This window comes from Erythrolamprus reginae, chromosome 6 (genome assembly GCF_031021105.1).
Source record: "Erythrolamprus reginae isolate rEryReg1 chromosome 6, rEryReg1.hap1, whole genome shotgun sequence".
Taxonomy (NCBI): domain Eukaryota; kingdom Metazoa; phylum Chordata; class Lepidosauria; order Squamata; family Dipsadidae; genus Erythrolamprus; species Erythrolamprus reginae.
The window spans coordinates 22,569,417-22,713,157 of record NC_091955.1 but is presented as its reverse complement, the minus strand read 5'-3'; the positions used below and the strand labels follow the sequence as shown (position 1 = coordinate 22,713,157).

General features: G+C 41.2%; 2 protein-coding genes across 3 annotated transcripts in view; both read left to right on the top strand.

The window, feature by feature from the left end:
* The window catches only part of TTLL8 (tubulin tyrosine ligase like 8), a 58,136-nt gene extending 56,827 nt beyond the window's left edge, over positions 1–1,309 (top strand). Inside the window, exon 14 of the mRNA XM_070754726.1 lies at positions 1,104–1,309. Within this exon, the coding sequence (XP_070610827.1) occupies positions 1,104–1,309 (206 nt within the window). The remainder of the gene's footprint in view (positions 1–1,103) is intronic.
* Positions 1,310–22,981: 21,672 nt separating this feature from the next.
* On the top strand, positions 22,982–117,813 carry IL17REL (interleukin 17 receptor E like). Of its 2 annotated transcripts, XM_070755379.1 has the most exons (19): positions 23,013–23,215; positions 49,567–49,594; positions 59,350–59,499; positions 62,297–62,406; positions 70,810–70,924; positions 72,450–72,494; positions 74,607–74,743; positions 77,788–77,859; positions 80,090–80,144; positions 83,728–83,891; positions 89,795–89,839; positions 92,310–92,367; positions 97,933–98,078; positions 99,365–99,430; positions 103,772–103,829; positions 106,076–106,192; positions 112,187–112,241; positions 112,943–112,995; positions 116,105–117,813. In XM_070755379.1, the coding sequence occupies exons 1-18, from the start codon at positions 23,120–23,122 to the stop codon at positions 112,944–112,946; spliced, it is 1,521 nt and encodes a 506-aa protein (XP_070611480.1). In that variant the 5' UTR covers positions 23,013–23,119; the 3' UTR covers positions 112,947–112,995; positions 116,105–117,813. The 2 variants fall into 2 exon arrangements, with proteins under 2 accessions (XP_070611482.1, XP_070611480.1); XM_070755381.1 differs by lacking the exon at positions 106,076–106,192 and having other exon boundaries at positions 22,982–23,215.
* Positions 117,814–143,741: the final 25,928 nt, after the last annotated feature.

Below are 143,741 nucleotides of genomic sequence, written 5' to 3'. Positions count from 1 at the left end.
CCCCCATTAACTAGAGATGCTTTGGAGGTGTCAGTGAAATACCTTTCACATAACCATGGTGGGAAATTGCTCATTACTTTATTACTTGCATTTCTCCCAGGAGAGATTTCTCTGCTATTACTCACCATCAGTACAAATCCACTGCATGTTTAAATTAGATATACAGTCTTTGGAACTATTTTAGAGATATATCTATGACTTTCCTTGTGTGTCACATGGCCAATAAAATTCTGTTCCTATTCCTATTCCTATTCCTATTCCTATTCCTATTCCTATTCCTATTCCTATTCCTATTCCATCCCATCCCATCCCATCTCATTCTATTTCTTTTGGCATGATAGGTACAGAACATCAACTCCTTTTTCTTTACCCTCCTTCCTCCTTGATTGGGCCAACTCAAAAAACTGAACACTTAATTGACAACCTTGGGTTGGACATTAAAAACAAGTACTATAAAATAATGGTAGGGAGATATTTGTGTACTTGTTAATAAGGCATGATGGCTTTTTCTGGTTCAGTGCCTATTGATAAAAGAGAATAAAAAATCCCTGTAGGCTGTCAAAATAATAACAAAGAGGGGTTGAAGGAAGAATAGCTTCATATTAACCATGAGTAAAACCACGAACTGCTTAAACATGTACGTGTAGTCCTTGATTTACAACCACCATGAAGCGAAAAATTTCTGTTGCTAAATGAGACATCCGCTAACTCAATTTTGCCCCATTTTATGATTATTCCAATGTGCTAGGGCTTTGCTAGTGAAGGTCACTTCACTAGCAAAGCAAGCAAGGTTGCTTCATTGTTAGCACCTCCTTAGGGCTGAAAAAGGCTCAGCTGATTGTTGGAGAGAGCAGCAATGAAAGAATCAGGCAAAGGGAAGATTGCTTAGCTAACAAAGCACAGAAGATCATGTTAGCACCTTGTTAAGGCTTAAAAAAAAGGCTTAATAAAAGCTACATTCGGAGTATAAGATGTACCCAAATTTTCAGTCTCTTTTAGGAGGCAAAAGTTGCCACGTATACTACGAAAAATATGGCAAGTGGGACACAGTAAACTATGTGATTCAGTATTGATTGAAATTATTGTTTGCTCTCTATTTAAAGGTCTACAGAACCAAACCAAGAAGAACCAATGCCTAGTTTGTGGAGATGGTTTCCAGTCGGAGAAAACTTGTAAACACTGCAGCTCCTTTTGTGCAACTGTATTACAAGGAGGTGCATATTTACCTATGAGTCCATGTTCTCCTCCTGAAAAGATGGCCAAGACCAGAGTGGCTTCCCCGTATTATGGGTTTCCAAAATACTTTTGACTATTCAACGTGCCTTGAGACGGTGTTTTTTTTTTTTAACAACCAATTCCCTAAAAGATAAAGCAGAGCTCAAGAACCATCCTTGTGTTTGAAAAAAGTCCTTGTAAAACATCCAAACCCCCATTAATGATCAAATATGTAATAGGAATTCGACCAAATGTTGCTATTAGTATAAATCTTACCATTTCAACATTTATGGGAGGCATAACAGAGATGAGCTTTAGCAGTATTTGAATGGACATATTTAGATAAGAAACAGTGTCTTCTGGAAAGGTAATTAGCATCCGGAAAGTAATGGATTCTGTAGACAGAACTGATGGCTCTTCCAAATTGTAGCTTTAGCCCAATTGATGCCTGTGTGTCAATTGGCTAGAAAGGAAGCCAGTTTTTCAGATTTCAATTCCTTTGTCTCTTTGGCTATTGTGATGCCCAATGTTCTTTCTGGACCATTTTCACCATGGCTGCTGATTGGTGGATTACTCTGGGGAGGGAAGGAAGGAAGGAAGGAAGGAAGGAAGGAAGGAAGGAAGGAAGGAAGGAGATGGACACTAGAGACCCATGTTATTTTGTAATCAAATGGACTGGAAAGATTATTTACAGTAGGCAAACTAGACATCAGTGCTTGACTAACATAAACTGGAAAACACTACATTTGACATAAAACAATAACAATCAGAAAAAATTGTCCTAGATATTCTTCCAGGAATGATAAAGCAAGTTAAGTTAGCATCTTGTTAAGATGGGACTGCTCTATTGATTTGTATCTTTGCCAGTAAGTAAGCCTTTGTGGCGAAACCATCAGCGGTCTGAAGGATGCTAGACTCCTGGAGGCATCTGTAATATGGTAAATGATTTAGCTTTACTAGATAAATGGTCAAAGCAATGGAAACTGCAGTTTAATGTTTCCAAATGTAAAATAATGCACTTGGGGAAACGGAATCCTCAATATGAGTATTGTATTGGCAGTTCTGTGTTAGCAAATACTTCAGAAGAAAAGGATTTAGGGGTAGTGATTTCTGACAGTCTCAAAATGGGTGAACAGTGCAGTCAGGCGGTAGGGAAAGCAAGTAGGATGCTTGGCTGCATAGTTAGAGGTATAACAAGCAGGAAGAGGGAGATTATGATCCCACTATATAGAGTGCTGGTGAGACCACATTTGGAATACTGTGTTCAGTTCTGGAGACCTCACCTACAAAAAGATATTGACAAAATTGAACAGGTCCAAAGATGGGCTACAAGAATGGTGGAAGGTCTTAAGAATAAAACGTATCAGGAAAGACTTCATGAACTCAATCTGTATAGTCTGGAGGACAGAAGGAAAAGGGGGGACATGATCGAAACATTTAAATATGTTAAAGGGTTAAATAAGGTCCAGGAGGGAAGTGTTTTTAATAGGAAAGTGAACACAAGAACAAGGGGACACAATCTGAAGTTAGTTGGGGGAAAGATCAAAAGCAACATGAGAAAATATTATTTACTGAAAGAGTAGTAGATCCTTGGAACAAACTTCCAGCAGACGTGGTAGATAAATCCACAGTAAGTGAATTTAAACATGCCTGGGATAAACATATATCCATCCTAAGATAAAATACAGGAAATAGTATAAGGGCAGACTAGATGGACCATGAGGTCTTTTTCTGCCGTCAGACTTCTATGTTTCTATGTTTCTAGGTTATGCTACTAAAAGAGGTTGCAGTTCCACAAAGACACGAACATGAAAAAACTGATGGAAATACTGGCATATTGGTCTCTGCTTGCTGTACACTTTACACTGGGGAAAGCTGTTTTCAGATTCTACCCTAAGTCCATAGCTGAACTGGGAAGAATAGTTAGGACATGGCTGTCAAACTCGCAGCATCATGCTGCCATCACATGACACATTGTGATGTTTCCCCCCTTCGCGGAGCTGGGGTGGGCGTGGCCTATGCATGACATCTCCACCCCGTGGGCCGCCAGTTTGACACCCCTGAATTAAGATAAAATCTTAAGTACACGAGGTTATTGCTCTGTGCTCTACACGGGCCTGCCCCTGAAGACCATCTGGTAAATGTACAGAATGCTTTGTGCATATGCCGAGGGTAAAGGGACCTAAATAGTGGCATCCGGGCAGGCGGGTGGAGCCCTGTGCTCCCTTGGCGACCGGCTCTCCGATGGCCAACAAGCATGAGTGAACCGGGAGCATTTCACCTCTGTTCCACGTTCCTTCTATTAAATCAGAGGTCTTCAAACATGGCAACTTTAAGACTTGTGGACATCAAATACCAGAATTCTCCAGCCAGCATAGCTTGTTGCCATCTTATGGGAAGATAGTCCATAGAAGACTCTCTCTCTCTCCTATGGCTCCCCAAAGCCAATAATAATAATAATAATAATAATAATAATAATAATAATAATAATAATAATAATAATAATAATAATTATTATTATTATTATTATTATTATTATTATTATTATTATTATTATTATTATTTATTGGATTTGTATCTCTGGAGACTCAGGGCAGCTAACAGCAATAATAAAACAGTGTACAATAATAATCCAATACTAAAAACGATTAAAAAACCCATTAATATAAAAACCAAACATACATACAGACATACCATGCATAAAATTGTAAAGGCCTAGGGGGAAAGAGTATCTCAATTCCCCCATGCCTGACAGCAGAGGTGGGTTTTAAGTAGCTTACGAAAGACAAGGAGGGTGGGGGCAATTCTAATCTCTGGGGGGAGTTGGTTCCAGAGGGCTGGGGCCACCACAGAGAAGGCTCTTCCCCTGGGTCCCGCCAAGTGGCATTGTTTAGTTGACGGGACCCGGAGACGACCCACTCTGTGGGACCTAACTGGTCGCTGGGATTCGTGCAGCAGAAGGCGGTCCCTGAGATAAGATTAAGACTTGTCTTTGGTCACAGAGGCCCAGGGTTGATATCTTTGTAGGGCAGGGGTAGGCAAAGTTGGCTCTTCTCTGACTCGTGGACTTCAACTCCCGAAATTCCTGAGCCAATCCTGCTAGCTCAGGCATTCTGGGAGTTGAAGTCCACATGTCATAGAAGAGTCAACGTTGCTTACCCCTGTTGCAGGGCATCCCATTTCACGTCATTTGTTACTTTTTGATTGGGCTGCCTATAAGGTTGTATATTTTTACAGTAACTGTTTTTATCATTTTGTATTACCCAGAGACTATGTGTGTGGTTTGTCATACAGTCAGCTCTCGACTTAGTGACCACAATTGGGACCACAATTTCCATTGCTAATTTCCATTTTCATCTTTTGGCTGTTAAGTAAGACACGCCCGATTTTACTTACCCTTTTTTGTCATGGTTAAGTAAATAACTGCAGTGAATTAGGCAGTGAAAAAGGAATTCAGCTTGTCTCCTTGACGTAACTTGCTGGAAGCTTGCTGGGAAGATCATGAATGTGATACCATGTACCCAAGATGTTGGAACTGTTGTAAATAGATGCAGGCTGACAAGTGCCTAAATTTCGATCATGTGACCATGGGGATGCTGCAACAGTTGTAAGTGTGAGGACACTTTATAAGTCACTTTTTCCAGTGCTGTTATAACTTAAACTGGTCACTAAACAAATTGCTGTACATTAAATACTACATGGGAAACATTTATTCATTCATTCATTCATTCATTCATTCATTCATTCATTCATTCATTCATTCATTCATTTATTTTGTCCAATACAAATTGAAAGTTAAGGGGAATAAAAACGTATAGTATTTAGAAAAATAATAAGAATAAAAAAATAAGAATAATCCTGTTTTACTATTTTCATGTGGCTATCTCAAAGAGAATTTCAGGTTTGGATGCGGGCCTTTGTAGGCAAGAATTAATAATATACTTAGAAATTTAGCACCCACCCCTCTCCTAGAAAAAATGAAATATCATAGGAAATATTAAAAAGACAGAATATTATATAGAATATCCCCCCAAACATGCTTTTAGGCAGAAAAAAGACTCACTCTTAGTAGCCCCCACTTTTGCGAATATGCCATCAAGGAATGGCCCATCTCACTCATTCCCTCCACCTTTGTTAATAGCCTCGACCAGTCTATTCTACATAACAAAGATCTACCTCCTTCAGACAGCCATGTTAGGAATTGCCCAAAGTGCTTTCATTACACCACCACCCAGCAAGGCTCAGACAAACGTGAACTCAAAAACACAGCCTACAGGGTTGCCTTTGCTTCGCCCCATGGGAGCCTGACAGCCAATCAGAGTGCATTTCTTGCAGAGGAGCAGGAGGCTCCTGGGTCAGGGCATAAAACAAGGAACTCTCAACATCTCAGCCCTTTTTTCTCTTCACCCAAATCTGGAAGAATCATAACACCAAATACAAGCTGCATAAACAAGATCTTGCAGATGACTCTCACTCTGTCAAAGATCTTGGAATACATAGCTTATTTTCCAGTAATATCACACTACTAACTGTTGTGGTTAGCTCTGGCCCAGCTCCTGCCCCAAGGACTGTGGATGTGGGGGAGACATCCACATGCTGCAGGCCTGTTTTGCCCCCGGTGGAATCAGATGATGAAGGCTCCTCTGACCAAGAAGACATGAGTGACAGGGAGGAGGAGAGTGTGGCAGCCAGCTCAGAAGGAGATCAATTATCTAGCTCCTCCTTGGATTCAGAACAAGAGTTAATGATACAGCCACGCATGCGGAGAGCGATGCGTAGGCAACAACAACTGAGAGATTATTATCAAAGAAAATGAGGCCACCTGTGGTTGGGTGGGGCTGTGGTAATTAGTGAGGCTGCTATAAATAGCAGCCTGTAGGTTTGGCCATTGTGGAGGATTATCTGATCGTTGTGTTTCGTGACTGCTTTACTGACTTTGACCTTTTGTGTGCTGATTTTTCTCCACTTTGAAACTAAACCAGGACAAAGTGTGTTTCACTTTGTGAAAGAAGAAGTGCTGTATCCGCGTAGTAACAGCCGGCCGCTTAGAGCCGCGCCGCCGATCCCTATCCAAGGTGCTGATAGGGCGCGCAAGCCCCAGTTACAATGTAAGCGGGAAAGTTCCTCTGTATTGATTGGTGACTGCCTCAGGCTGAGTGATATATAAAAGCCTGTGTGTTGAATTTTACTCTTAAACCTGTACCTGCCCTGTTGGCATGAATCTGATTAAACTGCCATGCTTGAATAAAGGCCTCAGTTATTATACTGGCGACGAGGATTCGACCCTGACTTTACGGATTTCTTAGTCCAAATCTGCAATAAGTGAGAATGTCTGTGCAGCTTACTTTTCCCCCTTTTAACCCACAAGGGGAGACGTGGGACTCTTATGTCGCCCGGTTCGATTGTTTTTTGATTTCAAATGGGTATACCGAGATTTCAGGAGACCGCAAAAGATCTTATTTTCTCGGTTTCTGCGGCCCCGAGATGTTTGAGACGGCCAGAGCCTTGTTTGCTCCAGTCTCCATTCATGATGTGCCTTGGCAGACTTCCCTGTCAACTTTTCAAGATCATTATGCCCCGGCCCCATCCCGTTGTGCCCGAAGATACGTATTCTATCAAAGGAACCAGGCGGAGGGAGAATCAATTAATGATTTTGTGGCCGCTCTCTGCCGGGCAGCTTTATATTGCGAGTTCTCTGACCTGAACGATTATTTACTGGACAGGCTAGTGTTCGGAATCCGGGATGGCCGCCTTAAGCGGCGCCTTTTGGCCACCCGGGATTTAACTTTTCAAACGGCGTTAGCTGAGGCTCGTGCTTTTGAGCTGTCCACCCAGTTGCTGGCAGCCATGGACAGCTCCGTGAACACTACGGCCAAGGGGCCTGCCATGCCGGAGAAACCTAAAGCCGCTGCGGAGAAGGAGGATAGCAGCGAGGCTGAGGAGGAAGTTTGCTGGATGGGGGCTTCCCGGGGTCGTGAGCCTCCTGTTACTCGCCCCCGTCCCCCTCTATCCCCTTGCAGAGGGTGTGGAGGAAGCCATTTTCGGTCCAATTGCCCTTTTAAAGAAGCGGCTTGCCGGCATTGTGGTGCCAGAGGCCACATTGTGAGGGTCTGCCATTCCCGCAGATCCCCTCCAGCCGCTTCCAGGAAGCAGAGGGAGTCCCAAGGGTTCAATTCCCGCTGGCAGAGGAGATTTTCTTCAAATAAGAGGGAGGATTGCAACGCGGTTTACAGCTGTCAGCGCCCAGCATCCACTTATGTTAGAGAGATGTCGGACTCGGCGGGAAAGATCTCGGTGACGGTTCGCCTCGGGAACGTGACATGCTCCATGCAAGTGGACACAGGCTCCACACATTCCTTGGTTTCCTGGGCCACGATGAAGAGGTGCATGCCTCGTCTGAGCAAGAGTCGCCTACAGCCTTGCAATGTGACTTTACGGGACTACCAGGGGGCCCCTATTCCAGTTCTGGGGGAGGGCAGATTCCCTGTCAGATTCAAATCGTTTGCGGGCAGGTTACCTCTTATTGTGGTAGACGGGCCATTTTCCAACCTTTTGGGTTTAGACTGGTTCAAGTCTCTGGGGTTGTCTGTCTCAGGAGTAAATGCTGTTAAGGGGGGGGGTCAGTGTTTAATGAACTTGCTAAGGAATTTCCCTCAGTATTTGATGACAAGCTGGGCTGTTACACCGGGACCCCGATCTCTTTTAGCCTTGACCCCAAAGTGCCCGCAGTGCGGCTGAAAGCCCGCAGAGTGCCCATTCCCCTCAGACCTAAGGTTGATGCTGAATTAGACCGGCTAATTGCCCAGGGGGTGTTAGAGCCGGTTGACCAGGCAGTTTGGGAGACCCCACTGGTCATCGCTTTCAAAGGGGATGGGGGTTTAAGGTTGTGTGGAGACTACAAATGCACTGTCAATAAGGCTTTGTCTCACCACTCATACCCGCTCCCAGTGGTGCAGCACTTACTCCACACTCTCGGGGATGGTAAGGTCTTCGCCAAGCTCGACCTGTCCCAAGCTTACCAGCAACTCCCCATTGACCCCATGACTGCAGAGGCCCAGGCAATCATCACACATCGGGGGGGTTTTAGATGCCATAGATTGCAGTTTGGGGTCTCTATTGCCCCTGGAATATTTCAGGGATTAATGGAGCGTTTATTATATGGGCTGGAGGGCACGGTGCCCTACTTTGATGATGTCCTGGTCTCTGGGAGTTCCGAGGACGAATTGCTACGGAGGGTAAAAAAGGTACTGAACAAGTTTCAAGAGGCGGGGCTGAAACTTAAATCGAAAAAATGTGTCTTTGGGGTTTCGGAGGTTGACTTCCTGGGGTTTAGGGTGGATGGGAAGGGTATCCATCCCACCCCAGAGAAAACAAAGGCAATATGGGATGCCCCCAGACCCCAGTCGAAGGAAGAGCTGCAGGCCTTTCTGGGGCTTTTGAATTTTTATGCGGTCTTTATCCCGCATAAGGCTTCGGTGGTGGAACCGTTGCATCGGCTGCTGGACATGCGATCTGCCTGGCGCTGGGGGGAGCGGGAAGAAGCTTCATTTAGAGCGGTCAAGGGAATACTCACCTCGAACAGTGTCCTGGCGCAATATTCTCCAAGTTTGCCATTAGTGCTCACCTGCGATGCCTCCCGGTACGAAGTGGAGGCAGTCCTCAGCCATCGATTGCCCAATGGCTCTGAAGCCCCTTTAGCCTTTTTTCCCCGGACCCTGGCCACGGCGGAAAGGAATTACGGGCATATAGACAAGGAGGCTTTAGCCCTAATTGCCAGGGTCCGCCGTTTCCATGAGTATTTATATGGCAGGCACTTCGAATTGGTCACTGACCATCAGCCATTATTAGGATTATTAGCAGGTAACCGCCAGAGCCCCACGGTATTGTCCCCGCGCATGACACGTTGGATTGTGTTTTTGGCCAATTATACTTATTCCTTAACATACAAACCTGGCCGTCAAATTGCTCACACTGACGCTCTCAGCAGATGCCCCCTCGCAGATATTTTGGCAGACCCCGCTCCAGCTTGCTCAGTCTTAGCTTTGTCTGCAGGGCCCTTGGCTTTGGCCGCCCCAGAGGTGGCCAGGGAGACAGGTAAGGATCAAGTATTAGCCCAGGTGAGACAATGGGTTTTGAGAGGATGGCCAGCCTCTGCTCCAGCGGACGTTTATGTTCCTTTTTTCCGTTGCCATAGTGAGTTTTCGGTGGAAAGAGGAACTCTCCTGAGGGGAGGAAGAGTGGTCATTCCGGCTAGGTTGCAGAATCAGGTACTGACACTGTTGCACAAAGGGCACCCTGGCATAGTGAGAATGAAGGGTCTGGCTAGGGATTACGTCTGGTGGCCAGGCATAGACAAGGATGTCGAGCAGCGGGTCGCAGGTTGCTCAGAATGTCAAGAAGGACGGTCCTTTCCTCCCCGGGCAGAGCCTTTGGCTTGGGAGCCACCATCTGGCCCATGGACACGCTTGCACATGGACTTAGCTGGCCCCTTCATGGGACACACCTTTTTGGTCACAGTAGATGCCTTTTCCAAGTGGGTGGAGGTGGCTCAGTTAAAGTCCACTCAGTCCCAGGAAGTTATAGACTCCCTGATGGCCCTTTTCACCACGCATGGGTTTCCGGACCTTCTAGTTTCAGACAATGGGCCGCAATTCACTTCTGTGTTATTCAAGTCTTTTTTGGCGGCTGCAGGCATCCGGTATGCATTGTCCTCGCCGTGGCATCCGGCCAGTAATGGCCAGGCGGAACGGGCAGTTCGTTCGGTGAAAGAGTCCCTTAAAAGGTTGCATCAGGGCTCGTGGAAGGAGAAACTGGCTGAGTTATTGTTAGCCCAACATTCGACCCCTTGCGTAGCCACAGGCAGTCTATCCTGTTCTGGATAGACTGCACCCGGGGTATACAGCAGCTGTGCATTGGCCGGAAGCTATGGGGAGAGAGATTTCTGTGGGAGATGCAGTGTATGCCCGCGATTACTCCGGGCATAAGAGATGGGAGAAAGGATCAGTTTGCAAGGAGCTTGGGCCCAGATCCTACGAGGTAGAGCTACAGGATGGTCGGATTTGGAAGAGGCACCTAGACCAAATCCGGCGGGACAAAGGGGAAAGTTGCGAGGAGCAGGGGGGTCGCTGGAAGTTCGGGTAAGAGTCTCGTGGAACAGTTTTCAACTCCAAGGAAATCTGGGGAAACGGCCACGGCTGACAGCCAGAGCACGGAAGAGCCGCTGAGTTTACAACCTTGTGTTTTGCCCCCTGTGGAGCCCAAGCGATCCGAAAGGATCCACCGCAGGCCACTGTATTTACAAGACTATGTTTGTGCTAATCAAAAGGGATAGGAGTGCTGTATCCGCATAGTAACAGCCGGCCGCTTAGAGCCGCGCCGCCGATCCCTATCCAAGGTGCTGATAGGGTGCACAAGCCCCAGTTACAATGTAAGCGGGAAAGTTCCTCTGTATTGATTGGTGACTGCCTCAGGCTGAGTGATATATAAAAGCCTGTGTGTTGAATTTTACTCTTAAGCCTGTACCTGCCCTGTTGGCACAAATCTGATTAAACTGCCATGCTTGAATAAAGGCCTCAGTTATTATAAGAAGGACTGTGAATTGCCTCACAGCTGCAAGCTAAGAGCACAGAACTGATAAGGGACTAGTACAAATTACCAATTTGTTTGGAGACAAGTGCTCTTTGCTATACAAAAAGAGTGCTCTGTTTATTTGCATTTTCGGTATAAAGAACATTGTTTTGGATTTTCAAACGTGTGTGTGTCTGAAATTGTATCTGTGCATTTTTGGGAGGATTCTACCAGAGAGCTCGACAGAACGCTAACCAGAGCATACAAAACATTCATCAGATCAATTCTTGAATACAGCTCATCTGTCTGGAATCCACACTGCATATCGGACACAAATACATTAGAAAGAGATACTTTACTAGAAGAGCCTTCCAACTTCTCTACTCATAACAGAATACTTTATGCAACTAGACTTGAAACGCCTTTGGCCCAACCTAAGCATAGCTCATAAAATTATATGCTTCAATGTCCTACCTGTCAATTGTACTTTCCATTATTTTCCATACTTCTTCCAACAATGTATCTACACCATTATTTTTGCTGGCAGTCAGTTGAAGTTTGAAATGTTCTGCCTTCTAGTTCTGCAGGATTGTACTCTAGTTTGTTCAGGGTTCCTCTGAAATGTCTGGCTATGGCATATGGTCCTCAACATTGTGAACAGCTCAGACTAATCAGACCCTTTGCACTTGTCAGTGCAATACAATCTTGGAGAAAGCTTGTAGTCTTCAAAATTGTTTGGAATACAATACCCAGAAATTTCAGCTCTCTCAGCCAACTCAGGCAAGTATAGAGAAGTAGGGAATGTACTCACTGACATCCTTTGGTTGATGAAGAATCATGGGAATAATCAAAGAAAATATGATAATTGACTGAGGCATGGATTATTCATTTGTCTTGTATAAAAACAGCAAGGAAACATCAGTACTCGAATTTCCCTCTTAATTGAAGACATCGTTGAATCAAGGCTGCTATTTTAAGACATGTATTTTCAACACATGCCTGCCCTGAAAGTCTGTGCCTAGTAACACATCAGCAGTGTGTTCAAATCACTCCAGCATGGTTAGAATTCTACTTATCACCCATTTATCATGCATGCTTATATTATTTATCAGTTGATGATTTGGTTATTTTAAGCTGTCTGGCAATCTGAGAAATTTCAGATGTCTATAAGCACAAAGTTTTAGGGGTTTTGTTACATTCTTATTTAACCATTTTAAAGTCTGAGGAAAATAGATATACTGTACAGTGTTCCCTCGCTTTTTGTGGGGGATGCGTTATGAGACCACCCGCGAAAATCAAATTTCCGCGAAGTAGAGATGGGGAAGTAAATACACTATTTTTGGCTATGAACAGTATCACAAACCTTTCTTTAACACTTTAAACCCCTAAATTGAAATTTTCCATTACCTTAGCAACCATTTAGATTATTACTCACCATGTTTATTTATTAAAGTTTATTTAAAAAATATTTATTAGACGAAAGTTTGGCGATGACATATGACGTATTCGGGTGGGAAAAATCGTGGTATAGGGGAAAAAACCATGACTTTTTAAAAATTAATATTTTTTAAAAACCGGGGTATAGACTTTTCACGAAGTTCGAACCCGCGAAAATCGAGGGAACACTGTATTGTCCTAGGAGTTCTTAAAATATTTTTAAAGTTTTGGGGTTAGATAATCTCATCTGAGCACTTTCTGCAATTCCACAATAAATCAAGCAATAGGCAAATCTTCACATTCTGATTTTAAAGAACAAGGGGTTTCGTTTTCTCATTTCTTCCATCACTCTTCTGTTCATTCATTCATTCTTTCATTCATTCATTCATTCATTCATTCATTCATTCATTCATTCATTTATTTATTTATTTATTTATTAATTAGATTTGTATGCCGCCCCTCTCTGCAGACTCGGAGCGGCTCACAACAAAAACAGTACAAATCCAATATCTAAAAACACTTTAAAACCCTTAATATAAAAGCAATCATGCATCTCATACAGACCATACACAAAGCGGAAGTGGCCCAGGAGAATCAATTTCCCCATGCCTGGCGACAGAGGTGAGTTTTGAGGAGTTTGCGAAAGGCAAGGAGGGTGGGTGGCAATCCTAATCTCCGGGGGGAGTTGATTCCAGAGGGTCGGGGCCACCACAGAGAAGGCTCTTACCCTGGGTCCTACTAGACGACATTGTTTCATTGACGGGACCTGGAGAAGGCCAACTCTGTGGGACCTAACCGGTCGCTGGGATTCGTGCGGTGGTTATTTTAAAATGGTAAGCATACATCATAAACACATACAGTACATGCATAATATTGAAAAATGTACATTATTTACCAGTTTCAGTTGTGTGATTTAATTGTGAAGTTGGTTTTGTTACAGTCAGGGCAATATTTGTACATTTAAAAAATTAGACAGCAAAAATGTGAATGTACACCTTGTAATAACTCACAGTAATTGAGGAAAAGGGCACGCTTGCGGCCGCTGTTGGAGTCTTTCATGCCGGCCACTTCCAAAAATATTTCAAACTTCGCCATGTAGGTTGTCCAGGTCATTCTTTCTGGGTCAAATAATTCAGGTGGCTGGACTACTGATGGAGTAGCCATGATAGCACACGGAGGGTCGGTTTCCGCGTCGCCAATGTAATAACTCTCAAAGCAAGGTTGAATCAAGCAAGGTTTATTTCGCTAACAGGACAAGGAAGTCAAATCAGTCAAGAAGCAATGGAGGATTGAGAGCTCTATACAATGACAGTTCTCCTATTTATACAATCTAGCCCAGCAACAGGGCAGTTTTACAAAGATACATTTTAAGCACCAAAAGAAGGCAACCAATCAACATGCAATAAACAAATCTGAACTTTTGACTTTTACCCTGTCTGGGTAGGTTACCCAGGTAAATATCTAACACACCTGTTCTTCCAAATCATTCCCAGGTTTTTATCACTATAGGCCAGAGTTCCTCAAACTTTCTGGCTTTACAGACTGGCTGAAGTGGGAAGTGGAGGGGGGGGGAGAGGAGATGGTTCCACGCAAATGGTGGGCAAGTGTACATGTGCAGCTCCATCTATATGAACAGTGGGTACATGCATGCACACACTTGCCTATGCTTGTGCAAATGGGGTTGCACACTGTTGTGGTTCAGCCTGAGTCAGATGAAAGACCAGCTGCGTCTCTGCTAGCTCCATGCCCGGGGGAGGATGAGAGCGGAGAGGAAAGTGACGAGGAAGAAAGGCCTGGGAGCCCTGGGGAGGGGCTCTCTCAAGCCAGTAGCTTGGATTCTCTAGAGTCTCTGGAGTCATTGGATGACGAGGCACAAGCTGTCATTAGTATGCGACAGAGACGCATAGATCAAAGGAGGAATCAATTGAAGAAATATTATCAGCGTTGAATGAGGAACTCCAAGGGGGTGGGGGTGGTCCTCATTAGCAGGGAAGGGTTTATAAGGCAGGCAAACTCTTTCGGCAGTGTGGAGTGTTATCAGAGTGGAGTTGCTGTTATCTGCATTGTCTCAGCGTTTCTGTTCCTGGCTCGTGGCCCAGCAGTCTTGAAGACCCGTGGGAGGTGTATGTCTGTTATCTCAACAGCCTCGTCTTGGCATTAAGGATCCTGTGTTTTTGTATGAACAATTGCCTTCATGTATCTATTTGGAGTTCCAGTGTTTTCCTGATTTGTAAGGACATTTTCTGTTGGCTTCTTTTCTCTTTACCATTATAAAACTGTGTTTGGATTCTACCGGTGTGTCTGGCTCATCTTTTTGGGTTGGTCATAGCTTCCGGAGTGAGCCAGACAGAACACACACACATATGGACTTGCCACTTCTGTGGCCTAGTTCTAAACAGCTCAAGGCCTGGTAGTGGTCTGCGGCCTGGGGGTTGAGGATCCCTGATGTGGGCAATGTAAAATTCCATATTGTGACTAGCACTTAACGCATCATGACTATTTTCACTACAAATTACTCAGGAAATAAATGTATGGGTTGTCTTGAAGCAAGTATCTAGTATGAACAGGAAGACACATTACTGTCCGGATTTTAGGTGAACGCTTAGAAAGGATTATTTACTGGGGTTTCTCTTTTAGATTTTTTATATGTATAATTGCTATTTTTTATTTATTTATTATTTATTTATTTATTTATTACTTGGATTTGTATGCCGCCCCTCTCCGAAGACTCGGGGCGGCTCACAGCATGTAAAACAAATCATAGTAATCAGACAGATTTAAGATATTTAAATATTAAAAAAAAACCCAGATACTAACAGACACACACACAGACACACCATGCATAAGTTAAACGTGCCCGGGGGAGATGTTTCAGTTCCCCCATGCCTGACGGCAGAGGTGGGTTTTAAGGAGTTTACGGAAGGCAGGAAGAGTAGGGGCAGTTCTAATCTCCGGGGGGAGTTGGTTCCAGAGGGCCGGTGCCGCCACAGAGAAGGCTCTTCCCCTGGGGCCCGCCAAACGACATTGTTTAGTTGACGGGACCCGGAGTAGGCCCACTCTGTGGGACCTAATCGGTCGCTGGGATTCATGTGGCAGGAGGCGGTCTCGGAGATATTCTGGTCCAATGCCATGAAGGGCTTTAAAGGTCATAACCAACACTTTGAATTGTGACCGGAAACTGATCGGCAGCCAATGCAGACTGCGGAGTGATGGTGAAACATGGGCATACCTAGGTAAGCCCATGACTGCTCTCGCAGCTGCATTTTGCACGATCTGAAGTTTCCGAACACTTTTCAAAGGTAGCCCCATGTAGAGAGCATTACAGTAGTCGAACCTCGAGGTGATGAGGGCATGAGTGACTGTGAGTAGTGAGTCCCGGTCCAAATAGGGCCGCAACTGGTGTACCAGGCGAACCTGGGCAAACGCCCCCCTTGCCACAGCTGAGAGATGTTGTTCTAATGTGAGCTGTGGATCGAGGAGGACGCCCAAGTTGCGGACCCTCTCTGAGGGGGTCAATAACTCCCCCCCCCCAGGGTAATGGACAGACAGATGGGATTGTCCTTGGGAGGCAAAACCCACAGCCACTCCGTCTTATCCGGGTTGAGCTTGAGTCTGTTGACACCCATCCAGGCCCCAACAGCGTCCAGGCACCGGCACATCACTTCCACCGCTTCGTTGACTGGGCATGGGGTGGAGATGTAAAGCTGGGTATCATCCGCATATTGATGATACCTCACCCCATGTCCTTGGATGATCTCGCCCAGCGGTTTCATGTAGATATTAAATAGCAGGGGGGAGAGGACCGACCCCTGAGGCACCCCACAAGGGAGAAACCTAGGAGTCGACCTCTGACCCCCCACCAACACCGACTGCAACCGGCCAGAGAGGTAGGAGGAGAACCACTGAAGGACAGTGCCTCCCACCCCCAACCCCTCCAGCCGGCGCAGAAGGATACCATGGTCGATGGTATCGAAAGCCGCTGAGAGGTCAAGGAGCACCAGGACAGAGGATAAACCCCTGTCCCGGGCCCGCCAGAGATCATCCATCAACGTGACCAAAGCGGTTTCCGTGCTGTAACCGGGCCTGAAACCCGACTGCTGGGGACCTAGATAATCGGCTTCTTCCAAGGACCGCTGGAGCTGGAGTGCCACCACCTTCTCAACAACCTTCCCCATAAAGGGAAGGTTGGAGACTGGACGATAGTTGTTAAGCACAGCTGGGTCCAGGGAGGGCTTCTTGAGGAGGGGGTGCACAAGCGCTTCTTTATAGAGTGATGGAAAAACTCCCCTCCCCAAGGAAGCGTTGGTAATCTCCTGGGCCCAGCTCCGTGTCACTTCCCTGCTGGCCGAAACCAACCAGGAGGGACACGGATCCAGTAAACAGGTGGCGGAACTCACAGCTCCAATGGCCTTGTCCACTTCATCAGGTGTCACCAGATCAAACTCTCCCCAGACAGGTGGACAAGTACGTGCCCCAGTCACCTCGACTGACTCGTTGTCAGTCGACTCTGTTTTACAATTGGAGTCGAGGTCGGCTCGAATCCGAGCGACTTTATCAGCGAAAAACGTGTTAAAGTCCTCGGCACTACTCTGCAAGGGCTCCCCAACTCCCCCCTGATTAAGAAGGGAGCGGGTCACCCTAAACAGAGCGGCCGGGCGGGATTCCGCTGATGCAATCAAGGCGGCATGGTACGCGCATCTTGCCGCCTTGAGCGCCACTTTGTAAGTCTTAATAAAAGCTCTTACAAGTGTTCGGTCGGATTCAGACCTACTCTTCCTCCATCGCTTCTCTAGACGTCTCTTTTGGCGCTTCAACTCCCGGAGCTCCTCGTTGAACCATGGGGCTCTACGGGGTCTAACGCCTCGGAGAGGTCGCAAAGGCGCAATCCGGTCTAGAGCCTCCGCAGCAGCCGTATTCCAGGCCTCCGGGAGAGACTCTGCCGAACTGTGGACGAGTGCCTCTGGAATAACCCCAAGCGCCGTCTGAAAGCCCTCTGGGTCCATCAGGCGTCTGGGGCGGAACATCTTCATTGGTTCCGCCTCCCTGCGGGGGAGGATTGGAGCCAGGAAGTCAAGCCGTAGTAGAAAATGGTCTGACCATGACAAAGGTAATGCTTCTAAGCCCCTTAGTCTCAGACCATTACTCAATTGCCCGGAAAGGAATACCATGTCAGGTGCGTGCCCTCTCTCATGAGTCGGACCCTGTACTACTTGAGTCAGGTCCACGGCTGTCATGGTGGCCATGAACTCCTGTGCCAACCCAGAGGTTTCGTCGAGCGACGGCAGGTTGAAGTCCCCCAGGACTATAAGTCCGGGGAACTCCACCGCCAGCCCGGCTACCTCCTCGAGTAGCACAGGCAGGGCTTTAGACACGCAGCTGGGAGGCAGGTACGTGAGAAATAAGCCCACCTGAACCCCTAAGTCCAATTTCATCAAGAGAGACTCGCAACCCGCAATTTCCGGAGCAATGAGTCTACGCAGGCAAAGGCTCTCCCTGGCTACAATAGCCACTCCTCCCCCCCTTCCCTGGGGTCGAGGTTGCTGCCATATCTGAAACCCGGCTGGGCAAATTTCGGAGAGAGGGACACCTCCCTCCGGGCCCAGCCAGGTTTCAGTAATACATGCCAGGTCGGCCTCCTCATCCAGGATCAAATCCCGGATGAGGAGAGCTTTATTTACCACCGACCTGGCATTAAGCAGCAGCAACCTGAGTCCAGGGCCAGAGTTACACCCATCATCAGTACCCAAGATTGGGCTCACAGAGCCGGAACAGGGGACTGTTAATAAGCAACGGTCCCTCGTTCCCCTGGAACGGCTAGCTCTGTGGCCCCCGCCATATCTGCCTCTCCCCAGCAACACAGGGATATTCCGACCCTCTGCCACCCCAGAGATCGGTGCCCCCTCCTCTCCTGTCTCCCGAGCGTCAGGTGGGCCAAATCTATCATTCACACCACTATCAGCCAACTCATCCATACCATAACCCCCTCCCCCAACCCAGTTATACCAATCATTCCATTCATACCCACAAGCATATTTATCCCAGTCATCCATTACTTAGCCCACCCAATATTTTAAAAAACAATTAAATCAATAACAGTATAAAATAGCAGTAATAAAGATTAAAACACTAGATTTTAGATTTTAATTATTAGATTTGTTATTATGTATTGTTTTTATCACTGTTGTGAGCCGCCCCGAGTCTACGGAGAGGGGCAGCATACAAATACCATTTACCAGTGGCAAAGAACTGGTGGGATCATAAGCCCGAAAAAGTGGTCGAAAATGAGCAAGCAAAACTACTGTGGGACTTCCGACTTCAGACTGACTGAATTCTGAAGCATAACACACCAGACATTGCGATCGTGGCGAAAAAGAAAGTATGGATCATCGACATCACAATCCCAAGAGACAGCAGAATTGAGGAGAAGCAGCTAGAGAAATTAGTGAAATACGAAGATCTAAAAATCGAGCTGCAACGACTCTGGCATAAGCCAGTGAAAGTGGTCCCAGTGGTACTTGGCATGCTGGGCGCAGTGCCAAAGGATCTCAGCGGACCTTTGAAAACCATCGGAATTGACAAAATCTCCATCTGTCAATTGCAAAAGGCCGCTTTACTGGGATCGGCAAACATAATTCGCCGCTACATCACGCAGTCCTAGGTGCTTGGGAAGCGCCCGACTGGTGATGAAATACGAAATCCAGCATAGTGATCTCATTTGCTGTGTTGTACTGACATAATAATAATAATAATAATAATAATAATAATAATAATAATAATAACAACAACAACAACAACAACAACAACAACAACAACAACAACATGTAGATGTTATGGAATTATGATATTTCAGATTTTCCTACAGCTAATTTCTCATCACCCTTAGGCCAAAATTAGAGAAGAATATTGAATTAGAGCCTTGTCCATGACTGAGGACTTTGAAAGTTTTTGTGTTTATAGAATACTTTGAGCTACAAATCAACCAGCTACATTCTAGCTTCAGGGCAATTCCCCTCTCTCCCCTTCTTTTCAAGTGGTTTGCTGCACATCAAGAATTCAGCTGCCCTTGTCCACACAGTTTGTATTACATTTGGCCACGGCTCAGATTACCAAAGACTTGATTAATGTTTATAGTATGCTTTTCTGGTTAACCAAAGTTTTAAAGCATTAGATCAAAGTAATACATGCTTACAAAATTCTCTTTCTGTGGATAGAAGAAACCTAGGAAGTGGGGTGTGTGAAATGGGCGTGTGTTTGTGGTGGTGTATACATGATTTTATGTTAGCTATGACAATCTTGGGTTTGCTCCATAGAATACCAAAAACAGACCACCAGAGGGTCTCATGACTAATACATACAAATTCACAGAACCTCTGTCAAAACTTCAAAGCCCTAAGATTTCAAATTTTGCCAGTGGTAGGAAGACACTATCGGATGCCACTGAGATAACATTTCTGTACATTTTGTAAATCCTACAGTGGAGATCCACCATATTACCACCACCAGGCAACCTTTTTCTGGCCTCTAATAATCCCTGCATTGGGTGGGACAAAGGCTCAAACTGCATTTAAAAGTTTTGAAAACCAAGGAATAAACAGGAAATATAAAAGATTGTACTGCTGCCCAAAAAACATACAGATGCTTTTTGACAGCAAGCCTGAAGACAACAATATTTGGCTACTAAACCTGCCCCCTCCCCCCTCTTTTTTTGGTAAAACACAAGTGAAGCTTTTGTTGTAAAATTAGTCTGGATAATTTCCAGATTGTGTTTGTACACAGAATGCTCCCAAATCAACCTCAACATTCAGGTCAAATCAAGATCAGAGCAAGCACATATGCCACTCAAAAATAGCAAAAATATGAGTCGGTGTTTATTAAACATCAGTGAATATCAAAACAATTAGCTAGTTTAATAGGGTAAAAAGCTGACAAATTTAGGAGATGGATGATCGAGTATGACATGAACAATAGAATATAATCTGTCTGTGTCTATTGGTCACCTAATATTTCTACACAGAACTTTCCAGAACTATTGGAAACAATATCAGATAGTTTCTAAAAAGAGTGATGTTTTCTTATTCCTTGGTCACTGTCCAGAGGCACTTTGATAATGAGATTGGTGGTCTCTAAATTCAACAGACAAATAAATCTCAGTCATAACTTTTTTATGTGTAGAATAACAGCAGAATGAGATGGAAAGTAGGAGACTAGATGATCTCCTCCTCTATTTGGCACCATGAAGAAATAGTTTGGTGAAGGAGAATGATGGATGCAACAGTTTCACCCTTTTGGACAGTCCTCTATAACCTATTTCTTTCCTCTCTTTCCCCCTTTTCTGTAATTTCTCCTTGAAAGAGAAAGGGGAAAATGCAGGATTTTAGACATTAGTTCTTTGAAGGTTACAGCAACTCCTTGTCAAGAGATCTCCTCACACTGGTAAATAATATGCTTTATTAGAAGATTAATTTAATTATTGAATTTTGAAACATGTAACAAACCTGGAATACAAGCAGTTACTGTTACTAGTTTGAATAACTGGCTGCCGATCGGTTTCCGGTCACAATTCAAAGTGTTGGTAATGACCTTTAAAGCCCTACATGGCATTGGGCCAGAATACATCCGGAGCTGCCTTCTACCGCACAAATCCCAGCGGCCGATAAGGTCCCACAGAGTTGGCCTTCTCCAGGTCCCGTCGACCAAACAATGTTGTTTGGCGGGCCCCAGGGGAAAAGCCTTCTCTGTGGTGGCCCCCGCCCTCTGGAATCAACTCCCCCCAGAGATTAGAACGGCCCCCACCCTCCTTGTCTTTCGCAAATTACTTAAGACCCACCTTTGTCGCCATGCATGGGGGAGTTAAGTTATCCTTTCCCCCTAGGCTATTACAAGTTATGCATGGTATGTTTGTGTGTATGTTTGTGTTTTTATAATAAGGGTTTTTTAGTTGTTTTTATTAATTGGATTGTTCATGTTGTTTTACCACTGTTGTTAGCCGCCCCGAGTCTGCGAGAGGGGCGGCATACAAATCCAATAAATAATAAATAATAATAATGCTTAAGTGGATTAGGGAGAGCATTCAACAACTTATTAACAGTTCTAAAAAAATGGAGAAGTAGATGTGACTTGAAGCCCTTAGCTGAGATCCCCAATGTGCTCCACCTGTTTATCTGCCCTCAAATGCAAATTTTACACCAGTGCGCCTCCTGAAATGTCTTTCCACAAGGAATTGAAGAAATGAAAAGTTATAACATGTGTGGAGGCCATGTCAAACTTTACCCTGTGGGCAGGAATAAACCATTTTGGCAAGCTCACAATTTCAGATAAGTAATATTTAATGAAGTAACTTGAGAGCCGCAAGCAAAGAATTTCAGCAAGTGTTGTAATTTAAGAAGCCCTATGTGTCGAAACAGTGTTCAAACCCTTGTGGGTTTCTTTTGAGTTGACTTTGATTTCCATAACTATTAGATTGGATACTGGGCTGTTCCTTGCTAACTAACTTTGTCTAACTAACTAACAAACTAACTTTGTCAGCTACTTGCCTATTTTAAGTTAGTTTAGGTAGAGGAAAAGAAGCAAATATATGGGTTGATGGGCTAAAATATGCCACGGCAACACTAAACTGTAATAGTAGATTGAAATAGTTAACTAGTAACTGAAATAGTGTTGACAACTAAATTGAAGAGCCCCCCCCCCTAGAAAAGTGAATAAAATAAGAAACCATATTATGATATAAGGAAGTTTCTATTTGATGTGGTTATAGCAGGCATTGCATTAAGAGTAGATTTTTTAGGTAATAATTGGAGGGCAATTCTGTTGTTACAGGATCTGTTTTCTTGTAGTGTAGTGAACTATGAATGCCTGAAATCTTGACCTGCCTCAGGGCAAAACTAGATAATTGGGAAGGTTGTGTGACTATACTACAGTGGTTTTGGCTAGTTTGCAATTATACGCATATATGCAAATCCAGCCCCTGTGGTTAATTTGTCTTGGCCAAACCTGAATAAATTTATTTACTCAATCATGATTTGATTAACCAATATTTGCATATTTTGAGAATGCAGTACTTAGAAAGTTCATCTTCTCTATCAACCTTCCTTTCATACATCTCCTAAATTCTATTATGTTACTAAGTCACTAATGCCTCACATTCTCCTTGTTTTCCATTCTAGTTTATAATTAGATTATTAGTCTCTCGGGGCAGGGCACTCTGTCCCAACGTTCTCTGGATAAAATATTTGAGATGTCCATTTCTGCTAGGGACCTTAATTTTCTGCTTTGATTTTGAGGTAGACACAGCCTCGCCCTAACCTGACTCATAAGAATTTTTATTCATTTTGAATTGATTGGGAAAACAATTGTTTACAATATCTTGAACTACTTGGGGGGGAAAGGGGAAATACAAACCAAGCAAATCACTTTAAAAATGAACAAAAGTGCAAGTGGGAAAAATCAAGTCCATATTACTGACAGCCAGAGATAAGCTTTGGGCATCAACTTACATAAAATATAATGAAATACTGTAGTTCCAGTTAGAAGTCTGCTACTTGTTATATCTTAACAAAGGTTCTTGCACAATTACATCTGTCCTTATAAGGATCAATTGATAATTGCTAATATAGAGCAAGAGAAAATATTTACCTGGTAGCTGCAGTAAACAAAACAACATTGACTTAAATTTAAAGCTATTAAATTCAGAAAAAGCCTAGAATATGTTATAGCTGCCAGTAACAACTGAACTTCCCCATGACTCATCTTCAGTGTTGATTTCTACTAAAGGAGGAGGAGTGCTTTTTAAAGGTGGGGGTGGGTGGGACTATTACACTATTTAAATGCCTTGTCAGAGTAAAACAGCTGTTTCTTTAGGACAGTCACCATAATAAAAACCAGAAAAGAAAGTATCCCAAGGATGAAGTTTATGTGGCAGCTTTTTGCAATATTTTATGGAACATATGGCTATCAGCCCATTCCCAGGATTAAAGAATGTGGAGTCACTTGTTCCCAGGTAAGTTACAATTTGATTTATATCTGCAGTCTCTAAATAGCATCATCCTTCCTCCATTAACTGATTCAGTGAGGAATATGGGTATTTCTGGTATCATACCCCGTCAATGCTATGAGTGTATGATTGTGATAGGATGAATGTGGGTGCCTGCTTTTAATAATCCTGGGGCTTTATAATCAGTTTTTATGTTTGGGGTTTTTATATGCTGTATTCTGTTTTTATTCCTGTTTTGTAAGCCGCCCTGAGTCTACGGATAAAGATGGCATAGAAATCCAAACAAATAAATACATTTGCTACAGTTGTGTGTCCAAAAACAAAGATGTCAAACTTTTAGGTGTAATCTTTTTCTAAAGTATGGTCTAAATTTGTGTAGTGCTAGGATTCAGAAAAACCTCATGGTTACATTTGCAGAGAATTAATAGATTTGTTTTGTATATTTTGGCTGATAATTTTTGAATACATATTGACCATAATAGATGGTACATTATTATCATAAAAACAGTGATATTTCTAAATGAATATAAGGGTATAACTAGCTCATGAGAGCAAAATAGCTTGAAATAGATTGATACTAGTCTCCCTTCCCTTTGATTATCAGCAAAAATGTTACATATATATATTACATTTTTATCATAAAAATATAATAAAAATACAGCCCATTGTCATGTCACCATTTATTTGAATAATATCAAACAATTAATAATTATGTTTTAATTTCTAAATTGATTGAAAATATCTTGATTCAAGTCAAAATATAAATCTGCATATTAAAATATGTTTGCATAGTAATTTGAATATGTAATACTTAGATTTGGTCTTTCTGGGCACCAATTGTGGTTTGTTTGTTTTAAAAATAAATTATTTCTACTGCACTTTTAGCATGCAGTATCTCTAGAATGTTGGTTTTCTAAATTAACTCCACTTGAGGGCAGCCTTGCAGATGTTCTGAGTTAGAGTTCAAAATTGTGAAAGGGATGTTTGAAAAACTGAGTTGTAAACCACAAAACGTTAGAATGTGTTTGCTAGCAGAATGTCTGAAGCATAATTGGTGAGGATTTTTTCCAGAGAAGAGAAATGCTTCAATTTACCCAGCAAGAAGGAAACAAGCCAACATTTTAGTTTTCCCAGGACAAACTGAATTAGCTCTATTGGCTAATTATTTTGTGTTATGATTTTTAGAGAAGGATAGCTAACCTCCTTGGATTATTTAAATATTTGGCATAATTTCTGCCTGGTTAATAAATAACCCATGAGAATTATCATTGATGCATACTATAATACTTTTTGAATAAATGATTTGTAAAGTCAAGTCAAAGGAGGCCCACCCACCTTTCTGACTTCAGTATCTTGTTATTTGGGAAGCTATAAGCTGAAATTGACTGAGACAACTCACCAATTTTGTGTTTGGGGAAAGCAATGTTGATCAGTTGGTGCTGATCCACATTTACAATTTATATACTTCTATAAGTGGTTCAGATTTATGTTGTGTACCACCTTGGATTTAAAGACCAAAAAAGGTGCTTTGGAGTGTTTCAGGACATACACACCATAGTATTTGTCACAGCTCCTTAAACTAAATGCACTGCAGCTGTGAAAGGCAGGTATATAGTATGATTCCAAAAAAAGGCGGAGATGCTTTAAGGAATAACAGGGATCTAAGGCTGTGCTCCAAAGGACGTTTTGGCTTTAAATCTAAAGTTCTGCCCAGTCTTCCCACAGGGGTTTGGTTAATGAATTGTTTCATTAACCCAAATACACTTTCCTAAAGTCAGATCTCCGTAGAGCAGTGTTTCCCAACCTTGGTAACTTGAAGATATCTGGACTTCAACTCCCAGAATTCCCCAGCCAGCATTCGCTGGCTGGGGAATTCTGGGAGTTGAAGTCCAGATATCTTCAAGTAGCCAAGGTTGGGAAACACTGCCGTAGAGCACTGAGGAAGCCTGATTCTGAGTCTACTCTACCTCAACCATGGAAGTTCATTCTCTCCTGTGACCAACATGTTTTTCAAATGTCATGGGGTGGGGGAGTGAAAAAGAAAGACTTGGGGAACTTCCCTCAAGTTCCAAAAGAAAATCTGGGGATATAAATGTAAACAAACCCAAGAAACGGTTGCCTGAAGAAGATGCACCTGACAAATTGTCCTGCAAGCATTCATAACAAAGTAATTGTTTGATACCACAGGAGTTGTGCTCTTTCCTCAAACACTGCAGATATTTATTCAGATATTCACAACATGGTTGGGATGTGAGAGAGAAAGGGGTGGGGGGAGAATTGCCGTGTCACCCCTGGTGATCTCATGCTACTCTTTTATGTGTGTTGAGCAAGGAAAGATACCATTGATTTAGATCTACCTGAAAGGATCTTTATTATGTGCAAAGATATTGCATTATGTGCAAATATATTACAAAGAAGGGGTCATTGCACCCATTTCTTGATTTTGATATGAGACCAAAGCCTTATTGCATTTGGCCGGTCCAGCTAGAGTGGGTGACTAAATGAAAAAAAAGTCTTTACCAATCTGGTCTCCCTTAAATATTTTGAGACTGACTCCCTAAATTGTCAATCTCCTGAAAGATCCAAGTTGGGAAAGCCGCCACTGCACAAGATTGCACTGTTAATAAGCTACATTACCTAATGTTCTTTTTAAAGCACAACCGACAGGGGAAATCCCCTGATTTGACTTGTATCCTGGTGCAGTTAATTTTGCAACTGGTGTCTGGTGAACTACTATGTGTGAAGAATGGATATTTTGCTACATCCCTGACTCTTGAGAGGTAGGGAGGGTATATGGATACAATGAAAACAATAAAGGTTCACAATGTGGGTTTCTTTTCCTTTATTTCCCATCATTAAACTACATTTTCAAAGAAGGAAATAGCAATATTTTACATGGGATTTTCCTGCCAAAGGAAAGTTGATTAAAAAGCAGTTAATGAATCATGAGAGTGCTCTTTCCCAATCAGATGTGACTTCAGTTCTTCACCTTTGGTACATTTCAGCTTAATGACCTGTATGTTGTAACCTGCACAATTTGAGCAACTAGAAAAAAACCACACATTTGAAGTAAAACTAAAGCTAGACTCAAAGGTTTGCCTATAAACTGGTTGATTCATGTCACATCGTCATTTTTGCTGATTTATTTTGAAAGAGGATTCAGATTAAGGCCACTTGTTAATCAGAACAAAAGAAAGAACTCTCTTAGCACTGACTCATCAGAACTGAAAAAATCGGCCAACTGTTTTCCAAAAGAGCTGGGCAGGGCAAAAAGGAAGCACTTGTAAATATGTTTTACCCCATTATACTGAATGGATATGAACATAACCCAATGGTGGGTTGCTACAGGTTCGCATCTATTCAGGCGAACAAGTAGCGGTGGTGGCAGGAGGCTCCGCCTACCCACCCGGAGCGTCATCAAAAACGCTCTGCACTTGTGCAGAAACATTGCGAGCATGCAAAATATGCCCACCTGTGCATTCGCTTCCCTAACCTGTAGCAAAGCTTCCTGAAACGCAACACTGATACAATCCCTCATTTAATACTACATATAATAATACATGTAATAGAGAAGGGGTATGAACATTTATGGATACATCTTCATCCCTATAACCAAATTTTTAATTTTAATCATTTAATCAAATTGTACATCTTATTCTATATTTCATAAAATCCCATGTCATCTTTTTCATGAATTTCCACCATCAATTTACATACAGTGGTACCTCTACCTAGAAATGCCTCTACTTATGATCTTTTCTAGATGAAAACTGGGTGTTCAATATTTTTTTGCCTCTTCTCAAGAACCATTTTCTACTTACAAACCTGAGCCTCCAAAACTATAACCGTAAAAGTCGGGGAGAAGCCTTTGTGGTGCCTCTCTAGGAATCTCCTGGGAGGAAACAGGGCTGGAAAAGGCAGGGAGAAGCCTCCATGTGGCCTCTCTAGGAATCTCCTGGGAGGAAACAGGGTCTCCATCCTTCCTGTGGTTTCCCCAATCACATTACAGTGTTCCCTCAATTTTCACGAGGGATGCGTTCCGAGACCGCCCGCGAAAGTAGAATTTCCACGAAGTAGAGATGCGGAAGTAAATACACCATTTTTGGCTATGAACAGTATCACAAGCCATCCCTTAGCACCCCTAAATTACCATTTCCCATTCCCTTAACAACCATTTACTCATCATTATTACTGGTACTCACCATTGAATAAGACACTTAGTGATCCTGATATTTATAAACATAATTATTTATTAACAATAATAATTATTTTTTTGTTATTTATTTGCAAAAAATATTAGTTTGGCAATGATGTATGACGTCATCGGGCGGAAAATGTATAGAAAAAAACTGAAGTAGTTTTTAATTAATATTTTTTGAAAAACCGTGTTATAGGCTATTCGCAAAGTTTGGACCCACAAAAATCGAGGGAACACTGTATTTGCTTTTACATTGATTCCTATGGGAAAAATTGCTTCTTCTTATAAACTTTTCTACTTAAGAACCTGGTCATGGAACGAATTAGGTTCGTAAGTAGATGTACCACTGTACTTATGCAGATAGGTTTGGGATTTAGCTTGTCTCCATGATGGCGCCAAGTATAAGCAGATTTCTAGGATACAGATTTCTGCCTTCACAAATATGCATCCTAAAGATTGCCAGTTCCTCATCAAGAATACACACCTCTATATTCATCTTTTCTCATCCAAATAATAAACATTTATAATTTAATGGATACTTATTCTGTTAATGTACAAAGACAGGACAAAGAAGAGGTCACTGTACCTATTTCTTGGTTTGATGTGGGACCAAAGCTTTATTGCATTTGGCTGGTCCAGCCAGAGGGGGTGACTAAATGGAAAAAAACATTATATCATTAGTGTATAAACTGAGAAAACACTGGTAGAGTTGGGGCAATTTGTCCTGTGGCCCCAACTTCTGCTAGTTTGGCTTACACGTTAACTTTGTGCTGACAACCACGAGTGTGATACAAATTACTCAGCAGAGTCACAAGAGCATTGTGTAAGCCAGGCAAAGAATTTCTGAAAATATATGCATTGGAAAAATGAACACATTTCAGATCCCGTTTTTGCAGTTCTGAGATGGTCAAATTCTTTTTAGATAAAATGTGAGATTTTCATTTTAGAAGGTAATAGAAAAACAATCTTTAAGGCATGGAATGCCGCATGTTGTAAAGCTGTTTAGTGTAGACCAGTGTTTCTCAAATAGTGGGGCAGGCCCACCTTGGGGGTGTGTGTGCATGGTGAGATGCTTGGGGGGGGGGTGCGTTACTCCGGGGAACATGGGGTTTTTTTGCTGCAGAGACAGAGAGTAGAGTTTTTTGGCACCGAACAATAGCACACAGCAGAGAGCAGGAGATATGAAACGCATATCACAAATCCTTAAGAGACACCATGGAAAAATATTTCGCAGGGATGAAAAGAAAGGAGGAGAGAGATGGAGATAATGAGACAAACGTAAGTCTCCCGAAAGCTAAGATAAAGAAATATGATGAAGCGTATGTAGCGCTTGGCTTCACTGTGACTATAGTGGGAGACAAGGAAAGACCAGTATGTTTACTGTGTCTAAAAATGTTGGCAGCGGACAGCATGAAGCCAAATAAATTAAGGCATCACTTAAACACCTTACACCCCAATCACGCTGATAACCCACTTCAGTTTTTTCAAGGAAAACATGCTGAATATTGCAAACAATCATCCCAGCGAAGAGTGGGGGGGGGGGGGAATGAAATGTTTACTTCTTCCCGGGAGGAAGCGTAAAAGAAAATAATTGAGAAACACTGGTGTTGGCCTTGAGATCTTCCCAGGTCAGTCTTTAGACAAGGGACAGCAAATGGCCTAAATCCAAGGACAAGCAAAATAGGAAAGGTTCCCATAGAAAAGAGAAAACATTTTAATACACCGCTCAAAATAAATAAATAAAGGGAACACTTAAAAAAACAGAATATAACTTCAAGTAAATCAAACTTCTGTGAAATCAAACTGTTCACTTAGGAAGAAACACTGATTGACAATCAGTTTCACATGCTGTTGTGCAAATGGAATATTCAAAGAGAATATTTCATTCATTCAGATCTAGGATGTGTTATTTGAGTGTTCCCTTTATTTTTTTGAGCAGTATACAGTGTTCCCTCGATTTTCGCGGGGGATGCGTTCCGAGACTGCCCACGAAAGTTGAATTTCCGCGAAGTAGAGATGCGGAAGTAAATACACTATTTTTGGCTATGAACAATATCACAAGCCTTCCCTTAACACTTTAAACCCCTAAATTGCAATTTCCCATTTCCTTAGTAACCATTTAGATTATTACTCACCATGTTTCTTTATTAAAGTTTATTAAAAAAATATTTATTAAAGGTGGACGAAGGTTTGGTGATGACATATGACGTCATCGGGCGGGAAAAACCGTGGTATAGGGGAAAAAACCGCAAAGTATTTTTTAATTAATATTTTTGAAAAACCGTGGTATAGACTTTTCGCGAAGTTCGAATCCGCAAAAATCGAGGGAACACTGTATTTATTCTCCACTTCAAGTTCTGAATCTAGGTGAGATGGGAGTAAAAAACCCTTGGATAAGAGTTGTTTAAAATCTGCAAGAAAATTATCTTAGGGGCCTTTATCCGCTTCTCTTTTGCAAACAAGTTATAAGATAACTAGGGAAAACCTAGTTACGCCTGCATTCTAACAGAGAGAAGAGCATGTTCGACTGGTACAGTCATACAGAAAGAAGAAAGGAAAGAAAGCCTCCCTCTGGGCATTAATACATCTTCTGCTTAATGGGCCAGAGCTGATGATGAATCTGTATAACATGAAAGAGAAACTGTTTTGCTTTCTTTATCCTGTATATTGTTTCAAGTCCTACAAAAGGTTATTATACTGTGCTGCTGTCCTTACATGCCACATGCTCTTTGAATTACCATGTCAATTTGGATCAGTGCAAGATGTCCTCAAGAGTTCTTTGTTCTTTTCTTAGAACAAAGTTGAGGAAATCCATTCAGGACTTGTGAATTTTATTTCCTTCTTTTTGGTTTTACATGCTGATGATTCCTTATTATCTCACTAAGTTCCTTCTCTTTCCAGACTGCAGTTTAAGAGTTTATTTCATTTGTCTAGTCTCCCTACTTGTGAAACACTAGAGAAAATTTATTTTTAATATACACTGCTCAAAAAAAAAAAAGGGGAACTCTTAAAAAACAGAATATAACTTCAAGTAAGTCAAACGTCTGTGAAATCAAACCACTGTCCACTTAGGAAGCAACACTGATTGACAGTCAATTTCACATGCTGTTGTGCTAATGGAATAGTTGTGCAAATGAAATATTCAATGAGAATAATTCTTATTGGATAAAATATTCAATGAGAACATTTCATTCATTTAGATTTAGGATGTGTTATTTGAGTGTTCCCTTTATTTTTTTCAGCAGCGTATTTTTTGAAATAAGATTTGTGTATTGGATAAATAAATAAATAAATAAATAAATAAATAAATAAATAAATAAATAAATAAATAAATAAATAAATAAATAAGATGTCCACTTCAACCATCAACACCCATAAAGACTTTTTTTGGTTCGCTGAACAGTCAGCCAAGTGGTTTTGGCATTTTTATAAATAATATTATTAGGTTTTTATCCTGGCTTTTAAAAAATAATATGTTGGAAGAAGACTTCCCAATCACCTAAAACAGTGATCTTAGGTATGTGACAAACATAAAAGAGTCAGAAAAAATGAGTCGTTTTCTAAAGACAAACTGTCTAATTTATCCAAGAAATTTGCATGCTACAATGTTATTGCAGATTTTATCTTTATTTCTAATTGTTTAATATCACCTACTGCATTTTATCTTATTTTTGTCCTGTTTAACCTTTTGACTGTCACAGTAGTTTGGGTCAATTATTTTTCTTACCTATTTCCTGAATTATTTTTAGGACGTTCTCAATTCTGTCTGTATGATTTGCATTGGCATCCTTCAGTCTCGAAAGACTATGATATCATGCTCTGGATTCCCTAGAGCAGTGTTTCCCAACCTTGGGAACTTAAAGGTATCTGGACTTCAACTGCCAGAATTCCCCAGCCAGGTCCCACAGAGTTGGCCTTCTCCGGGTCCAATCGACGAAACAATGTTGTCTGGCAGGGCCTAGGGGAAGAGCCTTCTCTGTGGCAGCCCCGACCCTCTGGAATCAACTCCCCTCAGAGATTAGGACTGCCCCCACCCTCCTTGCCTTTTGCAAACTCCTTAAAAGCCACCTCTGACGTCAGGCTTGGGGAAATTGATTCCCCGGGACCGTTTCCGTTTTATGCATGGTCTGTATGAGATATATGATTGCTTTTTATATTAAGGCTTTTTAAATTGTTTTAATCATTGGATTTGTACTGTTTTGTTGTTGTGAGCCGCTCCGAGTCTTCGGAGACGGGCGGCATACAAATCTAATAAATAAATAAGTAAGTAAGTAAGTAAGTAAGTAAGTAAGTAAGTAAGTAAGTAAGTAAGTAAGTAAGTAAGTAAGTAAATAATAAATAAATAAATAAATAAATTTACACAGTTAAAAATTTAATTAGTAATAAATAGATGCCACAGTAACAGAGAAGATTACTGTACTACTGTTAACCCAACTGCATGTACATACAACTTATGATCCCATGGAATTTATGGGCATGTTCTATATTGTTTGTCCTTTTTCCCCCCTCTTCTTTTAAAGTTGATTTAAGTGGCACTGTTACATCTGCAGATTAAAAGCTGCTCAAGCACCTAATTGTGCTATCAGGAAAATAAATTTTGCAGTTGAGATAACAATAAAATGTGACTCCCTGTTTGGATCTTAGGTCATAGGTTTGTAAAAATCACTCGGATTTGACTTATTCTTGGGAGATGTAGTTCTAACTTGCTCAGGCCTAAGGCTGATATATACAAGTCTTTGTGTGTAAATGAATGCTCAAAACGCAGCATTGTTGATAGCATTTTCACATGTACAATGCCACCTTGGACACAATATTGTGAAACAAAGATTGACGTATACAGATTGTGAAAGGATCCTAACTGACTGTTGATTCTACTTGTTTTTATGAGTTGTAGCACATTCCTTTGCTTACTAGTTTCTTTAGTCAATCAATATCAATATCAACTTTATTTGATTAGTCAATCGACCATATCAAAGCGAGGAAAAGGACCACATCGGTCGTCATAAAACTGTGACTGGTTAAAATACAATAAAATTGGCTAAAATAGAGGAAGTTTGAATAAATAATAAGTTAAAATGCAGTATAATATGCTAAAATTGAGTAGTAAAACATGAGAATATAACTCATGCAAAGGATTATATTAATAAGATACCGATATAAAATATTCTTAAGTGAGTTCATCTCCTTTGCATGCCACCCCAATATGTTCTATAAAACGTATTCTCATCTGAACAGCCCTGACCATAAACTTAGCGGTTCTAGAAACTACATATATATTTGTACCCTGAAGAAAATATGATAATTGTTTACTACAGCCCCAGTGTATGATTTTGTCAAGTAGGGGCTGTAAATACTGAGGTCTTACTGAGCAGTATAGTTTACAATTGTGTAGCACATGTGCAATGTCTTCTATTTCTGGTGCACTGCAAATGCATGTTCTCTCAAAATATGATACTTGGTGGAATCGTCCGTATCTAACCATAGAATCTAACTGCTCAAATCTTGCTCTAGTGAGTGCTGTTCTATGGTATTGGTTCTGACCCATTGTCAGGTATTTTTCTAGTTGAAAGGCTGTTTTGTTCTTGGCTAACCATTTCAGTGACCTGCACGTAGCAAGTGCCTCAACATCAGTTTGTGCATTAACATCTAAAACTCTTTGTTTAAATATTGCCTTGGCCTGATGTCTGGCTGAAAGCAGGTGCTGCATTGAGAAACCGAAATATAGGGTGGTTTGAGAAAGTTGGTTGACCCATGTAGTGCTTACTAATTAAAGGCATGATGTACTGTCTTTGAGGGAGTTTATTCCCTAAATAAATTATGGCATGCCACCTTTCCATTCTCTTGGATAAGGGCAAAATGTCTTGGATATGAAGCTCTTACATGGCTAATCTATTTTTTTTTTGGGTGGTGGTGGTCATACAATGTAGACCCTCGATGAAATAATAGGTTGGAGATGATACACCTCCAAATATGCTTCTGGAGAGAACCTTTGCTCTCTATTATATCGTCTTTATAATATTGCATCTTCAAAGGGATTTGGTTGCTTTAAGTGAGCAAGGCACAGGTCAAAGCAGTTGACATTCCTGGCTGCTCTGTGAATTAACCTAGTTGTCAAAGGGGGAGGTCTAGCATACTTGCTGAATTAGCTCATGGAGACAAACTGCACCGAATTAGCATCTTTGAACTTCCTGTCCTAGAAATTGCATTGTTACCTCTTAACCTGTATTACTGTAGCTCAGACTCTTTTCTTGGAAAAGGAAGCTATTTTCCACACGCCGTATTTTCAAGGCTTTACAGAAACCTTACTGTAAATATTTTTCTTCTCAACTTCCTTATGTATTTTATTTATCGTTCATGAAGAAAGCTGTATTTCACCTTGTTTACTTTTTAAGCTTCTTCCTGGTTTGCATGCTGATTTTGCCTCCTCCCACCTATTGCAGTTTCTGCAATTCTGTTTAAATTTGCTTCTGTGTGGCTTGACTTCATAATAAATTGAATTAGGTGACTGTTCCAACTACTAATTGAATTTGTTTTTCATTCTGCAAAGGCAGCTGTGTAACCTATCTGGTCTAGTAATTTGTGGGAGAAATTTAGGATTAGGCTTTGGCAGAACTCCCACATCTGATGTTATAACCACAATGAGAGTAAACCACAATGGGTGGATTTACATCTCATATTATCCATAAATTGCATCTGGGATTAAATCATGCTATGCTTAATCTTATATCTGAAGACAATATGTAAAGCTCAGGTCAATTAAACTTTCTGAAGAACTGCCCAACTTTTGTTAAAAACGTTGAAGTGATGTTTAAAGCTCATACCGTAGCTTTCTAATGTTACATTTACAGAACTTGCACCATATAGGTTTGGTCTGCACATTGCATTAAATCAATATAGAATAGAATAGAATAGAATTTTATTGGCCAAGTGTGATTGGACACACAAGGAATTTGTCTTGGTGCATAAGCTCTCAGCGTACATAAAATAAAATATACATTTGTCAAGAATCATGTGGTACGACACTTAATGATTCTCATGGGGGTCAAATAAGCAATGAAGAAGCAATATTAATAAAAATCTTAGGATATAAGCAACAAGTTACACTCATACAGTCAACATGGGAGGAAATGGGTGATAGGAATAATGAGAAAAACTAGTAGAATAGAAGTGCAGATTTAGTAGAAAGTCTGACAGTGTTGAGTGAATTATTTGTTTAGTAGAGTGATGGCGTTCGGGAAAAAACTGTTCTTGTGTCTAGTTGTCTTGGTGTGCAATGCTCTGTAGCGACATTTTGAGGGTAGAAGTTGAAACAGTTTGTGTCCAGGATGTGAGGGGTCAGTAAATATTTTCCCCGCCCTCTTTTTGACTCATGCAGTATACAGGTCCTCAATGGAAGGCACGTTGGCAGCAATTGCTTTTTCTGCAGTTCAATCAATATTAAATCAATATGCAGTTGGTTTACCTTAGAATCCAGTCAATTACAGTTTAGGCAACAATCTGCAGTTAAATTTGGGGCAATGCTGAATGAGTATTTGTTTGTTTATTTATTTGTTTATAGTTAGTTAGTTAGTTAGTTAGTTAGTTAGTTAGTTAGTTAGTTAGTCCAAAATACAATAATATACAATGAAGGTTATAGAGGGTACACTCGAAGTAAAATATATCAAGGAAAGAATAGAGGAGAAAGTATAGGAATAGGATATATCAATGAGAGAATAGAAGAAAAGTTAAAGGGATAGAAGAGAAGATATAGGAGATATAGGAGAGACAGTAGGACAGGGGACGGGAGATACATTAGTGTGCATATGCACGCCCCTTACCGACCTCTTATGAATCTGGAGAGGTCAACCGTAACCCTAGTGAGTAAGTAAACATATTGCTTTTATGATCCTCGAGGGTGGGGTACGAGGCATGGAATTGTTCATCCTTTTGTAGTTCATCCTTTTAATATACTGTATTAGGGCGGTTTGCATTTAGACACAGAAACTCAACTACCATGCACAATTTGCCTGTGATAAGCTTAAAACTGTTCCAACTGTTTCAACTCCTACCCTCAAATCGTCGCTACAGAGCACTGCACACCAAGACAACTAGGCACAAGAACAGTTTTCCCCCGAATGCCATCACTCTACTAAACAAATAATTCCCTCAACACTGTCAGACGTTTTACTAAATCTGCACTTCTATTTTCTACTATTTTTTTTCTCATCATTTCTATCACCCATTTCCTCCTATTTAGGACTGTAGCTTTTTGCTTGTATCCTAAGATTTTTATTAATATTGATTGTTTCTTCATTGCTTATTTGACCCCTATGACAATCGTTAAGTGTTGTACCACATGATTCTTGACAAATGTATCTTTTTCTTTATGTACGCTGAGAGCATATGCACCAAGAGAAATTCCTTGTGTGTCCAATCACACTTGGCCAATAACATTCTATTTTATTCTATTCTATTCTATTCTATTCTATTCTATTCTATTCTATTCTATTCTATTCTATTCTACTCTACTCTACTCTACTCTACTCTACTCTAATCTAAAAGAGATTAAGAAATAGTCTTTGTTAGTGACTGCCCAGTTTAGCAACTATCTGAAGTTATGTCACTGCTACAACTGACTTTCATATCATAATTTCTGGATATGTTTATGCCACCAGCTCATATAAATTTGACTGAATAACTTAAATAGTGAGTTAAATATGAGCCAGCAGTGTGCTGCAGCTGCCATAAAAGCCAATACAGTCCTAGGCTGCATTACAGAAGGATAGAATCAAGCTCATGTGGTTAATACTACTATTGCATCTGGTTTTGGTTGCCACCGTGTAAAATGATGCTGGGACTCTAGAATGAGTGCAGAGAAGAGCAACAAAGATGATTAGGGTAAAAACCTATGAAGAATAGTCACATGAATTGGGTATATCTGGTTTAATGAAAATAAGATGGTGGGTTGCTTCTGATTTGGCAGGGTTCTAAGAACCAGCCTCATGTGACCTGGTAGTAAAGGGTTTTAAAACCTATTAGTAGAATGGAATGGAATAAAATGGAATAGGAGAGGAGAAGAGAAGAAGAATTAGCATTAGCATAGCATAGCATATAATTTTTTATTGGCCAAGTGTGATTGGACATACAAGGAATTTGTCTTTGGTGCATATGATCTTAGTGTACATAAAAGAAAAGATACATTTTCAGTGTTAGATAAAATTTTATTAGGAGAAAGAAAAATTAATTACCATATTGTATAAATTCTTACTTGAACATGTTCTGTCGGGCTCTCTGGTAGAATCCTCCCAAAAATTCACAGGTACAAATTTCAGACACACACACACGTTTGAACATTCAAAACAATGTTCTTTATAATGAAAATTCACTTAAACCAAGTCCTCTTTTGGTATAGCAAAGAGCACTCGTCTCCAAACAAACTGGTAATTTGTACAAGTCCCTTATCAGTTCTGTGATACTTAGCTTGCAGCTGCGAGGCAATTCACAGTCCTTCTTCTTTCACAAAGTGAAACACACTTCGCCCTGGTTTAATTTCAAAGCAGGGAAAAATCAGTACACAAAAGGTCAGTCAGCAAAGCAGTCACGAAACACAACGATCAGATAATCCTCCACAATGGCCAAACCCACAGGCTGTTATTTATAGCAGCCTCACTAATTACCACAGCCCCACCCAACCACAGGTGGCCTCATTTTCTTTGATAATAATCTCTCAGTTGTTGCTGCCTATGCATCGCTCTCCGCATGCGTGGCTGTATCATTAACTCTTGTTCTGAATCCAAGGAGGAGCTAGATAATTGATCTCCTTCTGAGCTGTCTGCCACACTTTCCTCCTCCCTGTCACTCATGTCTTCTTGGTCAGAGGAGCCTTCATCAGCAGATTCCACTGGGGGCAAAACAGGCCTGCAGCATGTGGATGTCTCCCCCACATCCACAGTCCTTGGGCAGGAACTGGGCCAGAGCTAACCACAACAGAAGATAAGATGGAAGTAGAAATTGTGAAAGAAAACATGACTAGCTGGGCACGGAATATAGGATATAATATACATCTAGATCAATGGGAAAGCATATGGACAAGAAATTATAAAATGACTAAGTCAATAGCATACAAAGGAAACATCCACAAGATATTTTACAGATGGTATCTAGCACCAGCCAGATTAGCAAAAAAGTATTCCAATCTAAGACCGAACTGCTGCAGATGTGGATATGATAGTAGAACTTTTTTTTCACATGTGATGCACATGTCCCCAAACAAGGAAAATTTGGAATAAAATTAGGGTGTGGATCAAAGAAATTACCTCGCAAGAACTTAAAATGAAACCCAAATTCTTCCTGTTTAGGCATAATCGACCAGAAAGTGAAAAAAGAACACTACTACCTTATACAACACATAATTACAGCAACTAGGATATGTATGGTTCAAAATTGGAAGAATGAGGAAACGTCAACAGAAAGAATTATTATCAAAAAAATATAGGATTGTTCAGAATTAGATAAAATGACACAAGAACTGAAAGATAAAGATGAATCGAAATACTATGAAGTATGGAAGGAATTTTATAGTTGGGCAGAAAAGAGGAAGCAGAAATAAAGCTGTATAAAGGGGTATTGTGCTAAATAACTGTAAAAATATAAGCTGGCTATTGTTGAAATTAAGTACAGTGGAACCCCGACATAAGAGCTGCTCTACTTAAGAGCAACTCGAGATAAGAGCTGGGAGGGGAGAGATATTTTTGTTCTACTTACAAGCCCAAATTCGAGATACAAGCGCCAAGGAGCTGTCTCCTGAAGCCAAACGCTAACTTCCGCGTTCGGCTTCAGGAGACAGCTGCGAAGCGGCGCGCGTGTTTTAAAAGGTTGCAGCCGGCCTGGGGGGCTCGGGGGGGTGCTTGCAGCTTTCTTTCTTGCTCTTTTTCTTTCTCTCTTTTACCTTCCCTTCCTTTATTTCTTCTTTTCTTTCTCCTTCCCACCTTCTTCCCTCCCTCCCTTCACTCATTCCTCTCTTACTCTCCCCTTTCATAAGTTTCCTTGCTTCCTTCCTCTGTTCCTGTCCCTTCCCCCTTTCTTTCTTTCTTTCTTGCTCTTTTTCTTTCTCTCTTTTACCTTCCCTTCCTTTATTTCTTCTTTTCTTTCTCCTTCCCACCTTCTTCCCTCCCTCCCTCCCTCCACTCATTCCTCTCTTACTCTCCCCTTTCATAAGTTTCCTTGCTTCCTTCCTCTATTCCTGTCCCTTCCCTCTTTCCTTCCTTCCTTCCCACCCTCCGTCCATTCATTCACCCATTCCTCTCTTGATCGCTTAAAGCCGGTCCCTGGTGCAAAAAGGGTTGGGGACCTCTGTCCTACAGGATTGGGTGGCAGAGAAGTTGAACATATGTAAATTTAAAAGTTTAAGAAAGTTTACAAGTTAAGTGAAAGAAACTTCATTATTCATTTATATGTACATGTACATTTCTTCATTAAAAACATGTCTTTCTGCATAATTTAGACTAACTTTGTGAGTTTTTTGAGGGCTGGAACCAATTAAAATTATTTACATTAATTCCTATGGGGAAAAGTCGTTCGAGATAAGAGCTGCTCGACTTAAGAGCCCAGGTCCGGAACGAATTAAACTCGTATCTCGAGGTGCCACTGTATAAGAATACAGTGGTACCTCTACTTACGAGCTTAGTTCTTTCCATGCCAGGTTCTTAAGTAGAAAGGTTTGTAAGAAGAAGCAATTTTTCCCATAGGAATCAATGAGGTGGGCTGTCTGTGATTAACAGGTTTTTTATAGGGATGTTTTACAGTGTTGTTTTATTTAATTTTGATTTTTTTCCCCATTATTATGTATCAATATGATGTAAGCTACCCTGAGTCTCAGGAGAAGGGTGGCCTAGAAATCGAACAAATGAAGAATGAATGAATGAATGAATGTATGTATGTATGTATGTATGTATGTATGTATGTATGTATGTATGAATGAATGAAGGCCAGGTCTTCTGACAGGCAGAATAAAAGGAGACTAAAAAGACTAAGGAGACTAAAAGTTATTTCCTTTTTATGATTTTATTGCAGATATTTTGAGGAACCATATTATTCATTTCAATTGTGACATGATTTTTTTTTTTAGATAGATAGATTTTTATTGGCCAAGTGTGATTGGACACACAAGGAATTTGTCTTGGTGCATATGCTCTCAGCGTACATAAAATAAAATATACCTTTGTCAAGAATCATGTGGTGCGACACTTAATGATTGTCATAGGAGTCAAATAAGCAATGAAGAAGCAATATTAATAAAAATCTTAGGATATAAGGAACAAGTTACAGTCATACAATCAACATGGGAGGAAATGGGTGATAGGAATGATGAGGAAAAAAAGTAGAATAGAAGTGCAGATTTAGTAGAAAGTCTGACAGTGTTGAGGAAATTATTTGTTTAGTAGAGTGATGGCGTTTGGAAAAAAACTGTTCTTGGGTCTAGTTGTCTTGCTGTGCAGATTTATATTGCTCTTTGATTCTTTATCTTTTTGCATCTACGGTTTCCAAAATTTTGTCTGTCCAGTATTCTTTCTTATGATGAGTATCTTTGCCAGATGAATTATCTCATACCAGAAATAGTAGTTCTGTTATAAGTGAATTTCACACCCTCTGCCTGACATATGATTTCAATCCAGTAAGAAAACAATTTCTCTCCTTAGAAACATAGAAACATAGAAACATAGAAACATAGAAGTCTGACGGCAGAAAAAGACCTCATGGTCCATCTAGTCTGCCCTTATACTATTTTCTGTATTTTATCTTAGGATGGATATGTGTTTATCCCAGGCATGTTTAAATTCAGTTACTGTGGATTTATCTACCACGTCTGCTGGAAGTTTGTTCCAAGGATCTACTACTCTTTCAGTAAAATAATATTTTCTCATGTTGCTTTTGATCTTTCCCCCAACTAACTTCAGATTGTGTCCCCTTGTTCTTGTGTTCACTTTCCTATTAAAAACACTTCCCTCCTGGACCTTATTTAACCCTTTAACATATTTAAATGTTTCGATCATGTCCCCCCTTTTCCTTCTGTCCTCCAGACTATACAGATTGAGTTCATTAAGTCTTTCCTGATACGTTTTATGCTTTCCCTACCGCCTGACTGCACTGTTCACCCATTTTGAGACTGTCAGAAATCACTACCCCTAAATCCTTTTCTTCTGAAGTATTTGCTAACACAGAACTGCCAATACAATACTCAGATTGAGGATTCCTTTTCCCCAAGTGCATTATTTTACATTTGGAAACATTAAACTGCAGTTTCCATTGCTTTGACCATTTATCTAGTAACGCTAAATCATTTACCATATTACAGATGCCTCCAGGAATATCAACCCTATTGCACACTTTAGAGTCATCGGCAAATAGGCAAACCTTCCCTACCAAACCTTCCCCTATGTCACTCACAAACATATTAAAAAGAATAGGACCCAGAACAGACCCTTGTGGCACACCGCTTGTAACCTGACTCTGCTCAGAATACTCGCCGTTAATAATAACTCTCTGATGTCTATGCTTCAGCCAGCTGCAAATCCATTGAACTATCCAGGGATTAAGTCCAATCTTCACTAATTTATCTATCAGCTCTTTATGTGGAACCGTATCAAAGGCTTTGCTGAAGTCCAGGTAGGCAATATCCATTTAGGATTTGCATTAAGATTTAATTAATGGAATATCTAATTCCACAACTAACAGAAATAATGCTTATATTGTGGTGTTATTTAAACATTGCTAGATCTGGTTGCAAATCTCTATGTAAGAACATAATCCATGCATCTGCTATAGTTGTATACAAAATGGATTTATTCATCTGTCAAATCTATATTCTCTCCATCTTGTTTAGGCTCATGGACTTCATAAATGAACAGAGTTGGCCTTCTCCGGGTCCCGTCGACTAAACAATGTCGTCTGGCAGGTCCCAGGGGAAGAGCCTTCTCTGTGGGCGGCCCCGACTCTCTGGAACCAGCTTCCCCCGGAGATTAGAACTGCCCCCTACCCTCCTTGCCTTCCGTAAACTCCTTAAAACTCATCTTTGCCGTCAGGCATGGGGGAATTGAGGCATTCCTCCTCCCTTCCCGGGCCTGTATAATTTATGTACGGTGTGTCTGTGTGTATGACTGGTTTAATAATGGGGTTTTTAAATGTTTTTTAAATTTATTAGATTTGTTATGAATTGTCTTATTGTATGCTGTGAGCCGCCCCGAGTCTATGGAGACGGGCGGCATACAAATCTAATAAATAAATAAATAAATAAATAAATAAATAAATAAATAAATAAATAAATAAATAAATAAATAAATAAATAAATAAATAAATAAATAATGAATGAATGAATGAATGAATGAATGAATGAATGAATGAATAAACCACCTGTTTTACCTTGTGTTACAATATTACAGATTTTCATTAGTTAAAGATAAAATAGAGACATAAATTAGAAAAGGAGCTATCTTTGTTGAGCCAATAAATTATCTCATTCTGTTGCCCTTCTTTTTCAACTTGATAGTATCCAAGGGAGATTAACTTCAATATTTATCGTTCAGCATACTGAAGGAATTTGATGGGAACTGAAATTGAATAGGGACTATGTTGGGGTTAAATGGTGTTGTGATTCCGTCTGAGGCCCCTCAGGGAACGGCTGATCCTCTGCCGGCTTCCTGCTCAGAGGGGGAGGATGAGGAACAGGAGGTTCAGGCAGACGGGGAGGAGGAATCTCAGGCTGAGGGAGAGGGAGGACAGCCAGAGTCCCCCTCAGGGGAGCTCTCCCCAGCAAGCAGCCTGGATTCCTTAGATGAAAATGCACAAGCAATCATCGATCTCCGGCAGAGAAGAGCAACACAACGAAGGGGACAATTAGCCAGGTACTTTCAGCACTAAAGAGGCAACAGCTGGGTTTGGGTGTGGTGCTCTCTGGAAAGGCTGAAAAGGCAGACCCGCCCTTCCTGGCTTGTGGAGTATTATCTTTGGGAGTCCTGGGACCTGGCTGTGATCTTTGGTGTCTTGGAATTCTGGTTTGTGACTTTGAATACTGAAACCTTGGGGGGAAAAGGTGTGGGTCTTATTCTCTACAGTGGTGGGTGTGCCAGCAAGAAGTCTGCTGTATTGTCTGGCCATCAGGACTCTGCTGTGAAGTCTCATAGCCTGCCTGTTGGGAAGAACAGGTTTTTCTCTGTGTTTATTTTTCAAACTATAAAGTGCTTTTGCTTTTACCAGCGTGTCTGGCTGCTTTTTCCAGTTGGTGTTGAAGTCTGGGGGCACCCAGACAGAACAAATGGTATGAAAAAGTATGAAAGAAAAACTAAAAGTTGCTTGATAGTAGAAACTAAGAGTGGTTTCCCCCAAAAGATATGGCCCCTCTTTTGTTGAGTTTTATTTTTTCCTTTTTCCTCTGATTCATGAAGAACTACAACGTCTAACAATATAATCATATGCTGGATAACCCCTATTTGAAGCCTACTCCTAAGATTAGGTTTCAGTTAGTCACCTATGGTTACTCACCAATATTTAAAGTTGCAATACAGTGTTCCCTCGATTTTTGCAGATTCGAATTTCGCGAAAAGTCTATACCATGTTTTTTCAAAAATATTAATTAAAAAATACTTCGCGGTTTCCCCCCCTATACCACATTTTTTTCTGCCCGATGATGACATAAGTCATCGCCAAACATTCGTCCACCTTTAATAAATATTTTTTTAATAAACTTTAATAAATAAACATGGTGAGTAATAATCTAAATGGTTGCTAAGGGAATGGGAAATCACAATTTAGGGGTTTAAAGTGTTAAGGGAAGGCTTGTGATACTGTTCATAGCCAAAAATAGTGTATTTACTTCCGCATCTCTACTTTGCGGAAATTCGACTTTCGCGGGCGGTCTCGGAACGCATCCCCCGCAAAAAGCGACGGAACATATAACTGAGTTGCAATACTGTTACTGAGATCCTTAACTGAGGTGGAATGTAGAGACTATTATTTCCAAACAAATCGTTGGCTTGAAGAAAAAAAATGCCAACTTTGGAATGTTTTGTCAATTCCACTGCAAATACTTTTGTTTGCCAGAATTTTCCAAGTCATAGTACAATTTGTTCTTCAATTAATAATTGTTTTCTGATTTCCCCCCCCCCTCCCTCTGGTTATTTTTTAAAAAAAATTGAAATATTTCTCTAATGTTTTTATTTGAGGGTGCATTTGCATAATATGCCAAGCCTCCATTGTAGCTTTAAGAATACACGTGGCACCGTTTCTCTTTCATTTATGCGGCTTATTTACCAGAAGCAGAATTTTAACTGATGTTCATTGTATCATCTGAGTTTACGGTGGCTGACATTTTTGTTCCTAGAAAACAAATGTCGAAATCAAATTTTCTGCAAACCAATGATAACGGGAGTCAAATGCATGAAAATCATATAAATCTCCAGGACATACTAGGTTAGAGGGCTAGTTTAATGAACATCTTCTTTCTTGGACAAGCAGGCAATTTTGACGTTCAGGTCACTGAGCTGTAGTCTAAAAAAATAATTTATTTTGAGAGAAGGCAAGAGTAAATTTAATCTGAAACAGATGTTCTGAATAGAAAAAAAGGGAAATATTGGACAGGTCTACAACAAATGGTAAAAAGTCAGGGTGGGAGTCGTGATGGTGCAATCAAAACTCCATCTGTTTTTTTTTTTAACAAATATTTTTAATCAGATCCTGCTGGCACCCTGGGACTAATATCCTGCAGAGTTAAAATGCTCCTGGTTTGCTTGTGCCTATTGATTGTTGCAGACTGGTCACGAAGGGAGAATGAGGCTCCGCCCACCCACCCGGACATTGTCATTTGGGTTCTTTTATCCTCTGTGCATGCTCAAAGGGTAAAAGAACCCAAATGGAGGTGTTCGGGCGGGTGGGTAGAGCCTCACATTCCCTTCATGACCGTCTCTCCGATGACCAATAGGCAGTGAAGGGCTGCAAAAATATTTATTACCACACTGTGGGTGTGGCTTATTTTGTGGGGGTGGCTTGCCGGCCATGTGACCAGGTGGGAGTGGATTGACGATGATGTGATCGGGGGTGGCTTAAAGGTCATGTGACTTGCTTAGAGGTGGCCAACTTGACGTCACTCATGTCAAGGGTTTGGGTTAGGGTGCCTGGCCTCTCCTCGCCTCAAAGAGATACAATTTCCCTATCTATTTACTATTACTGAACATCCAAAATATACTATTTAATTCTACGTATATATGCCATATGTGTATATACATATTACACACAGGCACACAAAAATATACATTATCTACTATATAAGCTGTATGCATATGTACTCATACACAGCTCTAAAAAATTATACACAACCTCATTTACTATGATAGGAAAAACATAGCAGAGCCCAGAAGGGGGGGGGGATTTTTTTCTACTGGTTCTGTGTACCTGACCAAAATTTTTCTACCTGTTCTGTGTATCTGACCGTACCCATAGGAGCCCATCACTGCTGATAGGCATAAGCAAACTGGGAGCATTTTACCTCTGCTATACTGGGACTAACTCTAGGGTTATTTCATATAATATGTCTATGGAGAGGGGCGGCATACAAATCGAATCGAATCGAATCAAAATCAAAATCAAAATCAAAATCAAAATCAAAATCAAAATCAAAATCAAAATCAAAATCAAAATCTAGGGTTATTTCATATAATATGTCTATGGAGAGGGGCGGCATACAAATCGAATCAAAATCAAAATCAAAATCAAAATCAAAATCAAAATCAAAATCAAAATCAAAATCAAAATCAAAATCAAAATCAAAATCAAAATCAAAATCAAAATCAAAATCAAAATCAAAATCAAAATCAAAATCAAAATCTAGGGTTATTTCATATAATATGTCTATGGAGAGGGGCGGCATACAAATCGAATCAAATCGAATCGAATCGAATCAAAATCAAAATCAAAATCAAAATCAAAATCAAAATCAAAATCAAAATCAAAATCAAAATCAAAATCAAAATCAAAATCAAAATCAAAATCAAAATCAAAATCAAAATCAAAATCTAGGGTTATTTCATATAATATGTCTATGGAGAGGGGCGGCATTCAAATCAAATCAAATCAAATCGAATCGAATCGAATCGAATCAAATCAATAAATGCATAAGTTTGATTACTTTAGTATATGCTCTTTCTGTTGCATAAAAAGCAAATGTGATCCTGAAATAAAATGTGAAAATCCTGGTTAGAGTATGTTAGGGTTGGACCTATTCAAAGTTCACAATCTAAGTACAATCTTCTAAAATCGCTACATCTCTACCAGGAGCCCGTTATAAAAAACACATGGGAAGACTGATGATGCTAAAGTAATTAAATTAGTACGGGGAAAGGAAGGAATGTCCTGTAGACATGCAAAATAGATAGTTGGTGAAATTGGGGCTGTATGCTTGCATTTCTTTATAAAATAAAATACTTTCATTCTGCTGACAATTATTAGTGCTGTTCCCCCTACTAACTGCCATATACCTCCCAGAGACCTATAAGAGCACACAGAATTGGCCTCTTCCAGGTCCCGTCAACTAAGCAATGGAGGTTTGGGAGGGCCTTCTCTGTTGCCGCCCCAACTCTATGGAATCAACTCCCCCCCCGGCAATGTCCATAATACTCCCACCCTGCTGGCCTTCTGGAAGGCCAGGAAGACCTGGCTTTGCTGGCAGTCCTGAGGGGCCATGAATTAATAACTATCACGGCCAAATTGAATGATTAGTATGCAAATTGTTGTGATTGCTTGATTTATGGGTTTTTAATTGGGTTTTTATAGTTTTTTAGATCTTAAACTTGACTTCTTTTTATTTTTTTTATTTATCTTGTTGTAAGTCGCCCTGAGTCCTTTGGGATTGGGTGGCATAGAAGTTGAATCAAATAATCAAATAATCAAATAATCAAATGGACAAACAATTAATTAAGTAATTAAGTAATTAAGTAATTAAGTAATTAAGTAATTAAGTAATTAAGTAATTAAGTAATTAAGTAATTAAGTAATTAAGTAATTAAGTAATTAAGTAATTAAGTAATTAAGTAATTAAGTAATTAAGTAATTAAGTAATTAAGTAATTAAGTAATTAAGTAATTAAGTAATTAGGTTATTAGGTTATTAGGTTATTAGGTTATTAGGTTATTAGGTTATTAGGTAATTAGGTAATTAGGTAATCAGGCAATCAGGCAATCAGGCAATCAGGCAATCAGGCAATCAGGCAATCAGGCAATCAGGCAATCAAGCAATCAAGCAATCAAGCAATCAAGCAATCAAGCAATTAAGCAATTAAGTAATTAAGTAATTAAGTAATTAAGTAATTGGGTAATTGGGTAATTGGGTAAATGGGTAAATGGGTAAATGGGTAAATGGGTAAATGGGTAAATGGGTAAATGGGTAAATAGGTAAATAAATAATTCTTTGGAGTTTCTAAATCTTTCCTATATAAACAGTGCAGCATCTATAAGCAGAATGTGTAAAATAACCACTGGGCAGAAAAGAATGTGGTAGCACTTCATGGACTGTTTCAGGAAAGCTATTTGTGCATGTGTTTACAAGTAGTGTTCAACTACTATTAGAGCCAAAATTTCACTGCAAAGAAAGGTGGTTAGAGAGGTATGCCAAATTTTAGGGCCTTTTTTTGGGGTCATTGATGTAAAGTGACTCATTATCATTGTTAACTGAATCACATGGTCATTAAGCAAATGTGGCTTCCCACATTTGCATTGCTTGTTGGAAGCCAGCTGGGAGGGTCACAAACAGTGATTATATGATTCGAGGTAACTACCTTATATGACTCCACCACAAATGCATTGCCAAGCACTTGAATCTTGATCATGTTTGTAAGTGTGAGGACTGGTCATAGGTAACTTAGAGTCCTAAGTGACAATAATATAAAATATTAATATAATGTAAGCTACAACTAAGTTAGAAAAGGGAGCTGGGTTTGCGCAGTGGTTAGAGTGCAGTACTGCAGGCTACTTCAGCTAACTACTAGCTGTAGTTCAGCTGTTCAAATCTCACCACCGGCTCAAGGTTGACTCAGCCTTCCATCCTTCTGAGGTGGGTAAAATGAGGGCCCAGATTGGTTGGGAACAATTTGCTGATTCTGTAAACCGCTTAGAGAGGGCTGTAAAAGCACACTAAAGTGGTATATAAATCTAAATTATTATTATTATGATTATTTATTAGATTTGTATGCCGCCCCTCTCCGAAGACTCGGGGTGGCTCACAACAGTAATAAAAACAATATAGCAGTGGAACAAATATAATATTAAAAAACATATAAAACCCTATCACCCAAACAGCCCATTCATACCAAACATAAAACAAAGTATAAAAAAGCCTGGGGGAGATGCGATTGCTATTGCTAAAATTGTGGGATAGGCAGCATCACTACCAGATGGATTTGTAACATGCTGACAAACTCAATATGTAGTTCTTAATGGAACTATTTCTATGCGGAGGCAAGTAAGTACTGAGGTACCTCAAGGTTCTGTCTTAGGCCTGGTATTTTTCAAAATCTTCATAAGCAATTTAGGTGAGGGAATAGAGGGGGAAATTGCTAAATTTGCAGACAACACCAAGCTGGTAGATATGGCCGATACCCCCAAAGATAAGCTCAAGATCCAGAGAGATCTTACCAACTTGAACACAGGGCCCTATTTAACAAAATGAAGTTCAATGGTGAGAAAAGTAAGATTTTACACTTAGGGAAGAAAAACCAAATGTATAGGTATAGAATAGGTGTCATCTGGCTCAGTAGCAGCATGTGTGATAACTCTGAGAGGGATTTTGGAGTCCTAATGGATCTCTTAAATATGAGCCAGCAGTTTGCGGCAGCCACCAAAAAAGCCAATGCACTCCTAGGCTGCATTAACAGAAGGATAGAATCGACATTATGTGAAGTGTCAGTACTGCTTTACAAGGCCTTAGTAAAACCACTCATTCATTCATTCATTCATTCATTCATTCATTCGTTCGTTCGTTCGTTCGTTCGTTCGTTCATTCATTCATTCATTCAGTTAGTTAGTTAGTTAGTCAAATACACAAGGAGGGTTAGTAAAATACATGATGAAGGTTATAGAGGAGATACTTATAGTAAAATATATCTAAGAAAGAATAGAAAATAAGATATAGTAATAGAACATATCAATGAAAGAATAGAAGAAGAGATATAGGAATAGAAGAAAGGTATAGGAGATATAGGAGAGCAATAGGACAGGGGACGGAAGGCACTCTAGTGCACTGGTACTCGCCCCTTACTGACCTCTTAGGAATCTGGATAGGTCAACAGTAGATAATCTAAGGGTAAAGTGTTGGGGGTGTGGGGATGACACTATGGTGTCTGGTAATGAGTTCCACACTTCGACAACTCGGTTACTGAAGTCATATTTTTACAGTCAAGTTTGGAGCGGTTAATATTAAGTTTAAATCTGTTGTGTGCTCTTGTGTTGTTGTGGTTGAAGCTGAAGTAGTCGCCGACAGGCAGGACGTTGCCGCATATGATCTTGTGGGCAATACTTAGATCTTGTTTAATAAGGCGTCTTAGTTCTAAACTTTCTAGGCCCAGGATTGAAAGTCTAGTCTCATAGAGTATTCTGTTTCGAGTGGAGGAGTGAAGGGCTCTTCTGGTGAAGTATCTTTGGACATTTTCAAGGGTGTTAATGTCTGAGATGCGATATTGGTATATTGCATCCAATTTTTGTTGCCACAATATATATAAAAAATGTTGAAACTCTGGAAAGAAAGCAAAGAAAACCCACAAAGGTGATTAAGAAGCTGGAGGCCAAAATATATGAAGAACTGTTGCAGGAATTTGGTATGTCTTGTCTAGTGAATTGAAGGACTATTTGATAACAGTGTTCCAAGATTTGAGTAGCTGCTACAAAAAAGAGGGGTCAACCTATTTTCCAAAGTGCTTAAAGGCGGGACAAGAAGCAATTTAATTTTCTTTTATTTAGCTAATTTCTTTGGCATTTCTAACCAGGATTGAAATCTTAGGTGCTATTATGTTTTGGATTCCAGCCGCATAATTCAAGTGACCTCTAAGAATTAACATGTATTTTTATATGAGAGTATTATTTGTCTTATTTTATTCCTTAGATATATTATTTAAATTAATATCTTTTAATTTTCTCCTCCACAGGGATTTCACTGCAAACATCAATTTTCTAGTAAGTATTATATTTTCATTCTTATTATATTTCATTCATTCTTAAGATCAAGAAAGCAAAACGTTTGAATGACTGGTCAGCCTGAAAGCTCATTACTGTACTTTTTGGAGTATAAGATGCCCCCCCCTTAAAAATGGATGACAATTGTGGTGGGCCTTACACACCAAATGTTGCCAAAGCCCCCACCTACCTGCTGGTACACGCCGTTTGGTCATTTTTGGCCTCTGCACACGATATTTTCGGCCTCCGCAAGTTCCATTTTAGACCTGTTGCAGGCTGTGAGTATTGCCACAGCGCATTGCTACAAATTGCTGCCTTTGGACGTTGCATATTTGGCCTCCACGCATAAAATCTTTGGTTTCCGCGCATAAAATTTTCGGCCTTTACACTCTCAATTTTTGGCGTCAATGTATCGCATTTTCAGCCGGTTCCAGCCAGTGGTTATGGGAAGTGGGGACAATCCCAGTGGCCTGGAACTGGCCAAAAATGTGACATGCGGAGTCCAAAAATGCGACACTCACAGGCGGCAATGCACTGTGGCGATCCCTGTAGCCTTGAACAGCTGATTGGCAATATTCTGGGAGGCCAATCCAACTGCCAATCAGCTGCTCAGGCTGAATCAGGCTGCGATAACGTGCTGAACCTGACCAGGCTGTTTACTGTTTGCTGCCAGGACACTAGCCAGATAAATACTGATGGATTATTATTATTATTTATTAGATTTGTATGCCGCCCCTCTCCGTAGACTCAGGGCGGCTCACAACAATAACAAAGACAATGTAAGAACAAATCTAATAATTTAAAAAACACTAAAAACCCCTTATTAAAAGCAAACATACACACAAACATACCATGTATAAACTGTATAGGCCTGGGGGAGATGTCTCAGTTCCCCCATGCCTGACGGCAGGGATGGGTCTTAAGAACTTTATGAAAGGCAAGGAGGGTGGGGGCAGTTTTGATCTCCATGGGAAGTTGGTTCCAGAGGGTCAGGGCCGCCACAGAGAAGGCTCTTCTCTTGGGTCCCGCCAAACGACATTGTTTAGTCGACGGGACCCGGAGAAGGCCAACTCTGTGGGACTTAACCGGTCGCTGGGATTTGTGCGGCAGAAGGCGGTCCCGGAGATATTCTGGTCCGATGCTATGAAGGGCTTTATAGGTCATAACCAACACTTTGAATTATGACCAGAAATTGATCGGCAACCAATGCTAGTAGACAGAGGCAGATTTTTTTCTTGTTTTCCTCCCCAAAACTAATATGCATCTTATATTCCGGAGCATCTTATACTTTGAAAAACATGGCCTTTAAAAAAATTATTCCTATTTGAAGACCTTGTTATTCATCTTCAAATGTCTTGGGTCATGCCAAGATACAAGCTTTTCTGTGAATGACCAAAATAGTATGTTTGTTTTTAACAAGAATTATTTAAAAAAAATAGGCTTAGATTCTCAGAATAAAAAATGTATCATCGTTCTTTGTACTCAAATATTTTGATTTTGTCTCCCACCGTCGCTCAAAGAAAATATCAGTACCTACACAAGTACAACAAATGAGTAATCATGGGCATATTCATTTGTCATATATCATTGGTGGTTTTTCTACACCAAGTTTTCTGGATGTGTAAATTAATGTATAAATAGCTATCAAAATCATGAAACAGAGTTTTTGAACACTAGCAATGTAGAATAGTTACTGAATTGTAAATACTGACATTGCCTTAGCAATCAAGCTATTGGATGTTTTGTGTGTTCCAAATCCAGTTGCCTATAATACTTGTTATAGGCTAAATATTCAATTTGGATGCAATCTATAATGATTTGGCTCACCTGTCTTCTAAAGTAGGTGAGGTGATATGCTTTTGATTGTTTGCATGAGCGTATCTTCAATGGCTATCATTACTCTAGATTACTTAAGATTTTTTATTTATTATTATTTATTTATTCATTTTATCTTACCTTTATTATTTTTATAAATAAGGTGACAAATATGCGTAATATTTCTTTCTACTATTTTCCCCGTAACACAACTCAGTGAAGTAGATTGGCTGCGAGAGAGGGACTGGTTCAAAATTACGCAGTTGATTTTCAAGCCCAAGAGGCAGCATTAGAATTTACAGTCTTCCAGTTTCTAGCCTGATGCCTTAACCACTAGACCAAACTAATCTATCTCCTGGTCTATCCGCAGTAGATCTGGTATTCTGCCTAGTATATTCCAGAAGGAATATACAGTGGCACCTTTACTTACGAACTTAATTCATTCCGTGACCAGGTTCTTAAGTAGAAAAGTTTGTAAGAAGAAGCAAATTTTCCCATAGGAATCAATGTAAAAGCAAATAATGTGTGCGATTGGGGAAACCACAGGGAGGGTGGAGGCCCTGTTTCCTCCCAGGAGATTCCTAGAGAGGCCCCACGGAGGCTTCTTCCTGCCTTTTCCGGTTACAGTTTCAGAGGCTCAGGTTTGTAAGTGGAAAATGGTTCTTGAGAAGAGGCAAACAGAAAAGTTTGTAAGTAGAGGCATTCTTAGGTAGAGATACCACTGTACTTTCCTTTTCTTCATCTGGACTGTGGTGTGCTAGGTATATTATTCAAGCATTTTATCTATCTATCTATCTATCTATCTATCTATCTATCTATCTATCTATCTATCTATCTCTATCCATACATCCATCTCTATCATCCATCCAATCTATCCATTGCCTCTCTCATCTCTCTCTCTCTCTCTCTCTCTCTCTCTCTTGCCTCTCTCATCTATCTATCTATCTATCTATCTATCTATCTATCTATCTATCTATCTATCTATATCCATACATCCATCTCTATCATCCATCCAATCTATCCATTGCCTCTCTCATATCTCTCTATCTCTCTATCTCTCTATCTATCTATCTATCTATCTATCTATCTATCTATCTATCTATCTATCTATCTATCTATCTATCTATATATATATCTATCTTGCCTCTCTCATCTATCTATCTATCTATCTATCTATATATCTATCTATCTATCTATCTATCTATCTATCTATCTATCTATCTATCTCTATCCATACATCCATCTCTATCATCCACCCAATCTATCCATTGCCTCTCTCATATCTCTCTGTCTCTGTCTCTGTCTCTGTCTCTGTCTCTCTCTCTCTCTCTCTATCTATCTATCTTGCCTCTCTCATCTATCTATCTATCTATCTATCTATCTATCTATCTATCTATCTATCTCTATCCATACATCCATCTCTATCATCCACCCAATCTATCCATTGCCTCTCTCATATCTCTCTGTCTCTGTCTCTGTCTCTGTCTCTCTCTCTCTCTCTCTCTCTCTCTCTCTCTCTATCTATCTATCTATCTATCTATCTTGCCTCTCTCATCTATCTATCTATCTATCTATCTATCTATCTATCTATCTATCTATCTATCTATCTATCTATCTATCTATCTATCTATCTATCATGCCGTCCATCTCTCCTGGAGGTGACTCTAGATGGTATACAATAATTAAAAGCCACTAAAAGCATTAAACATCAGAACAATAAAGGTATGGGGTATCAAGTGACTAAAGATACCTACATAAAAGCATTATATAAACAATCAAATCTTGTTAAAGATTGTTCGCAGCATGGCTTCTCTGTGTTTTTATTACAGTAAGTTGTATTTCAGCTTTTATTATACCCTTCACTCTTATTTTCAGAGGTTTCTTTATTATCTCTCTGCTTATGGCCACTTGAATGTGCATTGCTATAGTCCTTGAGTCAGCAGAAAAGTATTTGGCACAAGCTTCTTTATCTCCATTTCTAAGTCATTTTCTGTCTCAATGATGAGGCCAGCCAACGGTGCCTTCTACACCTATTTGATATTAAGGAAAGGGATTGGCAGATTCCCTGACTTCATTTCCTCTTTAATGGGCACTGCTTGCAGCCATCGCCTTTCGTAAGCCCCCTAAAACCCACCTTTGTCGTCAGACCTATAAAGCCCTTCATGGCATCAGACCAGAATATCTCCTGGACTGCCTTCTGCCGCACGAATCCCAGCGACCAGTTAGGTCCCACAGAGTTGGCCTTCTCCGGGTCCCGTCGACTAAACAATGTCGTCTGGCGGGACCCAGGGGAAGAGCCTTCTCTGTGGCAGCCCCGACCCTCTGGAACCAACTCCCCCCGGATATCAGAGTTGCCCCCACCCTCCTTGCCTTTCGTAAGCTCCTCAAAACCCACCTCTGTCGTCAGGGATGGGGGAATTGAAATTTTCCCTTCCCCTTAGGCTTATAGAATTTATACATGGTATGTTTGTATGTATGATTGGTTCTTTAAATTGGGGTTTCTTAGATTATTTTTAATTTTAGATTTGTTTAGAATAGAATGAATAGAATAGAATTTTTATTGGCCAAGAGTGATTGGACACACAAGGAATTTGTCTTGGTGCATATGCTCTCAACATACATAAAATAAAATATACATTTGTCAAGAATCATGTGGTACAACACTTAATGATTGTCATAGGGGTCAAATAAGCAATGAAGAAGCAATATTAATAAAAATCTTAGGATATACGCAACAAGTTACAGTCATACAGTTAACATGGGAGGAAATGGGTGATAGGAATGATGAGAAAAACTAGTAGAATAGAAGTGCAGATTTAGTAGAAAGTCTGACAGTGTTGAGGGAATTATTTGTTTAGTAGAGTGATGGCGTTCGGTAAAAAACTGTTCTTGTGTCTAGTTGTCTTGGTGTGCAGTGCTCTGTAGCGACGTTTTGAGGGTAGGAGTTGAAACAATTTGTGTCCAGGATGTGAGGGGTCAGTAAATATTTTACCCGCCCTCTTTTTGACTCGTGCAGTTTACATTATCTTTTATTGTTGTTAGCTGCCCCGAGTCTGCGGAGACGGGCGGCATACAAACCTGATTAATAAATAAATAACTGAGATATTCCCTTCACCCTAGGCCTATACAATTTATGCATCGTATGCTTGTGTGTATGTTTGGTTTTTTAAATAAGGGTTTTTAAAATTATTTTAAATATTAGATTTGTTACAAGTTGTTTCCTTATTGTTGTTAGCCGCCCCGAGTCTACGGAGAGGGGCGGCATACAAATCTAATAAATTAATAAATCACTCTTTCTAGTATGAGTTGGGACTGGGGCTGGGATTGGAAGGACAGAAAGATTTTATCAGAAGGCTAACCTTGGAGTATTGACCTATGAATTGGAGGGTGTGTGTGTGTCCCACTAATTTATTGGGCAACCCCTTTATTCCCCCAGAAAATAATCCTCGAGGTGATTGATGTTGCCCAATGCCTATCACCTAAAAATCAGTGGAGAGGAATTAGTGGCGAAGCAAGGTAGAATGTGGGCTCTATTGATCATAAACCGTCTCCTAGTGCAGTGACGAATATTCTTGAAAGCACATTCCATTTTTCAGAAACTTTAGAAGCTGCAGAGGCTGCATGGGAATGATATATGCTCTTGTGTGGCCTCCGGGCCCCAGTGGGAGTCATGTGAGAAGGTCATGTTCTTGTGTGGCTTCCTGCGTCTCTGAAAATTGTGCAAGGCCAAGGGACTGTTTTTGTGCAGTGTTCACAGCATTCTCCAAAGCTACTTCAAAAACAAAGTCCTTGTGCAATCTGGAGAAGCCTCAAGTAGGCCACAGGTGCTTGTCAACAGAAAGAGAATGCTGCCTACTGATGCGCATCTTGGGAAATGGTGCGAGGGAGCCTTTTTGAATGACTGTGGTGGCTTCTACTTTAGGTCCAGCTTCAGTGCTGCTGTCGTGTCTGTGAGGGAGAGACTAATTTATTTTTTCTGAGAGAGAGGGAGAAGGAAGGAGGAAGGGGTGATGGAGAGACAAATAGTGGTTGTTGTTGTTTTTGTTGTTGTTATTATTATTATTATTATTATTAGATTTGTATGCCGCCCCTCTCCGTAGACTTGGGGCGGCTTACGGCAATGATAAAAACAATATATAATTACAAATCTAATAGTTAGAATCTAAAATAAAAATAATACATTTAAAACGTCTAAAAAACAAGAAACCCCAATATATAAAAACATATCATACACAAAAAACTACATAGGCAGGGGGAGATATTTCAGTTCCCCCACGCTTGACGACAGAGGTGGGTTTTAAGGAGTTTACGAAAGGCAAGGAGGGTGGGGGCAGTTCTAATCTCTGGGGGGGAGCTGATTCCAGAGGGTCGGAGCTGCCACAGAGAAGGCTCTTCCCCTGGATCCCGCCAAACGACATTGTTTAGTTGATGGTACCTGGAGGAGACCAACTCTGTGGGACCTAACCGGTCACTGGGATTCGTGCAGCAGAAGGCGGTCTCGTAGATATCCTGGTCCGGTGCCATGAAGGGCTTTATAGTTGATGACCAACACTTTGAATTGTGACCGGAAACTGATCGGCAACCAGTGCAGACTGCGGAGTGTTGGAGTAACATGGGCATATCTGGGGAAGCCCATGATTGCTCTCGCAGCTGCATTTTGCACGATCTGAAGTTTCCGAACACTCTTCAAAGGTAGCCCCATGTAGAGAATGTTACAGTAGTCGAGCCTCGAGGTGATGAGGGCATGCTACAGGTGCAGTCTGGTTCTATGAAACTGCGGAAGTGGGAGGCTCTGTTTACCTGCCCTGGCTGCTTCTACGCATGTGTAGAAGTGTTGTGTGTGTGTGTGTACATGAGAACCAGTAGCAATGGGATTTGGACTGAGACAGAGAGAGAGACAAAGAGACAGACATAGGTTTTTTTAAACATATAATTACCTATTTTTCAGAGTATAAGACGACCTTTTTACCCCACAAAAGAGGGTGAAAACTTGGCTGCATCTTATACACCCAATGTAGCCCCACCCAGCCATCTCCACTCTTTGTTCTCTGCCTGCCAGCAATTTACCTCCTTGCAGCAAACAGCAGGGGATCCTGCTTAGCACAAGCCACTGATTATTTGCCTCTGGACACTCAGCTGATGGATTGAAATTGCCGGCAAGCCCACTTGCTAAAATGAAAGTGAAACTAAAGCTGCATGGAGGCAAATTGCTGGAGGGATCAGACTGTGCTGAAACTGGCTGTTTGTTTTTTGCTGCAAGAAGGTACAATAAGTGCTGCAATAAGTCAATAACTATTAGAGCCTATAGAATGTTCAAATTATTAGAATTATTGTTTAAAGACTGCTTTATTATTAACTTAGCAAAATGAAGAAGCTTTTTAAAATAAATGATTGATATGAAGAGGCCAGATGCTATTGTATCTTCTTTTATTATTATTATTTATTAGATTTGTATGCTGCCCCTTTCCAAAGACTCGGAGTGGCTTTTTTAAATACCAGAGAATACTTCCAGAAAGCCACATCAATTTTAAAGATCTGTAAAAGTATAATCTGAAATGTAACAGTATCCTTTTTTAGTATCAAGATAAGGCAGCTGAGTTAAACCCTCACTTGTTTGTAGTAGATCTATTTAAATAATTGGGAGGAGTTAGTGTGATTTCATTTAAGAAAACTTTCTGGGATTAGTATACTGCCATAATGTACATTGTTACAATTCTTTGCTATTTCTATGGGTCAGACACACATGCACAGAAATACACAGCAAACAGTTTATATCATCTATGCTGTTTGCTGTTTGGCAAATTGCTGGGGGGCAGAGGCCTTTTTTCCTTGTTTTTCTCCCCCCCCTCAAACTAAAGTGTGTCTTATACTCTGGTGCGCCTTATACTCCGAAAAATACGGTAAGAAGGTGCAAGATCTAAATAGCATCTCCATTGTTATAGAGATTGAGCAATGGCAATTTCAATGGAAAAAGAATATTAAGAGAATTGATATATTTTCCAGCTAATGAGGCTAGGTGATGGCTAAAATGAGTTCCCCCCACCCTCCCAATGATGGAAATGAACAGATTGGATATTTCTTCCAAATCCAATGTTAACGTAGCAAATTCTTTGCAGAATGGAATGAAGTTTGAAAATTGTAGTTTCATTTCAACTTGTGATATTTCCATTAAACTTTAGTAAAGCACATACTCCTTCAAATTATACTGACCTGGCATCGTTTAAGATGATAGCGGCAAGAATTTTATCTGCTTTTATTGGAAAAGATTCTTGTTTTCCACTATAGAAGAATAATTAATTAAATTGTGGGAATATGCTTTGATGTCTAGACCAGTGTTTCCCAACCTTGGCAACTTGAAGATATTTGGACTTCAAATCCCAGAATTCCCCAGCCAGCAAATGCTGGCTGGGGAATTCTGGGAGTTGAAGTCCAGATATCTTCAAGTTGTCAAGGTTGGGAAACACTGGTCTAGAATAAGTTCATTGTCTAATAAAAATAATCTTCTGTACAACTCAGTCATATTTTGAAATTATTTTTGGACTACAATTCTATTCATGGAATGGTAGCATAACCCTAATTTGATCCTCTGGTTATTCATTTTGGGTGGTAGTGGTGAGGGAGAGGAAGTATTTAACCAAACGTGTCTTTTATTTGCAAGTCAATTGAACAACTTAAGAGTACATAAATTAAACAATTAAGAGTTTGATTGATGTAATGGTTAAAGGCATCAGACTAGAAACCATTACTTGTTCCAGTCCTCATGTAGGAATGAAGCTTCCTAGATTCGCCCACGTTTCTACAACACTCCGTGGCCTGCACTGGCTGCCGATCAGTTTCCCATCACAATTCAAAGTGTTGGTAATGACCTTTAAAGCCCTACATGGTACTGGACCAGAATACCTCCGGAACCGCCTTCTACCGCACGAATCCCAGCGGCCGATAAGGTCCCACAGAGTTGGCCTTCTCCGGGTCCCGTCGACTAAACAATGTCATTTGGCGGACCCCAGGGGAAGAGCCTTCTCTGTGGCAGCCCTGGCCCTCTGGAATCAACTTCCCCCGGAGATTAGAATGGCCCCCACCCTCCTTGTCTTTCGCAAGTCACTTAAGACCCACCTATATCGCCAGTCATGGGGGAACTAAGACATCTCCCCCAGGCTTATTATATTTCATGTTTGATGTGTATGTGCTGTATGGTTTTTAATTGTTGAGGTTTTTATATATTTTATTATTAGATTTGTTCCATTGCTATACTGTTTTTATTACTGTTGTGAGCCGCCCTGAGTCTTCGGAGAGGGGCGGCATACAAATCTAATAAATTGAATTGAATTGAATTGAAGCCATCTGGATAATTTTAGGTTAGTTTTTGTCTCTCTCTCAGAAGAGAGAGGTAATAATAAATTGCTTCTGAAAATGTAACCAATATAACTGCAAAGATTTGTCCAGGCAGACAAATTGCCGAGAGTCGAGAATGTTTTGGAGTAACATAAACACTTGTATTGCATGGGCAGTAGGTTTTGTCCTGTAGGTAATGCACGGACTAGTCATTTTCCTCAGTACTGTCACATTTGGTCAGAACCTAAACTGGTCCAAGACATGAACGTATAGTTTCTTCCTACAAGAGAAGACTCTTGATTGATCCAAAATCCTCCTTTGTGTTAAAGTACCATATGTACTGATGGATTATACAACTAGCTCCCTTGAGTCAGAATTGGCTGGACAGGGGAAACATTTACCATTGTTTTTAGAAGATGTGACTGAAGTGTATGTCTATACTGCATTGTTTGATTAGTGAATGTCTTTGCTACCTTCCTAGGATATGAGGGATAAACATAGAGACATCTACTGAGTTTTTCTTTAATGGTTTAAGATATTATCGAGCTATTTCAAGTTGGTTTTTTTAGACAGAGGCACATATACACATATATTTGTTACCTTTACAGTGGAGGCTATGAACAGTTTCTGCCATCTTCCGCCGGACTCCCTTACTCCAGTCAATCTTAAAAACATGAAGCTTGGGACTACAATGAAGTGTGAAGATCACAGGCGTTGCTCTCTCTACTTAAGTGTCAAGGCAACTCTTCAACTTAATGGTAAATCAGAAGATTTCATAGGGAAATGTGGATAATGACTTGTTCTGCCGGGGTGTTTCAACCACCCGTAATTACAGGGTAATTAGTCCAGGAAGACACACACCACACGATAAAAGGAAAACCCAAAAGTTTTTATAAACAGAAAAACAGAAACAGATCCCTTTTTAAATGTCAAAGGGATTTTCTGGTACACACAAGGCACAGGTGAAATGCAATCCAATTGCTCACCCAATAACTGGGAAATTGAGTCCAATTCTAAAGTCCAGAGAGTCCACACACACAATTCTGAACAGCAAAAAACCACGATCTTGACGAAACAATGAATCAGATAAACTGCCATGAGGCTAACACACCAGGATGCACTTTTATCTGTAGCACTAATTACAGCAGCCCCACCCAGCTACAGGTGGCCTCATTTTCTCTTGTAATAATCCTTCAGTTGATGTCTCCTATGCATCACTCTACGCATGCGTGGATGTGTCATTAATTCTTGTTCAGAATCCAGGGATGATACAGATGATTGATCTCCTCGTGGGCTGTCTGCCAAACTCCCCTCTTCCCTGTCACTCACGCTTCCTTGGTCAGAGGAGACAGATTCTACTGGAAGCAAAACAGGCCTGCGGCATGTGGATGTCTCCCCCACCTCCACCTCCACATTGCTTGGGGCAGGAGCTGGGCCAGAGCTAACCACAACAATAACTGAGGGATCTTGTTCAGTGGAAGAGCATGTGCAGAAAACACCAGCTCAACTTTCAGTTCTCTAGAGAGAATTCATGTCTTTCCTGGAGAATTATTGCATATGAGAGAAGGGGAAATCCAGAGTGTTCTTTGGGTCCTGAGTAGTGTTGGGCGAACCGAACATGCATAGTTCGGGTCCGTGCTGAACTTGGCCGGGTTTGGTATACCGATCCCGATCCCGGACTTTTCCAGAAGTCCCTGTTCAGGTTTGGCGTTCGATTGAACACCGCAATACTATAGCAGCAGTGGGGGGTAGGGGGGTGAGGCGCTCTGCACATGCCGGCTATTCAGGATCCCGGCTGGCAGCTTCAAGCGGGTTGTGGGTGGGAGGGAGAGACAGGGAGGGCTCCGCCCCTGAAGGGCTTTAAAAGGGTGGAGGGAATCCGGACCTTCGGAGCACAAAGAGCGAGGGGAGGTGTGGATTTCCCACAGACTGGGGGGGCGCAATCAAAAGGGGGCACGGAATGCCATTTCCCATTTGCTTGGCTCCCCCGCCGGGGGTGGTGGATAAGAGCCGCACCTGACCCTGGAGCCCGCTTAGGAGCCATGTCACTTGTTTCACCGCGGCTCTCCTGCTGGCTGCAAAGACAGGGTGGCACAATGTCAGGACTTTCTCCCCGCTGAGCTCCTGGGGATTGGAGACTGACCTCCCTCCCAGGGCTTCGCCGGGCCAGAGGGGTGGGGAGGCAGTTCTGCTGGCATGCTATTCAGGATCCCAGCTGGCAGCTTCAAGCAGGTTGTGGGCGGGAGGGGGATGTGGGGAGGGCTCTGAGGCTCAAGCCGCTGATTCGGCTTGGGGGGGCAGGAGGGGCGACTCCAGACCCGGAACCTGACCTCCCCCCCAGTGCTTCACCTCCCGCTGGGCCAGAGGTGTTGGGTTCGGGTTCGGGTTTGGGTTCGAGTTCAGGGGCCCGAACCCGAAATCCGACGTCAAGTTTAGCCAAACCCACCAAACCCGAACTTCAACGGGTTCGCCCATTGAAATCCTTTAGGACAGGGCTCCCATCAATAGCAATAGCATTTAGATTGATATACTGCTTCATAGTGCTTTTACAGCTCTCTCTAAGCAGTTTATAGAATCATCATATTGCCCCCAACAATCTGGGTCCTCATTTTACCCATCTCGGAAGGTTGGAAGGCTGAGTCAACCTTGAGCCAGTGGAGAGATAGGAACTGCTGAACTACAGCTAGCAGTTAGCTGAAGCAGCCTGCAGTGCTGCACTCTAACCACTACGCCACCCTGGCTCTTTACAATCACAATTACTTTTTAAAAAGGTAAAGACATGGTGATTCCAACTGAGAGTGCATACTTGTTCTGGTACCCAGAGCTTGTATACACTAGATAGCAGCAAAAGGATGGGAATTGTTGTATTGTTTGCCGCCATCCTGTGGTCACATCAGTATATACTAAGGCAATTTAAAACAATGGGAAGTTCAACATTACGGGTTTCAGCTCAGTACAATGGGAGAATATTCCCTGGATTCTTAAGATGCCTCCAAATGCCATTAAGAAATTACAAATTAAATTTAAATGGATGCAACCAGAAAGAAATTTAAAAAGATAGCTGTATCAAAGAAAATAGCAGTATATCAATATTCCCAGTTTCATGAAGATAACATGATTCCATATAGAAATCTATGAAAATACTTTCTCTAGCAAAGAATTTAGTGGAGATAAAGGAAATATGAAAGTAGGAGAATCACCTGTCTAATCCATGTTGACCTTAATGGATTTCATCAAACTGGATTGGCATTTACAGAGATTGGCTACTAATAAACTTTAGCTCCATGAAAGTAGAATTAAAAATTGAACCCATTGCTGTTTTCTACTACATTTTATTTGGTAGAACTTTGATTGAGGAGCATTTCAACTTTCATAAGTGAAGTGCTCATCTTTGATTAGCCTACAGGTTTTAAAAGTTATATTATTTGTTTCAGAGGGTTTTTTATTCATTCCTTCACTTTCATAATATTCTATTGTAAGTGAGTAATAATTCCTTCTCCTCAAAGTTTGTTTCTTTAAATTCTGAATTTGCATTTATTTCTACATTATTTTCAGAAAATACTTCCGGTGTTTTAATTTGTTATTTTCTGATGTTTACGCAAAAAACCAAGTGTGTGAAGGTGAAGATTTCCAGGGGGCAAAGTGCCTATCCTGAGGGAAATAAGGTAAAAGATTTCAGTTGTTTCTGTCATTTTATTAAACCTAAATTTAAATAGTCTAGGAAGCAGGTGATATATGTCTTTCAGTATAAGTGATTCTTTTCTTTTAAGCTGATAGGGCAAAGTTATATATTCAGAGGTAAATATGGTGTTCCCACTTTCTCATTTTATAGTGCTATGAAGTTATTTACAGAACAGAGTTGGATAGTCCGTCTTTTGAGGTAGTTCAAACAAAAAAAAAATCAATCATGAGTACTCAAATTATCTTTATTTGAAGGTTACACCAACAGAATCTTGCAGGTCTATAATTACCTTTTACTTTTATTCTTCCAAATACTAAAGTGAGTCCCTTTTGTCTATCCGCATACCTCCTTTGAACTCAGATTTCTCTTATTTGACTGTTGTCTAGGTTGTGACTCTTCCTTCTATCTTCCAAGGTCATCCCTACAGACCATTACAAATGGGAAGGTTTGTGGATCTTCCCTTCCAGACCATCCTCTTATTATTTTTTTGTCAGCTATCACTGAGACTGCAGAAAAATCAGAGTTCAATATGATATCTCCAATAAAATTGTTCTTTGAGGAAACTTGCCGGCCTGGGTGTTCTGTGTTTTATGGAGTTATTACTTGGAACCTTGACAATGTGCTTAATAAATTGATATGGCAGCTCATTTCAATGAATGTGATTTAGGGCAGCATACAACCCACACTTAAAACAATGTTATAGCTATTTTAAAAAGCTTAAAACATAAATAAAAGCAAGACTTAAAAGCTACCTTTGAAAAGTGTTCGGAAACTTCAGATCTTGCAAAACGCACCCGCGAAAGCAGTTGTGGGGCTTCCAAGATTCGCCCACGTTTCTTCAACACTCCATGGCTTGCATTGGCTGCTGATCAGTTTCCGGTCACAATTCAAAGTGTTGGTCATGACCTTTAAAGCCCTACATGGCATTGGACCAGATTACCTCTGGAACCGCCTGCTACCGCACGAATCCCAGCGACCGATAAGGTCCCACAGAGTTGGCCTTCTCCGGGTCCCGTCGACCAAACAATGTTGTTTGGCGGGCCCCAGGGGAAGAGCCTTCTCTGTGGTGGCCCCGGCCCTCTGGAACCAAATCCCCCCAGAGATTAGAACTGCCCCCACCCTCCCTGTCTTTCGTAAACTACTCAAGACTCACTTAAGCTGCCAGGCATGGGGGAGTTAAGATATTCCTTCCCCCTAGGCCATTACAAGTTATGCATGGTACGTTTGTGTGTATGTTTGGTTTTTTAATAAGGGTTTTTAGTTGTTTTATTAATTGGATTGTTACATGCTGTTTTTATCATTGTTCTTAGCCGCCCCAAGTCTACGGAGAGGGGCGGCATACAAATCCAATTAATAATAATAATAATAATAATAATAATAATAATAATAATAATAAGATTGCTGGAGAACATGCACCTAAGCACAACATAATAATTATCCAGGCTTTCCATGGGATGTTCGAGGCTGCTGGAAAAGTTACGTTTGGGAGATTTTCTGAAAGATTAACAGGGATGGGCTAACCTCACCTTTGGCAGGGGGGTGATGATTATTACAATGTGCTGTACATGGGTTTACCCTTGAAGAGTGTTCGGAGACTTCAGCTGGTGCAAAATGCAGTGGCGTGTGCAATAATGGGTATACCTAGATATGCCATCTTTACACAAGCTGCAATGGTTGTCAGTTGGTCTCCGAATCCAATTCTGGCCATTGGTTATCACCTTTAAAGTCCTAAATGGCTCAGAGCCAGACTATTTACAGGTCTGCCTCTGACCTCGTACCTCATTATGGCCCCTAAGAGCCCACAGAGTTGGCCTTCTCCAGGTCCCGCCTGCCAAGCAATGTCGGTTTTGGCTGGACCTCAGGGAAGAGCCTTTTCTGTGGTGGCTCTGACCCTATGGAATCAACCGCCCCCAGAGATTTGCACTCCTCCTTACCGGCCTTCTGGAAAGCCATTAAGTCCTGGCTTTTCTGGGAGGTCTGGAATTAGATTGACTGCTGTGTATGCATGTTTCTTTTTAGGATATTATTTTATTGTTTTATTATATTATTGATTTTATTGGGTATTTTGATTGTATTTTAGTACTGTTGTATTTATCCCACTTGTAGCCGCTCTGAGCCCGCTTCGGAATTAGTGGCATATCAATACAATACAGTACAGTACAGTACAGTACAATACAATGCATAGAAACATAGAAGACTGATGGCAGAAAAAGACCTCATGATCCATCTAGTCTGCCCTTATACTATTTTTTGTATTTTATCTTAGGATGGATATATGTTTATCCCAGGCATGTTTAAATTCAGTTACTGTGGATTTATCAACCACGTCTGCTGGAAGTTTGTTCCAAGGATCTACTACTCTTTCAGTAAAATAATATTTTCTCATGTTGCTTTTGATCTTTCCCCCAACTAACTTCAGATTGTGTCCTCTTGTTCTTGTGTTCATTTTCCTATTAAAAACATTTCCCTCCTGGACCTTATTTAACCCTTTAACATATTTAAATGTTTCGATCATGTCCCCCCTTTTCCTTCTGTCCTCCAGACTATACAGATTGAGTTCATTAAGTCTTTCCTGATACGTTTTATGCTTAAGACCTTCCACCATTCTTGTAGCCCATCTTTGGACCCATTCAATTTTGTTAATATCTTTTTGTAGGTGAAGTCTCCAGAACTGAACACAGTATTCCAAATATGGTCTCACCAGCACTCTATATAAGGGGATCATAATCTCCCTCTTCCTGCTTGTTATGACTCTAGCTATGCAGCCAAGCATCCTACTTGCTTTCCCTACCGCCTGACTGCACTGTTCACCCATTTTGAGACTGTCAGAAATCACTACCCCTAAATCCTTCTCTTCTGAAGTTTTTGCTAACACAGAACTGCCAATACAATACTCAGATTGAGGACTCCTTTTCCCCAAGTGCATTATGTACAATACAATACAATACAATACAATACAATAATACACTACACTACACTACACTACAATACACTACAATACAATACAATATTCTAGAAGGCAGGAGGAACATGCCATCTGGATCCCGTTGGATGAAAGCCGATGGGATCCTCAACACAACTCTCCTGTTAGACCTGAAGAGATGGGCAGATGTGATTGGGAAAGGCCTGGTCTCTTAAATAGCCTTGTGTACCTCACTCTTATATGAAAAAGGAAGAACTTCCAACTAATCTGCCAATTCCTGAAATCTAGATTTGGCAATATATTATTACAGACTTCTCCTTTTTGAAAAAAATCAGTAAATATGTGTTTATTATGGTTACGAAATATTACTACATCTAGGGATTTTCCAGAAAAGTTTATACCTCATAAAAATACTTTTGAGTTTTTTATTGATTCATGGCTAAAGGTTTGAATATTTCCACAAACAAGGTAGATACTATTGGTATATACCAGTGTTTCCCAACCTTGGCCACTTGAAGATATTTGGACTTCAACTCCCAGAATTCCCCAGCCAGCAAATGCTCCATATCCATATGCTCCTCTGGGCTCAGTTGAATTCATTGGATACAGCATTTGATGCATATTGGGGGGAGGGAGCGACATGAAATATAACCCCAGTTCCATGGTCACAAGTGTTTACTTTTGGCCAGCTTCCTGCAAAGAAAGCTAAATTTCAGCCAATGTTGCAAAAATCTTTTAGATGTTTTACTTTGAATAAAATCTTCTTCTATTCATTATGGTGCATTTGTGGGTGATAGAAGGGAGTCCCCCAGTAATGGGCTGCTGCCCCCCCACTGGGGAGGGGGGGGAAAGACACAGTGGAGGTAGTAACTTTATGCACTATTTATTGAATACTTAATAGTTTTTTTATTGTCCTTCTCCAGTACCTTAGTATGATCCTTAATTAGTTTTAAAATAGGAAATAATTAAATAGTATGTTTTTACCCATAAATGCTTTAATCATTTTAACAATTATCTAGAACTGAACTTTTATAGTAATTAAAGAGTATTGAGCTACTTGCTTAATCTGTTATCATACTGAACCTTGTAGGTTCAGTGCAAAACCTTAAAATGTTACTGTGGTCCTCAACAAATAATGTCTATCATTTGTCCTTTTTGTGGCCATTCAAATAACGTGAAAAACTGAAAAAGAGTCCAAACACCTATTTGAAAACTTATCTTGATTGGTAAGCCACTCCCACCCAGTCACATGACTTTTAAGCCCCCCCCCCCCCGGTCACATGATTTTCAAGCCAATCCTACTTGGTCACATGGTGGACCAGCCACTTCTACCCAGTCACACGCCCATCAAGCCACACCCACAGAATAAGCCATGCCCACAGTGTGGTAGTAAATTTTTTTGCAGCCCTTCACTGGACTCCCTTCATAAGTGATAGAAGTTGATAGAAGTTGATAGAGGTTGATATCCGTTTTATGGAGTTTTTTGGGTCTTTTGTCTTGTTTTGTCTTTTTTTGGAATTTGGCATTTTGACTTAAAAAAAATAGAATGAAAAAAGGTTATGCCTCCACATGTAAATATTTGTGAGCCTCTCCGAGTCTTCGGAGAGGGGAGGCATACAAATCTAATAAATGATTATGATTATGATTATGATTATGATTATGATTATGATTATGATTATGATTATGATTATGATTATGATTATGATTATGATTATGATTATGATTATGATTATGATTATGATTATGATTATGATTATGATTATGATTATGATTATGATTATGATTATGATTATGATTATGATTATGATTATGATTATGATTATGATTATGATTATGATTATGATTATGATTATGATTATGATTATGATTATTGTTGAATTTAACAATAATAACATTTCCATATACAGTGATCCCTCGATTATCGCGAGGGTTCCGTTCCAAGACCCCTCGCGATAATTGATTTTTCGCGATGTAGGGTTGCGGAAGTAAAAACACCATCTGCGCATGCGCACCCTTTTTCCATGGCCGCGCATGCGCAGATGGTGGAGTTTGCGTGGGCGGCGGGGAAACCCGGATCTTCGTCTGCTCGCTGCTGCTGCAGCCGCCCAGCAGCTGATCTGCTCGGCGGCAGCAGCGAGGAGCCGAATCGGGCTTTCCCCTTTGCGTGGGCGGCGGGGAAACCCGGATCATCGTCTGCTCGCTGCTGCTGCAGCCGCCCAGCAGCTGATCTGCTCGGCGGCAGCAGCGAGGAGCCGAATCGGGCTTTCCCCTTTGCGTGGGCGGCGGGGAAACCCGGATCTTCGTCTGCTCGCTGCTGCTGCTACCGCCCAGCAGCTGATCTGCTTGGCGGCAGCAGCGAGGAGCCGAATCGGGCTTTCCCCTTTGCGTGGGCGGCGGGGAAACCCGGATCTTCGTCTGCTCGCTGCTGCTGCAGCCGCCCAGCAGCTGATCTGCTCGGCGGCAGCAACGAGGAGCCGAATCGGGCTTTCCCCTTTGCGTGGGCGGCGGGGAAACCCGGATCATCGTCTGCTCGCTGCTGCTGCAGCCGCCCAGCAGCTGATCTGCTCGGCGGCAGCAGCGAGGAGCCGAATCGGGCTTTCCCCTTTGCGTGGGCGGCGGGGAAACCCGGATCTTCGTCTGCTCGCTGCTGCTGCTACCGCCCAGCAGCTGATCTGCTTGGCGGCAGCAGCGAGGAGCCGAATCGGGCTTTCCCCTTTGCGTGGGCGGCGGGGAAACCCGGATCTTCGTCTGCTCGCTGCTGCTGCAGCCGCCCAGCAGCTGATCTGTTCGGCGGCAGCAACGAGGAGCCGAATCGGGCTTTCCCCTTTGCGTGGGCGGCGGGGAAACCCGGATCTTTGTCTGCTCGCTGCTGCTGCAGCCGCCCAGCAGCTGATCTGCTCGGCGGCAGCAACGAGGAGCTGAATCGGGCTTTCCCCTTTGTGTGGGCGGCGGGGAAACCCGGATCTTCATCTGCTCGCAGCTGCTGCAGCCGCCCAGCAGCTGAGCTGCTCGGCGGCAGCAGCGAGGAGCCGAATCGGGCTTTCCCCTTTGCGTGGGCGGCGGGGAAACCCTGATCTTCGTCTGCTCGCTGCTGCTGCAGCCGCCCAGCAGCTGATCTGCTCGGCGGCAGCAACGAGGAGCCGAATCGGGCTTTCCCCTTTGCGTGGGCGGCGGGGAAACCCGGATCTTCGTCTGCTTGCTGCTGCTGCAGCCGCCCAGCAGCTGATCTGCTCGGCGGCAGCAGCGAGGAGCCGAATCGGGCTTTCCCCTTTGCGTGGGCGGCGGGGAAACCCGGATCTTCGTCTGCTCGCTGCTGCTGCTACCGCCCAGCAGCTGATCTGCTCGGCGGCAGCAGCGAGGAGCCGAATCGGGCTTTCCCCTTTGCGTGGCCGGCGGGGAAACCCGGATCTTCGTCTGCTTGCTGCTGCTGCAGCCGCCCAGCAGCTGAGCTGCTCGGCGGCAGCAGCGAGGAGCCGAATCGGGCTTTCCCCTTTGCGTGGGCGGCGGGGAAACCCTGACGAGCAGACGAAGATCGGGGTTTCCCCGCCGCCCACACAAAGGGGAAACCCCGGCTCCTCACTGATGCCCCCGCTCGCCTGCCTGCCCGCCCGCTCGCCCGCCCGCCCGCCCGCCGCCCGCCGCCCGCCCGCCGCCCGCCAGCAAGAGGGGGAGAGATAGAGAAAGAGAGAGAGAAAGAAAGATGAGAAAGGAAGGAAGAGAGTGACGTCATCGGGTGGGAAAAATCGCGATATAGCGTTTCGCGAAGATCGAGATCGCGAAAATCGAGGGATCACTGTACTACTATTTTACCATAATCCAGATGTCTGAGTTTAATATAAAATACAATCAGAGTTCTTGCTCATGATTGCAGTGAAGTTTGTTTTAATGAAGGGGTTAGAGTTGCTTCCTGGATCTTCAGTGGATTGGCAAGTTCCAACAGTAGGGAAGGGCTCAATTTCAGATAGATTGCTGGATAGTCCCAACTGTCAAAACTCTGAGCGGTGAGTTAAATTACCACTGCATTTATTGAAACAGGAGAGCCTTTGGAAACTGAGAACATAATTAAGTGAAATCTGAGAAATTAATAAATACAGAGTAACAGAGTTGAAAGTGTCTTTAGAAATCTTCTAGTCCAACCCCCTTGCTCAGGCAGGAAATCCTATACCAGTGATGGCAAACCTATGGCACGTGTGCAGCAGATGGCACGCAAAGCCATATTTGCTGGCACATGAGCCGTTGTCCCAGCTGATCTATAGTGCACATGTGTGCACCAGCCAGCTGATTTCTGGCTCAGGCGGAGACTCTGGGAGGGCATTGTCGTCCTCTGGAGGACCTTCGGGGGAGCAGGAGAGGACATTTTTACCCTCCCGAGGCTCCAAGAAAGTCTATGGAGCCTGGAAAGCAAAAGACAGGCCTATTGGGCCCACTGGAAGTTGGGAAACGGGAGCACGGTAGCGGGAGGGGTCGTAAACACATGCATGGAGCAACATGGGGTTGTGCATGCAGGAGCATTGAATTATAGATGTGGGCACTTGTGCTTACACATGCGAGCACACTTTCGGTACCCAAAGAAAAAAAAGGTTCACCATCACTGTCCCAGGGGTGGGCAGCAGGCAAGATGGGGTGGAACGCAGTTCCACCAGCAGAAATGAAGATGCATGTGCAGCTCCAGCTGATTGGCGGCTTTCACTTCCTGGATTACTGGTCTAGGCTCGGCTCTCCTTTTCCCCCCGGCAGTTGCTCCTGCATCTGCGCTCCTTGCTTTTTTCCTCTTTCATCCTTCCTGGCCTCAGACGAGCTTCCCTCTCTCCTGCCCAGCTCCCCTCCAGCCTCACGTGGCCACCTCCCGCCTGAGGTGCAAGCAGAAGGTGTGGGTGGAAGCGGCGCTGGCAGCATTTATGCTTCTGGCAGCACCCGTTCACCTAGCTACCCAGCCCGAGGCAGGAGGGTGACCCAGGAAGGAGACCGCAGGAAACACAAAGCAAATTGTCACCCCAGCAAGCGACACTGGTAAGGTTGTAAGTCGAGGACTTAACAGTTCACTTGAATGATGATGATCATTCAAGCCATTCCCACCTGATTACATGGCCGGCAAGCCACTCCTACCCAGTCACATGACCATTAAGCCACACCCACAAAATAAGCCACACCCACAGTGTGGCAGCAAAAATTTTGGCTGCCCATTACTGCACTGTCCTATACCATTTCAGAGAAATGGTTGTCCAATCTCTTCTTTAAAACCCACAACTTCTGAAGGCAAGCCCTTCCACCGGTTAATTGTTCTCCCTGTCAGGAGGCTTCTCTTTAGTCCTATATGCCAGAATTATTCGGGTTAACAGAATAAAATTAAAATGACATATAGCATTAATACATTTGAAAAATAATCTTAATGGAATGTCTGCTTTCTCATGCTCTCATTTTGTGAAGTAGGGTCTAAACTGAAGATTCTTTTCATTCAAACAGGTGAAAATACAATTTAATTGCTTTGAGGTCAGTGTGGGACAACATCTCTACCTAACCATGACAACAATACCATATTATTGTGGAGTTAAACAGACTCAGGAATATTATGTTGAAGGTAGGAAACATTAAAAAATGTTCATCTTGTGTGGGCACTTATATGTTTGTGCTAATGCAAATATTAAAATGAAGATGATGGTGATACAAATACCAGTGCATCCAATGCATAGTACCTATTGGATTATCTATCTATCTATCTATCTATCTATCTATCTATCTATCTATCTATCTATCTATCTATCTATCTATCTAGTCAACAATTATAGAGTGGTAATTTGTACAAATAAAACATTAGATGAGTAATGATAAAAGGTAACAAGAAGACAATAGGACAGGGACGGTAGGCACAGTGGTGCGCTTATGCACGCCCCTTACAGAGATCTTAGAAAGGGGGAGAGGTCAATTGCAGATATCTAAGGTTAAAGGTTTTGGGGTTAGGAGTAGAAACCCCAGAATCCAGTGGTGCATTCCAGGCATTGATTACTCTGTTGCTGAAGTCGTATTTTTTGCAGTCAAGTTGGGAGCGGTTGACATTTAGTTTAAATCGATTGAAGGTGAAGTAGTTGTTAACAGGTAGGACATTTTGATATATGATTTTATGAACTATAATTAAGTCGGAACGGAGACGATGGAGTTGTAAGTTGTCTAAGCCAAGAATTTCAAGTCTGGCGGAGTAAGGTATTTTGTTGTGAGAAGAGGAGTGAAGGACTCTTCTTGTGAAATATTTCTGGACTCTCTCAATTGTGTTGATGTCAGATATGCAATGTGGGTTCCATACAGGTGAGCTGTATTCTAGGATTGGTCTGACAAATGTTTTGTATTTATGATTTATATGTACATAGAGAAAACATTTGGGAGAATTACCGGGGCCTGAAGGGGGAGACGAGAGGATGTGAAAAGTAAAGGCCAAAGGGACCCCAAGGGTGGTAGGAGCATTCAGAGCTGTAACTCTTCAATTGGAGAGGTGTCTCCAACAGGAATGACTCCAAAACTCTCTGTCCAGAAGAGTGTAGGGTTAGGAGCAGCTAAGATACAGTGCAGAATCCTCAAACCTCTAGGCCTCTGCTAGAGAACCCAACATTGTGAAAGACGTAAGCCTTAGCCATAGGGGTAAGAATTAATGATTTTTAATTTTTTTCAAATAAACAAATGTTATCAGAATAATCAGTGAATCATGCGATTCCATGTGAAGCTTCATAATCAAGCAAACCCATTACTCCTTCCTTTTTTTCATTCCTCCCTCCCTCCAGGAATCCGGCTTACACTCACAGCAAGTCGTATTTCTATAATGGCTTAAATAAGCCACTTCACGAGGTTCACAAAAGCCACTTCTCCAAAAATCAAAGCAATCACACATAGACCCAGAAGCAGAAAGAACACGACTGTATTTGACAATATTTTCCCCTCTCCAGGTCATCACTCCAATTAAATCCCTTATTCAATCATCATAGCCGAATCCAATGAAATATTTGCAATCAGTATGCTATTAAGGGATTTCTGCTGATTTCTGATCAACCCACCTGAAGATAAAACAGATGTCTAAAGAAAATAAACAAGTTGAACATCTTTTTTTTTTTTTGCAGACTGCAGAAACAGTGATGTGGGGGAAAATATTCCAGATTGTTTTGGTAAGTTGAGGTCTTTGCAATCTAAAACAGTAGCATATTTAATAGTCTACTGAATATTTCATCAACAAGGGCACATGAGAATTATTTATCAAATATAGCTTGATTCCTAAAGAACACTCCTTTAATTTTTTCTTTTTCTTCTGAAGCTGGCCACCTGGAGTTGAATCAAAACTGATATACAGAAGTAGCACAACTTACTAAGACAATCAGGGTTCCAAAGAGAAAACCTGCGTATCAAAGTTGGATCTCATTCCTCTAAAAATAATGAAAAAAGTTTTTTCTAGTACAAGCCCTCTCATATCATTTCTCCTGCATAAATTTTCCTTGTTGATGAATTGCAGATGTAATATGCTTCGCAGAGGATCTACCTCCTGTGTAGTCCTGTACCTCCTGTTTACTCTTGTGTAGTCCTGTCATCATCCAAAGCAGAGACCTTCAAACTTGGCAACTTTAAGACCTGTAGACTTCAACTCCCAGAATTCTCCAGCCAGCTATACTGGGAGTTGAAGTCCACAAGTCTTAAAGTTGCCAAGTTTGATGACCCCCGATCTAAAGAATCCCCCCCCCCCCACGATTAACTATTGTAGAACCCATATTCCCCATTTTAAGATTCAAACAGAAGAATTATAGACCAATTGTTGCCTAATTTAGATAATATCTCGGCTGAAAGGTGTTCAAATTCCATTAGTTAAATGGTTTACTATAGTATGTGCTAAGGGGAGAACAATGGAACAATATGGAAGTCCTAGACTAGCTACTGGTTGTGTTTTTTTTTTGAACTTTTCACCCGAATTTTAGCTGATTTCCAAATCTGATGTGTGTTTTCTTTTATCAGACATAGATGTGATTAAAAACCTGTATGTAATAATTGGAGAACCAGTCTGGTGTAGTGGTTAAATGCATCAGGCTAGAAAGCCAGTAATTGAGAGTTGTAGTCCCACCCTAGGCATGAAGTCAACTAGTTGATCTTGGAACAGTGGCTCTCAGCCCTAAGAAGAAAAAGGCAATGGTGAATCACTCCTGCCAAGAAAAATTGCAGAGGCTTGTTCTGGCAATTTGTAGGAGAAACACTAACTTGAAGGCGCTCGCTTACACTCTCTCATATACAGAAAGTAATTACAGTGATACCTCGTCTTACAAACGCCTCGTCATACAAACTTTTCGAGATACAAACCCGGGGTTTAAGATTTTTTTGCCTCTTCTTACAAACTATCTTACAAGCTGTCGCTGGGATGCCCCACCTCCGGACTTCCGTTGCCAGCGAAGCACCCGTTTTTGCGCTGTTGGGATTCCCCTGAGGCTCCCCTCCATGGGAAACCCCACCTCCAGACTTCCGTGTTTTTTTGATGCTGCAGGGGAATCCCAGCAGCACAAAACAGGTGTTTCACTGGCAATGGAAGTCCAGAGGTGGGGTTTCCCAGCGAGGGGAGCCTCAGGGGAATCCCAAGAGCACAAAAACGGGTGTTTCAAGGACTTTGGTGTTTTTGCAATGCTGCGATTTCACTGCTGGGATTCTCCTGCTGGGATTTTCCTGCAGCATCGCAAAAACACAGAAGTCCGGGGGTGGAGTTTCCCATGGAGGGGAGCCTCAAGGGAATCCCAGCAACGCAAAAACGGGCGCTTCGGCTGGCAAAAAGGGTGAATTTTGGGCTTGCATGCATTAATCGCTTTTCCATTGATTCCTATGGGAAAAATTGTTTCGTCTTACAAACGTTTCACCTTAAGAACCTCATCCCGGAACCAATTAAGTTTCTAAGACAAGGTATCACTGTATTACAAAATTCATATGATTTCTAGTACTTTACTTAATTTAACCACTAGGGAACTTACTTCCAATTGGACACCTACAGTCTGAGACATTTCATGTTAGGATTCTTTAAGAGTTGAAACTTGGTGATACAATTTTATTTATTTTTATTCCAGATAAATTTGTATATGATTGTACACTAACATTTAATAATTATGGAAATCAAATTTCCTGCACAAATAACACTAATATTCCAGTTTAAATTCCTTGATTGTCTTGTATGGACACACAATAATTATTGGCTACCAAAAATACAAACATAAACCAGTGCCATTATCGGTTTATCCTTCTTTTTTAAATTTCAGTGAGCAAATTGGCTTATAAGGTGGACAGAACAAGAAAAACCATTTCAGTGAATATTTCAGATGTCCAAAACATAGACTGTTACGTCCGTTTATGCCATCAAAGATTTGTATGTGAAGATGTGGCACCTGTCACTTTGGTAAGTATTTGAAAGAAGCTGAAAATGTTTTATTAAATTAATTCTGCTAGCAAAATAGTACCTAAGGCATTTAAAGGGTAACATAATTCCATGGGAATTCCAAGAACAATAGAAATATATATTTTTAAAATTATTATTTTCTCCCTTTTACTAACATCTGCACCTTTCTTTCTTCCACCCGTTTCTCTTGCTGTTTTCTTCCCCCATTCCCTCTAGTATTTGAAGAAATCTAAGTGTGAAAAGTTAAATGAATAAAAATTCTAAGGATTTCTAAATGCAAATGATAAGCTTTGCACTATATGGCATCGGATCAGAATACCTCTGGGACCGCCTTTTGCCGCACGAATCCCAGCGGCTGATTAGGTCCCACAGAGTCAGCCTTCTCTGGGTCCCGTTGACTAAACAATGTCAGCTGGCGGGGCCCAGGGGAAGAGCCTTCTCTGTGGCAGCCCCGGCCCTCTGGAATCAACTCCCTCCAGAGATTTGAACAGCCCCCATCCTCTTCGCCTTCTGTAAAATGCTGAAGACTCACTTTTGTTGCCAGGCGTGGGGATAATTACCTCTCCCCCTTCGTTACTTTTTCCGACCTCTGTTGTATGATGGACTGGGTTGAATGTGTATGATTTTGTAGTTGGGGATTTTATAACATTGGTTATGTTTATTAATCATTTTTAATTGGTTTTTAAATTTTAAATTTTTATTATTAGATGTGTAATGTATTGTGTTATTGTTGTGAGCCGCCCTGAGTCTTCGTAGAGGGGCGGCATACAAATCTAATAAATTATTATTATTAATTATAGTTATATGCACTATAAAGGAAGAGAATACCAGTTTAAGAAAAAATATATGGGATAAGACAGTGACGATGAACCCTTTTTTCCTTGGGTGTCAAAAGTATGTGTGTGTGTGTGCACTAGTGTGTGTGCAAGCCCACACCCATAATTCAATGTCCCATCTCCCAACCCCCTATGCATGTGCACATAACCACCCCTCCTTTTGCATATGCATGCGCAAACCCCATGCTCTCTCATGCATACATGCACGAAACCCCCATGCATTGTTTTGGGCTTAGCAGTCTTTAGCCTCCGGAGGTTGGAAATGTTTTCCAGAATTCCAATAGGCCCTGGACGCCCGTTTCTCGTCCTCCCGAAGCCCCAGAGGTTATAATAAAGCCTGGAAGAGTGAAAAGAGCCTCCTCTGCCCCCCGGAGGCCAAAAATGCCCTCCCATAGCCTTGTTGTAAGCGCTGTACTTACCTGGAATCCAAAATGGGCTGTGTGGACATTCCTGGGAGGCAAGAGTGGCATGCAGGGGTAGGCAGCAGGCAGGACAGGGTGGAACACAGTTCCACCGGCAGAAATGAAGTTGCGTGCACAGCTCCAGCTGACTGGTGGCAGTCATTTCCTGGATTACTGGTCTTGGCTCGGCTCCCCTTTTTTTCCCCTGCTGCTGCTGCGCACTCCTTGCTTTTTTCCTCTTTCCTCCTTCCTGGCCTCGGATGAGCTTCCCTCTCTCCTGCCAGGCTACCCTCCAGCCTTACACTGGCACCTCCTGAGGCCAGGAAGGAGGAAAGAGGAAAAAAGCGGGAAACATGAAGCAAATTGTCACCCCAGCAAGCGACACAGGTGAGGTTGTAAATTGAGGACTTAACAGTTCACTTGAACAATGATGATCATTGAAGCCACTCCCACCTGGTCACATGGCCAGCAAGCCACTCCTACCTATTGTGTATACTCCTGTTGAGTTTGGAGATTTTGAAGATTCTGATTCGGAGAGTGTTTATGAATTAGTGGCAGGGCCTGATTTACAGGCCCAGGAGGAAGGGGGAGACGATCCACAGGACGTTTCTATGAGCTCAGATTCAAGTGAAGGAGAAATAGATATTCGATGGGTAGATCCTTCTTTCAGACGCTTACAAAGACGGAGGGTGGCATTTTCAATCTGCTATAAATGAATATGGAGGTTCCTTTCTGCGGCGTTGAAGTAAGCTTTGTTTTATGTGTCTTTTCACTGCAGTTTTTATTACTCTGGGCTAATGCTGCCTAGCCATAAATCTTAAGATGAAGGGAGGAATGCTTGGAGAATGTTTTATGTTAATTTAGCTACTAAAGAATGAGGTAGAAGTCATTGCCTACCGGTGACGCAGTTTGTAACAGGAAAGAGAAAAATAAAGATGATGTTTTTGTTTTATAAATCTCTGCATTCAGCAAGCCTTTATTCCAATTAACAGAGGCTCTAGCTGGAGACCAGAACACTACCCAGGCACTTGACCATCTATTCTATATTCTATTCTATTGCTTTTTTTTGCTTCCGCGCATGCGTGGAAGTAAAACAAAGCGGTGAAAATTGCCAAAATCTTATGTGTGCAAGCGTCCTTGTGTGAGATTTCACTTCTGTGCACATACGCAGAACCCAAATCTTGCATTGGGGACACGCGCCCGCCACCAGGAGCATACCGGTAGCACTGGCGGCAGGCAGGCCCTCGGTGAACCAATGCAACACACACAGAAGGAAACAACCACAATACACCTAACTGATCTTTTCTCTTACAATGGAAATTCTTCCCAAACTCAGTAGGAGACTCTTTTTCATCACTCTCCCTCGTACCTTCCTTCCTACTGATTTCCTAAGGATTCCTCAACCAGATCTTTGATTGAGACCTTCACCCTTTTGGGTGAGGAAGCTTAACTTTTTCAAGACTGTTTTTGAGTAGGAAATTGTCTTTCGCACAATGTGCCAAATCATTTCCTTTCTTCCCAAGCAATCACCGCAGTTTAAACATATACATGGAATTACTTTGAATAAGTCAAAAGACAGCTTTAATTCTACCATGATCCTGGAATAATCCATAACCAACTGCAACCTTTTTGGAATATTAAGCTTAAAGTTCTGAAGAAATCATCTTGTGCCCGCTTGAAGACTCCCTGGTTGTATCACAGCAAAATAACTGGATGATATTTGTATAGATACTGTGTATACACCTGTTTGCAACTCTTCTGTCTGTGCAAAAAGGTTTGACCTGTACCTCCTGTTTTATAATTTCAGATTCAGGGAAAGGACATGATGAAATCTGCTTCTTTGCAATATGCTCAACTGCTGCCTTGTCTGTGTATTGAGGTAAATGTCCCCATGTAATGTTGGTTATGACCCATAAAGCCCTTCATGGCATCGGACCAGAATATCTCTGAGACGGCTTTCTGCCGCACGATTCCCAGCAACCGGTTAGGTCCCACAGAGTTGGCCTTCTCCGGGTCCCGTCAATAAAACAATGTTGTCTGGCAAGACCCAGGGGAAGAGCCTTCTCTGTGGTGGCCCCGACCCTCTGGAATCAACTCCTCCTGGAGATTAGGATTGCCCCCACCCTCCTTGCCTTTCGCAAACTCCTTAAAACACATCTCTGTCGTCAGGCATGGGGAAATTGATTCCCCTCGACCATTCCGTTTTACGCATGGTTTGTATGAGATGTATGACTGCTTTTATATTAAGGGTTTTAAATTCTTTTAAGTATTGGATTTATACTGTTTTTATTGTTGTGAGCTGCCTCGAGTCTTCGGAGAGGGGCGGCACACAAATCTAATAAATAATAATAATAATAATAAAATGTAGTTTGATGGACAAACTAGCTCAATGTACAGGAATCTTTGAAATACCCATTCACAGTTTTGTCTACAGATTTGGGTCAACATACAAAAATGTCAGCTGGCACTTTGATTACCATATTTTTCGAGCATAAGATGCACCTCTCCCCATAAAAGAGGGTGGAAATGTTATTGTGTCTTATACACTGAATACGGCCAGTTTTGCCCTCCAGAAGTCCCGCCCCCACATCCCATTTTTTGCAAAACATGGAGTGCACAGAAGGTTTGGGAGGCCTGCAAAGTGGTCCTGGGGGTTGGGAAAAGACAAAAGCACTCCTGATTTTGCAAAAAAAAAAAAAAAAAAAGGGCAAAAACGGTGATGTTTTGCAAAAATGGGGGCATTTTTGCTTTCCACCAACCCCCAGGCTTCCCAAACCCTCTGTGTCCTTGATTTATTTGCAAAAATGGGGGAAAAACAGGCCCACTTTTGCAAAAAACGAGGCACACACAGAGTTTGAGAGGCTTGCAGAGTACTCCTGGAGAGGATAAAACTTTTTTTTCTTACTTAACTCTTTGAAATCTTGGTGCATATTACACACCGGTGCATCTTATAGTCCGAAAAATACGGTATGCTATCATGACCACAAGTTGCAGACAGCTCTGAGATCATAACTTAGGGGAGAGGGCTGATTCTAAATGGAAACCTCCCATGTGGATAACAAAAATCTCAAAACGATTTGCATTAGTATTACATCCAGTTTCCAATATTCAATCATTACAAACAAAAAATAGTGAAATTCATTTTATTTAGATCTTTTCCAGATGAAAAACTGGGAAGTTTATTTTTGGTGTACAGTGATACCTTGTCTTAAAAACTTAATTGGTTCCAGGACGAGGTTCTTAAGATGAAAAGTTTGTAAGACGAAACAATGTTTCCCATAGGAATCAATGGAAAAGTGATTAATGCGTGCAAGCCCAAAATTCACCCCTTTTGCCAGCCAAAGCGCCCGTTTTTGCACTGCTGGGATTCCCATGAGGCTCCCCTCCATGGGAAACCCCACCTCCAGACTTCTGTGTTTTTGCAATGCTGCAGGGGAATCCCAGTAGGGGAATCTCAGCATCGCAAAAATGAGCGCTTCGCTGGCAATGGAAGTCCGGAGGTGGGGTTTTCCAGCGAAGGGAGCATCAGTGAAATCGCAGCATCACAAAAACACCGAAGTCCTTGAAACCCCACCTCCAGACCTCTGTGTTTTTGTGATGCTGCGATTTCACTGAGGCTCCCCTCGCTGGGAAACCCCACCTCCGGACTTCCATTGCCAGCGAAGCACCCATTTTTGCGCTGCTGGGATTCCCCTGCTGGGATTCCCCTGCAGCATCACAAAAACACGAAAGTCCAGAGGTGGGGTTTCCCATGGAGGGGAGCCTCAGGGAAATCCCAGCAGCACAAAAATGGGTGCTTCGCTGGCAACGGAAGGTCTGGAGGCGGGGTATCCCAGCAGTGGCGGTGGGTTTGTAAGGTGAAAATAAGAAGAAGCAAAAAAAATCTTAAACCCCGGGTTTGTATCTCGAAAAGTTTGTATGACGAGGCATTTGTAAGACGAGGTATCACTGTATTCTTTCCTGTTTTACATTTATGTTATTTTGATTACTCCATAAGACACCTTAAGGAGAAAGGCCACAAAGAAAATGTCATACGGGTGATACTTAAATTGAAAAGCAATTAAAAACCTATGGTGATTTGAACTAATGGATGCATATTTGGATTACAGGTGTGGCCGGCAATTTTAGATGCACGAAGAATGCAGTTGTGCCCATTCAAGAACGGCAAGTGAAATGTGCTTCTTGCTTTTTCTGAGTGGTGATTTTGCAAATTCAGAAACACAATGGGTGGGAACAACAATGTCACATGTAGTCCCCCCCCCAACAATCTGTCACTTGAGTAATTTAGTGGGTAGCAAACACAAATTGTAAAGTAAACAAACATGCATAAGATGGACTTCAAAATACATAAATTGGACTTTTTTTCTTACAGATGTGTTCCTACATTTTTTCATTTATTAAAATTTTGGAATACGTCCTATAACAACAAAGAAAACATGACCATCCTTATTTTTCTAATAATTGCAAAAAGTAAAGTAAAATCTTTAGGAGTAAAAAATATTTCGTGTAGTAAAAGTTGAGCATGAGCCCTCTTTGTTGTCTGTGAAGGAAAGCCCGTGTCCAATTCGTAACGGACTGAATCAAAGAGGGGGAACAATAGGGGCAATTGCCTTTTAAACCTCAAATTCAGTCCAAATACATCACTGATGGTCTTAACCCACATGCTTGGAGCCTAGCTCCACCTCTCTTGGGAAATGTTCTGGTTTCTGGTAGAAATTTAGCAATTACAAACAACTCTTATTAAATGCATCATTTCATGAATAAAGAAAATCCATTTATTTCTCTGCTCTCCTGTAATTCAAACACATTCCATACAAGCACTCGGTCCGTTATCTCTCTCTTAGTTGCATTTCTCACATTCCTTCCCCTGCTCCACTTAACAAGATTTATTTTCCTAACAGCATAACTTTGAAAAACAGCAGAATTGACTGTTAACCACACAGAAATACTTTTGCTTACTTTAGCGCGGCAAAAACCACATCCATTTTCCTTTTGGCAACGTTGAGACTCCACCGTTCTTCTCCACTGACCCCCTGACATGCCAAATACATCACTACAGTATTTAACCCATTCCTCTCCTTAATATCTTCTTCCAGACCTCTGTTCTCTACATTTTTGAGCCCTTCTGAATTTAGGGTTGACCCAGCGTGCATCTGATTCTCCCTTGCTAGATCCTGAACTCATAGCCCCATCCTGTGGCTGACCTCCCACCTGTTCTACTACCTGTAAACCCCCCCCCCCCCACACACTAATTCATAAACACTATCTGAATCTGAGTCCTCAATATCTTCATCATCCTCCAACTGATCAGGAGTATGTACAACAGGAAAGAGTGGAAATTAAACAGATGAGGAAACAGATGTGCAGAGGGACAGGGGTGGGGCTGTGCCTTAGCATCCATCTCCCCTTTTAATCTTCATAAACCTGGGCTAAGTGTTTGCATAAGACTGATAATGGTTAGCATCATAATAATGATGAGCCACATCATTGTAGTGTTATACTGTATTACAATTCCTTATTAATTTTCTGTGGTTGATCCTCCTACCTGGCATCCTAGTACAGTACTCCATGAACCTTGATCATTGGATTGAAATGCATTCTAGCATGAAGTGTGAGGGGGAAGGAATGTCAATTACATGAATTAAAACCACCACGCAGAAGAAAACACCGATGTAATTTTTGTTTTATAGTTTATTTAATTTAACTTCTATGCCACCCAATCCCAAAGGACTCAGGGTGGCTTAAAACAATATAAATTACAAACAACAATAAAAAGAAGTGAAGAAAAACAACAAGTTAAGTTCTAAAACCCTAATTAAAACTCATAATAGAACAACTCAATAACACAGTTCAAGAATTAACTAGGTTCGTGCTTCACATAGTTCAGATCAGGGTTCTTACCAGGGGTGGGCAGCAGGCAGGATAGGGTGGAATGCAGTTCCATTGGCAGAAATGAAGTTGTGTACCCAGCTCCAGCTGACTATCCCCCCCTCCCATCCTCTTCCTCCTCCTCGAAAAGCAGCAGGGAGATCAGCACAAGTTGCAAGGCGCCCATTTCCTACCCCCTCTTTTCTCAACAGCTGATCAGCACCCATTCACCAAGCTACCCAGCCTGAGGCAGGGGGCAACCCAGGAAGGAGAACACGGGAAACGTGAAGCAAATTGTCACCCCAGAGAGAGACACTGGTGAGGTTGTAAGTTGAAGACTTAACAGTTCACTTGAACGATGATGATCGTTTAAGCCATTCCCACCTAGTCATATGGCCGGCAAGCCACTCCTACCCAGCCACATGACCATCAATCCACACCCACAAAATAAGCCACCCATAGTGTGGCAGTAAAACTTTTGGCTGCCCTTTGTTGTACATACTCCTGGTCAGTTGGAGGATGATGAAGAAATTGAGGACTCTGATACAGATAGTGTTTATGAATTAGTGGGGCCCCCGGGGTTACAGGTAGTAGAACAGGTGGGAGGCCAGCCACAGGATGGGGCTATGAGTTCAGGATCTAGTGAGGAAGAATCAGACGCTCGCTGGGTAAACCCTAAATTCAGAAGGGCCCAAAAACATAGAGTACAGGTGTCTGGAAGAAGATATTAAGGGGAGGAATGGGTTAAATACTCTAGTGATGTATTTGGCACGTCAGGGGGTCAGTGGGGAAGAAGGGTGGAGTTCCAATGTTGCCGAAGAGAAATATGGAGGTTTTTCTGTGCCGCTTCCAAGTAAGCAAAAGTATTCTGTGTTGATTAACAGTCAGTTCTACTGTTTTAGAGATCATGCTATTAGGAAATAAATCTTGTTAAGTGGAGAAGGAGAAGGAATGTGAGAAATGCAATTAAGGAAGATAACGGTTATAAGTGTTGGTTATGACCTTTAAAGCCCTTCATGGCACTGGACCAGAATATCTCCGAGACCACCTTCTGCCGCACGAATCCCAGCGACCGATTAGGTCCCACAGAGTGGGCCTTCTCCGGGTCCCGTCAACTAAACAATGTCGGTTGGCGGGCCCCAGGGGAAGAGCCTTCTCTGTGGCGGCCCCGACTCTCTGGAACCAACTCCCCCCAGAGATTAGAACTGCCCCTACTTTCCCCGCCTTCCGTAAACTCCTTAAAACCCACCTTTGTCGTCAGGCATGGGGGAATTGAAACACCTCCCCCGGGCATGTCTAATTTATGCATGGTATGTTTGTGTGTGTGTATGTTAGTAAATGGGGTTCTTTTTAAATATTTTAAAATATTTTAAATTTATTTGGATTTGTCATGATTTGTTGTATTTTGCTGTGAACCGCCCCGAGTCTGCGGAGAGGGGCGGCATACAAATCTAAATAATAAATAAAAAATAAATAAATAAAAAATAAAACGGGCCAAGAGATAGGTGCCAGTATGAAATGTGCTTGAATCCGGAAGAGAAGAGAATAAAATAGAGTTTCTTTGTTTATGAAATAATGCATTTAATAAGAGTTATTTGTAATTGCTAAATGTCTACCAGAAACCAGAACACCCATTACTGGTTCTCACCCATCTTTGCTGGAAAAATCTAAACAGGTACTGGATTGCAACAAAAATATAGAAAATTCTTGATTATTTGATGCCATCCTAAGGGAATTAGAGTTTTAAAAACTCCTATGTTAGCCCACATGATAGGCATTTATTATAACTGCATTAGGAGAAAATGATTCAGATCAGCATTCTGAATGTCAGAGAAATTCATATTTATATGTCTTTGTTTTCTTCATTTCTTTGTCTTAGATACTAAGTCCCTGTGGGATAATATTGTTTATCAACCTGCCACTCAAACACTGACTTGGGAAGCTGCCTGTCCTGTTCATGTTACTGTCAGCCTTTGTCAACTGATGAAGATTAATGATCAGTGTGTTGATCTAGAGGGCACTGTCAACATTGCTGCAGAGAAAGTAAGCAATAACAATAGTAATTTAAAAAAAATATTCACCACGTAAGAGGCAGGCTTATTGCCCAGATCTTTTTACACTACTGGCTGTCAGGAATGGTTCTCAGATGCATGAAATTTCATTCAGTTCAACTGAATCAGTTTTACTAGACAATCTGAACTCCAAATACGAACTGAATAATCAAATTATCACAGATAATCCCCACTCGGTTAAAGACCTTGGTATACTAATAACAAAATATTTAAGTGCCAAAGCCCACTGCAACAATATAGCCAAGAAGGCTTCAAGAGTTGTAAACCTAATCCTACGTAGCTTCTGCTCTGGCAATCTCACATTGCTTACCAGAGCTTACAAAACTTTTGCCAGACCCATCCTCGAATACAGCTCATCTGTTTGGAACCCATATCGCATCTCAGACATCAACACCCTTGAAAATGTCCAAAGATACTTCACCAGAAGAGCCCTTCACTCCTCCACTCGAAATAGAATACCTATGAGACTAGACTTTCAATCCTGGGCCTAGAAAGTTTAGAACTAAGACGCCTTAAACAAGATCTAAGTATTGCCCACAAGATCATATGCTGCAACGTCCTGCCTGTCGGTGACTACTTCAGCTTCAACCACAACAACACAAGAGCACACAACAGATTTAAACTTAATATTAACCGCTCCAAACTTGACTGTAAAAAATATGACTTCAGTAACCGAGTTGTCGAAGCGTGGAACTCATTACCGGACTCCATAGTGTCATCCCCAAACCCCCAACACTTTACCCTTAGATTATCTACGGTTGACCTATCCAGATTCCTAAGAGCTCAGTAAGGGGCGAGTACAAGTGCACTAGAGTGCCTTCCGTCCCCTGTCCTATTGCTTTCCTATATCTCCTAAAACCCTCATTGTGTATTGGACAAAATAAATAAATAAAATAAATAAATAAAAATAAATATTTTAGACTTGTCTGGTTCCTATAATGAAGCCTTATTGAGTGATCAACGGCCCATGCAAAAAAACCCAGAAGACCATTTATGCCTGCCTTTCTGACATCTGATTCACTTGTAAGACCAGAAATGCACACTCCAATCCAATTCCAATCCAACTTTATCTAAGATGAAAGGGGTAGGAAAAGATGGAAAACCTAACCCTGATTGCTCTACACTGTAAATAGAGTACATTCTCTTTGACATATCTCCCACTTCTCTAAAATTTGAATCCCACAGTTGTCCTGCTATAAAGATAGAAAATATCAGTGCTAATCCTCTTTCATAAAACTGACACTAATGAAAACATTGCCAAAGATTTTAAATTAGTGTGATCTGCATGCAGACATACAGTAGATTTATAATGTACGAGGGTCGCCCAGAAAGTAATGCACCACATTTTTTTCTTCAACAATTATTTATTGAACACAATGAAACTTAACACAAGAAAGAATGATGTTTCTTCTATACTCCCTATTTTTCCACATAATCTCCGTCTTCCTCCAGCGAGACATGAGGGCGTGTATGCCCTGTCGGTACCGCTCCTTGTTCCGGTCCCAAAGCCATTTTTGCACTGTGCAGATCACTTCTTTATCATCCTCAAAATGTTTCCTGCGACTAACCGTACTTCTGTTGACTGCAGATTCTCCATAAACCGTACACAAACCTTTGTGAATGTTCCCAACAGTTTCTTTCTCCACAGTGAGAAATTCAATGATTCACTTACAGATGCCATTTCAAAACGCTGCTGCAGCTACGCTCTCTGAGAAAACACAAAATTTACACATGCACTCCTGACAATTCAAATAATTTATATGTAAAGTTTCGCATTCATACCATTACTGTAGGCTGAGAAAAAATGTTGTGCATTGCTTTCTGGGCAACCCTCGTAGAAGCTTACTTGCAAACATCAATAATAGAAAAGGTTTTCACAACTACATGTTACACTCTCTGTATAGTTAACTAACCATGTGTATTATGAGATTTGGAGTGGATGAGTCAAGATAGAAGATATATGGATCTCTTGAATCCATTGATTTTCATTCAGTTGATTTTTTTAAAAATGAAAACTGCCTGGTAATGGAAGAATTATCTCACACTATTAAGAGCACAAAGTAACTCAAAACTTTTTTTCTCTTCCTTCACTAATAATAATAATAATAATAATAATAATAATAATAATTTATTAGATTTGTATGCCGCCCTTCTCCGAAGACTCGGGGCGGCTAACATCTGGTACAGTTTTTTAAAAAACTGTACCAGATGTTCACAAGAATTTTGAGCTTCCTACAAATACTCCTACTTTGTATAAATGCTTCATTAATATCTGCATGACTATATGGGAACTTGTATTTCTTGAGTTTGAAGAGGAAGTTCATTGTGGCTTATCCCATCATGCTACAGAAATACAAAGGGTATTTTTTGCAGCAATGCTGGGCTCTCCAACTCATGCTTCCTCTTTATATATCACTTTCTGAAATGCCAAAAATAGGACAATATACAAGAGCTTTCAAGGAAGTGATGAGACAGTGAAGTCCATTCTATTCATGAACTCACATCGTTTAAAAAAGGGAATAACCATCCCTGCATTACGTGCAAAGTAAATAAAATACTTCTCCCTTACATCCAAGAACAGTAGGGTTCCATTTTTGACAAGTATTTATTTCATTATGGGCTCCATTGGGAAACTCATTGTAAAGTTTATATCCAATGGCATCCATACTGCATACTTACTATAGTCCTAATCAATGAAAGACCTCATTTTTCATTCCTTTTGGTGCATAAGCTAAGCATTTCGTAAGTTATTTAAAACCCACCTCTGCCGCCAGGCATGGGGAATTGAGATGCTCTTTCCCCCTAGGCCTTTACAATTTATGCATGGTATGTCTGTATGTATGTTTGGTTCTTTATATTAATGGGTTTTTAATCATTTTTAGTATTGGATTATTACTGTACACTGTTTTATTGTTGCTGTTAGCCGCCCCGAGTCTCCAGAGAGGGGCGGCATACAAATCCAATGAATAATAATAATAATAATAATAATAATAATAACAACAACAACAACAACAACAACAATAATAATAATAATAATAATAATAATAATAAATGATTTAAGAGATGTCTGTTATTTCAAACTTCAGCCACTTATTATAAAAAGTTCCCAATAGGCAAATAGTGATAATAGTGATATGGGGCGGTGCTTACTCATTTGAGTTTTTATTTTATTTATTAAATAGATTTATATGACCAGTAAAATCACACAGTGATTCTAGGTGGTGTACAACAATAAAACGTGACTTTTAAATTAATTTAAATTAATCTCACCTGCAGTCCCTTCTCCCTCACAGCAGCGACAAAGACAATCAAACAAGGCACTTGATCAGCTCCATATCAGGGACCGCCTTCTGCTGCATGAATCCCAGTGACCAGTTAGGTCCCACAGAGTGGGTCTTCTCCGGGTCCCGTCAACTAAACAATGCCACTTGGCGGGACCCAGGGGAAGAGCCTTCTCTGTGGCGGCCCCGGCCCTCTGGAACCAACTCCCCCCAGAGATTAGAATTGTCCCCACCCTGCTTGCCTTTCGTAAGCTACTTAAAACCCACCTCTGCCGCCAGGCATGGGGGAACTGAGATGCTCTTTCCTCCTAGGCCTTTACAATTTTATGCATGGTATGTCTGTATGTATGTTTGGTTTTTTATATTAATGGGTTTTTAATCATTTTTAGTATTGGATTATTACTGTACACTGTCTTATTATTGCTGTTAGCCGCCTTGAGTCTCCAGAGAGGGGCGGCTTACAAATCCAATAAATAATAATAATAAATAATAATAATTTGGGGTCCCCAAGATTATTGACAGAACCATATCTTTGAAGACTTACTGAAAAGTAACAAAATCAGGGAGAATCTTATTGCTGGGAGAGAAAGTCTCTACACTATAGAGAAGGTCTTTTCTCTTAGCTCCACCAGATTTATTTCCTTAATAGATTTCATGTTCAACAGGCTGTGCCTCCCTGCTCAGGTGGTGGTAGAGGTAACTGGAGAGAAGTGGTTCTTCAAATAATCTGGTTTGAGCCAAGCAAATGTTTTTGATCCTCTTTAAGGGCATCCCCATATTCAGCATGTTACAACAGTTCAAATAGAAATTGACTATGGCATGGTGACTGTTACTCAAACAGGTTATGAAATGGTGTTCTGTTAAGGATGCCATAGTTAAAATCCTTTGTCAACAAAGCATTGTCAGAAATTGAATCATGATGACAAGCTTATTGTTAGCAAGGTATGGGGGTATTATATAATACAGTGAAACCTTGTCTTACAAACTTAATTGGTTCCGGGACTAGGTTCTTAAGGTGAAAAGTTTGTAAGACGAAACAATGTTTCCCATAGGAATTAATGGAAAAGCAATTAATGTGTGCAAGCCCAAGCTTCACCCCTTTTGCCAGCCGAAGCGCCTGTTTTTGCACTGCTGGGATTCCCCTGAGGCTCCCCTCCATGGGAAACCCCACCTCCGGACTTCTGTGTTTTTGCAATGCTGCAGGGGAATCCCAGCAGGAAAATCCCAGCATCGCAAAAACGAGCGCTTCGCTGGCAACGGAGGTCTGGAGGTGGGGTTTCCCAGCGAAGGGAACATCAGTGAAATTGCAGCATTGCAAAAACACCGAAGTCCTCGAATCCCCACCTCCGGACCTCTGTGTTTTTGTGATGCTGCGATTTCACCGAGGCTCCCCTCAGTGGGAAACCCCACCTCCGGACTTCCGTTGCCAGCAAAGCGCTCGTTTTTGCGATGCTGGGATTCCCCTGCTGCATCACAGAAAAATGGAAGTCTGGAGGTGGGGTTTCCCATGGAGGGGAGCCTCAAAGGAAGCCCACCATTGCAAAAACGGGTGCTTTGCTGGCAACGGAAGTCCGGAGGCGGGGCATCCCAGCGGCGGCGGTGGGTTTGTAAGGTGAAAATAGTTTGTAAGAAGAGGCAAAAAATCTTAATCCCCGGGTTTGTATCTCGAAAAATTTGTATGACGAGAGGTTTGTAAGATGAAGTATCACTGTATTATATAAGAACCCAAACCAAAATTCATTTAATAGTGATTCAACAAGATCAAGAACTTCTTTTTTCTAGAGGCAAGTCTAAAGGGTTAACCACCCCTTTCCTAGATGAAACTGACCCTAATATACAGCATCTTTCTGTTCATTGTTAATATTCTTTTGAGATACTCCCATCAAGTAATGGGCAGCCAATTTTTTTACTGTCACACTGTGGGTGTGGCTTAATGGTCATGTGACTGGGTAGGAGTGGCTTGCTGGCTATGTGATCAGGTGGGAATGGCTTGAATGATTATAATCGTCCAGTGGGTCCTTTGTCTTCACTCACTAAGCCAGCCAGCATGTAGATGCTACACCTAGAGCCCGGGTCAATTCAACCTCTTTTGACCTGCACAATGGGAAAGATTATACTGCAGAAGAATCACATCATAACTGTGAGTTATTGTGAGAATTCCTGTAATAAAATGATCTGGGATATCTCGTTGTGCTGAGTTATCTGACTGGGAAAAGTTGATTTGTACCAGAACACATCTACATTTCTGCCAGTCCACCCCATCCTGCCTGCTGCCCACCCCTGCTCCCATCCCTTCATTAGCCCCAGAGATTTATTTTACAATTCCTGCTCTTAGCAGAAATCAGATCAGACAGCCTTCATTACAAAGCTAACATCCTTGTCCAAATACAGAATAGTTTCAATGCACAGAGAAGAGTTATGGAGACAAATATAACTGTGGAGACAAGTATAGGGTCAGTAGAGATTGATATCCCCCTTTACTCCAATTGCATTCATTGTACATGATATATCATTAAAATGTCATAGAATGTTCTTGTCTGGATGCTTGCCTTTTCAGGATTGGCTAACCAACTAATAATCTTTTCTCAATCAGGTGAAATATTCCCGAGTTGATACACATCCAAGCCTTTGCATCAAGGTATATCAAGGTCCAATTGCCATGTCTAAGTGAGAGGTTATGACCCTTATTCTGGTTTATGGTCTCAATACAGATTTGATTTGATATGATTTGACAGTAATGACCTTTTGCAGCAGAGGCGGAATGACAATGCGGACACAGAGCTGGATTTAAAACTAGGTCATTTTTATTAATTAAATTAATTTAATTCAACCTAACATGGACCCGCAGAGGTCAACTGAAATACTTCCAGGGCGGAAATGACGTCATAAAAAACTTCTGGGGCAACTTAGGGCATAGCTCCATGCTGATCCAGGTGAAGGGGCTGCGCCCTGACCTGGATCCCAGCCATGCCATGCATGGGGGAGGTCTCGCCGTCCAATCCCTGAAAGGGAATTGAAATGGGTGAGACCCAAAGGCAGGTTCTCCCCAATTGCTCAGACCGATTTAAAAGGCACCATGAGCCCTTGGAGAGAGTCTGCCAATCATCCCCAAAGATGCCCAACGGAGAACACGCAGTTGCTAAACACCTCCCAATTTCTGCCCCTAACCTGCCAACCCAATGACCAGAGGTAAGCCAATTAGAACTAATCAGGGGGCGAAGCACCCCCTAACCATCCATCCCGCACCACAGTGTGGAATAGGTGAAAAAATGGTCGGAGAAAATACCGAGTCTGCCAAAAATTCTTATTCGGCCCCCTAAGGGCGACCCCAGTAGCACACTGAAAGATAGGGAGGGAGGGCAGGTGTTCGCCTGCTCATTGTCAGGGGTGAAAAGGAGGCCCCGAGCCTGCACAGCCCTTTTTATAGGGCTGGCAAGCTCCGCCCCTGGCAACGTCATCGGCCATGGCTGATGACCAGGCATGGCCGGGATCTCGTGAAATCTTGCGAGATCCCGGCCATTCAAGATGGCGGCAGAGGCCAGGGCCGGGGTTCCCTGGCCCTGCCGCAAATCCTGGCCAGCATTAAGTCGCTGACTGGGCATTCTAGTGTATGAGTTTCTTGTTTCTTCTGGTGGAGTTTGAATCTGATAGTTTAGTAGATAAGGCGGGGAAACTTTATCCCACCAGGAATTCTGAAGAGAGTCTCTTTTCTGAATCTGGCATTTGCTTTGTGTGTCCATATGGTGTTGGGTAATTTCCCACTGAAATCATCTTTTTGAAGCAAATGTCACTTTCAGAGGAAGAATTTGTCTTAGCCCTATAGTAGGGTGGAAAATTTTTTACAACTCCTTGCCAGCCCATTTCAATAGGTAATGCCACTTGAATTGTACAACAGCATATGACGTGTAAAATGTAGCATGTATATATTGGTCTTAATTATAATAACCTTTAAGAGATAATTTGGAAGAAATAAGCAGGACTAATAACATGAACTCTTTAGTTGACCTAGATTGCTAATTGTACATAAAAACGTATAGTAGAAAGAGGTATTCAACAGTATGGTTTGGATCATCTATTGCTGTAAACAGTGATTAGTTTAACACAGTTTATTGCATAAATCACAACTAGTTCACACAATGCATGAATCTATAAACCACGGTTTTTAAAAGGCAATGGCTTATTTATATCAAATTCATACTACTCAAATAATTTTGAATAGTTTTGGCATAGCATGATTGAAAAATCCAGCTCATGTGTGTCAAAAAGCTATAGATGTGGTAATGATTTGACATGCAGTAGATCAGTGATGGCGAACCTTTTTTTCGAGTGCCGAAAGAGTGTGGGCGAATGCTATCATGCATGAGTGAGTGCCCACACCCATAATCCAATGCCTGGGGAGGGCGAAAACAGCTTCACCCACCCCCTGGAGGACATCTGGAGGCCCACTGGAAGCCAGAAACAGCCTGTTTCCCAACTTCTGGTGGGTCCAGTAGGCTCATGTTTTGCCCTTCCCAGGCTCCAAAAGCTTCCCTGGTGCTGGGGAAGGGGAAAAACGCCCTCCCCCATCCCCCTGGAGGCTCTCTGGAAGCCAAAAACACCCTCCCAGAACCTCAGCATGAGCCAAAAATCAGCTGGCCAGCACACACATGCACGTTGGAGCTGAGCTAGAGCAATGACTCACATGCCAGCACATAGTGCTTCGTGTGCCACCTATGGCACCCATGCCATAGGGTCGCCATCACTGCAGTAGATTATAATTTAGAATATGATGCAAGTTATAAATTATCATTACAAGTCCATTATTCCAACTACCCTTCATTAAAATATCAAGGAAGAATTTTATTGTTTAATTCTGTTGGAACATTTGTTTAAAAGTTTATCTGATTGGTTTTAGTGGGCTTATTCTTTAGGATGCAGCAAATTATAATTGCTTTATAATTTGTTTGGTCATATTAATCCTAAAAGCAACATTGTCACTCTGTCTGATAGGAGAATTTTTCCAGAGCTAGAGATTCACTCCATTCAATATATTGCTTGAGTTTATTGCAATAGAAAATTCAGGCTGGATAACACAAATTAAATGTTAATTTCTTTTAACCCCTTTTTAGTTTGTAACTGAGAACAACGTCTGGGTTAAATGCCCATTCAATCATGGAAAATTTCAAGGTAAAATATTAATTGTAATGTAATTCTTTTCTTACATTCACAATGGACTAAATGATTAACAATAATAAAAGCACATAGAAATAGTTTGGTCGATGCATAACATGTAATTGATGTCATTACTATTATCATTTAAACTTGAAGAGTTTTAAGTAGTTCAAGAATTTATCATTTGATTTGTGATATTTTTGTGATAGAATGTTGTCTGGATTCCCAGGAGGGTGGGAGTGCATTTCAGAGGAAAAAAAGAGACAACACAGTTTAATGGATAGAAAGTCAGTGAAGACAGCTCCTCCTTAAAATTTCCACAATATATGTTTTATGATACAAAGGTCTTTCTTGGCTTTGGAACAATTTCATCATATGTAGTGTGTATAATGTTTATTTCTTTAGAATAAAACAAATATTTACTAAGCTATGTTCTGCTGGCTTATGACACAAGCCTTCAATTAAAGGTAAAAGTAGCCAAAACAGACACACACACACAGGAAAATGCAACAATAGTTTCTTTATCCAAAGAAAAATAGAAGCAAAACTTCCCTTTTAAATTCAAAGGGAATTTCTTGTAAAAACAAAACACACTTGAATGCAGTGAGATAACAAAGACAATAAAACTCCAGTCAATTAAGCAGTAACTGTGAAATTCATCACAGCCACTATTCTTCAGACGTTGTAAAACTCACTATGATTTATGGTCAATGTCCTGAAATCCAAACAGAGTCCTGAGAACAACCCTGAACAGCAAGTCAAGGTCCACAAGCAATGTTCCCTCTAATTGTTTTTCGGTGTGGGCGGAAAAGTATAGTGTCTGAGCGGCAGTCCCTTTGGGACTGGGCGGCATAGAAGTATAAATAAATAAATAAATAAATAAATAAATAAATAAATAAATAAATAAATAAATAAATAAATAAATAAATAAATAAATAAATAAATAAATAAATAAATAAATAAATAAATAAATAAATGAATGAATAAAAGAAAAAATTTCCCTTCTTTTTTATTAAAAGAAATTAATAATAAAACAAAACCAAAATCTATTACTCTTATTACTATCTTCTCCTCTTTTTCCATCCCTGTCTCCTCCCCCCTTGTGGGTGGTGTGTGTGTGTGTGAACTCTTGAACCATTTCCAATAACAGGTGAGCTATTGGAAATGGTTCAAGAGTTCACACACACACACACACACACACACACACACAAACGGCTGGGGTTTTTTTCTCTGTTATTATTTGGGTGCTTTTTACCATATGCATTAAATCAAGAGTCATTTCTCTCTCTTTCTCTCGCCCCCTCTTGCTCTCTCTCTCTTTTTCTCACTTTCTCTCTCCCTCTTTCTATGTCGCTCTGTCTGTTTCTCTCTCTCACACACACACTCTTTCTTGTTTTTTCTCTCTCTCTCTCTATTGCTTTCTTTCTCTCTCACTCTTTCTTTCTTTCTATCTCTCTTGCTTTCTTTCTCTTGTTCTCTCTCTTGCTATCTCTCTCCCCCCTTTCCCTCTCTCTCTCTTTCTCACTTACTTTCTCTCTCCCTCTCTCTCTCTGTCAGCGAGTGGGCTGCGAGAGAAGTTGCGCCCCAAGGCAGGAGGCGGCGGAGGAGGAGAGGGGGTGGATCGGGCGGGTGGGGGGCAGCTCCGAGATGCCAGGGGTGCAAGGGGGCCGGAGGCACCGTGGGGAGGCAGGGGCAACTGCAGCTCCCTTTCCTTCTACTGCCGGCGCCTCCCTGCCCCCGCACACACACCCGTGGGCTGTCAGGGGGATGGGGAGCAAGCGCCCGTGGAAAAGGGTACGCGAAGGGGTATTTTGGGGCACGCACGTGCGCATGGGCGCAACCTACAGGGAACAGTGTCCACAAGTACGATCAGATAATCTTCCACACTGCAAGGTCGGCACGCTGCCCATTTAACAGCAGCCCTAATTACTTGAAGCCCACCCAACCACAGGTGGACTCTCTTATCACCTCTAATACTTTTGAAGCTGTTCTCTCCTATGCATAGCTCTACGCATGCGTGGGTCTATCATTGTTTCCTCATCAGAGTCTATCGAAGATAATGAGGACTGGCTTCTTCCTGGGCTGTCTGCCAGGCCCCCTTCTTCCATCTCACAGACACTTCCTTCTTCAGATGATAATTCACTGGCCGACTCTGTCGGCCGCAAAACAGGCCTGTGACATTTGGATGTTTCCCCCACCTCCACAGTCCTCGGGGTGGCTCACAACAGTGATAAAAACAATACATGGTAACAAATCTAATAATTAAAATCTAAAATAACAGTTTTACATTAAAAAGTCTAAAAAGAAAAAAAAACAATACAGTGATCCCCCGATCATTGCGAGGGTTCTGTTCCAGGACCCCCCGCAATGATCGGTTTTTCACGAAGTAGCGCTGCGGAAGTAAAAACACCATCTGCGCATGCGCAGATGGTGTTTTTACTTCCGCAGCGCTAGCGAGGAGCCGAAGATTGGGGTTCCTGGGAAGGGGACTCAGCTGGGAAGCGGTGCTGGGGTTTCCCCACCGCCCACGCAAACTCCTCGCTGCCGCTCGCCCCGCCCATGCCGCTCGCTCGCGCCGCTTCCCAGCTGAGTCCTGAAGCCAATTCGCTTCAGGACTCAGCTGGGAAGCAGCGAGAATGAACGGCGTGGGCGGCGGCGCGTGGCCAGGCAGGCGGCGGAGAAGCCGTTCGCTCGCGCCCCTCGCTCGCACCGCTTCCCACCTGAGTCCTGAAGCCAATTCGCTTCAGCACTCAGCTGGGAAGCGGCGAGAATGAACGGCGTGGGCGGGCGAAGGGCGGGCGAGCGGCAGCGAGGAGTTTGCGTGGGCGGTGGGGAAACTCCTCGCTGATGCCCGCCGCTCGCCCTCCCGCCAGCAAGAGGGGGAAGACCCAGGGAAGCCGCCCAGCAGCTGATCTGCCCGGCGCCATCTACGCATGCGTGCCCATAGGAAAAAGGGCGCGCATGCGCAGATGGTGTTTTTACTTCTGGGTTCAAAAATCGCCATATAGCCGTTTCGCAATAATCGGGAACGCAATACCCGGGGGATCACTGTATATAAAATACATACACACAGTCCTATCATGCATGGGTTTTAAGGAGTTTACAAAAGGCAAGGAGGGTGAGGGCAGTCCTAATCTCTGGGGGGAGTTGATTCCAGAGGGTCGGAGCTGCCACAGAGAAGGCTCTTCCTATGGGTCCCGCCAGACGACATTGTTTAGTCGACGGGACTGGGAGAAGACCAACTCTGCGGGACCTAACCGGCCACTGGGATTTGTGCGGCAGATATCCTGGTCTGGTGCCATGAAGGGCTTTATAGGTCATAATCAACACTTTGAATTGTGACCAGAAACTGATCGGCAACCAATGCAGACTGCGGAGTGTTGGAGTAACATGGGCATACTTAGGAAAGCCCATGATTGCTCTCGCAGCTGCATTCTGCACGATCTGAAGCTTCTGAACACTTTTCAAAGGTACCCCATGCAGAGAGCCTTACAATAGTCGAACCTCGAGGTGATGAGGGCATGAGTGACTGTGAGCAGTGACTCCTGGTCCAGATAGGGCTGCAACTGGTGCACCAGGCAAACCTGGGCAAATGCCCCCCTCACCACAGCTGAAAGATGTTTCTCTAATGTGAGCTGTGGATCGAGGAGGATGCCCAAGTTGCGGACCCTCTCTGAGGGGGTCAATAATTCCCTCCCCCAGGGTAATGGACGGACAGATGAAGTTGTCCTTGGGAGGCAAAACCCACAGCCACTCCATCTTATCAGGGTTGAGCTTGAGTCTGTTGACACCCATCCAGGCCCCAACAGCCTCCAGACACCAGCACATCACTTCCACTGCTTCATTAAAGAACATCATTTGACTTGTATGTCATCATCTATTAATTATACTAGTTTCTGGTTTTCATCATGTTCCAGTAAAATTTCCATACAGAATTTCCATCATTAAAACGGCAGTGAAATATTAAGTATACTTCAACCAATCCAGTAAATACTGATTTCAATAAAAAGAAGTTTAGTATGTGTTTATGAACTCCTTGATCCTCTCTGCCTTTTTTTTAGATATGATGTCCTTATAAGGAAATCAGACAGGGTTCATCCATTGCCTGGGTGGGCTGCTGCCCGGATGGGGGGGAACGCAATGGGTAGCAAAAATGGACCTCCACCCTAGAGAACCCAATTTGCATGAAAGATGTTGAAAGAAAATGCAGGGCGTCCTGCATAAGCCACACCCACAGTGTGGTAATAAAAAATTTGGTAGCCCTTCACTGCCCATTGCCGACATAAGAGAGAAGAGCAAGCAGTTAATTGAATTGATAAGTTTACAATAGATTGTTCCTTGTGTAAGGAATGTTTCAATACAAATTGCTTTTTTAAAATTTATTTATTATTTATTAATTAGATTTGTATGCCGCCCCTCTCCGTAGACTCGGGGCGGCTAACAACAGTAAGAAGACAATATGAACAAATCTAATATTAAAAGTAATGTAAAAAACCCCAATTTAAGAAACCAATCACACATACAGACATACCATGCATACATTTTATAAGCCTAGGGGGAAGGGAATATCTCAATTCCCCCATGCCTGACGACAGAGGTGGGTTTTAAAAAGCTTACGAAAGGCAAGGAGGGTGGGGGCAACTCTGATATCTGGGGGGAGTTGGTTCCAGAGGGTCGGGGCTGCCACAGAGAAGGCTCTTCCCCTGGGTCGCGCCAAACAACATTGTTTAGTCGACGGGAGCCAGAGAAGGCCAACTCTGTGGGACCTAACTGGTCGCTGGGATTCATGCGGCAATTGCTTTTTATGATTAAAATTCCAAACACAGATCCACTGAAAGATAGGAATCACTTAATAGATACTTAAACTCCTAGCTACTTATCCGCTAATTCTGTATCTTAAATAGTTGAAGGAGATATCCAGCACTTGCAGGCAAGTGTCATCCCCCAAAGATCATCTGATCTTCATGACATCAGAGTTATTTGTAAAAAGTTGATTCACATAGGTCTCTGTTCAGTAAGCTCCCTCCAAAAACCAATTAGGTTTCAGTTTTTCATGCTAATGGAAATCATCAGGAGAGAGGGAATGGCCAATGTTGCAACTGATTGCCAGCTGTTTGGAGACCTGGAACCTATCAGAACCAGGTCAAATCCACTTTGGAGGCATGATGGAGAAGAGAGCCATACCCAATTCCTGCAACCAATTTTTTTGCCAACAGGTTTGAATTAAATTGAATGGATGAAAGTGGGAGGTTTTGAATGCAGATTTTAGAATAGAAATAAGACTCATTGAACGGGTGATGCCTTTGTAGCTCAGTTCAAAATCCCTGCTTGGAATATGATTCCATCATAACATTATAAAAATATAAAAATATTATGAGTCTACGAAACATAGTGTTTACCATAGTGTCATGAGAATGCATTTTGCTATCATTTGTAAGCATCCGAATGGTATAAACAGTGTGGTGTAGAAATTAGTGACTTAGACAAGGTCAAGGTTCATCATGTTAATTATGTTAACTGAAATATTATTAATCCAGTTAGTATTACATACCAGCTTGATGGGTTTCTTTCTGTTTTTAGCCTGGAAAATGCAACTTGCTGAAGTGGGTCCTCATATAGAAGTTTCTTTCGCATCACCTTTTGAAGCAGAGTTTTCAGTGCTTGTATGTAACAGGACCAACTTGCATTCATGCAACTCTACTCGAAGCCCCAAAACCCTGTCATTGGTTAGTGCAACATTTTTATGTTTCAAAGGTTCTTAAGCAAATCCAGCATGAAGGAGATAGGCCTGCCAAATTCATTTCAGTTAAAAACTAAGACGTATGCAATGATTGAGAAACATCTATGTTAGAAAGATTTATCTACACAGTATCTATGTATCTATGTATCTATCTATCTATCTATCTATCTATCTATCTATCTATCTATCTATCTATCTATAAATATATATATATATATATATATCTCTCTCTCTCTATCTCTCTATGTATCTATCTCTCTATGTATCTATCTATGTATCTATCTATGTATCTATCTATCTATGTATCTATATGTATCTATCTATGTATCTATCTCTCTCTCTCTCTCTCTCTCTATCTATCTATTTATCTATCTATCTATGTATCTATCTATGTATCTATCTATGTATCTCTCTATGTATCTCTCTATGTATCTATGTATCTCTCTATGTATCTCTCTATGTATCTCTCTATGTATCTCTCTATGTATCTCTCTATGTATCTATTTATGTATCTCTCTATGTATCTATCTCTATCTATCTATGTATCTATCTATGTATCTATCTATGTATCTATGTATCTATCTATGTATCTATCTATGTATCTATCTATGTATCTATCTATGTATCTATCTATGTATCTATCTATCTATCTCTCTCTCTCTATCCATCCATCCATCCATCCATCCATCCATCCATCCATCTATTTTTAAATCCCACCCTTATTACTTTATGAATAACTCAAGATATTGGCTGCCAAAGTCTTTAAATCTAGACTGATTTGAATAAATTAGCTTTCATACCAGAGACCCAGCAGAGATAGATTATTATTTTTAGGGGTGGGGGTCAACTTGATTGTCATCAATAGATTCTTTTGGGTGGTATGTAGAGTATTTTCTCTCTGTGTGTCTCTGTCTCTTTTTCTTCCTCCCTTTCCTTATTTCACATTCTGGAATTTGTGTCTACTGACTGGCATCTATGTTCCCTATGATACCAAGAAATGTCAATTTAGAAATTCCAAGATGATTTCCACAGTGCGAGACAATAAGACACATTCCAATTCCCGAATGTTAAACCAATTAACAAGCACCTTCAGATGACTAGCATAGCAAACCACTTGATGAACATGTCAGGAACAGTGAAATCTGCATTAATGTAATGCTACCAGGTTTGTGAAACCGCAGAATGAGTGACAGGCAACAGATCAAAAGGATTACGCACCCTTCACTCTTTTATTTACTTGAAATTAACTTGGTTTTGACTTGTGTTTTCCAGGGTGGATTAAATTTATCATCTGTCAACATTTCAGGGAAACCATGTAGCTCAAACATCTGCATCAAGGTACATCTTTTGATATTAAGCTCTCTTATGGATCTACATGCAGTTAATAACTAAAAGTCAGTGTGTGTATGTGTGTGAAACACATAAAAGATAAAAATCACAACATCTAACCTTAAAAAACGATGATATTAACAATCTGGGAAATGATTCAACATTTTAAATTATGCAAAGCAGCTATCTCTGTCTGACAGAGGTAATATTTTAAAAGCTTTCTCAGAGGAGATGCTCTGGATTCAGTCTCTGCTTTATTTGGAAGTGAAATTCACAAGATGTGGGGAAACCAGAGCCGAAGTGGTGGCCAAACACATCAGCTGCCATTAAAAAGTGGGCAGTAGGAGCAGTATCATAGTTGGGCAGGATGGGAAAAGCCTTTGTACTTTGAGAAGCATGAACTGGGAGAAATCATAGCATAAGTAGCAGCAAACCCAACAGCATTTCCAATTTCCTACTTATTTATTTATTTGTTTATTCATTCATTCATTCATTCGATTTTTATGCCGCCCTTCTCCTTAGACGCAGGGCGGTTTACAACATGTTAGCAATAGCACTTTTTAACCGAGCCAGCATATTGCCCCCACAATCCGGGTCCTCATTTTACCCACCTTGGAAGGGTGGAAGGCTGAGTCAACCTTGAGCGGGTGATGAGATATGAACCGCTGACCTACAGATCTACAGTCAGCTTCAGTGGCCTGCAGTACAGCACTCTACCTGCTGCGCCACCCCGGCTCTTTTAACGACCAACTATGGCCAAGAGCATGCATAGAAAGTAATAATAAGAATCATACCTCTATACATAAACCAACTAAATGCAAACATTAGGAGCAATACTTTACTTTGCAGGCAGGAAACGACACAAAGCGTTGAATACTTCCCTTTCTTCCTCTTACTTTTAGATTTGGAGTAGGTAATCTACTGGCAAAAGCATCTATATTGTCAGTGTATATTTTGCTGTTTCCTTGGGTTTGTATGGATAGGGTTAGGGTTAGAATTGTAACTGGAGTCACTCCAATGCCTTTTAATTTGCAAAGCTTTGGCATTTCCAATTTACTGGAATATTTCTGTTCGACTAGGAGTACCAACAAGCATAGTTCCCTCTAAGCTGAGCAGTGAGCAATCGCTCACTTAAAAATCATCATCAACTCAGAGTTTTCCAGAAGCCGAGAGGGAAAGAGTGAGAGGGAAGGAGAGAGCGAGGAAGAGAGGAAGAGAGAGAAACAGATAGAAAAAAGAGAGGAAGGAAAAGAAAAAGAAAAAGAATGGGAGTAAGGGAGAGAGAAAGAAAATCAAAATCTAGTTTGAAACTAGCTCAACTATTTAAGTGGCATTTTGATATTGATAGAGTTGCCCTATTATGAGCTCACTGTTATAGACACACAGTACAGTATTTTATTTTGAAATTCTCTGAGGCAAAACAGGGTGGGTTTTTTGTTTGTTTGTTTGTTTGTTTGTTTGTTTGTTTGTTTGTTTCTTTATTTATTTTTATTTATTTATTTATTTATTTATTTATTTATTTATTTAGTTAGTTAGTTAGTTAGTTAGTTAGTTAGTTAGTTAGTTAGTTAGTTATTATTTCTGTGCCGCCCAGTCCTGAAGGGACTGCCGCTCAGACACTATACTTTTCTATATACACTATACCCCCACCAAAAAAATTAGAGGGAATACTGCCAACAAGCCTTTCAAGTGATCTTCTGATATGGTATTGTAGAATAGAACAGAATAACAGAGCTGAAAGGGATCCTGGAGGTCTCCTAGTGGGACCTAGTCCAATTCCCTGCTTAAGGCAGAAAACCCTACACTGTTTCAGACAAATGGTTATCTAATCTCTAACTTCCAGTGTAATAACTTCCAGTGTTGGAGCATTCACAACTTCTGGAGGCAAGTTGTTTCACTGATTAATTGTTCTGTCAGAAGGTTTCTCCTTAGATCTAAGTTGTTTCTCTCCTTGATTATTTTCCACCCATTGATTCTTCTCCTGCCTTTGTGTGCTTTGGAGAATAGATTGACTCCCTCTTCTTTGTGGCAGCCTTTGAGATATTGGAACCCTGCTATTATGTCTTCCCTAGTCGTTCTTTTCATTAAAATAGACAAACTCAGTTCCTGCAATTGTTCTTCATGCTTTAGCATCCAGAGCCCAGAGCCCTAATCATTTTTGATGCTCTTCTCTGCACTCTTTAGAGTCCCAACATCTTTTTTACATTTTGCTTTAAAGTATTTTTTATAAGTTCAGATTTATTATTTAGATTAGATTTATTGGATTTATATGCCGCCCCTCTCCGCAGATTCGGGGTGGCTCACAACAATGGCAAAAACAGTACATAGTGACAAATCCAATACCCACCAATCCAATTACAATTTTAAGTTACGAAATTCATAAAACAACCCCAATATATATAAAGAACAAGCACACAATCAATTAAACACCAAAACAACATGGGCAAGGGGGAGATGTTTCAGTTCCCCCATGCCTGACGGCAGAGGTGGGTTTTAAGGAGTTTACAAAAGGCAAGGAGGGTGGGGGAAATCCTAATCTCGGGGGAGCTGGTTCCAGAGGGTTGGAACCACCACAGAGAAGGCTCTTCCCCTGGGTCCCGCCAGACGACATTGTTTAGTCGACGGGACCCGCAGAAGGCTGACTCGGTGGGACCTAACCGGCCGCTGGGATTCGTGCAGCAGAAGGCAGCCCCGAAGATATTCTGGTCCGGTGCCATGAAGGGCTTTATAGGTCATAACCAACACTTTGAATTGTGACCGGAAACTGATCGGCAACCAATGAAGACTGCAGAGTGTTGGAGTAATATGGGCATACTTAGAGAAGCCCATAATTGCTCTCGCAGCTGCATTCTGCACGATCTGAAGTTTCCGAACACTCTTCAAAGGTAGCCCCATGTAGAGAGCGTTACAGTAGTCGAGCCTCGAGGTGATGAGGGCATGAGTGACTGTGAGCAATGACTCCCGGTCCAAATAGGGTCGCAACTGGTGCACCAGGCGAACCTGGGCAAACGCAGCTTACATTGTCACAAGTAAAAAAAGAAGCAGAAAGGTATTGCTGAGTGCAGTAAACTTGAGACCACAGTTTTCTCTCTAAAGAATATTTGCAGCTTTCATATGGTTGATTATCTTTCCTTCTTTTTAAAAAACAATGACAGATTTCAGCAGTAATCTGAATGAGAATAATTGCCCTGGAAGTAGGTTTGATAAGCCTCTTGTTTGAACAGAAGTTCTCCACAAAGTTCCTTATCAATTGCCAACATAGGGCTTCGTTAAAACTTTGCTGCCAACTAGTGTGATCACCTGGATTGTTGCAGTGCAGAAATAGAGCAGCCTTTCACTCTTTCTTAGCCCTTGGAAGGAGGGAAGAGCAAAATACTCTTGAAAATGCTGCCGAGGAAATTTCAGGGACAGTCACCGGTAGTCAGGAATGACATGAAGACCCAAATACACCATACAGACCTAATGAGAAGAAATAGTTTTCTAGAAACTGTGCTGGCTAACATGAACCTGTTTGAAATCATTTCTATGATAACTCTCCAAGAGTAGTTACTCACAAAATGCTATTCTTTTTAATAATAACTCTTTTGGGATTGGGCGGCCTACAAGTTGAATAAAATAAATAAATAAATAAATAATTGTAGATCAGGGTTGAAATGAAGAGTCCTTGGTGCTCTCTAAGCTTGGTTGTTTTGTTGCAGAGGTTTCATTACCCAAACCATAGTTCCCTCTAAGCTGAGCAGTGAGCAATCACTCACTTAAAAATCACAATCAACTCAGAGTTTTCCAAACCTGCCCAGAAGCCGAGAGGGAAAGAGTGAGAGGGAAGGAGAGAGAGAAGAAGAGAGGAAGAGAGAGAAACAGATAGAAAAAAGAGAGGAAGGAAAAGAAAAAGAAAAAGAATGGGAGTAAGGAAGAGAGAAAGAAAATCAAAATCTAGTTTGAAACTAGCTCAACTATTTAAGTGGCATTTTGATATTGATAGAGTTGCCCTATTATGAGCTCATTGTTATAGACACACAGTACAGTATTTTATTTTGAAATTCTCTGAGGCAAAACAGGGTGGGTTTTTTATTTGTTTGTTTGTTTGTTTGTTTGTTTGTTTGTTTATTATTTTTGTGCCTCCCAGTCCCAAAGGGGCTGCCGCTCAGACACTATACTTTTCCGCCCCCCCCCCAAAAAAAATTAGAGGGAACACTGACCCAAACTAAAACAGTTTTTTTAATGTTTCCCCATTTTGTACTTCATCTATATGCTAACACACACCCCCGATAATATATGTACTTGGATTTTATTGCATGTTGTTTCTCATGATTATTCAATAAAAATGTTTTCTTTTCTTTTCTAAACAAGGGATGGAGGACAGATGTGGACTATTCTGTTTCTTTATACGTCTGTGATTTACCCTGCGGTAAGTTTCAATAGAAAAAAGTCTACTGTATATGAGATAAGGCAAAACATCCACGGGCTCCTAACAGAGATGATTTGGGAAGCTGGCACTCTACTAAGTACTTCCCAACTTTGGCAATTTTAAGAGGTGTGGACATCTACTCTCAGAATTCTCCAGCCCTAGCCCCATGACAGGTTGAAGACTTCTAGGAGTTAAAGTCCACATATTTTAAAGTGACCAGGTCTGGAGAGTTGGAATTCTCAACCTCTTGTTGTTGGGCAGCTCATGTAATTTGGCCTTTTTCAAGATTATTTGCCTCTTGAATATGAAGGGTTGTTTTGAGGACCCCATGAAGACATCTCAATGAAGTGAAAACCTTTAATAAATTATTATTATTATTATTATTATTATTATTATTATTATTATTTATTAGATTTGTATGCCGCCCCTCTCCGTAGACTCGGGGCGGCTTACAGCAATGATAAAAACAATTACAATGACAAATCTAATAGTTAGAATCTAAAATAACAATAATACATTTTAAAAAGTCTAAAAAACAATATATAAATATATAAAAACATACATACAATCATATCATACTCAATAAAGTACATAGGCAGGGGGAGATATTTCAGTTCCCCCATGCTTCATGACAGAGGTGGGTTTTAAGGAGTTTACGAAAGGCAAGGAGGGTGGGGACAGTTCTAATCTCTGGAGGGAGCTGATTCCAGAGGGTTGGAGCCACCACAGAGAAGGCTCTTCCCCTGGGCCCCGCCAAACGACATTGTTTAGTTGACGGGACCCGGAGGAGACCAACTCTGGGCTATTGAGATTGCCATCCTGGTGATAAGAGAATATGCAGCTACTAAGATTACAGTCATGATTGGCCATCTGAGGACAATGTAATAGAAGATATTGACTTAAGGAATAAAACCTCCAGACATATAGATAAAATCTGACTACGAATGTGATAGTAGGCTAAAGATGAGAACTAGCTTGGTGTAGTGGTTAAGGCATCAGTCTAGGATACTCTGAGTTCTAGTCCCACTTTAGTCCTAAAACCAAATGTGTGACTTTGAGGAAGTCACTTTCTCAGCCCTAAGAAGTGAGCAATGACAAGCTAGCTCTGAAATTTTGCCAGGAAAAGTACAGTGTAGTCAAGGCTGTCATGAATAGTCAACGCTGACTCAAAGGTACCAAAAAAAGAAAGAAAGAAAGAAAGAAAGAAAGAAAGAAAGAAAGGCAGGCAGGCAGGCAGGCAGGCAGAAAGAAAGAAAGAAAGAAAGAAAGAAAGAAAGAAAGAAAGAAAGAAAGAAAAGACTAAGGATTCACAGGAAGATTACCTATCAGATTCAGAGGTGTACAATGTCTGCAGTGAAACATGAAGTCAGGAAATGATCACAGGAAATTCTTTATGGCATTTTATATTACCTCATAAAATGCCTTGCAATAATTTTATGGTATAAAATGTTTTATAAAATTTGCCAAATTTCAGTTCCATGGGAGTCAAGGCTTCTGTATTTTAGGTGCACTTTATAACTTAGTCCATTTGAGATACCTTGGTTCAAAAATTCTTGCTCGACGACACACAGTTAAAGGTTCTAAACAAATAGAGGAACTATAATAGTATGTAGATGAAGCACAGTACTTATTGATTTCTCATTGTTCAACAAATTGTACTGAGGGCAAAAGATACAACAGTATTTTGGGACGATGGAGGAGCTTTGATACCTCCGTTTGGCCCAGGAATCATATTCTTATTCTTTGTCCATTCTTGGGCAGAGATTCTAGTAGATTAGGAAACAAATATTATTTTGTACATTTTCAAAGAAAAAGGAATTGAAGCAAACAGATGACAAATGACACAAAAATATAGAATTCCTTGTGTGTATCTCATGTATTTTACCCTTTCTCCCACTTCCAACCGTTGAAAATTGGGGCATTTCATTACTTGAATTTCCAGCAAACTGGGAGGCTTTTTATATTAATTGATTCATGTACTGATGAGAGCAACACTCCTGTGATATTTGGAGTATGTTAGCATCCATTTTAACTTTCATTGGATGTCTGAGCATAGTGGCTAATGGTAAATGACCATGAATCTCTGTTAATTCATTTAAATGGTGTTTTTGTTATGAAGTTTGTTGGTCTGTTTTTTCAATGATTTGGCTTTGCCCAGAAGAACTATCAAAATTTAATAAAAGAAAATAAGAAGGGCCTACTTATTCTTAGATGAACATCTAAGATACTATTTTGTTTAATTCCAGACTCTTCTACTGGGACCCAAGAATATTATGAATATTCCTTAAGCATCCTCTCTCTCATAGCATTTCTTGCCATATTTCTAATCATGTTGGCTCTCCTTGGACACAAACTTTTGTCAGGTACTGATTTATGCAGCGGAAAAGTCAACAATTTGGTTGTAACAATAGAACATTAATTTTAAGTGATAGATTTTAATCAATCAACACTGGCTTAGAAGTTTATTAGAAGTACTAACATGTAATCAGCCAATGGCTTGTTATCTTAGCTTTGTATTGTCATAATAATATTCAAGGAAAGTTTGCATATGGAATGTGTACAAGCACTTTTAAAAAAATTATAGCTTTTACAATTCCATGATGTCAATTTTCTTTGAATATTATATTGAATGCTTAGGGCATTTTTTTACCCATTTGCAGAAGCTTATTACAATTGGAATTATTCCTTTTTCAAAGCACCTTCTGTTCCTATTGTTTTGCATGTATTATGATTTCTGTATGAAATCTATTTTTATATGAAATTTAATTGAGATCCAGTGACAGTAATAGTAAAATATGGCCTACAAAGAAGAACTAGAAGGCAAGGTACCAAATCTTCCAGTAATAAATTCATAATTAAATTATTTTAATCTAATTAACTTTTAATGCTGAATTTTAACTTTCTTTGCCTCATATAAATTTTACATATAGTTTATGTTTTAATATTTTACTTATTCACCTCCGGGAGTCCGTTTGTGATGAAGATGAGCCGTTTCTATATTTTCATAAATAAAAAACCTAACAACCAAAGACAGTGTCTAAAGCAGGGATGCCAAACTGGTAGCCCGCAGGCTAGATGCTTCATGCGCAGGACATGCCCACCCCAACTCCATGAAGGGAAAAGCCATTACGATATGTCACATAACAACAACATGATGTGGCGAGTTTGATACTGGTCTAAAGCATCCTCTATCAAGCATCATTTTGAGTTATGACCAGATTATCTCAGGGACCGCCTTCTGCTGCAGGAATCCCAGCGACCAGTTAGGTCCCACAGAGTGGGCCTTCTCCGGGTCCCATCAACTAAACAATGTCGTTTGGCGGGGCCCAGGGGAAGAGCCTTCTTTGTGGCGGCCCCGGCCCTCTGGAACCAACTCCCCCCGGAGATTAGAATTGCCCCCACCCTCCTCGCCTTTCGTAAGCTCCTTAAAACCCACCTCTGCCGTCAGGCATGGGGGAACTGAGATACTCTTTTCCCCTAGGCCTTTACAATTTATGCACGGTATGTTTGTTTGTAGGTATGATTGGTTTTAAAATAAGGGTTTTTTAGTTGTTGTAGTATTGGATTTCCATGCTGTTTTTATTATTGTTGTTAGCCACCCCGAGTCTACAGAGAGGGGCGGCATACAAATCCAATAAATAAGAATAAATAAATAAATGAGCTTTGCAGTCAAATGTCCAGCCAATGCTCTCAATGCAAAAGAAGAAAATCAGTACAGTTTCCACCCCTCTTTTTTTTTCAAATGCTTTTAGAAAATCTGTTCTAGAAGTGAGGTCGTTTCCCCATTAACAGAACCCCCATCAGGGCAGATAGAATGCATCCCAAAATATCCATTTGTTATAAATGGATAAGGTTGCTTTCCATTGCCATGCTTGGCACCCTGGTATGCTACTTACACTCTTTATTTCCCTTTTTATTATTATTATTCTATTATTATTATTATTATTTATTGGATTTGTATGCCGCCCCTCTCCGCAGACTCGGGGCGGCTAACAGCAATGATAAAAAACAACAGGTAACAATCCAATTTAATAAAACAACTAAAAACCCTTATTATAAAAACCAAACATACACACAAACATACCATACATAACTTGTAATGGCCTAGGGGAAGGAATATCCTAACTCCCCCATGCCTGGCGACAAAGGTGGGTCTTGAGTAATTTGCAAAAGACAAGGAGGGTGGGGGCCGTTCTAATCCCTGGGGGGAGTTGATTCCAGAGGGCCACAGAGAAGGCTCTTCCCCTGGGGCCCGCCAAACGACATTGTTTGGTCGACGGGACCCGGAGAAGGCCAACTCTGTGGGACCTTATCGGCCGCTGGGATTCGTGCGGTAGAAGGCGGTTTCGGATGTATTCTGGCCCAATGCCATGTAGGGATTTAAAGGTCATGACCAACACTTTGAATTGTGACTGGAAACCGATCGGCAGCCAGTGCAGGCCGCGGAGTGTTGCAGAAATGTGGGCGAATCTAGGAAGCCCCACAATGGCTCTCGCGGCCGCATTCTGCACGATCTGAAGTTTCCGAACACTTTTCAAAGGTAGCCCCATGTAGAGAGTGTTGCAGTAATCGAACCTCGAGGTGATGAAGGCATGAGTGACTGTGAGCAATGACTCCCTGTCCAAATTTCCAGGAGATACTGCATTCAAATGCCAAATGTTTTCTATCAATGCTTTTGGGTATTATGAGACCCAGAGACAAGAATTACTAAGGCATTTTTAAATATGCAGTCCATGTCGTAGTTGAAGCTGTGTTTTAAAAATGTGACAATTACCCAGAAAAATAAATGATTTTTTTTTTTAAAGCAAATTGTCTGGGATATGCCAAGTATCCAAAATGTTCATTAAAAATTCCATATGTACTTACTGACTTTTGGATTACAAGTTGAGTCAACCACATGACTATGATTACCTCTAAATCTCTTTCAAGAGAAGGATTAGCTTTTTTTTGCTTCAGTAATAAAAGTTAATCTTTGCATGAAATCTCCAGTTTTGTTTACATGATAGATTTCAATGTTATACTTGACACTTAGAGAAGTCCAATATTCTATGTCAATCTTCTCCAGTTTGGTACTTTCCAAATAGTTTGAACTTCCCCTAATTATGCCCTACTGAAGTTGCCACATTCATTAGAAAATATAATGTTGGCTCTATAATTCAAGTGATAAAGATTGATTGTATTTTACTTCCCTTTCACACTTGAATGCATTTGTAGATACAGAGGTCTTCAAACTTGGCAACTTAAAGACTTGTGGACTTCAACTTCCAGAATTGTCCAGCCATCATACGCCAAATTTGGGGACCCCATGTTAATATGACCTGCTGTAATTCCATTGTCTGATAGTTCTCCTACAAAGCTAGATTTCTGTGTGTGGCTTTCCTGTACATGCTTTCCATTTTGGAGTAAGAAGTGTACACACAAAATTGATGTGCGTGAGACATTTTGTGTCCTCTTCAGGACACAATACGTTTTGTGAAACAACTCTTACATTGTATAAATAAGACTGTTCATTCAGAAATGCAACTATTAAAAAGCCTTCCATTTACTTTAATCTAATTTATCCTGAAGTATAAATTCCATTTATAGTAACCTGGTGGATTTCTACGTCTGATGGTTATTTGGGAAATTAAAAGTCATAATATGAATTTATCAGATGATTCACACATGAATGTTATACCATCATACTTCCCATAAGTTACTTGGTAATTGATTGGTCATGTAACTTAAACTGAATTGCAACATTTATACTTTTGTTAAAAAAACATTGTTTATGAAACAGCCATATGAGCAGTAGTATATAATCTTGTTTATATAACTTGATCTTAATACTGATATTACAGTAATTGTATAGTCAAAAGGGAATAATTACATCCCTTTAATTTTATTATATAAAGGATGTTTTTACACAATACTGGGAACTCTAGTATGGCATCTCAATGAGTGCCTCCTTTGATTGGATCAATCTCTCAGCCCAGCTGATTTTTTAATACCAATTTTCTTAACTAAAAATTGTGGAACCACAATACTGCAATGCACACAAGGAGGCTTTTGCTGCATTTGGAGTTCTATGGAATTTCCTAGGTAAGCCTCAAATAGGTTTCACAAGCTTCCTTGAAAATAAAAACAATGCAAATTAGATGTGTCCATCTACTCAGAAAAAGGGACAATGGCAGGTAGTAGTAGCAGAGAGCTCTCTGTGGAATGGCCAACTACAGTGGAGTAGCTAGCCTCCATGCTTTGGGAATGGTATGCTTTCCCACAATCATTTTAGAATTTTAATGCTCATAACATATTATCATTTAACATGTTCAACATTATTATTATTATTATTATTATTATTATTATTATTATTTATTAGATTTGTATGCCGCCCCTATCCGTAGACTCGGGGCGGCTCACAGCAATAGTAAAAACAATATACAATAACAAATCTAATAATTAAAATATCTAAAAAAACCTTATTTAAAAGCAAGAAGTACACACAAACATACCATGCATAAACTATATAGGCCAGGGGAGATGTCTCAATTCCCACCACAGAGAAGGCTCTTCCCCTGGGTCTCACCAAACAACATTGTTTAATCGATGGGACCTGGAGAAGGCCAACTCTGTGGGACCTAACCAGTCGCTGGGATTCGTGCGGCAGAAGGCGGTCCCGGAGATATTCTGGTCCGATGCCATGAAGGGCTTTATAGGTCATAACCAACACTTTGAATTGTGACTGGAAACTGATCGGCAACCAATGCAGACTGCGGAGTGTTGGTGTAACATGGGCATATCTAGGGAAGCCCATGATTGCTCTCGCAGCTGCATTCTGCACGATCTGAAGTTTCCGAACACTTTTCAGAGGTAGCCCCATGTAGAGAGCATTACAGTAGTCGAACCTTGAGATGATGAGAGCATGAGTGACTATGAGCAGTGAGTCCCGGTCCAGGTAGGGCCGCAACTGGTGCACCAGGTGAACCTGGGCAAACGCCCCCCTAGTCACAGCTGAAAGATGGTTCTCTAATGTTTCAGATGGTCCACCAGTTTCCCAATGGTTGGGAGCTCTTGGTTCTAACTTAATCCAATGCTGCCACCATACTTGCTCAAAGAAGCATTCCACAGTTGAATGGTTGGTGGCCTTGGGAATCAAGGACAACATGAACTCACTAGGGCCGTGATGACAAACCTATGGTATGAGTGCCATAGGTGGCACATGGAGCCATGTCAGAGGCACACAAGGTGATGCCATATATCAGCTCTGGCATGCCAGCTGATTTTCAGTCTTGGGGAAGGCCGTTTCGCCCTCTGGAGATTTCAGGGAACCTTCTCTGAAGTCTCTGGAGTGCAAAAAACAGCAGTTTCAATCCTGGTCCTAGAAAGCCTAGAACTAAGATGCCTTAAACAAGATCTAAGTATTGCCCACAAGATCATATGCTGCAATGTCCTGCCTGTCGGCGACTACTTCAGCTTCAGCTTCAACCACAACAACACAAGAGCACACAACAGATTTAAACTTAATATTAACCGCTCCAAACTTGACTGTAAAAAATATGACTTCAGTAACCGAGTTGTCGAAGCGTGGAACTCATTACTGGACTCCATAGTGTCATCCCCAAACCCCCAACACTTTACCCTTAGATTATCTACAGTTGACCTATCCAGATTCCTAAGAGGTCAGTAAGGGGCGAGTACAAGTGCACTAGAGTGCCTTCCGTCCCCTGTCCTATTGCTCTCCTATATCTCCTATTCCTTTCTTCTATTCCTATATCTCTTCTTCTATTCTTTCATTGATATGTTCTGTTACTTTATCTTCTTTTCTATTATTTCTTAGATATATTTTACTATGAGTATCTCCTCAGTAACCTTCATCATGTATTTTACTATGTGTGTATATATATATATATACCCACTAAAACTCTCATTGTGTATTGGACTAAATAAACAAACAAACAAACAAACAAACAAATAAATAAATAATAAAACAATGGGTAAACCGGAAGTCCATTTTTCCAAACTTCCAGGTTGTCTGTTTTTTCACCATCTCAGGCTTCAGTGAGGCCTGTGCCCATATGTGGGGAGGGAATTGTTCACATGCACAGGAGCAACATGTGTGTGTGTGTGCATTGGAGGGCAGGGAATGGGGTGTGTGCACTTGTATGTGTGCTAGCACATGCACATATACCCTTTTGGCATGCGAACCAAAAATGGTTCGCCATCACTGCACTATGGTGTTGAGATAAGAGAAAAACCCATCTAACAGCCACCACACAGCCATAAAAGTCATTGGGATAGAGCCATAGACACTGCCAAGAATTCATAGTGACATGAAAGAGCTATGAAGAACAGTATTAACTGATAACTTTGTTTCTCAGATAATTCTAGGAAGATTCACGAGGAGAAAAGTGTATTACACATGATAACACACAGGTAAGCATATGTTTTTGTATAGTTCTTTAACATTCTGAAGAATCTTTGCTCTAAAATGCAAGTGATTATTTTACATAGTCTATTATGAATTCAGTTGAACAATCAAGAAGAATCAGAATTTTATAAAATTTGGCAGTAGGTCTATATTTGGTGGCACAAAAAAAATGCTTAATAATATCACATTGTTTAATGATGTTAAAATAATAGTTAAATGTTAAATACTGGAAATGTTCTTAGATGAGTTTGGTGATGGATGAGTTTATTTTTCTGATGTAACCTAAAATAGTTTTTCCTTTTTGTATTAAGAAGATTTCTATCCTGAGCGGAGCAATTGTAGCTCCTTTTTATGTTATGTGTTTTGTCTGGTCTTTTCATGGGTTGTTTGTAATGTTTTGTCTTTTTATTTGAAAATAATAAAAATATTTTTTTAAGAATGAATTCTTAAAATTGGGGATTAATCTTATAGTTTTTAAAAATATCAATTAAATAAAAGGTATTGAATTATGGCTAATATATGAATATAACGTAAAATGTCACAGGACATTCCATAGCTATGAGGCATATTTTTACAAATTCATTTATTAGTATTGTCTAGTATTATCTAGTCTAGTATTGATAGAAGAAGTATTCTTCTGTTAGAATTACAGTAAAATTACAATTATCCCTATGTGAAATAATTTAAAGCTTCCATTCACTTTTAGGTAACACGGTTCGGGAGAAAGATATGAAGTAGATACCTCATGCTTCTGCCTTGGTAAAATATCATGTAAAGAAACTGTCTACTTGGGTTGAGGCTATTTAAGTTGGTTTAGGACATAAATAATTGATAGTTTAAATAAATTCAAAGCTTGTCATTTATTATTTAAATTCAGAAGGCCTAGGCTAATTTTAGTGATGTTTGCGAATGAGATGCAAATGCTCTCTGAATTGATTGTCAAATAAGCAGATCAGGGGTGTCAAACTCATGTCATCATAGCATCATCATGTGACATATTGCAACATTCTCCCCCCTTCATTAAACTGGACATTTGTGTGGCGAGTGTATGATGCATCCAGTCCACAAGCTGTGAGTTTTAGATACTTAATTTGTACATGACTTTCATGCATAATGGTAGCCTACAATCATTTCAACAAACTTTTGTTTTTACAAAAATCTAAGTAGTCACTAGGAGCCAAGAATGACTTGATGACAAATAATTAAATTTTGCATTTACACTCATCTGCATAACCTAAAATTTGTTTCTATTAGCAGATCTCAGCACACAAAAATAATAACTGAGTCCAGAATACTTAATAGCCTATATCATCTGACCATTTATTTCAGAGTACAGTGATACCTTGTCTTACAAACTTAATTGGTTCTGGGACGAGGTTCTTAAGGTGAAAAGTTTGTAAGACGAAACAATGTTTCCCATAAGAATCAATGGAAAAGCAATTAATGCGTGCAAGCCCAAAACTCACCCCTTTTGCCAGCCGAAGCGCCCGTTTTTGTGCTGCTGGGATTCCCCTGAGGCTCCCCTCCATGGGAAACCCCACCTCCAGACTTCTGTGTTTTTGTGATCCTGCAGGGGAATCCCAGCAGGGGAATCCCAGCATCGCAAAAACAAGTGATTCGCTGGCAATGGAAGTCCAGAGGTGGGATTTCCCAGCGAAGGGAGCATCAATGAAATTGCAGCATTGCAAAAACACTGAAGTCCTCGAAACCCCACCTCCAGACCTCTGTGTTTTTGTGATGCTGCAATTTCACTGAGGCTCCCATCCCTGGGAAACCCCACATCCGGACTTCCGTTGCCAGCAAAGCGCCCATTTTTGCGCTGCTGGGATTCCCCTGCAGCATCACAAAAACACAGAAATCTGGAGGTGAGGTTTCCCATGGAGGGGAGCCTGAGGGGAATCCCAGTCGTGCAAAAAATGAATGCTTCGCTGGCAACAGAAGTCCGGAGGCAGGGCATCCCAGCGGCGGCAGTGGGTTTGTAAGGTGAAAATAGTTTGTAAGAAGAAGCCAAAAAATCTTAAACCCCGGGTTTGTTTCTCGAAAAGTTTGTATGACGAGGCGTTTGTAAGATGAGGTATCACTGTATTTCCATATCAGAAATCCATCATGCTTTATCTTTTTAAAGAAAATATTTTTGTTGAGATTTTCCAAGTTTAAAAACAAAACAACATAAAAGACAAACATATAAATCTCACATACATAAAATATAATTCCATTAATACAGCTTTACATCATCGGAATTTTCCTCCTCAATTCTACATTTTCCTAATTCATCATGTTTTAGCTGTCATCCAGCCATCCCTGTAGTGCTGTTTCACTAATAGAGATGGGTTTTATATGACCACAGTGATGGCTGGTGCTATAAGGTGCTATAAATTACTTTGCCTTGAAATATTTTTATCTGTATTTAATTGGTTTGAAATGGCAAGCAACCGGAGAGCTCTTAAAGCAGCATAAAATATATTATAGAATGATCCAATTTGGCCAGATGAAAGGAATTAAAACCATCCTAGTTATATATGTTTAGCATTAACTATAATTATGTACACTATTACTCATCATTCATAGTTTCCCATTAAAAGAATTGGTCTTTCCATGGTTTCATCTGATGAATTCACTATCTTGTTTGCCAATTTAGAAACATTTTATATGCTGTACCTAGAAATCCAGTAATGTTCTGTCGGGCTCTCTGGTAGAGTCCTCCCAAAAATTCACAGGTACAAATTTCAGGCACACGCACGTTTGAAAATTCAAAACAATGTTCTTTATAATGAAAATTCACTTAAACTAAGCCCTCTTTTGGTATAGCAAAGAGCACTGGTCTCCAAACAAACTGGTAATTTGTACAAGTCCCTTATCAGTTCTGTGATACTTAGCTTGCAGCTGTGAGGTAATTCACAGTCCTTCTTCTTTCACAAAGTGAAACACACTTTGCTCTGGTTTAGTTTCAAAGCGGGGAAAAATCGGCACACAAAAGGTCAAAGTCAGTAAAGCAGTCACGAAACACAATGATCAGATAATCCTCCGCAATGGCCAAACCCACAGGCTGCTATTTATAGCAGCCTCACTAATTACCACAGCCCCACCCAACCACAGGTGGCCTCATTTTCTTTGATAATAATCTCTCAGTTGTTGTTGCCTATGCATCGCTCTCCGCATGCCTGGCTGTATCATTAACCCTTGTTCTGAATCCAAGGAGGAGCTAGATAATTGATCTCCTTCTGAGCTGTCTGCCACACTCTCCTCCCTGTCACTCATGTCTTCTTGGTTAGAGGAGCCTTCATCAGCAGATTCCACCGGGGGGGGAGGGCAAAACAGGCCTGCAGCATGTGGATGTCTCCCCCACATGCACAGTCCTTGGGGCAGGAGCTGGGCCAGAGCTAACCACAACAAGTAACTACACGGAGGATGTATTAAGGTCTTTCCTTTTTTTGTGTGTGTGCTTTGTTTTCATATATATTGAATAGGGAGATAGATCTGACATATTTTGATAGAAGGTGTTTCCCATTTTGCAAAATCCATAGAAAATGCATGCTCTTTTTATCAATACTCCAAGGATCAGTAGCTTCTACTTATTTTCTGATAGAATACATTTGAACTGTTTTCTACTTATATATATATTGCCTACATACTCCAATGAAAAATGATACATTTCCTGCTTTGCAAGCAAAGAATTATTACCTATTGCCTAATAATATAAATTACTGCTACTCCAGCCTCCAATATTTGCAGAACAAGCTGTTTATAGGAATATATGAGCCAGTGAAAGAGATTGGCAGTCTTAGTGACTGATAGAAGTGGAAATGCATAATTGCACTTTTCAAATTGCAGATATTTCAACTTGTGTCTCATTTTCTTTTTTCCTCAGGATGAAATAGCACCATTTGTTTTATGTATGAAGAAAAGCAGAATGTTGTCACTTTCTCTATCTTAACAAGTAATTGAAAGATTTCTTTATTGTAAACAGTTAAGTGTGTAAATAGTCCTCCTGTATGCCAGAGGTCTTCCTTGACTTCAGTAACTTAGGAATAAATTTTTGTGAGGCAAATTCCTTACCCTGTGCCCTATTCTCTATCTTCCTGAAATAATTTGATAACAAAAGAATCTTTCTGTAGAAAATTTGATTTTCTCCTGAATCAATGATGGTGCCCTTTATATTTGTGGAACAAAGTCATGCTTCTACCAACACAAGAGCAAGAATTGGAACCTGGACTTTTCATACATAATTGACAATTTTTTTCTCACCCTACTGATGATCAATTCCATGAAAATAAATCATGGCAATAACACTATTAGTGTAGTTCATGGCATTTTAAAGCTCTACAGTATCATATAGGATAAATCTATGATAAAATATGTCCTATAATGTAACCCCCCCCCCCACTGATCTCTATGGTTCATGTTTTATACAACTTTCCCTTTGAAGATCATTCCATTCAGAATACTATTACTTCCTATCAAGAGAAATAAATATGTCAGGAAATGTAACTGGCAGTGACACAATGTTTTCAGTGTTTAAAGTTCTGGGCATATTTTAGGCAGAACTGAATTCTATTGAATTCTGTAGGACATATGTCTGATTTACGTACAAGTTGTTGTTGATGGGCTGTTCTTATGAACTGCCCATCATCTGTTTCCCAGGATATAAACTAGCTTTGTCAGACCATTTCAATGTTCAGTGGCATTATGTTAGCATCTTTTGAGATTAACCAATATTCCTGAAAAGCATTAACGTCTGTGGCAAGAGCTCACTTAATCAGATTACATGAAGTTTATGCATCTTAATGTTTTGTTAGTAAGAAAAGGTGCTACCAAACTTCCAATTTTTGACTACCATAGACCAGTATTTCTCAACCCTGGATGCACGGATTTCAACTCCCAAAATCCCCCAATCAGAATGCAGGCTGGGGAATTCTGGGAATTGAAGTCCATGTACATCTTGACGTTGAGAAACAATGCTATACATTGATATGGGTCTTCTCTTATGAGCTCCACAGGAATATTCCAATTATTAAATGTCCTCTTTTTCCTCCAGCTGTCCTCTTAAAAGCTTTTCACCCTAGTCTACATCAAAATCTGAACTAGGGGAGGGCAGTGGCTTATGGAGTACCTTAAGAAAGTGGAGTTTGGCTATATGGTAACATCTCCAGCTGAGCTACCCTGGCCTAAACTAAGCTTATGAATGGGTTATGTGGCCTATTTATATGTGATTTTTTACTTTCTTAACATCTTTAACATCTTAACATCTTTAACTAGGATTTCACTTTTAGGATCTTAAATTATTGCAGTAATATGTAAAAATGTATTTATCTTTCTGAGAAAATTGTATTATTGGTTTTGGCCACAATGGAGATATTTGGACCATGTTTAAATAACTTTGTAAAGTATTTAATATTTAACATAAATCCAAAGGACATGTGGAAACATTATTTTATGTTCCCAAATGGGTAGCTGTATTAGTGTTTTGAAGCAAAAGAGACAGCAAGAACACGTGTTCTATCATGTCAATGTTTTATATATTACTGTCAATATTTATACTTGCAAAGGAAAATAATAAAATACTCTGAACTCTACAAATGTCAAAAGTTTGTCATCTCTTTCTCCTGTCATCTTAATTCTTGCCATACAGTCTTCATGTCTCATGAAAAAGGAGTAAAATTAACAGGCATGAACATTATGCTGTCTAGACTCTAAACCATGTGGGATTACTTGATTTACACTCCCAAATGGGAGGAAATAGTGAAGGCTATAAAAAGCCTGGCAGTAGAAATTCTTTTTCCATCTGTTGCTCATTTTGTCTTAGGTTTTCAGAAGGAACTTTTCATAGAAATGTGAAAATACAACCCATATTGAAACTAGGTCCCTTATGAGACATTTTCCACTCTCAAGTTCGGTGAAGTCCACTGATGCTTTTTTGACCATTGTCTAGTTTCCTGGGGTCTAATAATAGTTTAATAATAGGTTCAGACTTGGTTGCTCCTTTTCCACTTTTCAGAAAAAAAAAATTAGGCACATATGAACCATATATTTATCATTACTTCAGTATACGCGGTGACTTCTGGTTTCCTTCTAATTAGGTTACTAATATGTATGGGTTGTAATTCATAATTGTATGAATAAGCTTAAGATTTTGGTCTGGAAAAAAAAAACCTTCTGAAACTGAAGTGGGGAATTACAAAATTATTCATTATCGGAAAACTTCATAACATGAGGCTTTATTTTGTCGTGCTACATCAAACATGGAATGGATGTATGTGAAAAAGCTGAAAAACAAGATTTGTTTTTGTTAAGAATTTGTAACAAAACTAAACGGCTATCATCACTTTTCAATTTTCTGATGGAATCCAAGAAAGTACAATAGCCCAACTTCCTTTGAAATACCCACCTTTTGTTTAGTACTGATCAACATGAAAGAAACAGGTTCCTCTTTTCCTGGAGGAAGTGATTACTATGTTCATGTGCGCCTGAAATCTTGTAAAATGTGAAACTAATTTCATAATCATTTAAAGACATGATCCCTCTTTCACATGAGTTACTCTTTCACAATTTGGACCTTTGGAAAAGTCTGTTTCTAAGAAATATGATTTCATGTCTGTCCTATGACACGTTTCATACAGCTAGGAAACAGAAGTGCAATTTTCAAGCATGGGTTTCGGAAAAATCCACTGTTAAATGTGCAACAATAGAAACATAGAAACATAGTAGATGGTCTATTTTATTTATTTATTTTTATTTATTCATTTGTCCAATACACAAATACATAGGAAGAAAAATAGACATGTAGTAATATATATAAGGGTAAAAGTGAACTTAGAGGAGAGGATATATGAAAGAAAGAGAATATATATGATAAGTGAGATAAAGGAAAGACAATTGGGCAGGGGACGAAAGGCACACCAGTGTACTTATATACACCCCTTACTGGCCCCTTAGGAACCTGGAGAGGTCAATCGTGGAGAGTCTAAGGGAGAAATGTTGGGAGTTAGGGGTTGACACTATTGAGTCCGGTAAAGTGTTCCACGCTTCGATAACTTGATTGTTGAAATCATATTTTTTACAGTCAAGTTTGGAGCGGTTCATATTAAGTTTGAATCTGTTGCGTGCTCTTGTGTTGTTGCGGTTGAAGTTGAAGTAGTCATTGACCGGTAGGACGTTGTAGCATATGATCCATCCAGTATCAATTTCCTTCAGATTTCTTCCCAGAACTCAACTGTTACATCTTAACTAACAAAATCTAAGAGAACAAAAAATGGATCACATGAAACAGAATCAACGCAATTGAACTGAAACACTTTTCTCTTATGATCCACCAAAGACCACAATAATATATGCACTAAAGTTGGTATAATTAAAGGCTCACATATTCAGTCACCCTTCAGCTGTGAAAAGGAAACCCCTTATTTAGTTGCACGACATTGTCATGCTGAAATCCTCCAGGTTTTTTTTTAAAAGATCTGGTAGGGTTTGTGGAATTGAGAGGAAATAAGAGCTGTTTTGGGAAATGTCACTGTCAGACATATTTATACTATAGTCTGAGGCTGATTCCTTATGATATTATTACCTGCTGTTCATTTGCTAAGGTATTATCCCCTTGTGAGTTGATATCTACAACTATGGAATGAAAAGACTCAGAAGGAAAAGAAACATCTTCACATTTTACTACATTATTTCTGGAGATGAACAGGAGTGTCAAACTTGATCCGAATCAGTGCTAAAAATGGCTGTGTGCACCCTCGTGCCTCATTTTAGTTCTATATGGCTTCCTGCAGGACACTGCCGGCCAAAAATGGCCCCAAAATGGTATTAAAATGGCCCCAATAATGGGCTGAAAAAGAGTCCCAAAAGGGCCCAAGACCAGGCCTCAAAATGAGCTGAAAATAATCCCAAATGGGCTCAAAATGGCCGACAGAGTGTTGCAGGAGGCCATGGAAGGTAAAAATGAGGCAAGGGAGGCCACATGCAGTCCCCCTGCAAAGATGGTGCATTGCTACTGGTACGGTAAGGTTCTACAAAGCAGTAGCACCAGTGGCAGGAGGATCCATCCGCCCACTCTGGATGCTTTTGAGCATGCGCAGAAGTGTTACAAGCATGCACATGAACTGTTAGTGATGGGGTAGAACCCATCCCTGCCCTTCACCCCAATTTGGCTGACAGAGTGCTGAGGAGGCATCTATCCTGTCCCCCCCCCCAGCCCACAGAGACCTACAATTCTGATCTGGCCTTCCAAGAAATCCAGTTTGATACCCCTTGTATAGAATAAAAAGCACTGAATCAGCGGCAGGTTTCTCTTTATATCAGTGCGCTCCGCATACAAAGAAGGAAAAGATCACCAAATATATATACATCTCTCTCTCTCTCTCTCTCTCTCTCACACACACAATTTTTTTGTTGAAAATGATACAAGTTGAAATGGTACAAGCTGAGACGGAGGAGAGCCTGTGGTCCAGAGGTTAAAACTTCTGCCTTTTGTGTATGTTTTTAAGACTACAATGGCATTTTATGAATTTTACAAAAATTAAGAGGTAGGATGTTTCATCAACTATCACACGGCATTTATTCTTTCTGTGTTATTCACTTATGGGAGATACGCAACTCTTAGATTAGTGTATCGCTGAATAATTATTTCCTTAATTTATGCAAATCTCTGTTATGCTTGGAATGGATCACTGTTCTATCTTTCTATTAATTGCATGATCCAATTTGTTTCGGAGAGCCAAAGGTCAGGAAAGCCAAATTAAAGCATTTCTTTAATTTAAATTTAAACATTTCACCACAAAGTTGATTATATAGCTTATAGTAAATCGCTATCTACCTGGCAACATTCCAGCCTAAACTAACTAGTTCAGAAGTAATATCAGGAACCAAATGCCTTGACAAGAGCTAATACCAGAAACTCTCCTTCTCTGAGGATTTAATCTGAGCATGTTTTGACCCATCCAAATTATAATAGGCTATAGACATAAAATTAAGCTTTTGTCAGCATTCTTGATTCAGTCTTGGGGAGGCAATGTGCAACTAGATTGAATATCATCTGTATAGTCTGGAGGACAGAAGGAAAAGGGGGGACATGATTGAAACATTTAAATATGTTAAAGGGTTAAATAAGGTTCAGGAGGGAAGTGTTTTTAATAGGAAAGTGAACACAAGAACAAGGGGACACAATCTCAAGTTAGTTGGGGGAAAGATCAAAGGCAACATGAGAAAATATTATTTTACTGAAAGAGTAGTAGATCCTTGGAACAAACTTCCAGCAGACGTGGTTGGTAACTCCACAGTAACTGAATTTAAACATGCCTGGGATAAACATACTGTATATCCATTGTAAGATAAAATACAGGAAATAGTATAAGGGCAGACTAGATGGACCATGAGGTCTTTTTCTGCCGTCAGTCTTCTATGTTTCTATGTTTCTATCATCAACATACAACCATTAAGGTTTCTTGGTGATCTTTGAGCTTGCTTGTTTTCAATAAGCTTAGAGAGCACCAAGGACCTCTCATTTCAACCCTGAGCCCAGGGGTGAAATTTTATTTATTTATTTATTCAATTTTTTTAAAAATGCTGCCCTTCTCCTTAGACGCAGGGCGGCTTAGAACATGTTAGCAACAGCACTTTTTAAAACAGAGCCAGCATATTGCCCCCACAATCTGGGTCTTCATTTTACCCACCTTGGAAGGATGGAAGGCTGAGTCAACTTTGAGCTGGTGATGAGTTTCAAACCGCTGACCTGCAGATCTAGTAGTCAGCTTTAGTGGCCTGCAGTACTGCACTCTACCCACTGTGCCACCTCGGCTCCTCCAAATGCTACTGGTTTGGCCCAGTTTGGGTGTACTGGTAGATGGTAGTGGTGGCCGCTGATGGTTTAGAGAACTGGTAGTGGAGGCAGTGCAAGGCTCCACCTACCCACCTGGACATCACTATTTTCTTTCTGTGCATGTACAAGGCCTTCTGTGCATGTGCAGAGGGTGAAAAAACACGAAGGGTGGTTCACATGCAAAGCATGCACTTCCGTTCTGGTAGGGAAGGTAAGCAGATTTCATTGCTGCCTGAACTACAAATATTCTCCTTTATTGATATAGTCATTAGATGCAGTGATGGGCTGCCAATATTTTTACTGCCCCACTGTGGGCATGGCTGATTTTGTGGGTGTGGCTTGATGGTCATGTGACCAGGTGGGAGTGGCTTGACAATCATGTCACCAGGGATGGCTTTAAGGTCATGTGACTGGGTGGGAGTGGCTTACCGACCAAGATAAGTTTTCAAATAGGTGCTTGGACTCTTTTTCAGTTGATTACCGTAAGTCACATTATTTGAATAGCCACAAAAAGGACAAATGATAGACAGCATTGTTTGTTGAGGAGCACAGTAACATTTTAAGATTTTGTACTGACCACACAAGGTTCAGTATGATAACAGATTAGGCAAGTAACTCAATTTTCGTTAATTGCTATAAAAGTTTAGTTCTAGATAATGATTACAATGATTATGGGTAAAAACATGCTATTTAATTATTTCCTATTTTCAAAGTAATTGAGGATCATACTAAGGTACTAGAGAAGGAAGGACAATAAAAAAACTATTAAGCATTCAATAAATAGTGCATAAACTTACTAACCCCAATGTATTGTGTGTCCCCCTCCCCCCATGGGGGCAGCAGCTCATTACAGATTAGATGGTAAACTTTACAAGTGGCAGGCCATATTATAGTTAGGTCTCATCTGCCCAAACATGCAAGCTGGAAGAAATAGGGCACATTCAAGAATTAGCAAAGAAGAATAATGGATAATGAAGCACCATATTCCTTGTGAAGTGGATGCATAATTGGCTCAGAAATTCCTTTTCAGTAATTATTGAGATTATTCTGTTATACATTGGCATACCATTGCCTTTGTCAGGTTAGAAGTAATACAAGAAGAGGTGGGCAGCAGGCAGGACTAGGTGGAATGTAGTTCCCCCGGTAGAAATGAAGATGCGTGCACAGCTCCAGCTGATTGATGGCTGTCACTTCCTGGATTACTGGTCTCGGCTCGGCTCTCCTTTTTCCCCCTGCTGCTGCTGTGTCTGCACTCCTTGCTTTTTTCCTCTTTCCTCCTTCCTGGCTTAGAAGAGAGCTTCCCACTCTCCTTTCTGGCTCCCCTCCAGCCTCACACGGCCACCTCCTGCCTGAGATGCAAGCTGAAGGTATGGGTGGAAGCGGCACTTGCAGCATTTATGCTTCTGGCAGCACCCATTCGCCTAGCTACCCAGCCTGAGGCAGAGGGGTGACCCAGGATGGAGAGCGTGGGAAACACGAAGCAAAATGTCACCCCAGTGAGCAATACTGGTAAATTTGTAAGTCGGGGACTTAACAGTTCATTTAAACGATGATGATTGTTCAAGCCACTTCCACCTGATCACATGGCCGGCAAGCCACTCCTACCCAGTCACATGACCACTAAGCCACACCCACCAAATAAGCCATACCCAATTTTGGCTGCATCACTGAATACAAACCTCCATATTCTATTTTCACATATTATGTCTTTGAGGTTTTTGACTAGTTCAATGCTATCCCCCTACACAACCATTAAAAAGACACCCTGTGAAGGAGGAATCACTCAAGAAAGGATTAAAAAGGAGAAGGAGGAAGTAGGGGTTTTTGAGAAGGTTAAAAGAGGAGAGGCGAGAAGAAGAGGGAAGGTTGGAGAGAGGGGAAAGAAGGTAGGTGGGACAGATCGAGAGTGCAAGAGGGAGTGAGGAAATGAATTTTGAATGCAGACTATTGATTTTAAAAGGTGAAAATAAAGATATAGAAATGGAAAATATGGACTAATGTACTATTTGTAACATATACGCAAGGAATATGCATTGACATTTCTATGGATATGTGTTGAAAAGAAAAAATATTTTTTTATAAAATAAATATACCCTGTATTATCAGATCTTTCTGCCAACATTCTGTAAGCAACATGTTAGATCATGTTGGTCTCGCCATCTTCTATCTAAAAAGAAAAATTTCCAATCTTACTACAATGTTTCCTGAAATAAACAAAACAGGAAAACTGTTTAAAGTCCAGTCATTTACAAAGAACAATGTTCAATTTTGTGTTTTATTACTTGACAAAAATGAAATACTCTGAAAGATACTGACTTCTGTTTGATCATGTGAGAAAAAATAAATAAATATATGATCAGAAGATCTAAGACAACCAGGTCTGAGAAATTTTTAATACCCTTTAAGAAGGAATCATTTATTTAAATATGTTAAATCGAACGAAATCATCATAATGATGGAATGTTAGCATTCATTTTATATTATTTTGTTATTCAACCCAAGTCAACAAATATAACAGTCTCTAGTCTTGAAAATTCACCTGTGTTCCCTTCATTCAAATTTAATTCTTAGGAAAAACATTGTGCATGAACAATTGGCACACTAGCAGTCAATCAATTTCATCTTCACAGTAGATTTGCGTCATACATCTAGTTGAGTGCTACTGAAGCATTGATGAAATATGCCAACAGCTATTGTTCCTGCTATTTTAAATCATTCTTGTTTAACTCAGTGCCCTCCTGGTGTGTCGAGACTGTAATATCCAGAATTTCCAACCAGCACGCCCAAATATATTGCTTGGGAATTTTGGCCATTGTAGCTCTAAATATGTCTGGAACACATCAGATAAGACGATCTATCTCTGTGTGATGTTCCTGGGTAATTCCAAGGTGACCTAAGTAATATTTCATTTTTCATTGCTGATCAGGAATCCACAATAAGGCAATCAGAGAAGAAATTTTCTACATTAGATAATCACAAGTCATTGACATTCACACATGGAGAATCAATATACTGTACATGTATATTCACACATTTGTATTATGACAAGAGTCCATCTGTTTATTATGTATGTCCATAAAACTTCTACCATTGGCACAATGTTTTTGTGTTTACAAAAAATTGTGCAGGGATTGGGGGAAAATGGTTTTCATTCCATCACCTAGAAAATGAAACTCTTACACTTACACTTCTCACAGATACCGTGAGTTAAAACGATGGCCTGACAAGTGCCAGGTTAATTAAATGCAGATTCCTTTCTGCAATAGTTCTTTAACTGCAATTCTGCAATTAAATATGATTTTATAGGAAATACATTTAGAGAACTACACTTACTATGTGTTCTCAGAGCTCAGAGGCATGATAACTTCAAATTATGTGTTTAAAGCAGGTTGCTAGACTAACTTTGTTATTAGCCTGCCAGATATCTTCAGACTGCCTGAAAGAGTAGTAGATCCTTGGAACAAACTTCCAGCAGACATGTTTGGTAAATCCACAGTAACTGAATTTAAACATGCCTGGGATAAACATAGATCCATCCTAAGAAAAAATACAGGAAATAGTATAAGGGCAGACTAGATGGTCCATGAGGTCTTTTTCTGCCGTCAATCTTCTATGTTTTTATGTTTCTATACTGTAACTACCATATATATCTGCCTACCAAGTTATTCAAATTACTATGCAGGATGGAGGTCGGATTTTACTGTTAAACTCTATGTAGCAAGATAATTTAAAACTTTTAGGGCTGTGACGGTGTACCTATGGTATGTGTGCCACAGGTAGGATGCGGAGCATTGCCCTATGTGAGGCGTTGCCCTATGTCAGCTCCAGTGAGCATGTGCACATTGGCCAGTTGATTTTTGGCCTTGAGCAAGGCTGTTTTTGCCCTACCAGGGTTCCCTAAAGCCTCTGGAGGGTGAAAAATGGCCCAATGGGCAAATTGGAAGTCCATTTTTCTGAACTTCCAGTTTGCCTGTTGGGCTGTTTTTGTTTAGTCCAGAGGCTTCAGGGAAGCCTGAGGGTGAACAATGGCACAACGGTGTGTGTATGTGTTTGGGGATGTGTGCGGTAATGAGCAATCAAAATTTTTACTGCCACACTATGGGTGTGGCTTATTTTGTGGGTGTGGCTTAATGGTCATGTGACTGGGTAGGAGTGGCTTGTCAGCTATGTGACCAGGTGGGAGTGGCTTGAATGATCATCATCATTCAAGTGAACTGTTAATTTCTCGACTTACAATCTTACCAATGTCACTTGCTGGGGTGACAATTTGCCTTGCGTTTCCCGCGCTCTCCTTCCCGGGTTGCCCCCCGCCTCAGGCTGGGTGGTTAGGCGAATGGGTGCTGCCAGAAGTATAAATGAGGAAAGAGGAGAAAAGCAAGGAGCGAAGACCCAGCAGCAGCAGCAGGGGTAAAAAGGAGAGCTGAGCCGAGACCAATAATCCAGGAAGTGACAGCCGCCGATCGGCTGAAGATGTGCATGCATATTTATTTCTGCCCGTGGAACTGTGTTCCACCCCGTCCTGCCTGCTGCCCACCCCTGGATGCGTGCATTCGCAGTGTGGCGTAAGTGGGGGGTTTGTGGGATGACATACATATGTGCTAGAGCACGCACACGCTTTTATTTTTGGGGCGCAAGAAGAAAAAGGTTTGCCATCACTGACTTTGGGTACAACTTTTAAAGTTTATGTTAATAAATGCAATACATTGATTGGAGTACCAAGAAGCAGGAAGTCAGAAATCAAATATATATATATAATATTTTTGGCATTTTTGCTTCAGAATATATTGGAGTTGAGCAACATGGGAAATGAAATAAATAAAAATAAATAAAGGTCAGTTTCTGTCTCATGCAGACAAAACATCTTTACCACTTGGTATGCTAACTTTACTTACAGCTGGGCTTATTGCTGTCTTTGACTATGATATACGGGGTGGACAAACAAATGGAAACACGTGACTTTTTGGCATCATAATGTTTGAACATGTTCAAATCAATCAAAACTTGACATACTTTAATGTTTTTTAAAAAATGTCTGTTATTTGATATGTTTTTTTAAACTACCTTTAAAAAAAAAGAAATTTAAGGAAATTGGTTATAACCTTCTAGAAATTGCAGACCTGTCAGACTTTCAAAGAGGCCAAATTGTTGGTGCTCGAATGGCAGGCACTAGTGTAACACAAAGTGCCCGAATATTTGGCATTTCAAGAGGTAATGTCTCAAAAGTAAGGACTGCTTTCGAAAGATGTTGTGATTCCGTCTGAGGCTCCTCAGGGAACGGCTGAACCTCTGCTGGCTCCATGCTCAGAGGGGGAGGATGAGGAACAGGAGGAGGAGGAGGAGGCCCAGGCAGACAGGGAGGAGGAATATCAGACCGAGGGAGAGGGAGAACAGCCTGAGTCCCCCGGGGTGGAGCTCTCCCCAGCAAGCAGCCTGGAGTCCTTGGATGAAAATGCACAAGCCATCATCGATCTCAGGCAGAGAAGAGCAGCACAACGAAGGGGACAATTAGCCAGGTATTTCCAGCCCTAAATAGGCAACAGCTGGGTTTGGGTGTGGTTCTCCCCAGAAAGGCTGAAAAGGCAGACCCACCCTTCCTGTATTGTGGAGTATTATCTTTGGGAGTCCTGGGACCTGGCTGTGATCTTTGGCGTTTCTGACTCTGGCTTGTGGCCCTGAAGGCTGAAACCTTGGGGGGAAAGACGTGGGTCTTATTCTCTACAATGGTGTGTGTGCCAGCAAGAAGTCTGCTGTATTGTCTGGCCGTCATGACTCTGCTGTGAAGCCTCATAGCCTGTCTGTTGGGAAGAACAGGTTTTTCTCTGTATTTGTTTTTCCAACTATAAAGTGCCTTTGCTTTTACCAGCGTGTCTGGCTGCTTTTTTCAGTTGGTGTTGAAGTCTGGGGGCACCCAGACAGAACAAAAGAGAAGGGAAGACATCCTCAGCCAAGCACAGGTCTGGTCGAAAGTCGAAGTTGTTAGAGCGGAACGCAAGACCACAGCTCCTAAAATCACTGCAAAGCTCAATAGACATCCACAAAAACTGTTCGAAGGGATCTTCACAAATCTGGATTCGAAATCTGGATTTTAAAGGTGTTTCCATTTATTTGTTCACCCCCTGTATTTGCTATGAGAACAAAGGAAACTGTGTCATGCTGGTTCAAATGATTGAGCTTCCAAGTTGAGGAGATGTATCTTAGCAGCAGATTTGGGGAGTTTTGAATTTCTCCCTTTTTCTTATTATTTTCCTTCTTACCCTATTTTAGTGTTTATTAATTCTTACTCTCATTGTTAAAACTTTCAGTAAAATTATATATTTTAAAAAAGCAGGTCATGCTGCTCTTCTACAACCATTCTCTAGCTTAGTTCTTTCCTTTTAGAATAGAATTTTATTGGTCAAGTGTGATTGGACACACAAGGAATTTGTCTTGGTGCATATGCTCTCAGCGTACATAAAAGATACATTTGTCAAGAATCATGTGGTACAACACTTAACGATTGTCGTAAGGGTCAAATAAGCAATGAAGAAACAATCAATATTAATAAAAATCTAAGGATACAAACAACACGTTACAGTCATACAGTCCCAAGTGGGAAGAAAAGGATGATAGGAATGATGAGGGGAACAACAACAACAACTAGTAGAAATAGAAGTGCAGATATAGTAAAAAGTCTGACAGTGTTGAGGGAATTATTTGCTTAATATTTTGATCATCGTTTCAAAACATCAGACAAAAGCTGTGGGTATTTTTGGACAAAAAGTCATTCCTTTATTGCATAAAAAGGAACTATTTTTAGAGCTCTGATGGGACATGAAGGGAAGTGCTCCCCCCACCCACCATGGGTGAACCCAGTGGTTCCCTTTGTGGCTCTTTTTAATGCTGTTCCTTTCCTGGTTTTGTGTACTGTACTTCATAAATAGTCTTCACTTATTTACTTTCTCCATACCAAAGAAATAATACTGAATTTTGAAAACAGGACATTCCTTTGCATACTACTGAACACAGGGCCCATTGTGTGATATATAAGTTGACCAGAGGTCGCACTTTCCCTGGGAAAGTCAAGTCTTTTCAGAAATGTCCCGATTTTCTTTCTTTCCCCATTCTCTCTCTCCTCTATGGTGACTTCCTGTGTACTTCCTGTGTCTCCCAGTACTTCCTGTGTCTACCAATTGTACTTCCTGTGTCTCCCAGTACTTCCTGTGTCTCTCTCAGGGTAGGCCATGCTCCCAGGTCACTGCCTGTAAAAGAGGGGGAGGATGAGAAGGGAGAGAGAGAGAGAGAGAAAAATAAAGAGAACATTTTTTTGCCGCCCCCCCTCCCCCCATCAATGGTGTCCCACTTCAGCAACTTTAAAATCTGGTCACTTTAGTGATATGTATGTATATGATACAAAATCTCCACCAGAGGTGGGTTCATCTTCTTTCTCACCTATTCTATAGAACTTGTAGTAAACTGGTGGTTATGTCACAGAGCTGGTTCTGTCAGTGCCGGTCTGTGGATGCTGCCATCTTTCCTCCCTGCTATTTTTTCTTGGGTTTTGCTTCTGCACATGTGCAGAAGCATGTGCCATTATCTTGTTTTCAGCTTTCCCTCCATTGTTTTTGGTAGTACGCATGCGCCCATACATCTCAGCCATGTGGCATGCAACACACGTTCCACCACAGTGTGGGAGGAAGCAATCCAGTGGTGAGGTAAGTTAGAAACCACCCCTGATCCTCACTGAAACAAGGCAAGATATCTCTGAACCAACAACTGCTTGAACCCAGTGTAGAGATTTCTTCCATTCCATCTTGCAAGAAAATCATTTGTGCAATCAATATGCAATAAGCCATCCAATTTAATTTCAAGGGCATCTTATTGTTTATTTGTTTATCTCCTCGCTCCTCTAGATATTGGTCCATAGTTACAAATCTAATTCCTGGCCAGGGATTTTATGAGGATGATTAGGTTAAGCAAAATAATTAGTCTGCATTGGAATGTGGAATGCTTTTAATTTAGTCTGAGGTCATTTTCCAGATGCACGTAGTCAAAATCAGGTTACAGCCCACATAGCCCTGTAAGTGCAACAATGAGCTCCTTAAATTCAACTCTATAGCAATTGGCCAGGCTCTACAACTTTGCTTTATGTGATGGTGAAATGCATGTCACAATGGCATCTGAACTGTGGGAAGCTCGAATAGTAGAAGAACATTTAAGGACATGGGTGAAGAGACATTATTCCGTCTGTTGAGTCTTGTGAAAACTGAACTGCAAGTGTCACTAGATAGGATTTTCACATGCAGGATTACTCCAGAAATTAAACCAGTATTTAATGATAATTAAATGATAAACTTCAGAAGAGAAGGATTTAGGGGTAGTGATTTCTGACAGTCTCAAAATGGGTGAACAGTGCAGTCAGGCGGTAGGGAAAGCGAATAGAATGCTTGGCTACATAGCTAGAGGTATAACAAGTAGGAAGAGGGAGATTATGATCCCGCTATATAGAGCGCTGGTGAGACCCCATTTGGAATACTGTGTTCAGTTCTGGAGACCTCACCTACAGAAAGATATTGATAAAATTGAACGGGTCCAAGATGGGCTATAAAAATGGACGGTCTTAAGCATAAAACGTATCAGGAAAGACTTAATGAACTCAATCTGCATAGTCTGGAGCAGTGTTTCCCAACCTTTTTGGAGCCGCGGCACATTTTTCATATTTTCAAAATCCTGGGGAACATTGGGGGGGGGGGGGGGGGCGCTAAAAAAAGTTTGGATAAAAAAAATCTCTCTTCCTCCCTTTCGCTCTATTTCTCTCTCCCTCTTTCTCTCTCTTCCTTCCTTTCTCTCTCCATCCCTCTTTCTTTCTCTCTTCCTTCCTTCTTCTCTTTCTGTCTCCTCCTTCCTCTCTCATCTCTCTTTCCTTCCTCTCCCTCCCTTTCTCTCTTTCCTTTCTCTCCCTTTCTGTCTATCCTTTCTATCTCTCACCCCTTCTGCCTCTTTCATTCCCTTTCTCTCCCTCCCTTTCTCTCTCATTCCTTTCTATCCCTCTTTCCTTTCTATCTCTCTTTCTTTTTCTCCCTCCTTCATATCTTCTTTCTCTCCCCCCTTCCTCCCTCTTTCCTTTCTCCCCCTTCCTTTCTCTTCCTTTTTCTCTATCCTTTCTACTTCTTACTCTTTCTTTCTCTCCCTCCTTCATTCAATTTTCTCTCCCTCCCTTTCTCTTTCCTTTCTCTCCCTCCCTTGTTCTCCCCTGGGGCTGCCTGTGCCTGCCCTGCACCACCCAACACGGACGGACAGCCCCCGGTCGTCGGTTCGTCGCCCCCCCCACACACGGAGGGAGATCAGCCACTGGAGGGAAATCGGGCTGGCGGGGGCGGCGAATCCACCTCCCCACTCGGGTGGAGGGAGATCGGGCTGGCGAGGGCGGTGGATCCGCGTCCCCAGCCACTGGAGGGAAATCGGGCTGGCGGGGGCGGCGAATCCACCTCCCCACTCGGGTGGAGGGAGATCGGGCTGGCGGGGGCGGTGAATCCACCTCCCCACTCGGGTGGAGGGAGATCGGGCTGGCGAGGGCGGTGGATCCGCGTCCCCAGCCACTGGAGGGAAATTGGGCTGGCAGGGGCGGCGAATCCACCTCCCCACTCGGGTGGAGGGAGATCGGGCTGGCGAGGGCGGTGGATCCGCGTCCCCAGCCGCGCGGAGGGAAATCGGGCAGGCAGGCGGGTGGCCGCAGCTCCCTGTGCGCCCCTGGAAAAGGGTGCGCGGGGGGGCATTTTGGGGTGCGTTGGCGTGCGCAGCCTACAGGGAACGGTGCCCGGGGCCGCTGCAGCCGGCAGCCTGTTTCCGCTGCCAGTGCCCTCCCACCGGGCCCCAAAGGACACTTGCCGCCGACGCCATTGAAGGCGGGAAAAAGGCAGGAAGAATGAAGCTCTCTTTCTTCCTGCCTTCCTTCTTTGGGGCGCAGCAGGAGAGTGCCAGAAACCGCGGCATCGGGCAGGAGCCGGGAGGTCGGAGGCACCGGCAGCTCCCCGCCCAGCTGTCGCTGTCGCGGCACACCTGGCTGTGTCTCGCCGCGGCACACCGGTTGGGAAACGCTGGTCTGGAGGACAGAAGGGAAAGGGGGGACATGATCGAAACATTTAAATATGTTAAAGGGTTAAATAAGGTTCAGGAGGGAACTGTTTTTAATTTAGGAATGTGAACACAAGAACAAAGGGTTACAATCTGAGGTTAGTTGGGGGAAAGATCAGAAGCAGCATGAGAAAATATTATTTTACTGAAAGAGTAGTAGATGCTTGGAACAAACTTCCAGCAGACGTGGTTGGTCAATCCATAGTAACTGAATTTAAACATGCCTGGGATAAACATATCCATCCTAAGATAAAATACAGGAAATAGTATAAAGGCAGACTAGATGGACCATGAGGTCTTTTTCTGCTGTCAATCTTCTATGTTTCTGTTTCTATAAGGTCAAAGTTTTTTCTCATCAGGCCAGGTATTTTAAATTCCCAAATTAGTTTAATTCAATTTGATTATTGTAGAAAATCTGTTTGAAATCTTCTAGGTCAACACAGCTGATTTCCTGTATGGTGGTGGTCATAGCTAATATTTTCAAGGACAGAGGAGAAGGCCATATTTTGGGGATTTAGGAACTATTACATAACCTCACCGCATTATCAAATTGCTGAGATCTTATATGTCTCACCTGAAATCTTGTAAGATGACATACGCATATATGGCACAGTCCTTGTTTAATTTTGCTAGACACTTCCTTGCAACAATTTGAATCTGTCCATTCAGTAAGAACATTTTGAGATATTCTACATGAGGCTATGTAGGCATAGATAGAACTGAGTTGATTGCTTTGTGATGCCTTTGTATCACTTTTTTACTTGGTAATATATTGCTGAGATTGTGGAGATACAAAAAAAGTATCACACTGTTGTTCTGTCAGGCTCTCTGGTAGACTCCTCCCGAAAATTCACAGGTACAAATTTCAGACACACACATGTTTGAAAATTCAAAACAATGTTCTTTATAATGAAAATTCACTTAACCTAAGCCCTCTTTTTGTAGAGCAAAGAGCACTCGTCTTCAAACAAACTGGTAATTTGTACAAGTCCCTTATCAGTTCTGTGATACTTAGCTTGCAGCTGTGAGGCAATTCACAGTCCTTCTTTCACAAAGTGAAACACACTTAGCTCTGGTTTAGTTTCAAAGCGGGGAAAAATCAGCACACAAAAGGTCAAAGTCAGCAAAGCAGGCATGAAGCACAACGATCAGATAATCCTCCACAATGGCCAAACCCACACGCTGCTCTTTATAGCAGCCTCACTAATTACCACAGCCCCACCCAACCACAGGTGGCCTCATTTTCTTTAATAATAATCTCTTAGTTGTTGTTGCCTATGCATCGCTCTCTGCATGCGTGGCTGTATCTTGTTCTGAATCCAAGGAGGAGCTAGATAATCGATCTCCTTCTGAGCTGTCTGCCACACTCTCCTCCTCCCTGTCACTCATGTCTTCTTGGTCAGAGGAGCCTTCATCAGCAGATTCCACCAGGGGAGGTGGGTGGGCAAAACAGGCCTGCAGCATGTGGATGTCTCCCCCACATCCACAGTCCTTGGGCCAGAGCTAACCACAACAACTGTAAATGATAGATTGATATCCGATAAATATAAAATTGCACAAAATTTGATGACCCTATGAGATTTAGCCCCCTTTTAGTATTTTTAATAATATTTTCAAGATTTAAAACATTCATTATCATTCTCTCCATTAAACACACTTAAAAAACACTTGTTGGTCAGGGGCGAAGATCTAATGACCCTAGGCCTGGCGACAAAGATGAGTCTTTAAACTTTTTCGGAAGGCCAGGAGGGTGGGGGCAGTGCGAATCCCCAGGGGGAGTTGATTCCCCCCACAGAGAAAGCTCTTCCCCTAGGTCCCACCAGCTGACATTGTATGGCTGATGGGACCCTGAGGAGACCAACTCTGTGGGACCTGACCGGACGCTGGGATTCGTGCGGCAGAAGGTGGTTTCGGAGATGATCTGGTCCTATGCCATTGAGAACGCTCCCACTATTCCTCTGCCTTGCTTATGTCAGTCTCTGGAGGCTTTGGAGTCAGCACAGACCTCTCAAATGGCCCGGGCTGGTTGTGCCTTCCCTGACATGTCTTCATCACCATCTGGATGTCTCATACATACCTAGAATAGTGTAGAACTTGCTGTCAGTCCTTTTCCTTTTTTCCTGCCTGAGTTGCCCAATACTGGAATCCTGAAACCCAGACAATCAGCGTGTCAGTTACTGAATTTATCTGAGCACTGTGTGATTCATCCATAGTCCTTTTCTCTTCCTTTATAGGAAGGGAAGCAAAGCCACCATCACCACCACCCCAAAATGAAAAACAAAAATGCACTCATGCATTTCTGGCAAACTTGGTGAAATATGAAAAGCGGATTGCATGTCAGAATTTTTTTGTTTTTGTTTTCATGCCTTTGGTTGTAATGGTTTTAAATGGTTTAATAGTTTCTATGTTATTTTAGTTTTAGATTGGGAGCATCCCAGAACTTGCTTGCTTGCTTGCTTGCTTGCTTACTTACTTACTTACTTACTTACTTACTTACTTACTTACTTACTTACTTACTTACTTACTTACTGATTGAATTTATATACTGCCCCTTTCCAAGGACTTAGGGCATAAAAAAAACAATGCAAAATGTCATAAATCCAATTTAAACTAAAACTAACAATCTAAAATCCCAATTTATTAAAAAAGCCAGTCACTCTCATACTAACAAACAAACCTACATTCATTCATCGGCAGGGACTGATGTCTAATGTCCCCAGGTCTGTCGGCACAAGTGGGTCTTCAGACTCTTTCAGAAAAAGAGTCTGAAGACCCAAGGAGGGTAGGGGTGGTACAAATCTTTGAAGGGAGCTGATTCCAGAGGGTGGGAGCCCCCACAGAGAAGGCTCTTCCTCTAGGTCCCACCAAGTGACATTGTCTAGTTGTTGTTGTTGTTGTTGTTATTATTATTATTATTATTATTATTATTATTATTATTTATTCTTTGTCCAATATACAATACATATGAAAGAGAATAGACATTAAGTGATATATAAAAGATAGGAAGTAAAGAGGAAGAGAAGTAGGTGGGAAGGAAAGAATATATATGATAAAAGGGAAAGGAAAGACAATTGGACAGGGGACGAAAGGCACATCAGTGCACTTATGAACGCCCCAGAGACCCAGAGAAGGCCGATTCTGTGGGACCTGACTGATCAATGGGGCTCATGCGGCATTGTATATAAGATATTATAAGATGGCTATATCAATGTGGCTATATCAATAAAAAAATACGTCAGTCAGTCAGTCAATCAATCAATCAATCAATCAATCAATCAATCAATCAGGACATTCCTTAACTAGCAAACCATCTGCCTCCCTCCCCATTTTAATTCATATGAGAGAATGCAAGGAGGAGGGTTTCATAGCTTGAGCAGCTTTTATATGAATACTGCATTCACCTGCTTCTGAATGTTTACAGATTAACAGAGTTGGAACGGACTATGTAGATCATCTAATCCAACCTCCCACCCAAGAGGAGAACCTCCACCATTTCTGGCAGATGACAGTCCTGGCTTTTCTTGAAAGCTTCTAGGGATGAAGCTCCCACAACCTCTGAAGGCAAGCTGTTCCATTGATTGATTGTTCTCATTGTCATTTCTTCTTATTCCCAGATTGAATGTCTCCTTGATCAATCTCCATCCATTACCCCTTGTCTAGCCTTTGGATTCCTTGGAAAATAGCTTGACCTCCTCCTCTCTATGGCAGCCCCTCAAATATTGGAACACTGCTATCATGTTTCCCCTGATCCTTCCCTTCACTAGACTTAGCCATGCCCAGTTTCTGCAACTTTCATTGTCTGTAAAGTTTTTCCTCCACTTTTTCCCCCTTTTCTTCCTGCAAGTGCAGGACCACTGGGTTCCCCCCCCCCCCCTTTTAGATAGAATAGAATATTATTTTATTGGCCAAGTGTGATTGGACACACAAGGAATTTGTCTTGGTGCATATGCTCTCAGCGTACATAAAAGAAAAAGATACATTTGTCAAGAATCATGTGGTGCAACACTTAATGATTGTCATAGGGGTCAAATAAGCAATGAAGAAACAATCAATATTAATAAAAATCTTAGGATACAAGCAACAAGTTACAGTCATACAGTCCGAAGTGGAAGGAAATGGGTGATAGGAATGATGAGAAAAACTAGTAGAAATAGAAGTGCAGATTTAGTAAAAAGTCTGACAGTGTTGAGGGAATTATTTGTTTAGTAGAGTGATGGCGTTCGGGAAAAAACTGTTCTTGTGTCTAGTTGTCTTGGTGTGCAGTGCTCTGTAGCGATGTTTTGAGGGTAGAAGTTGAAACAGTTTGTGTCCAGTTGTGTCTACTGTGTCCAACTGCATGTTGATCCTTTTGACTATGACTGGAATTGACCATTCAATTTATTGCTTGAACCTGACTTGGAGGAGTCTGAGAGAAGGACTGGCCTAAAGTCACCCAGGTGGCTTTTGTGGCTAGAATTCAGTCACCTGATTTCTACTCCACTGTCTTAAGCAGGAGAAGGGGTAAGAGGGAAAGTTATTTTAAATTGGTGGCAAGGATTGTGTCTAGTTGTCTTGGTGTGCAGTGCTCTGCAGCAATGTTTTGAGGGTAGAAGTTGAAACAGTTTGTGTCCAGTTGTGTCTGCTGTGTCCAACTGCATGTTGATCCATTTGACTATGACTGGAATTGACCATTCAATTTATTGCTTGAACCTGACTTGGGTTTGGGAGAGCTGTCTAATGCATTAATACTAGTTTACTGCTGGCAATGTTTAAGCTCTGGGTGTGTGTTGAACAGCAAAGGTGGGGTAACATTGTTGTGTGTTAGGGCTCATAAAAGGTGATGTGTTAGGGCTCATAAAAATTCCATGCAAAATGCAATTTCCAAGGGATTTCCCGATCTGATAACAAACTGCACGATCATTTGCATGTTTAGAGTAAGACATCTAAGTATAGGTGAGACTGCAGCATCACGCCCCTGTTTTCATCAAGTTGCAATCTTTGCTTCAGTTGTTATCTAATCAAGTCACATTCAGTGATAAGGTCCAAGGAACCAAAATAAAGCCAAGAAAATTAATCCCCAAGCTGTATTTATTATCCAGTGAAAACAAAGAAAGCCATAGACTTCTCTTTAAGCCTTTCAATGTTTAACTATTTGTTTTATTTTATTATTTATTCAGCCAGCAAGTTAAAAAAGAAACATCAGAAGCAATTGCTGAAGGCAGCTAAGACTGCAGAAGAATTATGAAAAGCCTAAAAAACTTAGACTTAAAACTAGAATTAAATACATTAATTAATTTAATTGTTTTTAGTATTGGATTATCATTATATGCTGTCTTATTATTGTTGTTAGCCACCCCGAATCTTCGGAGAGGGGCGGCATACAAATCCAATAAATAAAATAAATAATAATAAATAAATAATAAATAAAATATTATAAAATATAAATTTCAAAGGATAAAATAGAAACAAAATAAAAGAGCAAAGAAACTTCATAACATCAACACTCCAAATTGGGCATATACTAACTGATCACAATGGTGAGCACATGGATGAGAGAGAGAGACACACACACACATATTGTGAAGAACATAAGCATTGTTATACAGTTATTGTTGTCATCAGCTGTGAATGGCCATTGAGGCAATTGCTGATCCTGTATAGCATAGGCCAGTGATGGCGAACCTTTTTTTCCTCAGGTGAAAGAGCTTGTACATGCGCTACTGTGCATGCATGCCTTCCCACACCCATAATTCAATGCATGGAGAGGGCAAAAACAGCTTCCTCCACCCCTGGAGGTCTTTTGGAGGCTGGAAACAGCCTGTTTCCCAACTTCTGGTGGGCCCAATAGGCTCATGTTTCACCCTGCCCAGGCTCCAAAGGCTTCCTTGGAGCTGGGGGAGGATAAAAACGCCCTCACCCACCCCCCTGGAGGCTCTTTAAAAGCCAAAAATGCCCTCTCAGAGCCTATGTGCAAGCCAAAAATCAGCTGGCCGGCAAAACCTGGACGTTGGAGCTGAGCTAGGGCAATGGTTCACGTGCCAGCAGATATGGCTCCACGTGCCACTTGTGGCATCTGTGCCATATGTTCGCCATCACTGGCATAGGCTGATGTTTATGCAGTTTATTTATTAATCAATTTTTATGCCGCCCTTCTCCTTAGACTCGGTATGGCTTACAACATGTTAGCAATAGCACTTTTTAACAGAGCCAGCCTATTGCCCCCACAATCCAGGTCCTCATTTTACCCACCTCGGAAGGATGGAAGGCTGAGTCAACCTTGAGCCAGTGATGAGATTTGAAGCGCTGGCCTGCAGATCTACAATCAGCTTCAGTGGCCTACACTGTGGCAGTGGCAGCACTCTACCTGCTGCGCCACCCCGGCTCTTAAAATAAACTGGGACTTATTCAAAGGCAATTGGGCCTATATATAATAGTAGAAAGAAAGGCTCGCAGTGGCTCACATGGTAAGATGTTGGAGCCGAGGTGACACGGTGGGTAGAGTAAAGTACTGCAGGCCACTGAAGCTGACTGCTAGATCTGTAGGTCAGCAGTTCAAATCTCAGCACCGGCTCAAGGTTGACTCAGCCTTCCATCCTTCCGAGGTGGGTAAAATGAGGACCCGGATTGTGTGGGCAATATGCTGGCTCTGTTCAAAAGTGCTATTGCTAACATGTTGTAAGCCACCCTGCGTCTAAGGAGAACAGGGCATAAAAAAAATCGAATAAATAAATAAGATGCTGGGACTGCGCACCACTGAGACTGGCAGCTCGGCAGTTCGATTCCTATGGGTGAATAAACCATGAAGAGACAAGAAAGGAGCCTCCCATGATTGCCTTCTGGCATTTAGGCATCTCACGGGTAAAAGATAACACCGCCCAAAGAATTCCTTTCACAGAGCCAGTCAGTCGCCTCGGTGATCCCTGGCTAACACGTGCCATATGCTAAATAAATAATGTAGAAAGGACATTATGATAGGCTGAATCCCAGTAGCAATGGATTCTAGACTCCAAAAGAAGATAGTTAGGATTAAACTGTGGAGTTTTTGGTGCTCTCAGAGCTTGCTTGTTTGCTTGATGTTATCTAGCTGAGTATCTAGCCAGATTATCTCTGGGACCGCCTTCTGCTGCACGAATCCCAGCGACCAGTTAGGTCCCACAGAGTGGGCTTTCTCCGGGTCCCGTCAACTAAACAATGTTGTTTGGCGGGACCCAGGGGAAGAGCCTTCTCTGTGGCGGCCCCGGCCCTCTGGAACCAACTCCCCCCAGAGATTAGAATAGCCCCCACCCTCCTTGCTCCTCAAAACCCACCTCTGCCGTCAGGCATGGGGGGACTGAGATATTCTTTCCCCCTAGGCATCTACAATTTATGCATGGTGTGTTTGTATGTATGATTGGTTTTATAACAAGGGTTTTTAGCTGTTTTAGTATTGGATTTCTACATGCTGTTTTTATCACTGTTGTTAGCCGCCCTGAGTCCACGGAGAGGGTTGGCATACAAATCCAATAAATAAATAAATAAAATAAAATAAATAAATAATAAAATGTCTGTACCAAGAACTCCACAGATCTTGAACAGTCTGGCTGATAAGTACCATTCTATGCCATGGCTTTATCATTGAAAAAGAACTCTAAATGAGGCTCGAGGAAAGGAAAAAAATATTTTCGTTTTTTAAAATAACTCTCAGAAAATCATGGGTGAATTGATAATGTTTTTACAGTGAATGGGAGTGATTGTCAGACTGCCTATGGCTTGAATCTCTAGATCAGTGGTTCTCAGGACCCCTTTGGGGGGGGGTCGAATGACCATTTCACAGGGGTCGCCTAAGACCATGGGAAAAGACAAATTTCCCATGGGGTTAGGAACTAAAGCTTGTATTCTGACGCCTTGGAACATATTTCTACAATCTGACCAATCAGGAATTTACGGTGGGGGCATCCCTCTGACCTTCCTGCCAATCAGCTTAAAACCCTGTTGGGAGAATTGGCACTAGACTTATGGTTGGGGGTCACCAAAATATGAGGAAATGTATTAAGAGGTCGTGGCATTAGAAAGGTTGAAAACCACTGCGCTAGATAAAAATGATCATTGGCTCCAGTTGTTGAGAAAGGTAGTTTTATTAGAGAGCAAGTGTATTGCGACATTGCAAAGCTAGAAATGAAAGTCGTGTGACAAACTCCCTAAGTTCTACTTTCCATTCCTTTGCTGTCTCTTGTTGCCCACCCCAATGCAGCCAATCAGGTTCAGGCAAGATGTTTTCCTAACGGCCAATCCAAGTGCAGTTTGGTATGCAGACTCCTCCTTCTCCTTGAGGCAGCATCTTGAGGAGATGCAAAAGGTGGCTGGCGGCTGCAGGCAGCCGCTGGCACGAGAGGCGCCAGGGTGGGCAGGGCAAAAGGCGGCAGGGAGCTGCTGTGACAGGCGCACGGGTGGCGGAGCGAATGGTGGCGAGCGGGACGAACGGTGGCGAGCAGGACGAACGACAGCGGCAAACGGCCACTTACCGTTTTTTAGACTATTTCTGGGTTTTTTCGCTTCTGGGCATGCGCAAAAGCGAAAAAAATCCCAGAAATCTCATCCTCGAGCAAGATTAGGCTTCTGCGCATGCGCAGATACCGAATCTTGCACGGGGGGCACGCGCACACAGGATGCGGGGGGGTGCCTGGGGTGGGTGGGCTTTGAGCTCCTTCTGGTAGGGCTGGGAATGGTAGCCCGCCCCTGTGTACATGCGTGTATGTACATAAACTTTATATACTTTTGTGTGCCTGTGTGTAATATGCATATACACATATGTCATATATACATAGAATTAAATAGTGTATTTTGGATGTTCAGTAATAGTAAGGGAAATTGTATCTCTTTGAAGTGAGGAAAGGCCGGGCACCTTTACCCTAACCCAAACCCTTGACGTGAGTGACGTCATGTTGGCCAACTTTAAGCCAGTTACATGACTTTTAAGCCACCCCAATCACATGATTGCCCAGCCACTTCCATCTGGTCACATGGCAGGCAAGCAACACCCACAAAATAATTCAATTCAATTCAATTTATTAGATTTGTATGCCGCCCCAGTTGGTAGTAAAACTTTTTGGAGCCCTTCACTGGCTCTAACCCATAATTGTGTAGAGTTTACCAAAGAAATTACTTCGCTAGATTCTTGAAGACCACCAATTGGAGCCAAACAGAAAATAATTGATAGGAGTAATTGACATGTAAAGCAGCATCGAGTTCAGAGACAGGTTTAATTACTCTTTCTCCTTGCCATTGGTCCAAATGCTAAAGCATTCAAATCGATGCCTTTCATACGGTTGACTCAGATCTCTAAGTTGGCCTACAGAGCTGCAATTAATCACACTTCATACTTCATCATCGAGGGACAATAACGATGAAGGGCAAATAATTAGCACAGATAAGAAGAAGTCGTTTCCATTTTGCTTTTAAATGAATGCGAATTGCTAAAAAGACTTCTTCGTCTAAGAATGGGACTCATTTACTTTCTGCCTAACACGTAGCCCCAAGGTGCTTCGTGCTGGAACTTGTTTGCCTTGTGTAAGTGGGGAATTCCTTCATCCTGGGAAATGTAACTTATTCCTTAAGTCAGGCATTTTTCAGTTCTGATAGACAACAAGTCAGAAAATCACAGGCCCTGTGTAATTTCTTGTCTCCTAGCAAATAGCCTGGCTTGAACTCTTAAATGTTTGCATGCATTATTCTTCCCCCAAAGGTGATTTTCTAAAAGCCAACTAGATTGTCATGTTTGGCTTCTGTTGTTCTTGTTTTGCTTCTCAATCAAGAAGCTTCTTCAGTTCTGTCTGAATGGTGAAAGTATTTATATTCTTTGAGGCAGTATTGGGCTGCTCCCAGTACTCCTGGGATTGCTGATCCGGTAGTGGAAACGGCAATGCGTGCGCATCTACACACCACTGCACCGCGTACCCCCCCATGCCCCCATGCACAAGATTTTGCTTCTGCGCATGCCTAGCCTAGCCTACTCTAGTCTAGTCTAAATCCTTCCATTTCTCATCAGCCACTTAAAACTGAAAAAACCTTTTGAGTGATAAGTGAAATGTTTTCAAGGAATAAACTCAAGAAAATTCACTTGCTTTTTGGAAAAACACTTTTGAGATAACTATGACTTGGGCAACTGAGAATCTTCATAAACAAGCATGGTTCTTTTGAAATGTTGCAACTTTATTGGATTAGCTTTAGGCCAGAGAATAAAATACATATTAATCATCTGATTGACATCTTCCAATACTGCTGTTTTAGAAAGGAAGCCAACGTCTTGATCTGGATTGTGAGGGATGTTGTCTAAGCAAAAAATAATTTCTTCAGCTATGGAGGAAAAAGTAGTAGCAATGGACCTTCTTCCTTTCAAACAGAGATAAATTCTCACTGCCTCTTCACGGATCTCTTGGATAGTATCTGATGATAGAAGTAGTATTTTTCTGATTAATTATTTCCCTGTCCAAAAAATAAAATCAGCTTGCATCTATATTTCATGCTGCTGTTTAAGTCAAGAGGGTAAAACAATGGCAATATTTTAAAAGCAATTTAAGTAAGTGTTTCTCATTTTCAGCAACATTAACACGTGGGGATTTTAACTCCCAGGATACCCACAGGATGCCATATAGCCCTTTCCCTTCAAACAATATTGTACTTTTTCATGCACAAGGATAACAAGAATAAATACCTGAGGTCCATGATTGAGCCAAAACCCAAACCCAAAACAGGCTTTACTCTTTAACACAACATTTTCTTTCCTGAATTATAAACAAATCACATAGTTGTTGTTTCCATAATACTAGGCTGAATAATTTTCATCATTACCGGACTCCATAGTGTCACCCCCAAACTCCCAACACTTTACCCTTAGATTATCTACATTTGACCTATCCAGATTCCTAAGAGGTCAGTAAGGGGCGAGTACAAGTGCACTAGAGTGCCTTCCATCCCCTGTCCTATTGCTCTCCTATATCTCCTATACCTTTCTTCTATTCCTATTTCTCTTCTTCTGTTCTTTCATTGATATGTTCTATTACTATACCTTCTTTTCTATTATTTCTTAGATATATTTTACTATGAGTATCTCCTCTATAACCTTCATCATGAATTTTACTATGTGTATGCCCACTATATATATACCCACTAAAACCCTCATTGTGTATTGGACAAAATAATAAGTAAGTAAGTAAGTAAGTAAGTAAGTAAGTAAGTAAGTAAGTAAGTAAGTAAGTAAGTAAGTAAGTAAGTAAGTTAATTAATTAATTAATTAATAAATGTAAGCTATAGTGGCCAGCTAATAGAGCTACTGAAAATTTTCTGACCTAAGCATGTGGCTTGTTCACTACATATATTTTATGTACTTAATTGTGTTACCTATCTTGATCTCCATCAGTTCAGCACCTTCATTACACTTATAATATTGTTATGTCTTTTAAATCGTCCTTGATTCTATCATCCACTCATAGCATATTTACTTTTTGTACTTTAAGTTTCTCTCCCTCCCCTCTCTCCTGCTCTCATTAACAATATCAAACCACGAACTGGGCATGGCTAATTTAGTGTAGAGAAGGACCATGATAGCAGTCTTCCAATATTTGAA

Coding starts and splice junctions, on each gene's coding strand:
- IL17REL (XM_070755379.1), top strand. CDS start 23,120: ATGAAGTTTATGTGGCAGCTTTTTGCAATATTTTATGGAACATATGGC. Junction 98,079..99,364: donor GCCCCAAAACCCTGTCATTG/GTTAGTGCAACA, acceptor TGTGTTTTCCAG/GGTGGATTAAATTTATCATC. Junction 103,830..106,075: donor CGTCTGTGATTTACCCTGCG/GTAAGTTTCAAT, acceptor GTTTAATTCCAG/ACTCTTCTACTGGGACCCAA.